Here is a 144179-nt window from a genome sequence, read left to right as displayed (position 1 = left end):
CATTTTTCCCATGTGATTCTGGCTTAACTGTTAATGAGATGTCTGCTATTAGGCTAATTGTGTTCTCTCTCTGTAAGTTATTTATCTTGTTCAGTTGCTTGTAAGGATTTTTTTCTTCATTTTAATATTTTTTAGTTTCACCATCACAAATCTAGGTGTGGACTTTGTTATATTTACTTTGTTCAGGCTTTATTTTGTTTTTTGATCGGAGGGACTCATTTCTTTTTAGTATTGTAAAATCACCAATCATGTTTTTGAATATTGTCTCCACTTATTTTTTCATCCTTTCTTCTGATGATCTCATTGAATACTTACTAAGTTTTGTCGTCCTATCTTCCATGTGTCTTAATCTTTTTTTCTTCATATTTTCTACATCCTTTAAAAAAATCTGTACTGCATTTCGTGGTTATTATTTCAAAACTATTTTTCAGTTCACCAGTTGTCTCTTCAGCTGCTTTTAATCTGCTTGTTAACTAAGAAATTAAGTTTTAGTTATAGTAGCTATGTTTTTCATTTATAGAAGTTCTATTTGTGTTTTTTCTCAAGTTGTCTCTTCTTTTTAATAATTCCTGGTCCATTCATTATGGTTATATTACTTATTTTAGGGGGTCGGGGGTAAAGTAGGAATTGGTAAAGGGCCATGAAAATTGATTATATTGTATAATGTCAAATATACTAATTATCCTGATTGGAACACCACATATGCACATAGGTATTGATATTCAATGATGCCTCTCACATATATGTACAATCAAATATGTTCTAATAAAAAATACATGAATGAATTAATAAATAAAATAGGGAAGTACTAGGAAAAAATAAATTATAAGTAGCATATGTATGACCAATAAATGCGTGATATATGGGAACAGCATGCTAAATGCTGTGTTTTCTGCTAAATAAGCATGTGTTTCATGCTAAATGCAGTGTTTTCTACTAAAATAAGCAGTTGTATTTTTTAAAAAAATTATACCTATTTTATGGCAATTTTCAGATCCTATGAAATATAGCTTCCTTATACATGATTGTTCCTCCTGTGACTTGCTATATTTGATTATGAGATCATCTTCAGCAGGAATTGTTTGTTCTCTGGACTCTAGTATACCTGGAGTTGTCTATGTGTTCCTTCAGAATAGATTTTCATCACAAGTTTCAGAGGATGCAGTTTAGTGGGCCTACCAGTTACTAATTTATTTAAAGTTATTGTTTACTTCACCTGTAACTTCTTGCAGTTCTCTTGTCACTCTACATTTTATTCTAAGTTATTTTTCCTCCCTAGACTACTCCCAGTTCTGTAATTTGTTGTGGGTAGAGAAATCAGCCTGTGAGACCAAGCCTGTGAGAAGTGTATTTAAAATACAATTGCTTTTTGAAAATGCTTTGACCAAATAGGAGACATTCTTTATCTATTTATAGGCTGATGTGTTCCAAAGAGTTGATGTTACTTAAAATCTGAATTTTAGTTCATTGAAATGTTAATGATTTTAAAGTCATAAAATTTTTATGTTATAAAAGACCAGAGATATGATGTGATTATATAGTCTTCCTTTATCTTTCGGGTGTGAAAACTTAGACCCAACATGATTGGTTTTAAGTCACAGTGAGTCATAGCAGCTATATATCCAAAAGCTGCAGTTCAAGTTATCACTGGTTTCAGTCATTACTTATTGACAGTCTTGCAATGACCCACAAGCATGCTTAACCTCTCCCTGACTCACTTATCCTTGTGGATAATTTCTGCTAGTTCATAAAATAATTATAAAATGTCACCTGTAAATATTTCCCCAAAATTTTAAAATAAGAATTAGCTTTTCTTTATTTTGGTTCAATCAAGAGTGTGCAGGAAGTAAAAATCCATATCATTACTATTTACTTCCGCATTATCAGTCTAAGGTTCAGGTCATTCTATGTGTTGGGGCTCTAATAATCACATAATCACCCAACATAATAATCATGGAGTTACTAGTCTGAACAATTTTGGAGATATTTTTCATTTTCAAAATAAAATAATGTAATTTGAAAGCTTCCTTTCTCTTCTAATCTGTCAAACTTCTACCCTTCTTCTATTACTAAATAAAAATGTTACTTATTCTGTGGTGTCTTCTCTCCAACCCCCCAAGGCAGAGTCAACACAACATTCCTTTCATCATGTAATAAAATTAATGATGCTGTATTATACCTAGCAAAATGGTTAGAATGACTGAAGACATCCCAAAATGCTTATTAAATAACTAAGTGGATGATTAATGAGGAATATAAGATAAAAGATCCAGAACAATTTTATTTGTGTAAGAGTATTGGGAAAATTTTATTACCATATTATCTTCTGTTTGCTACAAAATAAAAAAAGGAAAAACAGAGCAAAGATGCTGAATTGTTAGCTTTAATTTAAACCATAATTGTAAATCCATTGTCAAAAACTAAAGCAAAAATTATAAAGATAATGACAGTATTAATGCCTAAATACAGAAAATAGGTGCATATGGGAGAGATAGGGCAAGATGACTGACTAGAGGTGCCTGGGGCACATCCCTCTCACAGAAAAAGAACAGAACTATAATAGACAGCTAAATATAATAGATGGGAGGGTTTCTGGGAGAGCATAGGAGTGTTGCAGGAGACTGGTGAGATCCCTATGGAGCACGAAAGCCAGCATAGAGAGGAGAGAGAGGTACATGGCCTCATCTGCCAAGTATCCACCACTAGGATTGGCACAGGAGGGGCTTCCTTTTGTGGGGAAAAGGTAGGACACCCATCCTTACCACTGAGGCCTATAGCTCCTATGGCAGGAGGATTCTATAGCCCTTGCAAGCCTGGAGCCGAGTGTGGGGAGGTGCATAGAATACATGCAGTGCATTGCTCCAGAACAGGAGCACAGACAGTGCACTGCCCACTCCCCCTTCCCATGATACAAGCTGATGCAGTACTGTGCCATCTTGAAATCAGAGCCACAGCAGGAGCACACCCTGACCTGAGGCCAGTAGCCACTGCACTCCCTCATGGGAGAGGCTACAACATCCTGGTCCCAGCAGCTTGATGCCTGGACCCAGGACGACCGTGCCCCAGTCCTGCATATCTGGAAAGCCATCCCAGGCCTGCTGAACGATGTATACCTACGTCCTTGGCCAGAGATAAGATAGGCAGACACCACTCTCCCCTTACCATGGGGCTTAGTTCTGTGCACTCAATCTCTCAACCCAGAAAAGTAGCTCCTGGGTCCCTACCCTTAGAAACATACCCCTAGGCCAGCGGAAGTAAAGCATGTCCACATCCTCCTGGGGAAGGGCCAGAGGGTTTTGCCCTCAATAGTTCCACCTAGCAGCCTCACCCACCACCCGAGAAGTAGCTGGCCAGGCCCCTTCTATGCAAGCCCACTTCCTGACCTCACCAACCACCCAAAAAGCAGCTGGCCAGATCTTCTCTCTGCAGGTCACCTAGTGGCCTTGCTCACCATCCAAGAAGCAGCACAGCAGCCCTGCCCTTGGTAGATCTGCTTCTGAACTGTTGAGGGAAGCATGGCCTTTCATCTGGCCTCAGTAGACTTTCACCTAGCTAGCTGAACCAAAGCATGCCCATGCCCCCCACTCAGAGAAAAAGCCAAGCTGTCATGCCTCTGGTGGACCCACCCCTGAGTCTTTGATCCATAGAGTGCACATGCATGTGAGTGAGAAACAGTCTGGCTAATGTGCCCCTGGCAGGCCAACCCTCAGTCAGAGAATTAGCATGATGACCCTGTTGCTGGCAAATCAGTCCTGGAATCCCTGACATGCCACACACCCACATGTCTATCCTGAAAAGTAAGTCCAGCAACCCTATTCTCAGTGAGGCACTTTCTGAGATGACTGACCCACAGTAAGCACATGCACACACCAAGCCTGAGAACCAACACAGTGAGCCTACCCCTGGCAAAGCTGTGCCACCCCTGCCAACCCCCCCAGCATAGGCCACTGAGGCACACACAGACATAGCAAAAGTGGATCACAGCTGAAGAAACTACACAGAATCTACACTACTCGTTCAGAACAAAGTCATTGTATTTTACTCAATCATCACCCAAGGACATATTTGCAGGAGAAAGTCCTACCCAATGCAAGGCATGCAACAAAATTCAGAGGTGACTGTTCAACCAGATGCACAGATATCAATTCAGGGAAACAAGAAACATGAAAAAGCAAGGAAACATGACACCACTGAAAAAACATAATAATGCTACAGCAACTGATCCCAAAGGATTGGAAATTGCCAACTTATCAGAAAAAGAATTCAAACTAATAATCTTAAACTCACTGAGATACAGGAGAATACAGACAAAAAATTCTATGAAATCAGAACAATTTATGATCTGATTGAGAAATTTAACAAAGAGGTAGATATAATAAAAAATCAAATGGAAATCTTGGAATTGAAGAATTTATTGAATGAAATAAAAAATATGTCTGGGAGTCTCAAAATGTATCAGATGATGTAGAATAAAGAATTTCTGATTTAAAGAAAGCTCTTTTGAAATAACACAGGAAGACAGAAAAAAGAAGGAAGAAAAATTTGAAAAAAATGAACAAAGCCTATGAGATTTGTAGATACTGTTAAGCAAACAAATGTTTGAATTATGGGCATTCTGGAAGGAGAAGAAAACTAAAAAATGTATTGGAAACATATTTAAAATAACAGCTAAAAACTTTCCTAGTCTTGGGAAAGATATGAGCATCCAAATCCAGAAAGGTAAAAAGTCCTCAAATAGTTTCAACTGAAAAATGTCCTTTCCAAGACACATTCTAGTCAAACTGTCAAAAGTTACAGACAAAGAATTCTTAAAACAGCAACAGAAGAGCAGCAAGTCACTTATAAGGGAATCCCCACTAGACTAACAGTAAACTTCTCAGCAGAAACCCTATAGGCCAGGAGAGAATGAGATGATACATCCAAAGTACTAAAGGAAAAAAACAGCCAGCCAAGAATATTGTACCCAGCAAAGCTATCTGTCAGAAATGAAAGAGAAATAAAGTCTTTCTCAGACAAGCAAAAATGAAGGGAATTCATCACCACTAAAATACAAGGGATCATTAGAGACTACTATGAACAACTATATACCAATAAATTTGAAGACCTAGATAAAATAGATAAATTCCTGGAAACAAAAAGAAATAGGAAACCTGATAGGCCAGTAACAAGTACATAGGTTCATTTCTGTTGCTTATAACAAAATACCTGGAACTGGGTAATGTATAAGAAAATGAAATTTATTGCTTACAGTTTCAGAGACTGGGAAGTCCAAAGTCCAGGGAACACTTATGGTGAGGGCCTTCTTTGGTGGTGGTTTTACAGCAATGTGGGGGTCTCACATGGTAGAAAATGGCAGAGCAGAGAGAGAAAAACTGTCACATACTCTTCTTTTAAAGCCCTCAGATCCATGCTCCTGATGACCATTATTAATCCATTCATTAAGAATGGTTCTACAATCTAATCACCTCTTTAAGGCCCTACCTTTCAATCATCTCAATAGAATTTCCCACTCTCTCAACATTGTCACAGTGGGAGCCAAGTTTGCAATATCTGGAACCTTGGGGGACACAACTTAAGCTTCCATGAGTTTGGAGTGGGGAAGGCATTCAATCCACAGCAACAAGTAACAAGGTTAAATCAGTAATAAATGTCTCCCCCAAAATAAAAGCCTAGGACCAATTGCTTTACTGCTGAATTCTGCCAAACATTTGAAGAATTAATACTAATACTTCTTAAAGTATTTCAAAAAATTGAAGTGGGCAAAATTCTTCCAAACTCATACTAGGAGGCCAGCATTACCCTGATAGCCAAACAAGGCAAGGACACAACAAAAACTGAATTTTTTTTCATTTAAAAATATATCTTTGATGAACACAGATGTGAAATTCCTCAATAAAATACTAGCAAACTGAGTCCAACAGCACATCAGAAAGATTATACACCATGAGCAAGTGGAATTTATCTCAGGGATGCATGGATAGCTCAACATATGCAAATCAATTAACGTAATATATCACATCAACGGAATGAAAGAAAAAAACCATATGATCATCTTGATAGACGCAGAAAAAGCATTTGATGAAATCCAACTTCCGTTCATGATAAAAACTCTCAACAAATTAGGTATGGAAGGAAATTATCTTAATCAGTAAAGGTTACATATGACAACCCATGGCTAAAATTATACTGAATGGAGAAAAGCCAAAAGCTTTTCCCCTGAGGTCTGGAACAAGACAATGATGCCCACTCGCACAATTTTTATTCAACATAGTACTGGAAGTTCTAGCCAAAGTAATTAGGCAAGAAATAAGGGAATCCAAGTTGGAAAGGAAGAAGTCAAATTATCCCTGTTTGCAGATGACATGATTTTTTATAGAGAGAAACCTAAAGTCTCTAGCAAAAAACTAGGCCTAATAAACAAATTCAGTAAAGTTACAGGATACAAAATCAACAGGTAAAAATCAGTAGCACTTCTATACACCAACAGTGAACCTGCAGAAAAAGAAATCAAGAATTCTTTCTCATTTATAACAGCAACAAAAAAATGTAAAATACCTAGGAATAAATTAAACCAAAGAGGTGAAATATCTTTACGAGGAAAACTATAAAGCACTCATGAAAGAAATTAAAGAAGATGCAAAAAAATGGAAGGACATTTAATGTTCAAGGATGGAAGAATCAACATCGTTAAGACTGCTATAGCACTCAAAATGATTTACTTATTCATTGCAATCCCCATCAAACTACCAATGACATACTTCACAGAAGCAGAAAAAACAATTCAAAAATTTGTATGGAGCAAGAGACCCCAAATAGCCAAAGCAATCCTGAGCAAAAATAGTAAAGTGAGGCATTACACTGTCTAACTTCAAAATACAGTACAAAACTATAATAATCAAAACAGCATAGTACTGGCAAACAACAGATACAGAGACCAATGGAACAGAATGGAGAATCTAGAAATAAATCCACATACCGATTGCCAACTGATTTTCAACAAAGGAGCTAAGAACATACATTGGGGAAAGGACAGTCTCTTCAATAAATGGTGCTGGGAAAATTCAAAATCCATATGCAGAGGAATGACACTAGACCTATATCTCTCACCATATACTGAAATCAGCTCAAAATGGATTGAAGACTTAGATATAAGACCTGAAACTATAAAACTTCTAGAAGAAAACACAGGGGAAACACTTTAGGACATAGAACTGGGCAAAGACTTTGTGAATAAGACTTCTAAAGCACAGGCAACAACACAAACGAATGGGATTATACCAAACTAAAAAGATTTGGCACAGTGAAGAGAGTGAAGAGACAACCTATAGAATGGGAGAAAATACTTGCAAACTATGCATCTGGCAAAGGATTAATGTCCAGAATGTACGAAGAACTCAAAAAACTCAGTATTGACAAAACAATCTGGTTTTAATAAAAGGGCAAATGAGCTGAATAGATATTTCTCAAAAGAAGACATACAAATATCCAACAGGAATACAAAAACATGCTCAGCATCACTAATCATCCGAGAAATGCAAATCAAAACCACAATGAGATACTACCTCACCCCAGTTAGAATGGCTATTATCAAAAAGACAGAAAATAACAAATGCTGGCAAGGATGTGGAGAAAGGGGAACTCATACATTGTTGGTGGGAATGTAAATTTGTGGAAAAAGCCATTGTGGAAAAAGTATGAAGGTTTCTCAAAGAACTATAGATAGAACTGTAAGATTCAGCCATCATATACCAATATAGTATTGGGTATATATCCAAAGGAATGGAAATCAACAAGTTGAAGGGATACCTGCACTCCCATATTTATTGTAGCTCTATTCACAATAGCCAAGATTTGGACCCAGCCTAAATGTCCATCAATGGATGATTGGATAAAGAAAATGTGGTGAATATACACAATGGAATACTACTCAACTGTTAAAAAAGAATAAAAGTCAGCCATTTGCAGCAACATGGATGAGCTTGGAGAAAATTATGTTAAGTGGAATAATTTTTTTAAGTGAAAGAAATACCACATGTTCTTACTCACATGTGGAAGCTAAAAGAGTGGATCTCAAAAATAGAGAGTAGAATAGGGGCTACTAGAGACTAGTAAGTGGAGTATAGTGGAGAGGAGGGGGAGAAGGTTGTCAGTGGATAAAAACTGTAGAGAGAGAAGAAGAATACAATCCAGTGTTGTATAGCAATATAGGGAGACTACAGTCAACAACAAATTACAGTATAACTTCAAGTAGCTAGTTGAGAAGATGTAGTAGTTGCACAGAATTATGAATGTAATCCACACAATTGTATGTTTAAAAATGCTTAAAATGGGGCCAACCCCTTGGCTCACTCGGGAGAGTGCGGCGCTGGGAGTGCAGTGGCGCTCCTGCCGCGGGTTTGGATCCTATATAGGGATGGCCGGTGTGCTCACTGGCTGAGTGCAGTGCAGATGACACCAAGCCAAGGGTTGTTGTCCCCTTACCGGTCACAAAAAAAGCAAAAAAAAAAAAAAAAAAACTTAAAATGGCAATGCTTGTGTTATATATGTTTTACTACAATACATAAAGTATGGAAAATAGGTGCATATGCATAAAGCTTGGCATTTGCAGATTGGCAGATAAAACACATTAGTGTTTAAAAAGTTAAATAAAAAATGCAATCTAAAACTAGGTTAGGGATATGATAAAGCATGTAGAAAATAAATTACTGTTAGTTCATGTTTATATTGACCTTGTGTTATTTATACTCTGAGCTTTAATCATCACAGAGGGAAAGATTATCTGTTCTACAAGCTGTGATTCTACTCTATGAACTAGTATCCATTTCTATCTATTTTATTTGGTGCTATAATACAGTTCACATTTTCCACATCACTATTAAAAATGGACTTAATTTTATATTTTTGGATCTTTACATATTTTTTATTTAAATAATGCTCTACATTTTCTTTCTGTGAATACTTGCTAAGATAGTATTCTAGCAAGTTCCCCAACTGGTTCAATTACTACAAACATTATATTGCTGAGATTCTAAAAATAAAACTTGGAAAGTCCAAGTGGAAAATACTTTAAAAGTTAAAAAGACTTGGATTCTTGCCCCAGATCAGAAACCAACTTCAATGCTAGACAAATTACTTAATGTCCTACCTGTAAAATAGGAATAATTGTTTTCCACACATAAATTTTGTGAAAATAACAGGAAACTCAACAAATGAAAGTATTTTACAAATAAAAATATTTGTACTGAGCTAGAAGCAGGAAGCACAAATTGAAAGAACATGAGAATAGGTTGAGCATAAATGATAGGTTAATGGGTCCTAAAGGCTAATGAAAGGTATAATAAAGAATTTTAGTAGAACTAAACATATAATAACAGCTTAAAAAATCACTTTGAAGGGAGTTAGGAGTAAAAGTGATACTGTAGATGTAGAAAAAGTAAGCAGATAATGGAATAAATGTAAAACCTTTCCTAGACAGCAGCAGAAAAGGACAAAGGTAAAACTGTGGATGGACTGAGAGATAGGTACAGAGGACACAGAAGTGAAAGCCAACATTTCAATCTGTGAATGTTTGAAGGAGAGTTAAGCAAATGCAATAGAGAAAACAATGAGAAATATAATAGAGGGTGACTCTAACTGAAGAGAAATGTGTATGAAAATTAAACTACTTTGCCATATTAATGACAAAATTAGCATAAGGAGTCAGAGCAAAATGTTAAACTACTGCATTAAAAACAAATCCTATAGGCTTGCATTTGGATAGAAAAAGTAAAGTGCTATATGCTAGACTTATCTAAGTGCCTTGCAAACTTATAGTTTTTCTTTAAAACATCTCTATGGTATAAGTACTGTTATTTCTCCCAGTTTACAGATGAGAAGAGTAAGGCTTAGAGAGAATAAGATCAAAAGTTTCATGGTATTTAAGTGAGAGAAGCAGAACTTGAACCAAATCCTTGGTATTGGGTCTTAGTCATTATTCTATACAGATTCTTGGTGAAGTTAAAAATGAGTTCAGAAAAATCCTCAACAAAATACTAGCAAACATGATTCAGCAGCATATAGAAAGGCATATATACCATGGCCAGGCGGGTTTAATCCCAGGAATGCAAGGATGGTGCAACATGTGAACATCAGTCAGTGTAATACACCATATTCATAAAATAAAGGGGCAAAACCTACATGATCGTCTCAACAAATGCAGAAAAAGCATTTGAAAAAATTTAGCACTTTTTTATGATAACAAAAACACAAACAAGTAAACAAACAAAACTTAACATACTAGGAATAGAAGGAATATTCTACTATCTAATAAAGGGCATCTACAAAAAGTCCCACAGTTAACATCATACTTAATGGTAAAAGACTGAAAACTTTCCCCCTTAAATCATGATCACTCACCACTTCTATTCAACATTGTGGAGGTTCTAGGTAAGAAAGTAGTGGCAAGAAAAAGAAATAAAAGGTATCCAGTTTTAAAGGAAGAAGTAAAATTGTAAAGGAAGAACTAAAATTGTTTCTATTTCCAGATGACATCATTTTACATGTAGAAAACCATAAAAAATTCACGAAAAACTATTAGGGCTAATAAATGAGGTTAGAATTGTAGGATTCAAGATTAATATACAAATTGTAGGATGCCAGATTAATGTACAAAATCTCTAATAATTCAGTACCATAGCCATGAACAATCCACAAATAAAATTAAGAAAACAAGACCATTTACAATAGCATCAAAAAACTAAGATTCAAAGGAATAAATCAAGACATGAATACTGAGAAGCTCAAAACAGTGTTGAAAAACATTAAATAAGACCTAAATAAATGGAAACACATCTTGTATTCATGGATTGGGAGACTTAGTTTTGTTAAGATGGCAATATCCTTCAAGTTGATCTACAAATTCAACACAGTCCTTATTAACATTCCAATCTTTTTTTAAATTAACATTTCAAGCTTTATTAACATTTCAGCCTCTGTTTGTTGTTTTTACAGAAATGGACAAACTGACTCTAAAATTCATATGGAATTGTAAATGTCCCTATATAGTCAAAACAATCTTGAAAGTGAAGAACAAAGTTGGAGGACTCACATTTACTGATTTCAAAATCTATTACAAAATAATATTAAGACAGTGTGGTACTGTCATTAACTATAGACATATAGTTTGATATAATAGAATTGAGAATACAGAAATAAATCCTTATGTATATGGTCAAGTGATCGTCAACAAGGGTGCCAAGACCATTCAATGAAGAAAGAATAGTCTTTTCAAAAATTATGCTGTGACAACTAGATTTTCACATGCTAAAGAATGAATATGGATGACTACCTTACACTATATATGAGTATAAAAATTAACTGAGATTGGATCAATGACCTAAACATAAGAGCTTAAACTAACATTCTTTGAAGAAAACAGGAGTATGCCTTCTTGACCTTGAATTAGGCAACAGTTTATTAGATATTAAAAGCACAATCAAAGAAAAAATATCAATTGGACTTTATAAATATTAAAACCTTTTCACATCAAAGGATACTACCAAGAAAGTGAAAAGACAATCTGCAGAATGGGAGGCAATAGTTGCAGATCATATAGCTAGTAAGTGTCTAGTTTACAAAATACATTAACAATTGTTGTGATAATAACAAAAAGATAATCCAGTTAAACATTGGGTAATGGTTTTGAATAGACATTTCTCCAAGGAAGATGCAGAGATGGGCAAGTAGTACTTGACAAGATGCTCAATTTCATTTGGGGAATGCAAATCAAAACCACAGAGTGATACCGCTTCATTCCCATTAGTATAGCCATAGTAATAATAAAGAAAGAAACCACAGAAATTAACAAGTGCTGGCGAGGATGTGGAGCTATTGGAATCCTCATACATGCTGGTGGTAATGTAAAATGGTGCAGCTACTTTGGCAAACAGTTTGGAAGTTCCTTCATTTAAACATGGAATTATATGACCCAGCAATTCCACCTTGGTGTATATGCAAGAGAATTGAAAGCATATGTTTATACCAAAACTTGTATAAAAATGTTCATAAGTAACATTACTTATAATGGCTAAAAAGTGGAAACAACACAAATGCCTATGAACTGATGAATGGATAAACCAAATGTGATATCGTTACACAATGGAATATTATTCAGCCATAAAAAGAAATGAAGTACTGATACATGCTACAACATGGATGAACATTGAAAATATTATGCTTAGTGAAGTGTAAAAGTAACTTACAGCTTTGCAGACCCATTCTTGCCAACTGGGGGTGATAAAAATTAAGAGGTCAGTGGCATAATCATGGTATGAACACACAGTGGCACACTAGAGCCAGTTAAAACAGTGTAATATTACAAAAAAAAAAATGTAAAAATTTATTCTTAAAGGTAGATGTAAAACATCAAAAATAATATTGTAATGAAAATTGGAACCTAAAATCTGAGATAAATTTTAACATTTTTTCAAATAGTTGTACTCAAATAGATTTTTTTCACTTGTCATTCCAACCATTAGGTAGGTTAAAATGTTTAGAAAAATATTAAGGATAATCACTAGCTAATTTGAAAATATTTAAAAAAAACTTTCAAAAGAAAAGTCAGCCAAAAATGCAGACAAATATTGCTCGTGTGTAAAGTAACATAGCAAATAAATAAGAAAGAAGCATGAAAACAAATAGAACAAGAAGACAAAAGTAAGACCAATTATAATATTTATAATAAACATTAATGGCTTGACACAAAGACTCAAATGGAATCAGGCAAATGAAGAGAAAACAAAAAAGAAATCAGGGCTTGAAACATTAAATCAGATAAAGGCCAGAAGAATTAGGTGGAATAAGAGAACCCCTTTATAATGCTAAAGTGAACAATTCACAATGATGATAAAAGTAACAGTCTTTACAGGCTAAATAATATATCATCACAATATACAAAGTAAAACTATTAAAATACAGGGAAGAAATTATGGAAACATATTAGTTGGGGATTTTAACTCCCTTTCTCAATCTATGAGGTCAATAAGCATATAGGGGATCGGGGGAATATAAGGGATAATATGCTTTATAATATAATTGATAAGGTTACTTTAATAGATACACATGGAACTTTATAGCTAACAAAAGTAAATGTACCTCTTTCTGTGCAAGTGGAGCGTTCATAAAAATTGGTAATTTAATAAATCCCCCAAAGAATAATCATTTTATTGTAATAGTGTTAAGATAAAAATTAATAATGAAGATTTAACTACATTAAAACCACAACTTGATCATTTAAAAATTAGCTTTAATTCTCTTAGTTACATATTAAGTCAAAAAAGAAAAAAATGAGAATTTATATGTCAATGCTGATATCAAACCCAAATTTTAGAAGAAAATAAATTGCTTTTACTAGCTTCATTGTAAAACTATTTAAAATAATTGAAGTAAATCAATTTGAAATCATATAAAGATATGGAAATAAAGAGAATAGCAGGAATTAAAAATATAATAATACTGAATTAACAAATCTGTGGTTACTAGAGGTGGGGGGAGGGACGGGGGTTGGAAGGAGGTTGGGTAGGGGACATAAAGAATAATTACAATTTGTAATAATGAATATGCTAATAATATTGATTTGGTAATCACATGTTGTACAAAGGTAATGGTAGTCAATGCTGTACCACAAAAATATATATAATCAATTAGGCTTCAATGAAAAAAATTACTGAATTACAAAAAAGAAAAAGAGTTCAAATGATAAAAATACTCCAAGAGGTATTTTCTTAAAATATCGAATTCATAGACAAGCCTCTAGTAAGAGTAACAGGAAAAGGAGAAAACACAAATCTATGGTGTTAGTATATATAGAATAATAGCATTATTACTAGCAGTAACATGAACAGCTTCACCCACTTGTTGAGCACTAATTAGAGTAATAAATAGTAGCATCCACTTCATAAAACAGTGTGAAGATTTTATGTGATAAATATGTGACATGCTTATAGCCATATGTAGCACATAGTAAGCACTGAATAAAAACAAGTTCTGATCTACAGGTAGAGAGTGTATCATTTAGAACTATGTTTGGTGCAAATAACCCACACCTACTAGAGTGGTTTAAATAAGCAAGAATTCTATTTTCCTCCTGTAACAAGAGCTCCAGAAGTACACAATCTAGGGCTGGAATGGCAGCTCAGCACTACCATTCAGCACCAAGACTTCCTGTTTTCCTATCTTTCCTCTGTGGCTATTAGCCTTATGACCACAAGATTGCTGGCACCCCTCCAGGCATTGCATCTGCATTCCAGGCAGGAGGAAGGGAGAAGTTTAAAAGCTTTATCTTCTTGAAGTCATACCTTTTGATTTGATAAGAGAGCTCTTCCTACTGGCTTTTCACTGACCAGAAATGTGTTGCAGGACTAATCCTGGGAGATTAAGTATGTTTAGTTGAGCACAATGCTATGCCTAACAAAATGTTAGTAAAGGAGAAAAAACAATGCATAGGTAACCAGCAGTGTCTCTCATAGAGAGGTATAAAAAGTTTTAATGTGTGCTAATAAATTAAAATATATTAATAAATGGGATGATTGTTAAGGACATACGATGATACTTCAAAAAGTTCATGGAAAGATTTACATTATCTTTCAATTCTATTTTTCCATGATCTTTTTGACGTACCGTCAAGAGTGTGTTTCTTCAAAAAGCTCATGGAAAACAGGTATTATAAAAAAACTATGCATGGATTGCAGGAGTTTTTTGGACCAAAATAAACTCCTGTTAACTTGTCATAACCTGTCTGAACGGAATCTAATCTGACGTACTAAGAAGGATATGACATCGATTTGAAAAGAGTCCCTATCAGAGCAACATAAATTCTGCTAAAATTGAAGAAAGAATAAGCATCAAATTTATGATGAAGCTTGGGTGGAGGAATGGTGAAATCACTGATGCTTTATAAAAAGTTTATGAGGATAATGCCCCAAAGAATTCAATTGTTTACATATTGATAACTTGCTTTAAGAAGAGACAAGATGATGTTAAAAATGAAGCCCACAGCTGCTCACCATCCACATCAATTGTAACAGGAAATGAAACATGGCTTTACCAGTACAGTTCTGAAGCCAAAACACCATCAAAGCAATGGCTACCAAGAGGTGGAAGTGGTGTAGTCAAAGCAGTAGTGTGCTGGTCAAGAGCAAAGGTCACAGCAATGGCTTTTGGGGGGTGCTCAAGGCATTTTGCTTGTTGACTTTCTGGAGTCTGGAAGAATGATAACATGTGCTTATTATGAGAGTGGAGAAAGTTAGCCAAAGCTTTAGCAGGAAATGACTGGGAAAGCTTCATCAGAGAGACCTTCTCCACCACGACAATGCTCCTGCTCATTCCTCTCATCAAACAAGAGTGATTTTGTGAGTTTCAATGGGAAGTCATTAGGCATCCACCTTACGGTCCTGATTGGGATCCTTCTGCCTTCTTTTTGTCTCCTAATCTTAAAAATCTTTAAAGGACCCATTTTTCTTCAGTTAATAATGTAAAAAGGACTGCACCGACATGATCAAATTCCCAGGACACTCAGTTCTTTAAGGATGGACTAAATGGCTGTTATTATTGCTCGCAGAAGTGTCTTGAACTTTATGAAGGTTATGTTGATAAATAAAGCTTTTTAAAAAATCTTTTAATTTTATTTTCCCACAGGCCTTATGCAATGCCTTCACTCACGTGCGCCTGTGTGTGTGTAATTCTTGATTTAAAAAAAGACAAAATTTTTGAATGATTAATACAATTTTAAGATTTTTTTTAACTTTAAAGAATTACATTAAAAAGGGCACCAAGTCAAAGTAATTGTACAGACAACTTGTTTTTTAATTCTTTGAGCACATATTTACATTATTTTTAAAAAGTTTCCATAGGATACAAAAAGATAGGACACATCTCTATTTGTATTTCAAAGATGGCAAACAAGCCCTTGCTACCTGACAAAAATTGATCAGAGAAAAAAAAATAGGCCAAACATTTGTTCATAGAGAGAAAAATGCTGAATAAATAAAAGTAAATACAATTCAGTACTAAAATCAACAATAAGAAGCTGTGACTAAGGGTTTATTCCTGGAATTTAGGGTTGGTTAAATAATTGGAAATTTGTTTATATAACTCATCCCATCAACAGATAAAGTGTGAAAACAAAATTTTTTACACACAAAAAATCCTAGTGACTCCTAAAGATTCTTCCTTAATATTATAAAGTATGTCCAAAAGCAAAAATAATCATCATTGTATCAGTGGCATTTCTATTAAAGTCAGGAACAAGGCAATGATGCCCACTATCACCAATAATCATTTTTTCTTTTTCTTTTGCAATGCATTATACTAAATTTATTATTTTATCATTTTTTTATTGAAAGATAGTTGATTGTACATATCTATGGGGTACAGAGTATCAACACTTGTGTGCAATATGTAGTGCTGAAATCAGGATAATTAGTACATTCAACATTATACAATGTAATCGTCTTTTGTGGACCTTCACCAATTTCTCCCTTACTCCCTTTCCCCTCCTCCTTTTCCACCTCTGGTAACCTCTGTTCTGGTCTCTCATTTTGAGAGTTCAACATATTATTGTGATTGTTGTATCTTTCACTATTTATTTATTTATTTATTTATTTATTTATTTAGCTCTCACTTATGAGTGAGAACATGGGTTATTTCTCTTTCTGTGCCTGGCTTATTTCACTTAACATAGTTTTCTCTAAGTTCTTCTATGTTGCTGCAAATGGCAGTATTTCATTCTTTTTTTATGGCACCGTAGTATTCCATTGTGTAAATATACCACATTTTCCTTCTCCAGTCATCTGACAATGGACGTTTAGGTTGGTTCCAACTCTTGACTATTGTAAATAGAGCTGCAATAAACATAGAGTGCAGGTATGCTTTCGAGATGATGATTTCCATTGCTTTGGGTATATATCCAGCAGTGGAATTGCTGGATTGTATGGCAGTTCTATCTGTAGTTCTTTGAGGAACCTCCATAGTGTTTTCCATAATGGCTGCACCAATTTACAGTGCCACCAACAGTGTAGGTGGGTTCCCTTTTCTCCGAATCCTTGCCAGCATTTGTTATTCTCTGTCTTTTGGATAATGGCCGGTTTAACTGGGGTGAGATGATATCTCAATGTGGTTTAGATTTGCATTTCCCTGATGCTGAGTGATGCTGAACATTTTTTCCATGTGTTTGTTGGCCATTCGTATGTCTTCCTTTGAGAAATGCTTATTCAGCTCCTTTGTCCATTTTTTAATTGGGTTATTTGCTTTTTTACTGTTGAGTTGTTTGAGTTCCTTTTATATTCTTGATATTAATTCTTTGTTGGATGCATAGTTTGCAAATATTTTCTCCCACTCTGTAGGTTGTTTTTTCACTCTGTTAATTGTTTCTTTTGCTGTGCAGAAGCTTTTTAGTTTCATAATCCCATTTGTTATTTTTCCATTTGTTGCCTGTGCTTTGGGGTTATATTCATAAAGGCTTTGCCCATTACTACTTCCTGAAGTGTTTCCCATATGTTTTCTTCTAGGAATTTTATAGGTTCAGGTCTTATATTTACGTCTTTAATCCATTTTGAGTTGATTTTGGTATATGGTGAGAGGTATAGGTCCAGTTTAATTCTACATATGGATGTCCGGTTTTCCCAGCACCATTTATTGAAGAGGCAGTCTTTTCCCTGATGTATGTTTTTGGATCTTTTGTTGAAGATCAGTAATTGTGTGGGTTGGTTTCTGGGTTCTCTGTTCTGTTCCAGTGGTCCAAGTTTCTTTTTTTAATTAGCATATTCATTACTACACATGATACTTGTTCTTTAAGCCCCTTATCCAATCTCTGTCCTCCCCTCTCCCCCTCCCTCCTGTAATAACCATAGATTTGTTCTCTCCATCTGATAGATTATTTGTTCCTCTGTTGATTTGTTGCCTAGATGATCTGTCCAATACTGAGACAGGTATGATCAAACCCTGCCCTATTATCATAAAGCAGATGCTTCTTCTATTACTCTGGAGTGTGCTTTGTGGAGAGAGAGGACCTCTTATATTTTTCTTTTTTCTTTTTGGTCTCTGCTGGTGCCTCTCCTTGTGTCAATATAGTTGAGAGTCTGGCATGCCATCTTCATGGTGCTGTGACTGCTGCTAAGGAGACTAGCTGCTTTTGTAGCAGCCATTTCAATTGCAGTGGCTATGGTGGACTACCCACATGGAAATGGTGTTTTTGGCATGCTCTTTACCTAGTTGTGTCTGGGTTCAGCTTTTCCTGGCTCCATGCCTCAGAGCCCTGGCTGGGCCTCAGGGCAGTGGAGGCAGGTTGCCTACTTGCAGCTGGGTTTGGCTTTTCCTGGCTCCAAGCCTCAGGACCCTGGCTGGGCCCTGGGTTCGTGATGGCAGCTTGCTTAGTACCGAGTTTCTCTTTTTATGCCATTACCAAGCTATTTTGGTTACTATAGCGTTGTAGTGTAATTTGAAGTCAGGTAGTCTTATGCCTCCAGCTTTATTTTATTTTTTATTTTTTGCTCAGGTTTGCTTTGTCTATTCAGGGTCTTTTGTTGTTCTGAATGAATTTTAGGATTGTTTTTTCCATTTATTTGAGAAATGTCACTGGTATTTTGATGGAGATTGGATTCGATCTGTAGATCACTTTGGGTAGTATGGACATTTTCACAATGTTAATGCTTCCAGTCCAAGAGCATGGAATGTCTTTCCATCTTTTTGTGTCCTTTTTAACTTCTTTCAAAAGTGATTTGTAGTTCTTGTTGTAAATATCTTTCACCTCCTTGGTTAGATTGATTCCTAGGTATTTTATATTTCTGGTGACTATTGTAGCTTTCATGATTTATTTTACTGCTAGTTCTTGCTAGAGTATTAAAACATTATGACTTTTGCATGTTGATTTTTTATACTGAAACTTTACTGAAATCATTTATCAACTGCAAGAGGTTTATTTTTTTGGAAAATCTTTAGACCTTTTTATATATAGGATATATAGGATCCCCAGGAATATACATCGGGAATCATGTCATCTGCAAACAGGGAAAATCTGACTTCATCTTTTCCAATCTGGATGCCCTTTATTTCTTTCTCTTGCCTGATTGCTCTGGCTGATACTTCCAATACTATGTTAAATAGGAGTGGTAAGAGAGGATATCCTTGCCTTGTTCCCATTTTTAAGGGAAAAGCTAAAAGCTTTTTATCATTCAGAACGATATTGGTGGTGGGTTTGTCATATATGGCTTTTATTGTATTGAGATACTTTCCTTCTATACCTAATTTGCTGAGAGTCTTTATCATGAAGGATGTTGAATTTTGTCAAATGCTTTTCCTGTGTCTATTGAGATACTCATTTGGTTTCTGTCCTTGATTTTGTTGGTGTGGTATATCACATTTATTGACTTGCACATGTTGAACCATCCTTCCATCCCTGGAATGAATCCTGCTTGATTGTGGTGTATAATTTTTTTGATGTGTTGCTGTATTCTATTTGCTAATATTTTACTGAAGATTTTTGCATCTATGTTCATCAAAGATATTGGCCTATAGTTTTCTTTTTTGTTGTTGTTGTGTCTTTGTCTGGTTTTGGTATCAGGGTGATACTGGCATCATAGTATGAGTTTGCGAGAATGGCTTCTGTTTCAATTTTTTTGGAATAATTTGAAGAAAATTGGTATAAATTCCTCTTTAAATATTTGGTAGAATTCACCAGTAAAGCCATCAAGTCTTGGGCTTTTCTTTGTTGGGAGACTGCATATTACTGCTTCAATATCATTTCTTGTTATTGGTCTGTTCAAGTTTTCTACTTTTTCTTGGTTCAGTCTTGGTAGTTCCTATGTGTCCAGAAATTTATCCATTTAACCAACAGGTTTTCAAATTTGTTAATGTATATTTGTTTATAATAGTCTCTAATGATTCCTTGTATATCTGTGGTATTGGTTGTAATGTCTCCTTTTTCAATTCTAATTTTTTTCATTTGGGTCTTCTCTCCTCTTTTTTGAGTTAGCCTAGCTAATGGTTTTTCTATTTTGTTTATCTTCTCGAAAATCCAACTTTTTGTTTCATTTATCTTTTGTATTGCTTTTTAGGTTTCTATTTCATTCAGTTCTGCTCTGGTCTTCATTATTTCTTTCCATCCACTAATTTTGGGATTGGGTTATTCTTATTTTTCTAGTTCTTTGAGGTGTGGTGTTAGGTTGTTTATTTGAAATCTTTCTATTCTTTTGATGTAAGTGTTTATGCCAGTAAACTTCCCTCTTAGTACTTTTGCTGCATTCCACAGGTTTTGGTATATGTCTCTTCATAGATGCTGTGGTTCCAGGCCTACACTCCAAACCAACTTGGGGTGGGTAGATTACTGGAGAAAGGCATTGGTGTCTAAGAAAAGTAAAAATATGAAGCAGGGTAGGCTAATCCCAGTACCAATTTTCTAAAGGCAGTTGTCCCACCAGCCATCTAGGACAGAGTCCATTAAAGCCTCAATTGTACTTTCAAGGGTACCCTAGCCTGGGTGACCAGGTTTGAAAGAGTTTAAAATCCCGGGATGCTCTTTCTCCATCTGTTGGAAACAGAAGAATTCCCTGGGGAATAGGAGACCAAGTTTCTCTGGGAGGAGATGAAAAAAAGGAAATGTAGACATCCTGGATTGAAAAACCTATACCCTTTAAATTAGGGTATGGAATTAGTGTTATTTTTGCTGAGTTAACAGAGAGCTTCAAAAAAGAGGTAAAATCACTTCTGAGAACTGGTCTTCTTGATTGCAGCAAAAGTTTCTCTTTCTCTTTGAAAATTCTGATGAAATATTTTTATCATAGACTAAATTTTTATATTTTAGTGACCAGAACTCAACCCTCCCTTTTTAATGACTATAGCTATTTTAAGGTGTTCAAACAAGTTTTTTAAAAGGCATTTTGATCAGAGAAATATTGGCATATGACATCCTCTGAATTGAGACTCAGGAAATGTTGTGGCTTAAACCTGTCTGTGAGAAGGTTTTATAATAACTGTGTAAACTGGAAATACTACAACTTTTTTGGTCTTCTTCCAGGAAGCACTGTGTCCCCTTATGAATGCAGTAAAAGAGAAGAAATGAGACACGGCAAATGCTATGTTGTCTAGAGACTTTTTCTCTTTATGTATGTTACCATTTAGACCACCAATGACAGGTTCTTCACTATACTTTTAAAAACAAGTTGCCTAAAGTTGAAATTTAATAAAACTGATACACAGAAAAGGGGGACAGGAAAGTGCACACAACCTTAAGTGCGCAAACATCTGAATCATGGGTGTTCCAGGAGGGGAGGAAAAGAAAGAGCACTGAGTATATATTCAACAAAAAACAGCAGAAAACATCTGAGTTATAGGAAGAGACATGGACCTTCAGATTCAAGAGGCTCAAAGATCCCTAAACATATTCAATCCAAAAAAGTCCTCTCAAAGACACATTATAGGGAAACTGGCAAAACTCGAAGACAAAGAGAATCCTAAAAATACCAAGAGAAAAGTCTCGAGTCTCCTATAAGGGAGTCCCCATCAGACTAAGAGCAGACCAATTGTACTTGGCAGGTATCTGCAGCACATTTCATGCAACAACACAGAATATACATTCTGCTCATGTGCTTTGGAATATGGCAGTGATTGGCCCCAGGCTTCCATATACAGTTGTGCTATCTATGCACTGCACAACCCTGGAAGTATCATTCACTTCCAGTCACTACTTATTTATACAGTGGTGATGATGATTCTTTTTAATGATGATTTCTTTTAATAGCATTTAGTGCAATTAAGAAACAGAAAGTTTGCTTTTTTCTTAATTGCACAAAATCCCCTTTTGATCTAGCAGCAGCTTATTTTGGCACTAATTGTCTCGAAGTCTTCAGAGAAACTAAGCTCAATATTATTAGGAGTGTTTTAAATAAATTTATAAAGTATGTGGACTTGTATATATTTGATTCCTTATTATTATTTCCTTAAATACCAGTGCAAATCTATTTTGTTGATTTTTAATTATTCATTACTCATTTTGACTGAGAGTTTTTAAATTTAATTTTTAAAAAGTAAATATGATAGAGGTATTCAAATTTTAGTTTTTCTTCACATTCAGATATTCTCAAATCAGTAAGTTTAGTTCCTTTAGTTACTTTATGTTTCTCATCAATATTTCAATGCAAATGTATCCACAAATTTTAATTTTAGTAGAATTTGTTATTTTATACTTCATTCCTTTCAATGAAATATACAGTGATATTTGTCTATTACATACACATATTTATAATTACATAAATTAGGCAAAGAACTTTTTGTGAAAGTCTTTTTGTAAAGGTGTATTGTCTGTTTAAATTTTCTGTAATATAATTTTTTGGTTTTTTGAGGGGTCCAAAATGGAAGGACCTGTAGATAGGTTTAAAGTATTTAAATTATCCCAATTAAGGAAAATATTTTTGAGGCTGTGAATCCAATGATTTAATCTTGTCATTGCCTTTTATAACACTTGCAAGACTTAGCAAGATCATGAAGTGAAATTGCATTTCAGTCTGGAAACTGGTAGAAATATCTGGAGTTTATCTTTGTAATTTCTCATTCTTTCCTGTAAGAACCGCCAATGCTCATTCCACTATCTGTGAATAATCTTAGTGGACAATCAAAATATATTATCCCTCAGTGATCTGAGAGCAATGAAACCCACCATTTTCTATTCTGAAGACTGTTTGGCAAACACAGATTTAAATCACTTATACACTACAAAAATTCTTACCAATGGAAAGCTCAGTGAACTCTCCTGCAAATAATTCCTAAATAGTTTAACTAATGCTTTCTGAATTATATTGCATTTTATCTTGGTGTAGAAAGTATAGTAAATTTTCATTGTTTAAAACCTGATTTTAGAGCTGACCATGAGGACAATCCTGTTCAGAGTAGATGGTAACAATCAAAGTTCCCTCCACGTTTGACCAGAAGAGGGAAGCAGTGGACTGTATCTGAGGCATTTGTGCACGGATTCCAGCAAATGTTTGTACTTCAAATTAATTACCACTCAAGAATGTAATAGTTAAAATAATGCATGGCTCTCAAATGGAACTTTGTAAAATCACAAAAGATGGTCATGTATTTTCTTTTCATTCATTTACTCCTTGAAATTACTTAGTTTCTCTGTGTTTGTGAGATTTAATGAATGCTTGCTAACCTATGGTCAATCTCTACTTTAAGTCAGAGCTTTACCAGTGGATTTGAAGATCAATAACAAAATAACCGGAAGACTCACCTTATTGTTTAGGCTGTAAACTTTTGCCTCAGATATGAAAAATTTACTGTTTTACACAGCTAAATGAGAGTTCATGGCAACATGAGATGATATATTTTTACCTCAAATATTGCTTACATTAATATTAGACTCTTGTCTTTGTCTTTTTAAAATTAGGATGTTATCACTCCCTTAAATGTCTCTTTTATTGTCCTCTTCTTGCCCTATCTCTGGTATACTTGGTAATACTTAAGTTCCATCTAGAATGTTTTCCTGAATTAGTTTGTTTTCCAAAGGCCATATGAAGTTGAACATTGAGGAAAATTTTTCTGAATAATTCAATAAAAAAACAAAAACAAATCAAGCACCTATTACTGAGTAAACATAGAACTGTAATAAGTATTTCTTGTGATAATTGCACACTTTTTCTTTTTATTTTGAGTTGATACTACCTGTATTTATATAGCTAAACACTTTAACTATGATAACTGAATGGTAGGAATCCTATCCACTTGCCTCCATGATACATTATGTTCATCTAGGCCTCATAGAATCGGGATTACCGTATGATCCATTGTGAATTTGTTGCTCACTGTTCAGTTACAGACCTAGTTTTAGTCGGGTGATGCAGGAATTCATTTTTGTCACTAGGTTTTTTACTCGTAGGTACATTTAATTTTTTTATTTTTTCTTCATTTAGCATTGATTAAATCTCAAATTAGGAATACTTTTATAAAGATCCTAAAAGAAAAACATATACCCAGAGAAGGTTTGAAATATCATTAGCTCAAAATATATATTCTATTTAAGTGAATAAACAATTTGTGGCAGGTTAAAGATGGCCCCATGTTCTTTGAGATTCCTCCCAGGAAGAGATGGTATTTTGTGTTCTCTCCCCTTAAATCTAGGTAGGTTCTATGACTACTTTGATCCGTAGATGTAGTAAAAGTGAAGCTGTGTTGGTTTTCTAATCAAGGCTTTTGGATACTGGAAGATTTTGTTTCCTTGGAAACCCAAGCTGCACTGTGGAGAGACCCAAGTGAAAAGGAACTGAGGGTCCTGGCTGAACGTCTAGGGGACAGCCGACACCAGTTTTCCAGCCATGTGTGTGAGTCACTTTGGGACTATTTTCTCCAGCCCCAGTCCAGCTGCTTTTATCACATGTAGCAAAGATAAGTTGTCCTTGTTGAGCCCTGCTCAAATGGCTGATTTGTGAGCAAAATAAATGATTGTTTTTGCTTTAAGCCAAAAAGCTTTGGGATGATTTGATATACAGCAATACATAACTGAACATTATTCTTCAACACAAACACAATCTTCTTTCAAAGAAGTTGGCTTATAAAAAATGATATAAAGCTGACAGTTTAGTCTTCAAACACCTCTCATACAGTCAGAAGGAAAATGAAGCAATATAGGCTTGTAATCAGCATTAGGGAAAATAGAAAACTACTGATAAGTTTTAAGTCTTATATTCTGCAACACCACTTCAGGATTAGAGTGTTAATTGCTTCATTGCTGCTGAACACTGTTAGTAAATTTAGAATTTGTGCAACATACCAAGCATATAATTGTGTCATGACACCATTTGTGTACTAGAACAGCAACATTTATGTGGACAATAGACTTGGAATGGATTTTAGAAACACTAATTAACAAAAATAGTTCTTATTGTATAATGATGTTCCATGTTTGTTCTAAACAACTTTAATTAGCATAGTACAACTAAAGTAAAGGGCACTGAAAGTTAAATAATACTCATCATTTTCTTCTGTGTAGTAAAAGAGCCTGTAGACCAAAACTAGAAAACATAGAGAGATCTTTTTGATTCTTTTAGAAGGCAGATTCTTATTTTCAAAACTGAATTGTTTTTATAAAACAACTCATTTTAGGGAACAAAATAATACATGGTTCTAATTAGAGCAGTATTTTTAAAACTTTAGTAAGCATCAGAATCATCTCGAGGGCTTGTTAAAACACAGATTGTCGAGACCCAATCCCAGAGTTTCTGATTCATTAGATGTGGGGTAGGCCCCAAGAATTTACACTTCTAACAGTTTCCCAGGCAGTGTTGATGTTGGTCTGGAGAACACACATCAAGAACCACTGGATTAAAGAAAATAATGTATAGCAAATGCTGAGCACAGTACCAGTTATCTAGACATTAAAGGTCAGTTATTATTACCTAAGGTACCAAATTTACAACTATTAATAAACAGTTCAACAGTAAACACTTATTGAATGCCTATTAGGAGTAGGCACTATGCTAAGTTTGAAAAGCTTATGCACTGGTTGGAGAGAAATATGGAGTATTATGGGGACAAAAAGGAGGAAAATAGTCTACCCTTGGGGTTTATGGAGACCTTCTTGGAGGAGATGACTCCTGAAGTAAGTTTTGATATGAGCAGGGGTTAGGTAGGTCAATGGAAGCTGGAGGATTCTTATAGACATAGGAAATAAAACCAGGAAAATGAAAGAAGGTTGAAACAGTAGTTTATATTACAAAAGTGAATGTTTGGGCATAGAAAGGTAGGCAATGATGTAGTTTTGTTTTGTTTGTGTTTTTGTTTTTGAGAAAGTAAAATTGAGGATAGAAAGGAAGGAAATAATGTAGTTTTGTTTTTAAGAAAGATTTGTATGTTACCCAGTATATGGAAGTAGCCTTTTTTTTTTTTTTTTTTTTTTTTTTGGTTTTTAAAAAGGGGCTTGGTTTGCATTTTACTGGAATATTTCAGTATTTTCCCATAATTGATTAGTAAAAAACAGAAGTGAGGAGAAAAGCCAGCAAAAATACCTGTTTGAGTGATTTTAAATAATCAGTCGGTACTCATAATGAATCTGAACTATGCTCTGTATATTGCTATATCTGTACCTTTTCCAAATTTTATGTTAATTTGTTTTTTTAAGAGTCCTTGTACCTCAATTAATGTTAAATGAAATATGTAGGCTGAAACAGAAATGGCACTTTAAAATAAAATTTCAGTATAAAGAAATGTCAAATCATATTAATCAATGTATGTTAAATATTAATCAATTTTTGTCTAATTCTAAACTACTTCATGGGCAACAGAGGGACAGCACATCACAAAGTTACCACTCCCCAAAATGTAATGCTCATTTCAGAAAAACAATGTCTTAGTCCCTCTGTGATAGAAAACAATTGTGGATAGATTAACAGGAACCAAAAACAAAAGCACAGCTACTATGTAAACAAAGAATATGAAAATGCTTGAAACAAACAAAAAAATGAGCACCTGGAGTTAACATTTGTCGCTTTTCTGTGTATCAAGATGACATATTAGAAAATAAAATAAACATGATTTTCATAAATATATGTGAAACAAATATCTTGAATAATAAAAGCATCTCAATTTTGAAGTAAGCAATTTTTTAGGTAAATTCAGAAAGCTAGAAAATGGTTTAGAAATGATAAAATAGATCTGTATTTCAAGCAATATAAAAACATTTCACAGGAAGAAAACTGAACAGAAAAGGAGCTCAATGGGATGAAAGAAAGTCTATTGCTTTCAAAGCTCAACAAGTTGGAATCATCAAGAAGCACACAATGTTGGGAGTGTTAAAATGACTTCAGTTGGAGCTGTTTAATTCTTTTACTAAAAGTAGCCAAACATGGGCACAATAACAACATCTTATATAACCTTTTTGGTTCAAGGAATATTCACACATTCCTCAGTTCCTTTTTGTGGTGGAATACGCTTAACCCTTTGCATTATAATTGCGCTGTTTGACTTGTAACAGGCACAGCAGTAACACTCCAGAATCATGACAACCATTTTTTAAAAAAAACAATTAATTTAATTAGAGCACCAAGAACAAAGAAATCCTGGAAAAGGAGAGCAGAAACATTTCACTGTAACATCTTTCACAAATTTAGACTCTAATCTAGTGCTTAAATAATGCTTGTGTCAAAGTAGTGAACTGACTTTCTGCAACGGGCGTCTTTGAACTGGTTTTTACTTGTGGAGCTGTTTTGTGTACTAGGGTATCCACTTGTCAAGATGCCACATTGAAGCCCAAATGAGTAGCTGGGAAGCTCGTTCTACTTGCCCTCAGGACAGCTAGGCTTTACATTTTTGATGACAGTGGAATGCAGCCGTTTATGTCAGCAGTGTGTGTGTGTGTGAGTGAGTGTGTGCTGTCTAAAGCTTCTGTTTGAGGTTTGCCTTACTTAATTACAAAGTTAGCATGAAGCAGGGAAATACCCTTTGCGATCACCCTTCACTTTCCGTTTTAAGGTCATGCAACCTGCAAAAATCTGCTTTTCTCTTCGTTTTAGTTCTAGAAATGGTTTATATAAAAACTAAAAACTATGAAAACAGAAATTTAAAATAAAGTACACTAAGGTTCTTTGCTTACTTTAAAAATAGAAACACTGTATTTCTTATTTTCTATTGCATTTTAGAACTTAGGAAAGCAGAAGAAATCCTGAAGGTCTTTTGTGATTGTGCTACTAAACAGCTACAGATCTTGAGGAACTGACTCTGTGTCCTGTAATTTCACTCAAAATTCCAGTGACAAAAGCTTTACTTCCACAGAAAGACAGTGTCAATATTAAGCTTGAAGTATTTCTTATTTTTGAAATTATTATAATCAGAAATTCAACTGATATTATTGAATAAGGCAATAATTTCTTAAGTGATTGTATTAAGTAACATACTTTATACTGCTCAACTAGTTAAAGAAAATACTGTTATCACAAACCTTGGGTATACATAACTCAAGTGTTTTGTTTCTCAGAATACAACTGTAATATAGAGAAAACACAATAATTATGTAATTGTGAAAAGAGCGGCCTAACCCTGCCATTAATTGTTTGATTTTGGTGAAGTTTCTGCATTTATTTATAGTAAGGGAATTGAACTAGGTCTTTAAAATTTAATTAAAAAAAATTTTATGTTTAAAAAAGTAAAAAGATCCATAGAAATAAAAACAAATACGAAAGTTCAGAAAATTTTATTTCCTTCCTTCCTTCCATCCTTCCTTGCTTCCTTCATTCTTTTTCTGAGTTGTTTAGCTCATAAATCCTACCTTTAATAAAAGTGAATAAATTATATTAACCCAGAGCATGAGAAGATTATTATAGAAGCTTAAAAGGGGAGATGGAGAATGGTAAAGTCACAATTCAAGGAAGTGATAAATGTCTGGCTTTAGGAAATAACATTTCTGGTAAAGGTACTTATTACATCACCAACAAGACTAAGATAGGGAGCTGTGAGCTGAAGGATGCAAACAGAGAGTGTCAGAGAGGCCTTGGAGAGAAGTACAAGTCAATGGAATTAGCTGAGCAATGGAGATTGGAGATCAGGTTTATATATTTAGAAACCAATCTCACCAGGTAGACCTCCCAGAAGATGATTACATTTCTACTCATGCAGTGGGATTTGTGGGGGTAAAATCAACAGACCCCTGGTCATATAGAAACAAGTAAGCAGACGGGAAAGGCAATGAAATATGGTAAAGAATTCACAGAACCTGTTGGTGACTCTTATGAGCTATTTGACTCAAGGAAAAAAATCCTCTTGATTTTCAGTTTCCTCATGCATAACATGGAGTTTATACCAATTCTCACATAGTGGTGATGTGAGATGAAATGAAACAAAACTTTTAAAGCACTTGAAGTAGTGCCTGAAAATAATGGGTGCTCTTGCTTCAGTTTTTACTTTTTTCCCTTTTATAGTTTTCATGTTTCTTGCTCCTGATTTTTTCCCACTCTCTCACCGTAGAAAAAACAAGTTTCCAAGTAAAGGACCCTTATATCCAAATAGTTTGTCAGGTTACTCCTAAAGGTCATAGGTCTTCAGGTACGTGGTTCTTCCTGAGAAGCCTTCAGAACACTGTTTCTAATAACCTGGAACCATGAGCTGCTCTGCAGGGTGCTGCTGTGCGTTTTAGAGATTCTCTCCTCAACCAGTTGCTTTTAACATTCTGGGGCTCTAAAGTACTTCCTAGAATTAGAACTTCTGTAGAAATATCTATTGACAATGACAGAGCTCACCATATTTTTCAAAGAGTAGCTTTACCAAGAAGAAACTGTTTGGCCATATCTAGAAGTACAGCAGCAAATGTGGATATGATATTTTGCTGCCTATACTGCAGAGCCAGGACAGTAGGAGTGGCTGAGGGCCTCAGACAAACCTGCTGACATCCACAGCCAGCCCAGTGATGACCATTGAACTGCTGCTGAAAGTGCCCTGGGCTCCTGAGCCATGGCAGTGGGGGACCCAGAGCTTCAGCCACACCCCTCCCAATGTTTGCATCCAGCCCAGCAACAACTGCTTCCTGGAATGAATGGGGTGCCACGAGCCTTGACCATGCTCCCCCTCCTTTTTCTTCCTCTCACCTTGTTTCCTTCCCCGTTTCCTTCTCCCCAAACCCTCAAACTGCTCTGCAGCAATATTTTAGAATGTAAAAAAAAATAATATTAATAAGTAAACTAAAAAAACAAGATTTAGCTGAGGACTTGTAACACTGTTAAGAATATAGCCTGGATATTTTTCTGTGAGTATTCCCAACATTTTTATCACAAGATTTAGTTATAAGCTAACATAGATAATATTTTTCTTATTTTGCAAGCAATCTAAGTTGACTGTAGAAAATTGGTTCTTGTGTTTTTGCCTGTTCCTCACTAATTTTACTGCAATGTTAATGGGCACAAAACAGCTAGATAGGAAAAGTAAGTTTCATTGGTGTACAGTTGAGCTAGGAATCTATAATAACCAGTAACTTACAGCATATTATCAAATGGCTAGAAGAGAAGAGATGAAATGTCTTCATCATAAAGAAATGATTGTTTTGTAGTGATGAATATGCTAATTACATATTGTATATACATCGTATACATTGTACTGAAATGTAACTCTGTCTCCCACAAATATTAATAATCAATGCATTTCAGTAAAAAAAATTCATATTCTAAATTTGAAGTATAGAAGATGGTCAAGTTTCAAAACTCATTATTTGGCTTCATATAGTTATCAAAATATATTTTTTCCTCTAACATAGGAATAGCAAAATTTACATAATGTATAATAATGATATCTTTTCTTACATCTGCCTTTTTTGGTTTAAAAATTTTACAAAATAAAATTATAAAAGACCACTTTAACAACTTGAATTTTTTACAACAAATACAATGTTTTTTTCTCTGCAAATTGACATGAAAATTTCTTTTTCTTGATCAAAGACTCTTGCCCAATCACTCAGTGAAGGAGGGAGTATTAATTCATTTATACGAATTTCTGTTAGGATGGCTCTGATTAGAAGGGGCTTGTCTCTTAAAATGATACATAATTTCACCAAATAAAGCACTGCTATTTAGCATATTAATATAATCTTTGATACTTAAGAGAACTCAGCCTTGCCTTACAATTTTCAAGACAAAACATTTAGTTTTCGTTATTTTTAAGATTGACCAGTAAATTACATTCTCTTAATGTAAGGTGTTTAAAAATTTTTTTTCTAACTTATGAATATCTTTAATTTTTAATTTAGTTTGAAAATATTGTATATGTTGTACACATGAAAAAATAGTGATAGGTATTTCTGAACTTTATAGGAAATGCTTATTGCCTTATAAAAAAATCTCATATAGTTTCGCAATATATTATTACTATCATCATTTTTATAGTAATTATTACAACTTATCTAATTGAATTTTATGTTTATCTATCTTAGAAAAATATAGAAATAGACAATACGGATAATATACTGTTAAATCTTTTTCAGGTTCATAATAGTTTAAAGCTTTTATTTTATTATATGAGGATTTCATAAAATTAGTTTTAATTAATGACATCATTAGCTAGAATCTTCTCTGAATTATTAAGCCTTTAAATTACTTAAATTATGATAAAATTAAATATAAGGCTTTAGATCTAACTATCTTAGGATTCATCTTCTACCAAAAATTCTCCTTCCCTGTTACTACCATAATTATACCTCAGTTGTCTCAATTTATTTTATCACATTTTTCTAACAGATTAATACTTATCAACTAGTGATCACCTGAGTTAAGTTTTGTGACCATGGCAGGTTTCCAAACAATGAGCCTGAATTGCTGAGATAATTTAAGGGTTTGACCAAAGTTACAGACAAGTTGCTTGCAAAATAAAGCAATGGGCAAAGAGCCTTGTGCTGATGGATTTTATAGGAAGAGCAGCAACCACTGTGCTAATAAAATAGCAAATGTTTTGACCTATAGGAAAAAAAAGACATCATCACCATCACCAACAACACCCATTACCACCCAACAACTCTACACTAATTGCCACTTAAAAACTCAAACAGTAAATTCTTCATATTGAATGACATCTTGAGGAGTTCCCCTCCCCTTACTTCCCACCCCACCATCTAGCAAGCCGCAAAGGTATTTCAGGACTGATAATTAGTATTCTTTGCTGTTGGCATCTTGCTGGCATTTTTTTTTCCCCATAAAGAGACTTTCTTCCCAAATACTTTCAGTTTCTTAATCGGCTGTTAGCTGTCAGTAGCCCAGCTGTTTCTCCTCTTCCTCTGAGTTAAGGATTACTCTCTAAGTCAAAAATAAAGAATTCTTAATCACAAAGGACTTGGCATATTTTAGAATGTAACAAGACAGCATCATAATTAATTTTTAAGAGATAGAACAAATATTCTGACAGATCAGTTTGAATAAATGAAAGTTTTTAAGATAGTAAAATTGATTTTGAAAGTACTAAATAATAATTCTGTGTATTTTTCATTTGCTGTAACTATCTGCCAAAATTTGATAAGGTGAACTTTGCCTCAATGAAGTTGGTGGCTAGAGTGTAAGCAAGAAGTCTACTGTTACAGATAATGGGAATTTTAATTGGGATGGAGAATAGATGCCTAGTGTTGAGAATAGACTTTCCCTCCATGTGTAGCATTCTAAAGAAATAACACTGAATTCTTAAGACATTATTGCCATTACCATTTTCAAGGGAGAAAGGATGAGAAAACCCAGGGAAACAAATGCTAAAACATCAGTTCTCTATAGCTGATGAAATCCAACCAAGTTCTGAATCAAGTACAATGCAAAATAGTAAGTCACTCTTTGAAACACAGAGATTTTAGGTCACAGCAAGAAGTAATAGATAAATCTATAAAACACGAACCAAGAAAAATAAATAGCATGGATGTATTCATAAACTATCCTTAATAATTTGCATTAATTGCTTGCTATTGAACTTTTTTTCTGATGCCTTGTAAGAGTCTTCAGTTTTAGAGATAAAAATTTCTAGTATATACTGAATGCTTTTTTTTACCTGATGCACTTTAAATGAGTATATATGAGTACATTATTTCATTTAACTTTCATATATTCTTTTCAGAAATGGGAAAATAAAGCATGGAGAGATTAAATAAGAATTAGCAAGTGGCAGAGATTAAATTCAAACCCAACCTGTTCACTTTTTACATCAGAGAAATTTTAAAATAAGATATTTACTTCCAGCCAAGATGGAGTAACAAAGACAATATTTACACGCCACCTAAAACTTTTCACACTTTCTCCCCCAAAATAATCTGAAAAATTTCCAGATATAATGAAAGCCATAAACCCAGAGATCAAAGATGAATAAACATTAAGCACAAGAAATGTAGATAACTGACCCAAGTCAAATTGCTTAAAACCAGTGATAAAAGAAAATATTAAAAGTAGAGAAACAAAGAAAGGTAACATATGTGTAAAGAAAAAATGATAAGATTGATAGCATACTTCTTATCAGAAGCAATGCAAGTCAGAAGATAGTGGAGCAAGATATTTAAACTACTGAAACAAAAGAAAGAAATAGTTATTTTAGAGTTCTCTATCCAGTGAAAATATTTTTTCAAAAAAAATTGAAAATTTTTTTTCAGACACGAAAAAGGCAAAATCACTTACATCCACTAGATTCACACTATAAAAAATGTTAAAGAAAGTCCTCTGGGAGAAGAAAAATGATACTAGATAAAAACGTGGATTCACATAAAGGAATGAAGAACACTAGAAATAGTGAATATGTGGTTAAATGTTAAACTTATTTTTCTTCATTTTATTAATGTTTGACTGTTTAAAGCAAACATAATAATATATTATGGAGCTTGTAATGTGTAGAAGTAAAATATTTGATAACAGCAGCACAAAGGCTAGGAGGCAAAAATATAAGCAAACTGTTGTAAGATTCTTACATTGTACCTGAAATGTTATATTACTTGAAAGTACAGTAGGCTGTAATAAGTTAAAGATGTATACTATAAACCCTAAAGTCACCACTAAGAAATCCAAACAAAGGTTTTTAGTTAATAAGCTAACAAACGGGATATCATGAAATCATTAAAAAAAAAATAATCCAGAAAAAGGTAGAGAAAAGAGAGCAAAAAACAGATGAACCAGGTAGGACACAAATAGCAAGATGATAAATTTAAACTCAAGAATATAAATTATCACAATAAATGTAAATGGTCTAAATACCACATTAAAAGGTGAGATTGGCAATTTGGATTAAAAAAAGCAAGACTCAACTACATATTGTCTACAAGAAATCCACTTTAAATATATAAAAAAATTAAAATAAAAGCATAGAAGAAGGTGTATCATACTAGCGCTATCAGAAGAAATCTGGAATAGCTATCTTGATCTCGGTCAAAGTAGACTTCTGAAGGTATAACGACCCAAAACATTTATGCACCAAATAACAGAGGTTAATAACAGAGAGAAAAACATTTCAAAATAAATAAAGAAAAAGCTGATGGAATTTCAAGAAGAAATTGAAAAATCCACAATTAGCGTTAGAGATTTCTATACTCCTTAATATCTGTAGGACAAGTAGATAGAAAATAAACAGGATATGGAATATTTGAACAACACTATCAACCAACATGATCTTACTGACATTTACAGAACCCTACACCCAAGAAGCAGAATACATATTCTTTAAACATATACACAGTATGTTTATACAAACAGACCATATTTTGGACCATAAAACAAGTTTCATAAAATTCAAAACTCAGATAAAAAAATTCAAAATTAACAATGTATATTTTTAAAAAATATTATTAAATTGGAAATCAATAACCAAAAAAAATTTTAGAAAATTCTCAAATGTTTGGATACTAAATAATACAATTCTTCCTGTCTACGGGTCATAGAAGGAATCAAAAGTGAAATTAGGATGAAAATGAAAACACAACCTATCAAAATTTGTGGCATTTAGCTAAAGTGGCGATTAGAGAAAAATTAAGAGCCATAAATGCCTAAATTAGAAAAGAAGAAAGGTCTAGATCATTTACCTCTGATTCTGTCTTAAGAGGCTAGAAAAAGTACAAACTACACGAGAGTAAACAGAAGAAATAAATTTTTTAATAAAGAGAAAATCAATGAGACCAAAAGCTAGTTCTTTGAGTATATTAGTAAAGTTGATAAGCCTCTAGCCTGACATCAGAACAAAAAGACATAACGCAAGTTGTCAATATTGGGAGTTATACAGCTAACATAGACACAGATGCTATCTGTGTCTTGAAATGGTAATAAAGGATCTCAAAAGGATAATAAAGATCATAAAAAGATAATAAAGGAATATTATGAACAACTTTATGCCAATACATTTGACAGTTTATATGAAATGGGCACATTTCTCGAAAGACATAAACTAAAAATTTCACTCTATGAGAAATAGATAACCAGAATAGGCATATGTATTAGGGAAATTTAATCTGTAGTTTAAAACCTTCCCACAAAGAAAGCACCGGGCAGAGGTGACTTTACTAAGGAATTTTATAACTTTTTAAGGAAGAAGTAATACTAAGTCTATACAAACACTTGCATAAAATTGAGTAAGATAGAACACTTACCAACTTATTCTATGAGAATGGCATTGCTTGGATACCAAAACCAGAAAAAATTATTACAAGAGAAAAGATTACAGACCAATAACCATCATGAAGAGTGATACAAAAATAATTAACAAACATTTTCAAGTAGAACTCATTAACATATTTAAAAAGGATAATAATTTTCTGACAAATGATTGTGGACAACTGGACAGCCATATGCAAAAAAGAGGAAACTTGATACATTGCAACAGGTGAATGTTAGCTCAAAACAGACTCTAGATCTAAGTATAAAACCTAAAAATATGAAACAACTTAAAGTAAACATTGAAGAAACTCTTTGTGATCTTGGGTTAGACAATGATTACTTAAACACAACATCAAAAACATAATCCATAAAAGAAAAAAAAATGATATATTGGCTTTTATCAAAATAAATAAATTCATTTATTTGAAAGACACTGTTAAGAGAATGCAAAAACTAGCCATAGACTGGGAAAATATATTTGCAAATCACATAAGAGCCAAAGCTCTTATATTTACAATACTGTAAGAACTCTTAAAGTACAATGATAATAAAGCAAACTATTTGAAAAAGGGCAAAAGATTTGAATAGATAGTTCGCCAAAAAGATGTATGGATGGCAAATGAGCATATGAAAATATGCTAAACATCATTAATCATCAGGGAAATGTAAGTTAAAACTATGGTAAGACACAACTACACACCCACTGGAATGACTGTTATCAAAAAGTAGGGTTGGTGAGGATGTAGAGAAAGTTAAACTCTGTTATATTGCTGGTGGTGTTTAAAATAGGAAGGTTGTTTGGCAGTTTCTTAAAAATTTAAGCATTTACCTGCCATTGGTTCCAAACATTCTACCAAGAGAAATAAAGGTGTACATCCCCACAAGGACTTTTACATGAATGTTCTTAGCAACTTTATTTGTAATAGCTAAAAATTGGAAACAATCCCACTGTCCATCACCAGGTGAATGGATAAACAATCTGTGGTATATCCTTGTAATGCAATACTATTCAGCAATAAAAAGGAACTGTTGATTCATGCAACAACATGAATGATTATCAGAATTGTCATGCTGAGTGGAAGAATCTAGACAAATAGTACTGTAGAAAATTCAAACTAATCTAGTGATGGAAAGCAAACCAGTGGTTACCTCCAGACAGGGATCAGGGAGTGGGAGGTGCAGGTGCAGGTGGGAGGGATTAAAAAGTGGCATGAGAAACTTGAAGGTGATTGATATATGTGCATTGCCTTGATTGTGGTGATGGTTTCATGGGTACATACATGTATGAAAAGATATTACATTGCACATTTAATATGTGAAATTTATTATATGTTGATTATATTAAATAGAGCTACCAGTGAACATATAAGAAACAAGCATATGTTACTCTCATCTATTTGAAAATCTTAATTTATGACCTAACATCCATCTGACTTTAGTTCTATTGTGTCTTTAAATACAACGTCTTGAAACTTCATTAAAAACACTGGACAGAACAATGAAGCTAGCACAAATTCCCCAAATTGTCAGTTCAAGAATAAGTGTATACAAGAACATGTTCAGTTGTTTGGGCAGCTGCTCTTTTTAGTTTATTAAAGTATTAGTGCCCATCCTTGAGCATTACTATGCCTTAGATCATAATTATTATTTTTAGTAATTATCGAAGCTAAGATATCAATTAACACTTCAAGAGGGATCCTATTTTTTGCAATTATGGTTATTCACTCAAAATGGACATTATACAACTTTGAACCTTTACCATATAAAAATCTTTTTGAAGAATCTTTGCAGAGTCAGAATATTTTGTATTGTAATGGATTTTTTTTCTTTGTCAGATGGAAGGAATCTTGATACCTAGGATCATGGTAGTCCAATTTCTACCACTGACTCTGTATGACCTCTGCGAGACATACCAAACTGTGGAGCTCTTGCCTTCTTCCTGCACAAATAAGCCACGGTGTGTGGAAAAACTCTAGAATGGGATTTAGAAACATGTTCCTGGATCAAATGTGTCCATTCATGCAAAGGAATACAATGACAAAAGTAAAATATAGACAGATATTTTCTTCTATTATAACTGATCATTGATATTTATGTTCCTAAGGTTTCCTGAGATACAGAAAAATGTTAACAATTGCATTCCAATTGATTATTAAGTTCAAAATGTAGGCCTTTTCCTGATAACTGTCTACAAGTGACTATAATACCTGAGACAGAATTTGGACATCTTACCAGAGACCATGCTATTTGTAGGTCTTAACAGAAAGATCCTGCAATAAGTTGCACACAGGGTTTGGTAGCAACTGTCATGGGCAGGTGCAACAGAACTCGCAGTTGTCTTAGAGCAGTGCTTCTCAAACGTAAATGTGCATCTACATCACCCAGGAATCCTGTTAACATGCAGATTCAGGTTTGGTAGGGAGAGTCATGAGGTTCTGGGTTTCTATTAAACTTCTAGTTGATGCCATTGCTCCTGGTCAGTGAATCACATTTTGAGTAGCAAGGAGTCAGACTTTGTTGGACCCACTGCCAGGATGAGTGGACTTGTTCTGTCAGAAGAGCAGCTACAAAATTCATGGATCTGAAATTGTCTGTATTAATTAGGATTAGGATTGGCCACAAGTGCCTGTTAGTGGCTTAAAGAAGATAATTTCTTTCTTGAGGTGAACAGTCCAAGACTGGTGTGGTGACTCCAGTGTGTCAAAGACCCATGTTTCTTCTATCTTGTTGCTCAGCCATCCTCAGTCCATCATTTCAGAGTCCAAGATGGCTACATGAATGATAGCTATTTAGTTTTAATTGAGTCAGCAAGAAACAGACAGGTGCCAGAAAAGGCTATGCCTTATACTTTTAATGGTAATTCTTGGAAGCCACATACAAAACTTCTGTTTACATTTTATAGGCCAAGTGGTCTCATGGCCACATTTAGGTACAAAGGAGGCTGACAGCAATGTGTTCATCTAAAATGGGGGGTTTTGTTTTAATACAGGGGAGGCTGGACTTTGAGAGGCAACTAAAAGTCTCTGCTACAGTTATCTCTGTACTGATTTTGATTAAAGGGGCTGCAGTTCTCAATGCATTAATGCTCAGTCCAGCAATTAGCCGTGTAACTCAGGACTTACCCTATACAGGTCTTAGATTTTAGTTTTTACAATGAGATGCTTGGACCTGGTGGCTGAAATAGCAGGATGATTATACAGGGAAGAGTAGAATGGCGACCTGATACTTAAAACATACGTGAGGAAACATACCTGCCTCACCAGACAAGAACAGCGTCTACTATCACGTACACTTGGGCTTAGAGGTTACTCTTTTATGATATTTCCCTCTCTTCTATTCAGCTTGCTCTCACTGTGCAATATAGTTTAGTGGTGGAATTATTCCCCATTATTGCCCTATTTCTTTTTCCTCCTTAGGGATAACAGTTTCAAAATATTTAATCAGTAGCAGTGAAAGAATAACATCAACTAAAATTTGAGAAATGATGTTTTTTTCCACCAGAAATGAGTGCTGATGCTTACTTAAGTAGGGGCCCTGTTTCCAATTCTGACTTATGTTACTTAAAAAGGATGAAGGACATATGTGTACAGCTTTTGAGGAATATAAGAAAGTGTGTATATTTTCTGTCAGATAACACGATCTCTTCCAGGTAAGTGAAAGAATGAGGTTCATAAGCACTGAGGATCATATGTAGCTTTTGAAAATTAACAAAAGGGATTCATGAGAATATATATGTTGTGTGATTTAAAGAGTTATTTTAAAAGGAGAATAAATTATTGTCATGTGAAAATTTATTGTATGTTTTGCATTGAGTCATAGAACATTCCATAAGATTCATGGGGTCTGTGAAATCCTATATTCTAACTAGAAAGCACCCGTGACTAATCCTGTTTAAGCTACTGTCATTGGATGTGAATGGCTCTGATGGTTTATATATATAAGCAACCACGTGTAAGAAATGTGTCATAATCTACATGAAGTCATCTTCCAACCAATTTTTATCCTCTGTTATAAAGGAAATTGAACTCTAGGGATTTGTATATTTATTAAATTCAGTTTCTCTCTCTTGCTAAAAAATATAAATCTGTCCTTTTTGAATAATCTTTATGTATATAACTAGAAACCAAGGAAGCATATTTTTAGGACTTAGGCTTTTCTGGGTTTAATTTTTATTAAATAAGTTATTTTTGAATTATTATATCATTCAGGGTCCAGTCAGTAGACAGAATACATATAGTAATCTGAACAAGTAAAGTTTATCATGAATTAGTAAGTAGTAACAATGGATTAACTGCGAAGTGGTAAAGAGAACTCTTACAAATACAAGAACAGCAGGGAGAACAGTGGCTGATGGTAAGGCGGAGTACCCAAGGACGGAATCTGGAAGAGGCCCATCCCCAATGTTGAGATTCAGACCTGTTGGTGAGGGGTGGCTGCAGCTCAGTAGATGGAGAAGCTCCCTGAGCAGAGGAAGAGACACCTTTTCTCCTCCAGTTTTCCTCCATTGACCTCTACTGACAATGCTTAGAATTGCACCAGTAGACAAAGAAGAAATGTTTAGAGGGTCCAGCTTCATTATCACATGGCAGGGCAATGAAGGGTGGTGGATTTGGACTTGAAGAGCAATAAAGTGGCACAATCACTATTTTTTTTTAAGTTAAGTAACTGAATAGTAGAAGAACTATTAACATGGAAAAAATATGACATTTGTTGTGGCTCTAGTATAGAGTATAATCATAACCAGTGATGTTGGGGAAATTAATATTTGTCTAAATGAATTCATGAAAACATACTGTAATTTAGAGGTAAAAGTCTATGGGGTCAAATTAAAGCATTTTAATCAAATTGAAACATTTAATTTGAAAGATATGAGAGAGTACTTCATCCAGTTCCCTCATTCTAGAAATTAGGGGGAGATTGAAACCCAGAAGAATTCAATGACTTGTTCAAAGCTGAAAAATTATTTACTGAAAGAGATAACACATTTATTTAATGAATTTTTTTTTTTTATTGAAAGCTTACCAGGTGCCATGTGGTCCAAGGGATACAGCAGTGAACAAAATGGTGGTAGTTTCTGCACTCATAGAACTTACATTTTAGTAGAGGGAGTCAGACAATAAACAGAAAAACAAATGGATATATAATTGGGGCATTAGAAGTGCTATGACAAAAAATAAAGCAAGGTAAAAAGATAGAAAATAATGTTGGTAGGATAAGAAGGGGGAAGGTGTGCTATTTATATTGGTGCCATTTGAACAGTGACCTGAAAGGAATTATCCTAACTTTCAATCCAAAATATTCACATAGAGAACTTCTTTTTATGAAATTTAATGTTTTCTAATTATAATCATCTTTTGTATTCATAGTCATGTTTTTCTGAATGAGAATACATTTGTATCCCTCCAATAATCAAGGCTGAATAGTGCCACAGTTCCTTTTCTCTCACCTTATTTTTACAAAGGTAACTACAGTTATCTGTTTGCAAAGTTTTTCAGTTGATCACAGCTCAGGAAACAAGGCAAATGTTGCTTGCAGGAAACCCAGTTACAATGCACACAAGTCACACTCTGCCATTTCAAAACTTTGACTGACCACACATTTTGACAAGTTTCAACCGGTTACTAGACTTCTAGCTGTTCAAATATTATACATCTCCTAAGGGCAGTGTTGGAAATGCTGAAAATCATTCAACAGTTAGAGCTCCACATAAGATGATATTTCAGCACTGAGATATTTCTTAATTATGTGTTTCCACTGTATGTGTAAATAGGGAATACAAGTTGCTGAAATGCCTTTAACAATGGCTGTTGAAATTTTCTCTTTAGAAACTATATGCACAGAAAGGGAGTTGAACATTTGATGGTTAATATGTAATCATATTACTTCCTGACAAATATATCTGACTTGAAGGTCATATAATTGATATCACTGTCAAACTTTAAGAACTTTGTTTTAAATAGGCAACATAGCCATAGACATACAATGGAGTTTTGGAAGCTAGAAGAAAAAACTTTCCTGAGTGTTTTGAAAACGTCATCGAATTTTAGCTTGATTTCAACCTGACCTTTTGTAACACAACTTGAAAGATTAGGACTAATCTTTATTTCCTTATAGCTGGTTATTTATCCTGTTCTAGCTCTTTTGGTTTGTAACTCTGTTAGTCAATGAAAAATGAATTGCATTAAAGTCTTGATTTGACAAAAAATTTGTTCTTTCAAAGATTATATTAAAATTCTGCATTAGTTTAAAAAATTATTTTCTTTTAAAATAACTCATTTGTCATTAAAATCACTTTGCTGAATTGCTATCTAACAGCATATAAATAAATAGATCTGTTAAATTTAGTTGAAATTGCAATAAAAGTGGAAATATTCTAAATGTATTTATTACCTTGGCTATATATTTCAGACATTTTGTCATTAACACACTATGTGGTAGAACTCAAAGAAAATCACTACAAAACTCAAATTCAAAGCATTATATAATGGGAATAATAAATTTAATAATTCTAAAGTTTTTTTTTTAAATGTAAGCATAAAGTTGGATTAATGCAACCCAGTATTTATCTTTTAATGATCAAAAACACCAAAAACTCATATGGAAAAATATTTCTATTTCCTTCCCTACTTAAAAAAAAGTACATGCACAATGTAAGAAAAAGAGTAAAGAAACTACAAGAAAACTGCCAATTAAAATTCTTTTATATCTAATCTTAATAAGTTTTTAGTTAGTTTTCTAAGCAAGTCAAGTGATAATTAAATGTGCCTGGAGGCCTTCTGGAAACATCAAATTACTGTCTTCATGGAAAACTTTCTCCTCAGTTACATGATGAGAGACAACTATTGGGCCATGGATTTATGTTGGCCACATAAGGAAAAAAAAATATTATGTAAAGAGCAATGAATGAAAAAGGACAAAAGTTTTAAACAAGTTTCTTATCTCTTTTCAGTCCTCAGATACCTTATGTTGAATAGCCAGATCATTTTATTATTGCAAATGCCATGGTTGTAATCTTTTATTGCTTGCAGTAGAGGCCTACAGCATTAAGTTAGTATAAAATTACATATAGTTTAATATATCTGTACACCTTTAAACAAGCTTCTCTAGGCAAGAAGGTTATCCGTCTTATAAATCTATTATTCCATTGTACATCTTGATAGCCTAGCATTGCTCCTAGCCATGTTTAAGCATTAAATAGTGCATTATTATTTCACATAAATCAACCAGAGATGTGTGAATTCATAAATTTTGCATTTGCACAGACAGTATTTTAAACGTTTTACTGCTTCGTGGGAACTCAGAGAACCAGCCTGTACACAAATCAGGACCTGAGTAATTTCAATAAAATTTAATATCACAATTACATCTTCTCAAAGTCAGTGCATGCATATTTTAGAAGTATTTTAACTGAGTCCAAAAATAAAAGTAAAATGTGAAGAGTGGCTTTTTTGTTGTTTAGTCCGCTTTTGTTATGATAAGCTAATAAGCACTTTGGTTTTTTTATTCTTTATAGCAAAATGGTATAAGGAGAACAAGGCCGTATCCAAATTTGAGATGAAGGAAAAAGTATATCAGGATCACAAATCTTGGTAATTGTGATTTATTAAAAGTAATGCACATAGAAAGTGGTTCAGGATTGATAAGCTTAGGTTATAATAGCTTTATATAGTTGAACCTGAAATATGTCAATCAAAACGTCATAACTTCGACTCTAAATTACATGAGGGTAAGAATTAGAACCTTTCTAAGGATTTTTAGGTGATTCTCTTTGATTTGGAAGAGACCTATTTTTTTTTCTTGTTTCTAGGCATTTTGGGGAGGTGCTGATATTTACTGTCTCTTCAAAGTTTTGATTATTTTTCCCAGAATATGTTCCTTTTAAGATTTTTGCTTAGTATTAAATGTATGTAAAATTTGATGCACAGAACTGTTGTGTGTTTTGAGATTTCTGCTTTAGTATGTGTGTGTTGAAAATGATATTCCTGTTGAAATAATTTCTAGTGCGTATAATTAACTGCACAAATGCTATTCTAATTTGAAAATGGCATATTTGTCACCTAGAATCAGGTGATGTAGAAAGATGAATTGCTGTAAATATACAATTTTCTTCCAATCAGAGTCGAATTCTGGTCAGAAAGCTGAAAGAATATCAGAGAAAAGAAAAGAAACATTCTTGTGGATCTTTGGACTGTTCTCTACTGAGACTGTTTTTGCTGTTACAGTAGGTAATAGCTGGGGGAATAAGCGAAAGGGATAGGAAAAAATAATATCCTACTATGGACCTTTCCTTCTGTAGGGAGTGAAGTTTTTATGATGAGGACTTATTACGTTAGGAAACCAGTTTCTATTTTCCTTTATAAACTTTAAATATTATCTCTGCCATTCTGAATCCTACCTTTTTTTCCCCTTGATGGACTAAAAAGTTCAAACCTTAGGTTAACAGTACCAGAAGATCATTGCTTAGAGATTAATCTCTTTAGAACGATAAGCAAAAGACCTAGTGAGTCTTGAGAACCCTACAGCTACTGAGAGTAATGACAAGCATTACCATACCCAGGCTGGCTTTGGAATGTTAAAGAAAGCAGATCTAGTTACCATCCATAAAAAACTAATGGAAGCTTCTCTCTTATTCTGATGAATGTTGACAATGGAGGAGCTTAAATAAAAAATTACTTCCCTTATTATGATGTTTGACTATTTAGCATTCATTGGTTTGGGGTCCATTTAGTTTTTGATGGTGTTGCTACTCCCACTTCCCTTTTGTATATGTGTGAAAGTTTCATCTTATTGTCTGGGCTTTGACTATCAAGGATATAAGGGGGAAAAAAAGATTCATTATAGAAATTACATTTTCTGAGCTAAGCCGGAAGGCAGTGTCTTTATTTTAGCTCTTGTATAAGCAGGACTTAGTGTTACATATGTATTTTATGTGTATATAATGTTTACTTAGGAATATATATATTTATACCACACAAGTGGCCCATACTACCATTACATAAATCCCTCTATTTTTCAAAGACTATATGAAAGCAATTGATGGCTAAGGAAGGAGTGTGTATAAACAAACATGTTTAAAAATTCTGTGTTTCAGCATCATTTAAGTAAATATACGTGTCTTTTTCCATAACACTATACTGATTAGAGAGGAAATTAGAAGAAAGAGATGGACCAAAATGGATTTTTTTGTTTACTATACTCATGGATTCAATTTCTGTTGGATAAACCGCAATTGTTTTTTAATAAACTTCAGCACATCACAGAGAGCACCGTCTTTGTATTTTATTGTTCTATCTTCTGTTTACATGTTTATTAATTGACCTCAAATAAAATGTTCAGGCTTAAGGAGAAACCTAGATGGTAGGCCAAAAATAAACCAAACATTGGTTGGTCTTAATTTTTGTATGTATTGCCTCGATCTCTTCTGCTAGATATGTTCATTAAAGATGTGTCGTAAGCTGCTGCAATGAAAAGCGTTGTGTCTTCGACACCATTCATCACCTCAAATGAGCTATGTATTTACACACCTTCAATTTTTATTAGAATATATGCAATTAGGTAATAGTAATGTGATACTGCTTTTTATTAAAAAAATACCATATTTAATAAATAAAACTGACCACAATAGGAAGATATGCAATATAATTTTCTGTTTTCTTTTTGTGATAAGTTGTCACTGAGTTGTTACTATCTACTAAGAGGCAATAAAGTGTAGTTGACACAAAATTTAGTGTCATAATCCTGTGGTTGGAGGACTAACTCTACCACTTAACTATCCATCAAACTTTCATGCCACCTTTCATATCACAGGATGGCTGTCAAGTACGTATCCTGCCAGAGCACATGTCTCAGTGTTACCCCACCCCTTGCATATAAGTACAACCACAGGACATGTATGTGAGCAGAAGTGATGGAAACCAGTTAAGAAGCAAGTGTGTCTACCCCCATTTCCCCCACCTTCACCTGGAGGCAGAGGATTCTAAGGCCTTAGAGGTGGGCAGAACTGCAAGACAGAAGAAGTCATGAATAGCTGTGTTGAAAAGGGTCATTAACTACAAACAATTGCAAGTTCTGAAATCTTAGCATTTGTTACAGAGGCTCACATTACTGTGCAAACTAAAACACACTATGTAAAATCTTGCGAAATTCACTTAATTTGTGGGCAACTTGTTTTTCCCATCTCTTGAATGAAGTAAGAATCTGCAATATGAATAGATGTGGCATGAGGAGACCTACTTCACAGTTTCTGGGAGTATCAAATAAGGTAGCATATGACAAAGTGTTTCATAGTGCTAAACAGAAAAAAAATTGGGCATAATTTTTTGTAGTCTTTCACTTGCCTTGATAGGGACAAATGTCTTACACTTATGAATTGGTATGGAAGTGAATTATCTCTATATTCTGTGACATTGTAAGAAATTACTTATAGCTCTTCTTTGCTCAAAGCTAAATTCCCCAGTATAAAAGAAATATCATTAATACCATACTTTGAATTCCCCTCTTCTAAGCTATTCATCGCAGCACCTTACTGTCCTGTGAGGAGTAGTTACTGTGTACTGTGGCTTTTTCCGTTTCACTGCTTTTTATGGGCAACTATTTTCTGTCAGACATTGTACTATGTTACATCATTTTGTCATCATGACAGCAGCAAGAGGTAAGTGCATTCTTGCCTTTTTACACACAGAGTTAAGGATCCAAGATTAAGTGAATTGCCCAGAGTCACATAGCTAGGAAATAGTACAATTGGGATCCAAACCTGGTTCATTTTGACTCCAATGACATGGATCATAACCACTGTATTCTCAGCTACTAAGTAATTAATGTAGTTTGTTCCCTTGAATCCAAAGAAATAGAGCCATCCAACACCCTATCTTAGCCCAGGTTCTTCAGAAAACAGTCTGAGGCAAGGATTATACTGCTGGCACCTGATTTGAAGTGGCAAACCCAGGGCAAAGAGATGAGGGTGAGAATAAGAGATGGGGAGAAACAAGAAGCAAAGAGCGGTGTGAAGCAGTGTGACAGGTTTGTGGGTTTGTCACTACACTGGCTCTTGCTTCAGAGTGAGCGACAAACAGACTTTGTAGGTGGCTTGGCAGATGTGTCTAGCTAGCACAAGAGTTATCTCCAGACAGGTTGCAAGAAGAATCCATATGACTGAGTAGTTGTGGGAAGAATGAGATGGAATGAAGATGTCTGCATGTTTCCTTCCACCTTCTTTCTTATTGTCCAAAGTTCTTCACACAGGGAGGAATTAACTTCTTTGTCCTTCTGGATTCCATCATCTGGCCCATTGGGTGGTCACTCGGGATGCCAGATCTCACGTCCCGTGTGTGGTGTGGTGTTTTGCGCAAGTCTGGAAATGACTTGTAGGCATGTCTATACAGTGAGAGAGCTAATGGGTAGGGCTCAGCACAACTAGAGCTGACACCTGGAAGGCCCAGGCATAATTTAAATTGCAGGGTCTGAATGGAGGAAGTTGCTAAGGTTCTGGAAAGTGGGCATCGTGGAGGGACTATAAGGAAACATCTAAGATAGGTGTCTGATACAGAACCTTTAAATGATTCATTCAGCTAATATTTACTGAATGCCAGTGGTATGCTACACACTGTTCTAGGTGTCAGAGAAACAGCAATGAAAGAAAAAAAAGTTTCAAAATCTTGGCTTTTATGAAGCATGCATTCTAGTAGGGGAGAAAGAAAACAAGTAAGATATGTAAGTGCAATACGTGGTATGTTGAAGGAAGAACAAGCTGGACATGTGGATATGAAGTGTTGGGAAGCAGGAGTAGTCAGGAAAATTCCTATTGAGAAGATGACTTTTGAGTAAAGGCCTAACGGGATTGAGGAGCAACCACGACACCATGTGAACATGCGCAAGTGAAAAGGCTCTGATTTGTGAGTGTGTGGGCACATCCACGCAATAGCAAGGGGGTGAGTGGGGCTGGAAAGGAGTGAATGACATTGAGAATAATATAAACTGAAGTTTGTATCAAGTTGGCTCATGTAGGGAATTGTAAGGACTTCATCTTTTTCACGAGGTCAGCATTTTAACCTGACTGACTCCTTTATTCATCACAACACGTTGAAAGATAGGCAGCGTTATTCCCATTTTATGGGTGAGCAGATTGAGCCTCATGTGGGTCAAGTGAATTGTCAAAGGTCATAGTTAGTAAAAGGTCACATAGGGATACCTAGAAACTTCATTAATAGGAATAAACACACCCGATCAAAGGAAATCCACTCAGTTCCAATTATCAAACCATCTAAATATTGTCAAGCACTAAGAACAATAAGAAATAGCTTCCATGAAAAGCTGTTCTTATTTATTCTTTACAACAATGCTCTGAGGTAGGTACTATTATTATTTTCATTTTACAGGTGAGAAAATGGAGATATTTTACTAACTTACCCAAAGTGACACAACTGGAAAGTTGTGTCAGAAACTGAACACATGCAATTCTATTTTTGGAAACTGTACTATTAATTGGGATGACACGTTGCCTTTATAAATACCTTAGCTGTTGTTATTAGGTGTCATATTTTCTTCCTCAGAGAGGCCTTCCTATTCTTTCTTCCTCTTCAGTTTTCTTTTTTTTAAAAATTATTTTATTTTTTTTTTGGATTTTATTTTATTTTATTTTTTATTTTTTTATTTTTTTTAAATTTTATTTTGTCGATATACATTGTGGCTGATTATTGCTCCCCATCACCAAAACCTCCCTCCCTTCTCCCTCCACCCCTCCCCCCCAACAATGTCCTTTCTGTTTGCTTGTCGTATCAACTTCAAGTAATTGTGGTTGTTATATCTTCTTCCCCCCCACCCCCCCGGTATTGTGTGTGTGTGTGTGTGTGTGTGTGTGTGTGTGTGTGTGTGTGTGTGTGTGTGAATTTATATATTAATTTTTAGCTCCCACCAATAAGTGAGAACATGTGGTATTTCTCTTTCTGTGCCTGACTTGTTTCACTTAATATAATTCTCTCAAGGTCCATCCATGTTGTTGCAAATGGCAGTATTTCATTCGTTTTTATAGCTGAGTAGTATTCCATTGTGTAGATGTACCACATTTTCCGTATCCACTCATCTGATGATGGGCATTTGGGCTGGTTCCAACTCTTGGCTATTGTAAAGAGTGCTGCGATAAACATTGGGAAACAGGTTATACCTTCGACTTGATGATTTCCATTCCTCTGGGTATATTCCCAACAGTGGGATAGCTGGGTCGTATGGTAGATCTATCTGCAATTGTTTGAGGAACCTCCATACCATTTTCCATAGAGGCTGCACCATTTTGCAGTCCCACCAACAATGTATGAGAGTTCCTTTTTCTCCGCAGCCTCGCCAGCATTTATCGTTCATAGTCTTTTGGATTTTAGCCATCCTAACTGGGGTTAGATGGTATCTCAATGTGGTTTTGATTTGCATTTCCCGGATGCTGAGTGATGTTGAGCATTTTTTCATATGTCTGTTGGCCATTTGTATATCTTCCTTAGAGAAATGCCTACTTAGCTCTTTTGCCCATTTTTTAATTGGGTTGCTTGTTTTCTTCTTGTAAAGTTGTTTGAGTTCCTTATATATTCTGGATATTAATCCTTTGTCAGATATATATTTTGCAAATATTTTCTCCCACTCTGTTGGTTGTCTTTTAACTCTTTTAATTGTTTCTTTTGCTGTGCAGAAGCTTTTTAGTTTGATATAATCCCATTTGTTTATTTTTCCTTTGGTTGCCCGTGCTTTTGGGGTCGTATTCATGAAGTCTGTGCCCAGTCCTATTTCCTGAAGTGTTTCTCCTATGTTTTCTTTAAGAAGTTTTATTGTCTCAGGGTGTATATTTAAATCCTTAATCCATTTTGAGTTGATTTTAGTATACGGTGAGAGGTATGGATCTAGTTTCATTCTCCTGCATATGGATATCCAGTTATCCCAGCACCATTTGCGGAAGAGGCAGTCCCTTCCCCAGTGAATAGGCTTGGTGCCTTTGTCAAAGATCAGATGGCAGTAAGTGTGTGGGTTGATTTCTGGATTCTCTATTCTATTCCATTGGTCAGTGTGTCTGTTTTTATGCCAGTACCATACTGTTTTGGTTATTATAGCTTTGTAGTATAGCTTAAAGTCAGGTAGTGTTATGCCTCCAGCTTTATTTTTTTTGCTGAGCATTGCTTTGGCTATGCGTGGTCTTTTATTGTTCCATATAAATGTCTGAATAGTTTTTTCCATTTCTGAGAAAAATGTCTTTGGAATTTTGATGGGGATTGCATTGAATTTGTATATCACTTTGGGTAGTATGGACATTTTCACTATGTTGATTCTTCCAATCCAAGAGCATGGGATATCTTTCCATCTTCTTGTATCCTCTCTAATTTCTCTCAGCAGTGGTTTGTAGTTCTCATTATAGAGATTTTTCACCTCCTTGGTTAACTCAATTCCTAAGTATTTTATTTTTTTGGTGGCTATTGTGAATGGGCAGGCTTTCTTGATTTCTCTTTCTGCATGTTCACTATTGGAGAAAAGAAATGCTACTGATTTTTGTGTGTTGATTTTGTATCCTGCTACTGTGCTGAAGTCATTTATCAATTCCAACAGTTTTTTTGTAGAGGTTTTAGGCTGTTCGATATATAGGATCATGTCATCTGCAAACAGGGACAGTTTGACTTCATCTTTTCCAATCTGGATGCCCTTTATTTCCTTCTCTTCTCTGATTGCTCTGGCTAGTACTTCCAACACTATGTTGAATAGGAGTGGTGAGAGTGGGCATCCTTGTCTAGTTCCTGTTCTTAAAGGAAAAGCTTTCAGCTTTTCCCGATTCAGGATGATATTGGCTGTGGGTTTGGCATATATGGCTTTAATTATGTTGAGATACTTTCCCTCTATACCTAACTTATAGAGGGTCTTTGTCATGAATGAGTGCTGAACTTTATCAAATGCTTTTTCAGCATCTATAGAGATGATCATATGGTCCTTGTGTTTGAGTTTATTAATATGGTGTATCACATTTATTGATTTGCATATGTTGAAGCAACCTTGCATCCCTGGGATGAATCCCACTTGATCGTGATGAATAATTTTACGTATGTGTTGCTGTATTCTGTTTGCTAGTATTTTAGTGAGGATTTTTGCATCTATATTCATCAAGGATATTGGCCTGTAGTTTTCTTTTTTGGTTATATCTTTACCTGGTTTTGGTATCAGGATGATGTTTGCTTCATAGAATGAGTTTGGGAGATTTGCGTCTGTTTCAATCTTTTGGAATAGTTTGTAAAGAATCGGTGTCAATTCCTCTTTGAATGTTTGGTAAAATTCTGCTGTGAATCCATCTGGTCCTGGGCTTTTCTTTGTTGGGAGCCTTCTGATAACAGCTTCAATCTCCTTTATTGTTATTGGTCTGTTCAAATTTTCTACGTCTTCATGGTTCAGTTTTGGGAGCTTGTGTGTGTCCAGAAATTTATCCATTTCCTCCAGATTTTCAAATTTGTTGGTGTATAGTTGTTTATAGTAGTCTCGAATGATTCCTTGTATTTCAGATGAATCAGTTGTAATATCGCCTTTTTCATTTCTAATTTTTGTTATTTGAGTCTTCTCTCTTCTTTTTTTTGTTAGCCATGCTAATGGTTTGTCAATTTTATTTATCTTTTCAAAAAACCAACTTTTTGATTCGTTGATCTTTTGAATTGTTTTTTGGTTTTCAATTTCATTCAGTTCTGCTCTGATCTTAATGATTTCTTTCTGTCTGCTAACTTTAGGTTTGGATTGTTCTTGTTTCTCTAGTTCTTTAAGGTGAAGTGTTAGGTTGTTCACTTGCCATCTTTCTATTCTTCTGAAGTGTGCGTTTAATGCAATAAATTTTCCCCTCAATACTGCTTTTGCAGTATCCCACAGGTTTTGGTATGATGTATCATTGTTTTCATTAGTTTCAAGAAATTTTTTGATTTCCTGCTTGATTTCTTCTTGGACCCATATGTCATTAAGTAGAATGCTGTTTAATTTCCATGTTTGTATAGTTTCCAGAGTTTCATTTGTTATTAATTTCTAATTTTAATCCATTGTGGTCTGAGAAGATACATGGGACAATTCCAATTTTTTTGAATTTATTGAGACTTGATTTGTGACCTAATATGTGATCTATCCTGGAGAATGATCCATGTGCTGATGAGAAGAATGAATATTCTGAGGTTGTTGGGTGGAATGTTCTGTAGATATCTGCCAATTCCAATTGGTCTAGAGTCTTGTTGAGATCTTGTGTTTCTCTACTGATTCTTTGCCTAGATGATCTGTCTAATATTGACAGTGGGGTGTTCAGGTCCCCTGCTATTATGGTATTAGTGTCTATTTCCTTCTTTAGGTCTAATAGAGTTTGTTTTATAAATCTGGCTGCTCCAACATTGGGTGCGTACATATTTATGATTGTTATGTCTTCTTGATGGATCAGTCCTTTTATCATTAAGTAGTGTCCCTCATTGTCTCTTTTTATGGTTTTTAGTTTAAAGTCTATTTTATCAGATATAAGAATAGCTACTCCAGCTCGTTTTTCTTTTCTGTTTGCATGGTAAATCTTTTTCCATCCTTTAACTCTTAGTCTGTGTGAATCTTTATGGGTGAGGTGGGTCTTTCGTAGGCAGCATATAGTTGGGTCCTGCTTTTTGATCCAGTCAGCCAGTCTGTGTCTTTTAATTGGGGAATTTAAGCCTTTTACATTAAGAGTTGTTATTGAAAGATGTTGATTTATTCCTAGCATTTTATTGGTTGTTTGGTTGTCTTAGGTGTCCTTTGTTCCTTGCTTTCTGATTTACTGTTTGTTTTCTGTGTTTGTTAGTTCCTTAGGTTGTAGATAGTGTTTTTGTTAGCTTGTTTTCTCTTCATGAATGCCATTTTTATTATACTAGCGGGTTTAGATTTTTCTTGGGTTTTTATGGCAGTGGTAGTTATTTTTCAGGAACCAAACCCAGTATTCCCTTGAGGATTTCTTGTAAGGGTGGTCGTGTGGTAGTGAACTCCCGCAGTTTTTGTTTGTCTGAGAAATATACTATTTGCCCCTCATTTCGGAAGGATAGCCTTGCAGGGTAGAGTATTCTTGGCTGGCAATCTTTGTCTTTTAGTATTTTGAAAATATCATCCCATTCCTTTCTAGCTTTTAGGGTTTGTGATGAAAAGTCTGATGTTAACCTGATTGGGGCTCCCTTATAGGTGATTTGACGCTTCTCTCTTGCAGCTTTTAAAATTCTCTCTTTGTCTCTGAGTTTTGCCAATTTGACTATGACATGTCTTGGAGAAGGTCTTTTTGGGTTGAATACATTTGGAGATCGTTGAGCTTCCTGGATCTGAAGATCTGTGATTTTTCCTATACCTGGGAAGTTTTCTGCCACTATTTTGTTGAATATGTTTTCAATGGAATCTCCATTTTCCTCCCCTTCTGGAATACCCATGACTCGGATATTTGATCGCTTAAGGTTGTCTGATCTCTCTCTCAGATTTTCTTCAATGTCCTTGATTCTTTTTTCTTTCTTTTTGTCTGCTTGTGTTATTTCAAACAGCCCATCTTCAAGTTCAGAGGTTCTCTCTTCAACTTCGACAAGCCTGCTGGTTAAACTCTCCGTTGTGTTTTTTATTTCTCTGAATAACTTCTTCAGTTCAGCAAGTTCTGCTACATTTTTTTTCAGAACATTGATTTCCTTGTACATTTCCTCTTTCAGATCCTGTATACTTTTCCTCATTTCATCATGATGTCTAGCTGAGTTTTCTTGTATCTCATTCAGTTTCCTTAGAATTATCACTCGAAATTCTTTATCAGTTATTTCAAGGGCTTCTTGTTCTATCGGATCTAGAGTTTGAGATTTATTAACTTTTGGTGGTGTACTTTCTTGATTTTTTGTATTTCTGGTATCTTTTTTTTGGTGTTTATTCATTGTGGCAGGGGGTTTCACAGTCCACCGGTTTGAGACTAATGACTAACTAGGATGTTGCTGTGGTTGCCAATTTTGTATGGCTCCCTCCGTGACTGCTCTGTTGGCCTCTAGTGCCTTGTGTGTGTGGTTGCCTCGGGTCTTGGGCTTCTCCGGGGAGCCACCTTTCTGGTCAGCTTGGACTCTGCTGGGCTGGTGGATCATGTACCCCAGGGTGTGTGAACTCTGTTGAGCTTTCACTTCCTGTGCAGGACTTCTCCCTGTTCCGTGTGCTCTGGCCCAGGCTGTTAGATCGTGTAGTGGCGACCCCACCGGGTGTGTGGTTTCTGTCGAGTCTCCGCCTCCCTGGCCGCACGTCTCCCCACTCTGTGCGCACTGTGCTGGGCTGGGGCGTGTCTTCTGCACCCCTCGTCTATCAGCTGGGCCTTCAAGACCCTGCTTGGCACTGCCTCGCCCAGGAAGTCTACCAGGTTTCTGCTAGGCACAGACGACCCGTCTCTCTGGGTGCCTTTGTAGCACTATGCAGATCTTTCTCGGGTCTTGTTCACCTTTGTATCCCCCCAGTATAAACCGAGTCTAGCGCCCTCCTGCAGCCTGCTCTCCGGCAGGTTCAAGCGGGCCTGGGAACTCTCCTACCACACTATTCCCAACCAGAAATTCGTTAGGCTTTTTTCCAAACTGGTGGCCACAGAGATGGTATCTGCCTCCCAGTAACAGGGAGTTTACCTGGGGCCGGAGTCCAGGGTGTGGTGGAGTGACAGTCAGCCCCCCCCATACTTCCTTGCCCTCCCGACACTGGCCGGGGATGCCCCCCGCCACCAGCCCCACCAGAGAACCGCGGAGGGAGTGGGAGCGGAGGCCAGTCCGCAGGCTCCGGAAAGCCCCGCGCCAGGCCAAGCAAGTGGGAGGGCTCAGTGATGGCCAAGCTGGGCGGGGCTGCCCACACCTGGGAAAATGGAGGCAGCACCGGGGCGGTGAGTGGCCTGGTGGTGCAGGCGGGAGCCTGGTGGGCATCTACCCCCCGAACAGAGCTGTGCCAGGGATCACTCACAGTGCTGTGCCAGGTCGGGTGCTCGCTCTCTGTCTCTGGTTTGCCGCTTTCCCTGTTTTCGGCCGCTGCCGCCTCGGGCTGTTCAGTCGTGGCACGGCTCAGGCGCTCCCAGGGCTTCTTTAATGCCGGCCTGAAACCTCGAATCCTGAACAGGGCAGCTGGCCGCCTTCAGCGCGGCCCCGGCCTCCGGGATCCTGGCTGCATCCACAGCAGCCCTGGCGCCGTGTTCCCTGTTTCGAGACTCGCTTTTGCAGCTAAGAAACAGTTCTTTTCCTGCTCCACACTTCAAAGCTGTTGCCTGTAAATGAGGCAGCCTTTCCTGCCGGGGGCACAGTGGTGGTCACCCCCCACGACTGGCCAGCAGCAGCGGTCCTCCCTTAAGAGATGGCAAGAGGAAGGTCCACAAATTTCCTGGCTGCCTGAGGCCCAGTGGCCACCTTTTCCACCTCAGCTACTCCGCGCCAGCCGCCGCAGCAGCCGCCATCTTGAAAAACCCCCCTCTTCAGTTTTCAAATATACCGATGTAATTCCTTGTCCCTTTCAGATAACTCTTTTTATGACCTATAAATTTTATTTTACTTTGAAGTACATGAAATAATGAATAATTTACAACTTCTCATCCTTCCTTAACTGTTTTTTTTAGCATCTCTAAGTTTGTCCCAAAATATCTTAATTTCAATAGTTTCTTTTAACTTTTTCAACATTGTTGCTTATTTTTCTTCTTATTGCATTACATCTTTATCAGGGGATAGAAAACTCCCTCAGTTTGTCTTCATGTGAATTTGTCTTTCTCTTGTCTTTGTTTTTGAGTGATAATTTGGCTAGGTAAAAAGTTTTATGTTAACAGCTCTTCAGTTGTTTTCTGGCATCTATTTTTACTGTTGAGAATATTACTCATCATTCAACTTTCTCTTCTAGACGTTCTGTTTTTCTGCCTACCTTTTAGATTTTCTCTTTTATGCTGAAATTCTAGTTTTACTGCAATATGTTTTGAAGAAGCAAAATTAAACTGCTCAGATTTCTGTTTATTTTTTCCATATAAAAGTTTATTTCTTCCTTTGGTTCCAAAATTCACAGTCATTTTTTTTTGACTGTTGCCTCTTCTGTTCTCTATTCTTGCCCTCTGGAATTCTTACTAGCTATATATTGAATATTATTTTTCTATTTTCTATGTCTCTTAACTTTTAAGGATATTGTCCATATTTTATCTTTCTAATCTTCCAGCTCACTAATTCTCTCTTCATCTCTATCTAATTTGCTATTTAACCCATATATTGACTTTTATAACAAATAAAATTAATTGAGGTAAAACTTACATACAAAAAATACATATAATTTGATAAGTTTTGGGAATTATGTATAGCTATGTAACAGTCACCCCAGTAGAGATAGAGTATTTGCTTTGTCATAATAAGTTCTCCATGCCTCTGTGCAGTGAATGGCTTCTACTGCCTATCCCAAGCAACAACTTATCTTATTTATATCACAATAAGTTGGCTTTGCCTCTTGTAGAAATTTATACAAATAAAAACATGTAGTGCATATATTCTTTTTTATTTATCTACTTTCAACTCAGCATGTTTTTGAGGTTTACCAGGAATTTATTCTGTTACAATGCTGTATAACATTTCATTTTATGAATATACTGAAGTTTGAATGGTGGATGCCTGATTTTTCTCTTCATACATTTTTCCCTATTACCATATAACAAACGAGAGTAGAAACTAAGCTACACATGACTCACACTTTTGGTGTTACAGGATACAAAAACACCAAAACTTTCGAATTACTTGTAAGTAGAATAATAAACCAAATTCCAGAGTGCTTCTGCTGCCTAACACTGAGAGTATGAATGTAGAGTAAGGTAAGGCTTAAAGGATTTCATAAGAATCACTTCCATGAGAAAAAGTCCAAGAATAAGTGCCAAAAATCTGAACACAGAGCTGGGACTTGCTAGTTTATTGCTCTGTCTATATGGAAGGGCATTGAAAGGGAATGGGAACAGAAGTGGCATCCTTGGAGAAGCATTGTTCTTAGGGGAAATCAGATATATAGAGAAAGGTGATGTCCCTTTGAGATGTGACAATGAAGGCAAAGAAGGAAATAATAGGAAAAAATTAAGAATTCTGCAGAAAAGAAAGTGAAAAATATGGCAATATCTTCTCCCTATCATTATTCGTTAAAGTATTTGTATTTTTTTAAACTAACAGAAGAGGGCACTCTTGAACTAGTAACCCCATCCATGAATTGCATGAAATAGAAAAAAGCAGATCACAGTCATACAAAACTGCTGTAAGGAAAAAAACCAGAAATTCTAAATTAAATAAATTCAGTTGTTGAATATTCTCTCTCAAAAGTCAACCACGACACCTCAAACTAAAATACATATTCTTTAAAAAGTATTCAGAAATATTTAAAAAATACACCTTGAATCGGAAGTTCAAAAACTAAGAAAATAAATATATCAAAAAAGAGGATGTGATTAAATGAGTTGATTGATTTCAGGAATTAGAAGAAAAAAAGAAAGAAAGAAAGAAAAACCCCTACCAGAAATAAAGACTACATTACAAAGGAGAATAGATTTTAAATAAATATTTATAATTAAAAGTATTGCTTCCATCCTAATAATGAGAGAAAACCAGATAATCTACAAAACTTTGTCCAGGGCTAGAGACTATTCTGTCAAGGCAGCTAGGACTGGAAATGGTGACAGGGAAGAGACCAAATACACACAGCAGCTGACCTGGCTGAAGGGTAGGAATAAAATACACTCTACTGCACAGTTGGGGTGAGTGGGAGATAGAACACTCTTCTTTGCTCACCTATATCAATGCCTATACCAATACCATTAGAGGCCTGCTACTTCTGAAGGAGGCGAAGTTCTTGCCTAAGACTAACCACAGACACAAATCAGAATTTTGCTGTCATGGAGAGCAAAAGGAAGCCACATTTCTGAGACCCCTGCACCCCAGATATCCCTTCACTTCCCAACAAGAGGCCGGAGTAACAAGCAGCAGCAGTCCACCACTGGGGGAAGTAAAGGACAGAGAAAAAAACCACCATATGACACATGAGTGGAGGGATGACAGAAATACTAAGAAAACCTCTCTCATCTCAACACCTATCCTAAACTCAAGGCAATAGCAGTCCACTACTCTAAGAATTTGAAGCTAATGGTGCAAAAAAGATAACCATAGCAGCATTGAAACTCAAATACAGCTCAACTCTTGTATAGTGTGACTCAAATCCCTACACTAATTACCTGATAGTCACACAGAATGTCTGTACTACATCCGATGCTGAATAAAAAGTTATAAGATATGCAGAAAGCAATAAAAAACTATCAATTGTTAACAGACAAAGCATTCAACAGAATCAGACTTGAAGAAGATGAAGATGTTGACGCTGTCAGAGGTTTTAAGATAAAATCTAGTGATCTATGGTTAATATGTCAAAGGATTTAATGAAAAAGGAGGACAACATGAAATTTCAGCAGAGTTAAGAAGTTGTAATAAAGAGAAATGCTAGAATGCTAGAATTACATACACACACACACAAACACACACTACCACCTATGAAGTGTGCCTTTGAACAGCTCAACAAGTAACTTGATACAACTGAGGAAAATATCAGTGAGGAAAATATCAGGAAAGCATTGTTTCTTAAAATAATCTAAACTGATACACACAGAGAAAGAGATTGGGAAAATCCAAGAATTGTGAAACAACATTAACTGATCTAACATTTTTAATTGGATCCTAGAAAGAAAAGAGTGAGAGAAAAGTAGAAAATGGACAGAAAAAATATTTGAAAATATAGTATTTGAAAAAATAAGATAATATTCCCCTTATCCATGGGGGATACACTCTAAAACCCCCAGTGGGTGTCTGAAACCTCAGATAATACAGACATCTATGTCTATTATGTTTTTTGCTATACATATGTACCTATGATAAAGTTTAATTCATATATTAGGCACAGTAAGAGATTAACAACAATAACTAATAATAAAATAGAATAATTTTAACAATATACTGTAATAAAAGTTATGTTAATGTGGTCTTCTTCTCTCTCTTTCAGAATATCTTATTGTACCGTACACACCTACGTTCAGGCCACAGTTGAATGTGAGTAACTGAAACTGCAGATAAGGTGTGGGCTGCTGTAGATAAGAACAGAAATCCTCCATCTATACTTCTCACCATATACAAAAACGAACTTGAAATGGAGAATAGGCCTACATGTAAAACCCAGAATTGTAAAACTACACAAAACACTAAACTAGAACATATAAGAGAAGTCTTTGTGAGCTTGTGCTAGGGAAAGATTTCACAGGCATAACACAAAAAGCCCAAACCATAAAAGGAAAAAATAATAAATAGTACTTCATGAAAATTAAAAACTTCCTTTATTTGAAAGACAGTGTTAAGAAAAATTTTAAAAGTGTCATAGATTGGGAGAAAATATTTACAGAACGCGTACAAATTCTCCAGAGGGCACAAGCTGGTTGTCCTATAGTTCAATTCAATTCTGACACTATCTACTTGGAGATAGCATGAGATCCCACAAGTTGAGGGCTCATCCCCACAAGACTTCCCAATTGCAAATCTCAGGTTGTGGCCTGTGCTTGTAATGTACTGGCTACAATCAGGATTCCCACGACCCCTCCTCTGTTCAATGAATTTGCTAGAATGGCTCATAGAACTCAGGGAAACACTTTGCTTATGTTCATCAGTTTGTTGTAGAGTATTAAGAAGGGCGCACAGGAACAGCCAGATGGAGGAATGCATAGGACAAGGTGTATGGAGAAAGGCTTGGAGATTCCATGCCCTCTCTAGGCATGCCACCCTCCAGGAACTCCCAGGTGTGTTCTGCTAAGTAGTACTCCGAACTCAATCCCTTTGGGTTTTTATGGAGGCTTCATTAAGTGGCATTCTTGATTAAATCATCGGTTATCAACTCAACCTTCAGTCCCTCTCCCTCTCCCTTGAGGTTGGGGGATGGGGCTGCAAGTCTCAACTTCTGATCATGCCCTAGTCTTTCTGGTGACTGGCACCCACCCTGAAGCTATTTAGCGCCTCATCCACCAGTCACCTAATTAGCCCACAAAAGATACTCATCACTTCTGAAATTCTGAGGGATTTAAGAGTTGTGCGCCAGGATATTGGGTGAAGACCAAATACGGAAATCTTGCTTTAAATCACAATATCACACTTACATTGACCCAAACCTGTTGGGGATAATAAAGCAGGTTTAAAGTGGAGACAGCAGGGTGGGTTGGTTACTCAGTTGGTTAGAGTGCGGTGCCGATACCACCAAGGTCTAGGCCAAAAAAAAAAAAGATAAATGTGGAGACAGCAAAAGGGTTTTGGAAATCTTGCTTAGCCCAGGGAAACTGACATTCCAGGTAAATTTCTTGACAAGATCTTTATGGAAGAATCTCGGTGTCAAATATCTTTCCCTTATACCCCCGTGCTCCTTAAAAAATTTCTTTAAAATTTGTATGATTTAGAAATTTCAATAAATTAGAAAAACAATTACTATCAAGCAATCTGAAAGAAAGTGAGCTGAAACTCTGGGTACCAATCAAGCTTTATTAAAGGAAAAGAATCTGCCGGGCTGCACTCAAAATGGAGAGCAGCAGCCGTAGTCAGGGTGGGAGAGCTTATACAGGCTGTAAGGAAGGCTGACGTACTCGGGGATGGGTTTGGTGCTGATGTGGAAGATAAGGCTGGCTGCTGCAATCAGGTGGAAGGCTGCACCCATGCGGAAGTAGAGGAGTTTCTGTTTCTCAGAAACCATGAGGTTTCTGGGAAGGGAAAGGCTGGTGGCCCTTTTGTGCTCAGTGTGTGTAAAATGGAGCCAGTCACATCCAAGATGGCGCCAGTCATGTCCAAGATCCATCACCATCTTTCTTAAAAAGTTTGAGTACTGTTTGGTGTTTTAAACTTCCTTAAAGCTACATTCATATATTAGCGTGATTTCATTTCAGATACCTAGCAGAGATCAACCATGCTGTGTTGACTAAGGTGAGAGGTTGGTAAAAATTGGAGATCAGAGCAGGCCTGGATAGACTGTTATCCTGCAATGATTTGGCCAGCAGGAATAAGAGTACTAAATGTCTATGTAGGGAACATTGGGATATTGAGGAGGTCTCAATTTCCCCTCCTTTTTTCTTTATTAACTTTCCCCACTTCCTACATATTCTTCCAGAACACTGAATTCAAATCAAGCTATTAATTAGCAAAAAATAGGGAAGTGAAACAAACCTAGATTGAACTCCTAGATTCCATAGATAGGAATGGCAGACTATGTACTGAAAACTGTACTAAGTGCTTTCTGTTATCTTATGTAACACTCACAAAAATTAATACATGAGAAATATGGGTACTGGTATTGTGAGGCAAATAAACTTGGCACAGGAGCCTAACAAATACTCTATTGTTTCTCATCTGGAAATGTGCTTTTTGGATTTCAAATAATCTACAAACAACTTTGACATAGGAACTATTTAAGATGGTGTAGTTGCATTTTACCAGTTAGTTGAAAAATTTAAATGAGCATGTTTTGTGATAATTTCCTTATGGGAACTTCCATATTTCAGGGAGCAATAATGAATATTGCTTTTGGAGCCACACTCCCAACACTTGCTTTTCCATAGTTTCTTTACCCTTTAAAACTCCTGAAGTTAAAACAGGCAAATAAACAAATATGTCTTCTCCTCTTCACAATCTCAAAATATCATTTATAGATCGTTTATAACTTTGTGAAATGCTAATCAACAACTAAACCTATGCACAGCCTCTGCTCAGAATTCATGCCTATTTAGTTCATCAAGTGGGTAATAAAATATTCTGGGTGCGGTTTTCCCTAGAACTGTGATATATAGAACCAAATTGAAACAGGCTTATAAAAGAGTATGCTGCTTGTTTTCTTGACAGACTTTTCAAGGAAGCTCAGAAATTTGAAACCAAAAGCTTTTATGAGAATAGCTTTTGTTTCAAAATAAGTTTCTTTTATTGGGATCTATGTTTAATTATGATCTTCCTATAATTGCAGAAATTCTTGTTAAACCTCTGAGAGGTAAACTAATTTTCTAACATCCTTTCAAAGAAAAAAATTAAAACCATATTCTAGATTAGAAACTAGGATATAATTTCTTAGGCCTTTGTATTGAAAAGTGTTCTAGAGTTTGCCTAAATCTTGAAGATGTAAGTGTTTGAAAGCTGTATCTCTATCCATCAGAAGAGAGGGGGGAAAAGGGTATTTAGTGCTTTGGAAGGGAGTGAGATCCTATCATTTTGTTGATCAGAACAGCTTTCTCTTAATGACAACCAGGAAGTTGAGGGTATTTCCATAAGGAGTTTTGAAATGGAGATAATTTGGTGTTTAGTTAATTGAATATCTTGAAGTAGTAGAGTGCAAACATTAGTAGTGTGGGTGGACTGGAAGTAGAGAATGATTTAACAATTATTAGCAAAGTGAGGATTTAAGTGTTGTACATTTTCTAATCTCTCAAATGTATTTACATGGACAGAACTACATGGTGTTGTAGGGAAGTATAAACTTTCCTTCTGAAGGTTTGATTAATTGAGTCTGTTGAAATGAACAATAGACAGATCAACAGGAAAAACAGCATATAAATTTATTAATGTGCACATGTGCATGGGAACCATGCAAAATATGAGACTCAAACAAGAGTCAGATGACAAGATTTTATACTGTAGAGAAAGGGATAGGGGCCTGGGGGCTTCAGGGGGAAGTGGTGACAGGTTATGGGAGGGTGAGAGGAGGAAATGCATGGTGAGCAAAGCCTGTCTTGTTGTGCAAATGAAGTCTCAGATAACAGCCCTCAGAAATAATCTATGGTAGCCTGGGGTAAAAGTTTCTCTGTAAGACCCTTAAGAGTGTCAGACCTCTAGTATTCTTAGGGTTGTTCTCTCCTTCTGAAAGTTCAGTGTACTGTTGTGGTCTTTACTTTCTTTCTTTCCTTCATTCCTTAGATTGCGGGGAGGGTGGAATTGGGGAAGTGATGCATCAGGCAAAGGTCATAAATATCACAATTTGTAAAAGTGAACATGCTAATAATAAATAAAAATTTAAAATGAAAACAAACCAAAACAAAAGACACAAACCTTTATCTTCTTTTCCTGAGAGTTATTCTTTCCCAGATCTGGATAGGCAGATAAAGAAGTCTCAGAGAAAGCCTATTTGCATCGGCTATGCCTTCAGTGAGTTGGGTTTCTTCTACAGATGCAAATCTCTCACAAAAGAACAGTTTTACACAACTATTCCTGTGTCTGCAGCCCCTCTGAATAGCCGTCTCAAAATATGCCAAGGAAGTATGTCATGGGTGACATATTTCGGTTTCCCACAGTGCATAGTCCTCTGATATTAACTGGTTAACCTCCAGGAGCCAACAGGAAGCACAAACAGAATGATGAGAGGTGAGAAGATCGCAGTTGAGGCGGCTGAGACAGAGAAGTCACACAACCGCTAGAGAGGCCAGAACTTGGGAAGTTCACAGAAAACACGATTTTTCTGAAGTGCTTTTGGCCCCACCACCCTCACCCCTGTGCCTCCCAATCTCAGTTGTGTCTGTCTAACTACAAGCACATTTTACTGACGTTTTGTACAGGTGTAAAAGCCTTTCAGAGCTGTGATCTTTGAATCTGTCTTTTAAAATGGCCTTCGTGATCAGGCCATTGCCTACTCTACCCACCTTTTTGGAGCAAAACTTCCTAGCTCTGCACTCTCCAGCCAGCCTTTCTGTAAAGAACCCCACAGTTCTGCATTGACTGCTCCTCCCCTTCCTTTTGTGCTTGATTCCTATCAGCTGCAAAACCCATCTCAAATGTAACCTCTCCCAGGAGACTTCCTGATCTCCTTGACTAGGTCTGATCTCACAGTTAGGCCTGTTCTGACCCCTCTGTGCCCCCAACCTACCCAACACCACCTTGTAGCACATCTCACAATTGCAATGGATAATTAGCTGTGTAAGTATTTACTGTCTGTCTCCCTTATTAGAACTTAAGCTCCCATTGAGCAGGGGCTGTGTCTCTATCCTAATTTATATTGCTCCTGCCTGCCACTGTGACTTGCCGTTATAGATGCTCGTTAAATGTTTGTTGAGTGAATGAATAATAGAATACCTCTCCTTGGAAATGATCATCCTCATTTATATCAGATGGTAGAGCTATTTTAAAATATTTCTAAATGGGTAATTTTTCTTGGGTTCTGTGCTGTGTATACTCATTTTTTCTTCTTAGAACTCTAATCTCTGAGTTTTCTTTTAATTCTTGAAATGCAAACCTGAACAAAGATGAAGGACCGAGCATGTACTTACAGTCCTGTTTCTGTAACTTGTAATTTGCATTTACTACAGCACTCTGAGGTCATTCTGAGTCAAGTAGGGTTATTCAAGCTACTTTTGTTATGATGTAAGTCACATATACTAAATTAGATAACGACTAGGCATTTAAAAATATTTTAAAACAATTCTACAGTCTTTAATAAGACATACTATTTCTCAATAAATAATTCCATTCATAAATTCAAATTTGCATATGTAATATTGTATTTATAATTATGATATCCATTATTGTAATTTTTTAATATAAAATACTTTTTAAAAGCCTTTTTAAAAGGCATTTGCTGCCCAATGCAGTGGTTCAAAGGTGTCTACAATCCTTATTTTTCAATTGTTATTGGTTATTTATGTTTTGGTATTAAATAATTTTCAGATATGTTTGACACTTTCTATCTCATAAGGTTAGAAGAAGAAACTGCAAATATCTTCATTTAAAATGTGCATGTTTTCCAGTGAGGAAAAAGCCCACTTGACTGGAGTTCTGGAGAGCTGGATTTTTGGCGTGAGCGTTGTTAATGAATGGCTGTGTTGCTGTGGACGGGGCCATTAAAATCTCTTGTCCCTCAGTTTCCTCCTCTATCAAATGAAGATTTTGATAGTGATTCCTAAACTGCATTGTCTTGAATGCTAGCTCTGCTATGTTAGTATTCCATGATCTAAATGATTTTGTCATAAAATAAGTTTGGAAAAAAATGAAATAAAAATAGTAGGTTTTTACTTTTTCCCCTGTGAGATTTCTCAGTCTCTCTTGCAAAAATGTGCTCTGAATCTCCAGGATTGGGTGGTTTATGTATTATCTTGAGAGTGATATGACCATGGAACTCTTTTTGAAGAGCTATCTATCGACATAGTTATTGCTAAACAATATGCTATCTAAAATCTTTTAAAGTTTTGGTATAAAGTTTTTGTAGCTATAGAAGTCTTTGTACAGTGAAAACAAAGACAAAGATGAACAATAAATGTTCAAAGAGGAAAAACTTAGATACAGCTATCAAGGGAAATTTTATTGAGTATTATTGTTTATTTTTTCTCTTTAGGTTATGGGAGGTGTTTATATTTCTCATAGATTGAATTCATAAATACAGTATTTTCTAAAACTTTTTTTCTTTATAAATTTAAGAAGTACAGGACATTATAAATAAAATATGAGAAGGGCAGAGAATTATAAAGAAAATGGAACCCACATAGTAGGAAAGGGAAAGTTCTTGAGGATGGGAATTTCTTGTCCCTCTTGACCCTTATTGATGTGTCAGGGTGGAGCTGTGCTGGCAAACACTGGTGAATGTATCTTCTCTAGATGTGCAGAAATGTCTTTTTATCAGCCTACATACCCCTAGTCTGAACCCAACCTCTTTCATCTCGAGATTCCCAATGCTTAGTGTGAACGGATGAAAGATAGTCCAACATTAAGTATATGGCAATGACAACCACAAACCCCATGTACCAGCGCATAACATGAAATGATGGTATAGCAATGGAATTTGGAGACATCCTGGTACTTTAGGATAAACAGAGACAAAGAATTTAGATCCTTGCTGTGGGAGAGCATTTCATGACTGCTGATTCCACCACTCCATCCGCTGGCATCAGTGTTGTCAGCTACAAGGATCCCACTACATGCTTGGGTGTCCTCAGTTTTGACCACTGATTGTCAAAGTGATGCATATAAGGGCTACACTGCATGTTTAGGGCAGAGACAGACCTGACTGGGACACTAGGCCCGTCTAATGAGGAAGGTGAAAGGTGGGGATTAAATAAACACACACACTGCAACTGTGTTTTGTTTGAAAATGTTTGTCTAGACTTTTCTTTCGTTTGCCTTGAGGTATAACTTGGCGTACCCTTGTACTCCTAAATTAGGTAATTAATCTGCATGAACTTATGTCCAAATGAAGCTTCGAGATGCTCTCCAACTTGGCTCTTAAGGTTTATGATCTGTGACTGGTTAAATTTGGTGCTCATATCCTATGAAAATATTGTAATGCTTTTTTGGAAATTATGTATTTCATTTTGGGGATATAGAAGGTGTAAAGTAAGTCCAGAGGGCATATATAGCTATCATTAAAGTTGACACTATTTTTTTTTTCATGTAAGAGATGAATAATTTTGGTGTATCTCATTATGCATCATTTAATTTCTAGGTGATTCCAATATAATAAAGGGTTTAGTTCTAGACAATTATTCAATTGTTTTTGCTAAATGTGAATGTTTCTCTAATCTATACTAACAGAAGTCATTTGCTCCAATGGGTTGTTTATTAAAATATGGTGAGTGACTTTGCTACAAAAATGAAAGTCATCTTTAGCTATTTCCTAATAATAAAGAGGAAGAAAAAATAAAAGAAAAAATATGAAGGCCAAAGTACTCAAAATTCCCTTTACCTGAAATATGTGAGGAACAATATTATATTTTGAGTATTTCCATTTAGGAGCAATTATACTTGAAATCTGACTAATGGTTATTTAAGCTTCATTTAATAAATTGCATATCACATATCAAAATCAGCCCGTATATCACAGTAATCCTCCCATACAATGACAGGCAATGTAACATATTCCTTTGAGTCTTTTCACCTTATTTTTCTGGGATAAGACAAATGAAAAATCAATGACATTGCCTTTGTGAAGATACTGCTTCATGTGTGTACTGTGCTCCAAACACATTTAACTTCCTTTTCCTTTAATTATGGAAACATTTCTTATTCAGCTCATTTAATCTGCAGTTCAAATCTATAATCTTAAATATTTTTAAGATTTTAAATATTTAAAATTATTATGAGATTTTGAATCATCATCATCATCATCATCATCTTCATAATTTTAAACAATATATCTTGTGGGGGAAACTTTCGAAAAGAACTCACCATGCCAGTTTAACTTGCTTTTGTTAGCACTTGGCTAGGCAATTAGTAAACTTTTCATTCCACTATTTATAACCACTTTATTAAGTTACTAACCAGATTATCATTTAGTAGAATGAGAATGTAGACTCTGCATATTTTAGGTTGTATTATCTTTGGAATAAATTACTCAGATGATTACTCTGATTCTTTAATTAGGTAGGCTTGGCAAAAATGTTATCCCCTTAAATAAAAATACATCCAACACAGGAAATCAAGTTAATTGTGCATAGAAGTTTCCTTTATGTTTATTTCTGCTGAAAAATAACTTTGGTAGTTTCTGTTACTTGAGATTCAGTTTAACTTTCAAATAAAACTTAGTTTTGTATCAGCAAAACATCTCTCTATAGGCTAATTGTATATATTGTAAGGGAACTTGATCTTTTCTCATTCTTTAAATTGCAACTCATTTATTTAAAGGAATACTTGTCAAAAGAAAGCTTAAAGTAGTGAGTTAAAAAAGCAGTATTAAATAATTGAATTGACTGTGATAAAATTGCCTTAGTTTAAATAGACCAGTCTGTTTAATGAATTGTGCTTTTATAGGGTGAGATAAATCTATGTGAACTCAAGTGGTTCCACCAGAAACACTGGATTTGGATAGATGAGGAAAAAGTCTAGAGGAAGCACTTATAATAATGCAGTTTTATTTTATTTTATTAAAATTACTCCCAGTTATAAAGCAGTGTTTTCTGCCAGGTTAATAATAATGAACTTAAAATATTATCGAGAACCTTACACACATATTGAACAATTCAGATCACTTGAGGAGGAAGTACTATATTTGTCCTTTTTTCTCAAGTAGACATCATAATTTGGGGCTTAATTAGGAACACAATATTTAATTTCCAATTTTTAGGAAAAGATTCAATTCACAGACCTTCAATATTGGATGAAATTATTTTGGCAATGAGACTGGGGCAGGAAATTAATTTCATATTTAGGTAAATTTGGCAGGTTTACTTTCCTGTTCAGTGTTGAAAGGGATTTTATAACATACCATTAAGCTACCATGCAGGCAGACTGTGTAGCAATGCTTGGTTATCACTTCAAAAGCAGAAGTTAGCTGGAGCATTTTGTAGCCTTTCATTACACTTCTCATGTTGTTAAGTGTTGAAATACATTTTATATGCTTAAAAACAGAGAAGCAACTGAAGAAAAGAATAACTAAACTAAGACAAGTACAAACATAAGGAGAATTTGTTCTCATTAAAAAATCACTAGGTTGGCAATCATTTTCATATTGGCTAAATGGTAGAAACCAAATTCTTTGTTACATATGTCAAGGCTGAAAGAAAGGAATAGGGAAAGATATTATCAGTTCACACATACCATTGAACTAGTACACAGTTTAAGAGTTAGCTCTTCTTTTTATCTGACCCATGAAATTCCTATTTTAGTACTTAGTATCTGAGAGTAGCCTTTTAACCTAAGGCAAAATTCTTTTCACCTTTCACACACAGACTTCCTACGTGGTATTTATATTCTTACTTTGAGGAGCTTGTAATAATTGCAGTGAAAAATAAGAAATCAAATTCAAGTTCAAAATATGTAACAGAGAGATTAAAACCTGATTTTAAAGTCATTATCTAGTTTATACTAACCGCAAAATGCAGTGTTGATATAACCTGAATAATTAAAGTACATTCCTAAACTTGATTTTTTTTTTAGTTTTAGAATATGTCAATTATTTATCTTTTTAAGGAGAAATAGTGTGTTTCCTGGACAAACAAAACTATGAGAGTTCACCACCACACAACTAGCCTTACAAGAAATCCTTAAGGGACTCTTGCATCTGGAATCCAAAAAATGATAATCACTTCCATGAATACACAAGAAAGAACAAACCCACTGGTAGAACAAAAATGCAAATGAGAAAGAGAAAGAAACTGTAACTTACCACCTCCCCAAACCAACAAACACTGAAGACAAACAATAAAAGAGAAAGAAAGAAAGAAAAGACATTTGAAATATCCACATGAAAATTGATAAAATGCCAGAAGTAAGAAAATACCTTTCAATAACAACCCTAAATGTGAATGGATTAAATTCCCAACTCAAAAGACACACACAGACTGACTGATTGGATTAAAAAGCTAGACCCAACTATATGCCGACTACAAGAGATTCACCTCACTTGTAAAGACAAACACAGACTAATAGTGAAGGGATGGAAAATGTTATAACACAGAAATGGAAACCAAAAATAAGCAGAAGTAACTATTCTTATGTTGTATAAAATAGACTATAAACCAAAAACTATAAAAAGAAACAAAGAAGGCCACTATACACTGATAAAGGGATCTATCCAGCAAGAAGAGATATCATAAATATATATGCACCCAACATCAGAGCACCCCAAAATATGTAGCAAACATTATTAGATCTAAAAAAAGAGATAGACCCCAGCACAATAATATTTGGGTACCTGAACACCCCTCTCTCAACACTGGGCAGATCATCTAGGCAACAAATCAACAGAGAAACAGGATTTAAACCACATTGACCAAGTGGACTTGGCAGATATCTACAGAACATTTCATGCAACAACCACAGAATATGCATTCTTCTCATCAACATATGGAACATTCTCCAGGATAGACCACATATTAGGTCACAAATCAAGTTTCAACAATTTAAAAAAAAAATTGAAATCATTTCAAGTATCTTCTCAGACTACAGTGGATTATAACTAGAAATCAATAACAAGTGAAACTCTGGAAACTATACAAACACATGGAAATTAAATAACATGCTCTTGAGTGACATATGGGCCCCAGAAGAAATTAAACTGGAAATAAAAAATTTCTTGAAACTAATGAAAATAAAGACACATCATACCAAAACCTGTGGGATGCTGCAAAAGTAGTAATAAAAGGGAATTTAATTTCAATAAACACTGACATCAAAAGAATAGAAATATTTCAAATAAACAACCTAACACTACACCTCAAAAAACTAGAAAAAACAAAGACAATCCAATCCCAAAATTATTAGACAGAAAGAAATAATTAAGATCATGGCAGAACTAAATGAAATAGAAACACAAAAAATGATGCAAAAGAAGATAAACAAAATTATCTTTTTTCAAGAAAGTACACAAAATAGACAAATTATTAGCTAGGCTAACTAAAAAAAAGAAGCAAGAACACCCAAATAAAAATGAAAAAGGAGACATTACAACTGATACCACAGAAATTCAAAGAATCATTAGAGACTATTATAAACCACTATACATCAACAAATTTGAAAACATGGAGGAAATGGATAAATTTCTAGACACATACAAACTAGCAATACTTAACCAAGAAAAAACAGAAAACCTGAACAGACCAGACTGAAGCAGTAAGCAGCTGTCTCCCAAAAAAGAACAGCCTAGGACGAGTTGGCTTTACTGCTGAATTCTACCAAACCTTAAAAAAGGAATTAATATCAGTTCTCTTCAAACTATTCCAAAATATTGAATCAGAGGCCATTCTTCCCAACTCATGCTATGAGGGCAGTATCACCATGATACCAAAATCAGACAAAGATAGAACAAGAAAAGAAAACTATGTGCCAATACATCTGATGAACATAGTTGCAAAAATCTTCAATAAAATATTAGCAAATAGAATACAGCAACAACACATAAAAAATTATACATCACAGTTAAGTGTGATTCATCCCAGACATGTAAGGATGGTTCAACATGTGCAAGTCAATAAATGTGATACAGCACATCAACATAATCAAGGACAAAAAACATATGATTATCTCAATAAATTCAGAAAAAGCATTTGACAAAATTCATGATTAAAAACTCTCAGCAAATTAGGTACAGAAGGAAAGTACCTCAACACAATAAAAGCCATATGTGACAAACCACCACCAATATCATCCTGAAAAAATGGGAACAAGATAAGGATGCCCACACTCACCACTCCTATTTAACATAGTATTGGAAGTACTAGCCAGAGCAATCAAGTAAGAGAAAGAAATAGAGGGCATCCAGATTGGAAAAGATGAAGTCAAATTGTCCCTGTTTACAGTTGGCATGATCCTATATATAAAAGAGCCTAAAGACACTATAAAAAACTCTTAGAGTTGATAAAAAATTTCAGTAAAGTTGCAAGATACAAAACACTCAAAAATCAGTAGCATTTTTATACTCCAACAATGAACTAGCAGAGAAAGAAATCAGGAAAGCTAGCCCATTTACAATAATCACACACACACACAAATGAATCAGTTTAGCTTAGGAGGTGAAAGATATGTACAACAAGAACTACAAATCACTGTTAAAAGAAATTAAAGAGGACACAAAAAGATGGAAAGACATTCCATGCTCTTGGATTAGAATTATCATTGTAAAAATGTCCATACTACCCAAAGCAATCTACAGATTCAATTCAATCCCCATCAAAATACCAATGACATTCTTCACAGAAGTAGAAAAACAATCCTAACATTTATATGGAACAACAAAAGATCCTAAATAGCCAAGGAAATCCCAAGCAGAAAAAATAAAGCCAGAGGCATAACACTACCTGACTTCAAATTATACTACAAAGCTATAGTAACCAAAACAACATGGTACTGGCACAAAAAGAGACACGTGGACCAAAAGCACAGAATAGGGAGCCCAGAAATCAACCCACAGATTTATAGGTAACTGATCTTTGAGAAAGGCTCCAACAACATACATTGGGGAAAAGACTGCCTTTTCAATAAATGGTGCTGGGAAAACTGGACATCTATATGTAGAAGGATGAAATTACACCCATACATCTCACCATATACCAAAATCAACTCAAAATGGATTATAGACTTAAGTATAAGACCTGAAACTATAAAACTCCTGAGAGAAAACACAGGGAAAGCACTTCAGGAAGTAGAATTGTGCAAAGACTTTATGAAAATGACCCTCAAAGCACAGGCAACTAAAGGAAAAATAAACAAATGGGATTATATGAAACTAAAAAGCTTCTGCACAGCAAAAGAAACAACTAACAGAGTGAAAAGACAGCCTACAGAGTAGAAAAAAATATATACAAACTATGAATTTGACAAAGGATTAATATCCAGAATATACAAGGAACTCAAACAGCTTAACAATGAAAAAGCAAATAACTCAATTGAAAAATGGGCAAAGGAACTGAATAGGGATTTCTCAAAGAAAGATATACAAATGGCCATGATGAAAACATTCTCAACATCACTCAGCATAAGGGAAATGCAAATCCAAACCACAATGAGATATCATCTCACCCCAGTTTGACTGGCCTTTATCAAGAAAGGGAAACCCTCCTACACTGTTGGTGGGACTGTGAACTGGTGTAGTCATTATGGAGAATGGTATGGAGGTTCTTCAAACAACTGCAGATAGAAATCGCCATGATCCAGCAATTCCACTGCTGGGTATATACCCAAAGGAATGGAAATTATCATTAGATGGGATACCTGCACTCCCATGTTTATTGCAGCTCTATTTACAATAGCCAAGAGTTGGAACCAGCCTAAATGTCCATTGTTGGATGACTGGATAAGGAAAATGTGGTATATTTACATAATGGAATGCTACTCTGCTATAGAAAAGAATGAAATATTGCCATTTTCAGCAACATAGTTGAATTTAGAGAAAAATCATGTTAAGTGAATTAAGCTGGCATAGAAAGAGAAATACCGCATGTCCTCCCTCATAAGTGGGAGCTAACAAATAAACTAATAAATTTTTTTTAAAAAGGAAGAAGGCTACAACAATCACAGTAATACTTTGAACTTTCAAAAGAGAAAAACAGAACTGAGTTTACCAGAGGTGGGAAAGGGAGAGATGGAGAAGGGGTAAGGGAAGAATTGGTAGAAGGCCACAAGAAATGATTACATTGTATACTGTTGAATATACTAATTATTCTGATTTGAGCATCACGTGTAGCACACAGGTATGGATATTCAACACTGTACCCCACAGATATGTACAATCATCTGTGTTACAATAATGTATATATTTTTTTTAATTTAAAAAAAATATTCATTTTTTTGTAACTACATATTTTGTATATTACAGAAGTTACTTGCTGGCTGTACAAATTTGAAAGAAAAGAGGGCAGAACAGTAAATAATGCCGGTTAAGTCCATCCATTTATCATCCGTTTGGCAACAATTTATTGAGTGTTTAATAGGTGCAATACATATTTTGTACCTGTATTGAGTTTGTGGTCTATTATAGATAACAGATATTTATAAAAATAATTATATGATTAAAATAGACTTAAATTCTATGAAAAGGGTCTAAGTTTCTCTGAGGACGTGGAATGGAGGAATCTATTCTAAACCGGGGAGTGGGGTGGGGTGCTGAGAGGTTGTGTTTTAATCTAGGTCTGAAAGAGAGTCAGGGGAAGGTGGTAGGGATAGTGAATAGGGAAAGTTTCTGGATGGAGGGAACTGCAAGTGGCCAGGCCCCAAGACTGGAACACAGGTGCAGGTGGCTGAACTGCAAGAAGGAAGGTGGCAAAGAGGAAGTTGAAATGATAGGTAAGCTCTAGATCACATGGGGCCTTTTATATCATATTAAGGAGCTCCAGCTATATTCTAAGAACAACCAGAGATGAAGAATGTTAATGTTTTGTATCAACTAGGTCTCTCTTGATTTTTCTTTTTCAATATTTTAAGAGGACCAGACAGTATGTAGTGTTTGTAACATGCTTTTCTCACTTACTTAGTAATTTATCATTCTTTATTTGTTAAGTGCTGTTCCACAATATAATTTTTTGTGGTTAATTAGTTTCATTATATTAATTTTCCATAGTTTACTTAACCTCAATCTTATTTTGTACCTTTGGATTTTTTTAAAAACTGTCATTAATAATGATGTGATGACATCCTTGTGGACAAATTTTTCACACATCTATGACTTTCTATAGGAAAAATTCACAAAGCACAAACAGGATCATTCTGTCAAAAGATAAGGGCATTTGCAAGCTTTTAATATAAATCACCAAATGCACTCCCAGAAAGGATGAAACAATTATTTCCATGGTAGTAAATACACTTTTTGAGTCTAATTATAGAGATGATTTGGGGGTAATTTCAGGTTCTAAAGAATAGCATTGAACAGTTATTGGCAAAACTGGAATCTACTTAAGATTTGTATTTTGTAATTGAATTTCAGCCACATGACTGGAAATCTATAAAATTCCAGTCTTCCTATCTGGTTCTTAGTTAAGAATGACATTTCCCTGTGATATCACTGTGCGTGATCACTAAAATGTATCGTCAGCATCAAGGTTTGTTGGTGGTGTGTAGTTTTTTACATTTGTACAAGTAATGAAGAAAATGAAAACTACACGCTAAAGAGACATATATAGAAACTCCAAAATTTTAAATATGAATTTGGGGCAAATTATTTTAAAGATTTTTTTTGGGTCGGGGGCGCCTGGCTGATATAAGGGTTGAACCCCGGACCTTGGTGTTATCAGCACCACACTCTAACCAACTGAGCTAACTGGCCAGCACACCAGGCAAATTATTAAAATTAACAATTAACCATCTTCGAGGCTGTGTCTAAAAATACAAAGGATAATAGAAATAAATGCAAAAACAAACAAAAAGTGTCAAGATAAATGAGAAAAATGTCTTTAACTCAGTACGATTAAGTCTATCATCATATTCTCCAAATGTATGTATAAACAATTGCTTGAAATTTTCAACACTAGAACTGATATGCTATCACTGGCTGTCTCACTAATCCCAGCTCCGACTCTTGGCAATATACCCCAGCTCTGATCTGCCTCTGGCTCTTTGGCTTCCACCTCCCAATCTGGTTCTGTCTAGCTTTTACTCATTGCTCTCTTTAATGGATTTTGGCTTTTCCTGACATTCTGGGTTTTCTTACTCTGTACAATTTCTGATGGGCAGACCCTCCTCATCCAAGTGCTCCATCCCACCCCACTATGTCTGCTTGGAAGGCATGTCCCCAGAGGTCATTGCTGGGACAGCCTTGGCTATACCATCCCTGAGTTGGAGCAGACATTTGGACAAATAATGTGTATATCTTCTTAAATTGTTCAAAAAATTCTTTAAATGTCCAAATAAATTACCAGAAATTTATGTTAATTTCCTTTTGTGCAAATTGGGCAAAATAAATGAATGAATGAATAAATAAATAAATACATACATAACAAAAGACGCCTTTTCCCTTCTTCAAAACACTGAAATCTATGGTAATAGTGAAATATAACTGAATGAACGAGAATAGGCATGCACATTGCAATGATGAAGACATTTTTCTAAATGTGTTAAGAATTCCTCTTGTTGGAGAAATGGGGTAGGCATGATACATTTTGTGAAATGTGAGTGGTGTGCTGCTGACATACATAATTAAGAGCTAAATTAAGTGGCTAATTCAGCAAGGGCCCTAAGAGTTCAAGGAAGGATGGGAGCTCTATGTGTGTTTAAGCAGTTAGGGAAAGGTTTTCGGAGAGATGCTCCTTGAAGAATAAATATTATTTAGGTAAGTGGAAAGGAGAAGACAGGGTTCAGATAAAAGGAACATTTTGACAAAATGAAGGAAACATGGAGTATGGTATGGTGCTGAGAAAACATTTAAATGAGTGTTTCAAAGATTTGCCATACTTTGTGCTATGACGATTGACAAAGTGTGTTTTTCTTCACTCATAAATTAGAACACCTAGTTGACCCACTTTTGTTGGGATACTTTTTAACTGTATTTGTTAATAATGACAATGGCTGTATACTGCCTCAACCTTTAATTCTTACTCAGGAGTACACAAGGCTCATCAAGTTAGATTTTGGAAAATTATTCACTCTATACTAAGCAAACTAAATGGATCAAATAGTTATCCAATCCTTCCATTTCTTCATCTCCCTCCCCCCCTTTCCTCTCCCTTGCATACTACCGTCAAATATCTATCAACTTTTGTTGAATTTTCCTCTCCTCTTTGTGTTTCTCTTATTCAAATTTCTATGGCTTCAAACATGGAATATGATAATCCATTCTCACCTGGCCTCTCTGATACCACCTCTCTCCACTCCAGTTTGTACTAGAATTAACATATTTTAAAAATACTTTTATCTCATGTCATTTCCATGAACAAAATCCCTGTACTGACTTTCTATCCTCTGAAAGGTGGAGTTCTCTACAGTCCAACCCAAATGCATCTCCAGCTAGTGCCCCCCAAGCTTCCTCTGATCCAAACATTGTTCATGAAAACGTCACTTGGTATCATTCCCACTTTTCTTTGTTCCATTCCCAATATGGATTGCTTCTACATCTTCCTTCTGAATCCACCACGGCCAGTTCAAAATTTATCCCTTTCTTTAATAAATAAACTGCGCTGTACAGATCCTGCAGCCTGGTTGACTCCTTTCTGATTAATTTTGTTCACAGGGCTTTGTTCCATTATGTTTAAAGTTGAATTTAAAAAACTCATGCGACACAATCTGTTTTGTATTGTTATTTACACTTTTTCATGTATTTTGTTGTTCCAACTAAAAGATATGCTCTGAAGACAGAGGCTGTATTGCTATTTCCCCACCTCCACCAAGTCAAGAATGTTATTTTCCCACATTGTAGGATTTATTTATAACATTTATGACAGAGATGATGATAAACATCTCCAAAGGCCTACATTCTTTAGAAAAATTAAACTCTACACGTAAAGAAATTAGAAAGTCCTGGTCTATACTCTGTTTCTTATGCACTCTTTAAACATTTTGTGCCTCAAAAGTAATAGGAAAAAAAAAAAAAAAAAAAAAGGAGGAGGAAGAGAAGGGATATCTGCTTTCCATACTGTAGATGCCCCATTTCTCTGCATTCCTTGGGGAAGGAAGGCTGTGCTATTCAATTGTCACCATCCATCTTAGTTTCTTCAGTAGCAGTTCAGAAGTTAATAACAAAAACTACCATTTATCCAATGGCCCCTATGTGCCAGGCACTAGACCAGGTGTTTTACATGCATGATCTCATCTAGTGTTTATGCTGTGCCTATAAGATAGACATTATCATCTCCATTTAACTGAGAAGGAACTGGAAGCTTTTAGACCAATATCATAGGAACTAGTTTGTGATGATACCAAGATTTTAATTCAGTTTGGTGCTGGATTAAACACTTTTCTCTACTTTCCCCAATTTTTTGTTATCAAGAAGATTCCTTAATGGCCCAAAGTAGAATTCGAAAACTTCTGAAAAGCTGAGAGGGAAGTATAAGGAGGATGATTGGGAGAAACATTTTCCTTTTTGTGGGGAGCATAATTCCTTGATTACACAAGATGACAGGAGGTGATAAAAGAAGTTGTCCTTAAAAGGTAAGCATTTCTTCTGATCAGGTGGAATTTTGAAAGATGATAGGGGTTTTATACATACGTAGACATGACATTTGCTAGCACTTGATCTACTTTCAAAAAGAAACAATTCTTATTTTCCTGCTCCTAGAGACAAGATTATTGATTTCTATGGAAGAAGTGGGAAGACCCTAGAAGTAGAATGCAGAAGATTAGAAATAGAATCATCCAAAAGGATGAACCATTTTAGAAAATTGACGAAATAAAAAAAAAATTTAGTATCTTGCTTCTTTTTATTCTGTCACCATGAACTCCCCCCACCCCCCAGAAAGGAATCTATGTTTCCAAGTAGGAAAAAATGATTTTTAAAAAGATAAGCCTGGAAAAATTAATTTAAACTTAGCCATATTAGGGTAGCATTAAGGCACTCCCGGGTACATTTTATTGGTCCATTAATATAGGCCTCGAGTGGTTGAATACACCTAAGGCATGCACTGTATTAATGAACCAATAAAACATGCCCTGGAGCATCTTAATGATATATTACAACCATTTCTATTACATACATAAATGCACTACTTGCTGGCTGTCTTGCATAGCTTTAAAGAAAATCTTCAATTAGCCAAAAATATTGCATCAAAAATTCATACCCACAATAAAAAAGAGCAACAAAGAATCCTGTAATTAACTTAGAGCTAGTTACTCATGGGGTGATTCTGGATTGATTTAATCTTTGTTGCTTTTTCACTGTTAATACTTTGGAAGAACTGGTTCTTTGGATTTAAAATTACATACTTTCAGGAAAGGCAACAAATGAAGGCTGACAATTCATACTGATCTCCTTCTTTACTTAAAATATCCAACCCTGGATGATGATTATGAAATTGAATAGGTGTTAATGACTGGATCCAAATATTAGCTCTCTGTGCCTCCATCAAAAGGATGTCTTTCAGGCATCTGGGGAAAATTCCTGCAGAGTGATAAGCAATGCTGCATACTCACATAGGCAAACATGACAGGGTTGAGACCAACATGTGGGATCTTCTAAAAATGTCTTCTTCTCATCGACATTGTGTTCCATTCTCATTTAACTCAGTGTTAACCCTACTGTCTTTCCACTGGAGTCATAAAAATTGATGCATTGCCGTGAATGGGGGAAGCTGAGGAGAGAAAGCAGAAGAGAAGGAGATATAATAGTGATGATTATAATGGATATCATTCATTGAATGGTTATTATACACCAGGCAACGTTCAAATTATTTTTACATTTATTGTCTCCCTTAATGTTTGCAAAAACACTATGAGACACATATTATTATACTTGTTTGGTAGATGAAGTATCCAAAGTAAAAGTAGAAGCTTTTTCAAGTGATAGAACTTGGAATTAAACCCAGACAATCTGAATCCAAAGTTTGTACTCAAGTGGATAAATCTTGGTATGGCCACTATGAGAGAAACATTAGGTTTATGCTGTTTTCTGGGTAGAGGTTCTTTCTAAATTTTATATATACCAACACATTGTATTCTATGTTCTGTTCTTCCTCTCCCTTCTCTCTTTTTTTTTTTGTCTTTTTCGTGACGGGCACTCAGCCAGTGAGTGCACTGGCCATTCCTATATAGGATCCGAACCCGCGGCGGGAGCGTCGCCGCACTCCCAGCGCCACACTCTCCCGAGTGCGCCACGGGCTCGGCCCCCCCTTCTCTCTTTAGAGGGGCACATAAGTAGAGGAGAGAGAAGAGGGGGACCTGAAGTGGCCTCATAGCAGAGGCTTAGAGGATGCCAAGTGGCTTGCATGGAGCAATGATCTAAGGCCCAGTGGGCATGAGGATAGAGCAACATAGTTAGATACCAATGGCCAGACACAGGTAAAATGTGATGTCTCATTATCCGACCCAGGGGAGAGTGGATGACAGCCTCCCATCCTCACTGATGTTGTGGCACTAAGTAGACCCCTTGAAACTAAGATGCCACCCTGTGGTAATGAGTGAGTAGAGAAAACCTTCAGGCTAGTCACAGGCTGAGAAAACACCCCACTGACTGATTAATCCTAAATTTGACCACTGGATAGAATAGGGGTTCAACACAGAAATTATTCATCAAAGAAAAGATAAAGTACACACACATTTGAGGCCTGACATTTCTATACTGGGTTGTTTTATTCATAGACATTTTAATTGCTACAGATTTGCATCCTGAGAGAACTTGATCCTGAAATGTCTAGAAAGGCTATGGAAATGAAGTTATTGTTTGTTTTAGGGTCACAAGTTAGGTGTCAAATCATCATAAAACTGGCTTTTTTGAGGAACTGCATTTTAATTTAATTTCTTCTTTTAAAAAACCTATAAAGTGCTAGGAACTTTGTTATTTACAGGTCTGGACAATAGTTGCTGAGAGGTCTTCACTGCCTGCATTTGATTTTAACTCATGGTTTGTATCTGCCTTGCACATTTCATAGTTGAATGATAGAATTCCTATCAGCTTCATTTTCTGAAGGCCTTGGTCCTGATGCTGAAAGTCATAATGCGGTGTTGTTTATTCAACCACTGAAAGACAAGAAAAGTTGGTAAACATAAGTTCTAGTGGGCTAAAAAAATTCTGGAAAAAACACAATTATACCACAATATCTTTAAAAGTCCCAAATATACTATTTATAAGTAACTGACCCCTCTTCATTTATGTAGGTAATGAAGGTTATTTTTTAAAACCATTAAGTTGTTGTCATTTATGATGAAGTAGTGGTTTAATACCAGGCAGTAAATCTATCATGCAATTTTAGTAGGTAAATAAGTGGGTCATGAAGTTCACTGTACCCATTAAATGACTCATCTGTTGACGTGTTCAGTGCAGGAACCAGGTCATCAGTTCTTCTGCACAGTTTACCAGACAAATCATCCCAAAGTGGCCAGTGTCATATAATAAAGCAACACCCGCATGTGGGAGGTAAAAGTGATGGCTGGACATTTTCAGTGAGTCATTTAGTGAGCATGGGATCTCACTGTCCATACTTTTAACAAACTTAACACTGGTTTTGCTGATGCAGGCATCTTAGCAACTCTAGTAACAACAATGTAGAAGTGTATGGTGCTTGAAACATTTCTGAAGCACTTTCACTGGTGATATTATCTTGTTGGATGCTGTCTCATAACCCTATGACATAGATGTGGATTGTATTTTTTGTCCTCATTTCCAGACAAGGAAATTGTTACTCAGAGAGTTTAAGTGATTCACTTGAAGTAATTCACCTGCTAGGAGGCAAAATGGATGAGAACCAGGCCCTCTTATGAGTGTTCTTACTCTTTTCACCACAACACGACTTGGACATCAATAGGCCAAGGCACTAAAGCTAAAGAAGATTAAGTGATACTAAACAGACAGTATTCCACTGTTTCTAGCCTTTTAGAACTATGGCTATTTCATATGGCTCAACCTAATAGTAAAATATAGGCTTTGGATATCCTTGGTCAGAAAATCTGAATCGAGTTGAAGTAAATGAAGGGGGATCATGGAGCGGTGGGTTGTGCATGGATGCCGAGAGGGAAGCGGAGAAAAGCAAAGCTGTGTGAATAATGAGCCACATCTATGTTTTGGACATACATGTTTTATTTTCATTTTTTCTAACGTCATGGGACAAACTCAAAATGCTTCTGAGTAAATGCATTTTATAGATCAGAGATTCAACTGACTATAAAAATGAAATGAATCTGTAATTTGAAGATCAAGATTTTTAGCCTCCAATTTATTCAAAGAATTTTGGATATCTTGGGACTCTTGTTCGATAAATTTTGACTCTACCTTAATTACATACATTACTTCAGAGCAGATTATAGTTGATGATCCACATGAACAAAAGTAGGAGGCCATCATGGGACAGAGAGAAAAGCATTGACACATGTGTCAAAGGCCTGAGTTTAACACCAAATTCTGCTTTGGGACTTGGACAAGTCATGGAATGCCTGTGCAGCTTAATTTTCTTAATTGAGAGGTGAAGATAACAATACCTACCTCACAGAGGATTAACCTATAGATGACAGGAGTTTTTAACCCTTGGATGGATTTTAGAATATCAATGAACCTTCCAAAATCAAATGCAGCAGGTTATGTATAGGCCCAGGAACATCACTCTGGGGAGAGTGTTTATTATTGTCATCAGATCCTTAAAGTTCTCCATAAATTAACTACCAAGTTTATGAAAAGGATTTTAAATTGTGAAACACTGCATAAATATAAGGATTCAAGGATAAAGAAGGAATACTAGGAAGGAAAAACAAAACAGTACAGTAATTTTCAGTGGGAGAATATGTTTATCTGTCTTGAACAAACTTGGATTGGGATTCTATAGAATGATTTGGTAAGTCAATTTTACGTAAAACATAAATTACCTCTAATGGCAAAATCACTTTCATTTATAGTAATTTTAAATATAGGCTTGTTAAACGGCGCTTTTGAACATATTCCACTGATGATAATCTGTAATTTACTAGTTCTCTCCCTTTTTGAAATTTTAATGTATGTATTTGAGATCCTTTAATGATTTTGCTTAGGTGATGTCATTGAACACTTAAGTATAATATGAAACAAGTTTTCCCTAGTTGCAAGTAGGTAAATAATCTGTTCACCTCTTACCTTGACTAAATGAATTGCTTTATTAACATACTAGAAGCACATCAGTCCTACCAAGATCCAGTATTTGGAATCCCTAATCAATTATCTATGAACATTACTCTTATGGAGATTTTCCTTTCAAAGCATGAAACAAGAATAAACTCAACTTGGGAGAGGGTGGAGTTCTCGATAATGTGAGAAAGTTGAAATAATATCAAAGATCTGGCTTTTGAAAAGTTCCCTAAAGTACTAAAGAATCCAGCAGTGCATTTTTCATATAGGCTTGTGTTGGGCAGTGGAGCAACAGGTTTGTAATTTAGATGTGCTATCACTTTCTCAGACATAAAGGCATTACTGCCTGTGGAAAGAGTTCTATTGTGTAAGTAATGTTGAGAGTACAGTGGAATTTACATTTTCCATCCTCCTCCTTGATTTGGCAAGGTTGAATGTAGAGGGAACCACTGTAGTTCAGGGAGATGACTAGGTGAACAATGCAACACTTTATTGATAGAATGACTAAACTGGACAGTATAGGCTAGAATAATGTTATTGTCAGTGTTACAGCAGGAAACAGATGCCTTATTGCCATAGAGTAATTCAAGGAGTATCTAATAAAGGGAGTACTTACAAAGATGTAAGTGAAAGGGGAACCATGAGCTAGAGTGTACCCCAAGGCTGGTAACACAGGGTCTATTTCCACCCCTAGGAATGAAGGGGGGAGTTACCTGGAAAAAGCAAGTCCTATGGAGTGACCACCTTGAGAAGAGCTGTGGTTTTCATGGAGGGAATCAATAGTTCAAGGTAACCCCTCCCACCCCTGGGAGGGAGTTAAGGGAGCATAAAAACTCTCTTCACATTCTCCTCCCTCCCTCTAATCTCCTGCCAGATCTCTCTAACCAGAAGCGAGAGTGCAGGAGATCTGACGGATACAGGCTGGCATCCTGCAGCAGGGTTGGGTGGGGAATGAATCTGGAGGAACAAACAACTCCCCAAATTTGGAGGCTTACAATCCTAAAGGTTTCCTTCTCACTCATGCCTGATGTCTGCCATGGATCAGCAGGGGGTGTCTCTGCACCGTGTGTCTTTACTTCGAAACTTGCTTACTAGATGAGACAGACGTCGCTTTGGAATATAAGCAGTTACACTCACGGAGGGAAAGAGAATTTTTGATGGTTTCAAACCAGAAATTAAATACTTCACTCTTAAATAAGTCATGTCATTTACACTCACCCAGAACTGGTTCAGGGCCATACCCAAGCTCAAGGGAGCCAGGAACTTTAATTCTACCAGGTGCCTGAACGGAGTAGAGAATGAGATAAAGCTAAGCAGCATGAATAACTACCACAGATAACTTTTCTTTTAAAAGCTTCCTGGCCCCTAAATTGAATTAAGCTGGGATATGGATTTGTAGAATAATTTAGGCAGAATTTAGTTTGCAAATAACTTCTGAACTTCTTGCATAATGTTTATCAGAGCCTAGGTATAGACCATACCAGAACTTTAAAAAACTAAATCCATACTGTTACTGTAATGAGACCCTAGAAGAATTATTAGGATCAAACCATGAATACTAAAATTTTAAAAAAGCTTTTGTTAAGTGCATATATGGTACTAAGCCTTTAGTCAAGGAAATTTGACTTAATAATATTTGACTAAATAATTTTGCAAAATTATCCCTACCCTCTGGCCGTTTAAACAATCTAAAACAGACCATACTGATCTGAAGAAATGCAATTAATTCTCAATTATTCACGTGAACATTATCCACTCTTAACACTGATCTACAGCAATCTTTAGAAAGCCTGAATTATGTCACTCACCATGTATCTTAACTTTGTTCCTTTACCTTTTGGTAATATTACTATTTGTTAATGGACTGTAAGCAAATGTTACGAAATATCTAGCATTTTCAGAAGAGAATATATGTTATGCACAAGTGTGATAAAAATCACATAGTATAAATACAAATTTAAAATTGGTTTGACCAGAGGAAGATGGCCATCTCATCTCTACTTAGAAAAAAGTCATTTTGTTATGAGTTCTTTTGGAAGCTGGATATTGCAGTCTATTCCGGATATAAAGCATGACATTAGTTTGCAAATGTGTTGGTAGAAACTACTCTTCCTTTCTTCTGAATCCTGAAAGGCAAAGACTTCTGGGAATAAATACTAAATGTTAATCAATAATGTTTCCTGAATACCCTAAGGAATGATGGTGGGAAAGTGGTTTCAGGTATTTTAAGCTTAGCTGCTTCTAACTATGCACGCTTCCCCTGACAGACTGCATAGTGGATAGAGCAAATGATGCCCCTATTTCCTTAGTCCTTGTGATTTCCACACAACCTGGTTTGACTCCCAACTGCCAGCAACTGTCTCCTGTCTCTTGAGAGCTTTCCCTGGCTAGTGGAGCCTGCTCTACCTGAATATGCAACAGTATGGGAGTGCTGGGAAAAAACACATCCAGGAGCAGTCCTGGGTCTGTGGTTCCAGTGGATGGCACCACACCGAGGGGCATGTTTGAGAATGTTCAAGAGCACCTCTTACACTTTCCTAGGGGACTAAAGCTGTAGTCACCTGAGTGGAACTTGCTTGATAAAGCAGTTTTTATTGCCTTTCTTCCTTTCTTTATCTCACTCCCTTATTTTCTTACCAGTGTTTTTTGGAATCACCTTCCAAATAAACTATGTGAATGCAAATCTATGTCTTAGGGTCTGCTGCTGGGGGAAGCTAAGCTAAGACAGTTGGTTATTTCCCTAGCTACAGGCCTCCTTTTCCTTGTACCATATAGTGGGGCCTGAAGAAAAGATAATTCAGAGGCAGGGGCAGTATGAAGTCTTTTGGTAAGTATTGCTGGTAGGTAAGGCAGAAATAGGCGTAGATAAGCAAGGTAGCATAGAATAGTTGAATCATTAAATGAAGACTTTGGTTATAAAGTCACACACTAGAGATGAAAAGAAAGTACTGTAGAATCTTAAGACTTAGAAGTTCCTGACATTAGACATTATTTAGACACAGCATTAAAAAGTAAAGTTGTTCAATGTCTGTTGGAAAGTAAGCTAAATATAAAATACGTTTTAGAGTAATCCATAATACTTGTTTATATATATATATATATATATATATATATATATATACACACACACACACTTATAAATACATATGTTTGTGAGAGATTTCAGACTTTTGCAATGCAAAGATTACTAATTATTTATTAGATTACTAAATTAATTGCAAATTTTCTGCCTCTTCCACTCCAGCCAACATACATGGCAGCACAAGGACAGGATAACTATAATAAATATCTCATTCAGAAAACAGAAAATTGCAATCTACACAGTAATCACTGGTCCGTGGTGATGATGAAATTCTGTGGACAGCCATTATGAAGTCATGCCAGTTCCATGATTAGAATTTGATTCTATTCTTGGGGAGGAATTTTCTTGTCCATTGTTCTCCATGGCCTCTGGTTTTGCCACCCGGGAGATTCTTGCTTTTTGCTTGTCTATTATGTATCATGGCCACAGTGGGAGTTGAGGACTCTGGAGTTTTTGCTGTATGCTTCTTGCCTGTAAGAGTTTGGTGGCCTAAGAGTTGCTTTAATGCTCAGCCAAAGGCTTTTAAATCCTAGCTAATGATTGTTTTCGCCATATAATTTTCTCTAAAATTAATAAGACTTTCATCTCTTTGCTTACAGACAGTTCAATATGCCAGTAACCACACCCACAATTCTTTCTTAGACATTACTCTTAAAGTTGTTTTATTTCTTTTCCTTCTCATCACTATCCATTTCTTTCTCAACTCAATGGCATCTACCTCAAAGCCATGAGGCTTGGGTAGAAAGCCTGGCTCAATCTGAATTTTGTCACATAGCTATATCTTAAGACCATTCATTATTCAGTTAAAAAATTATTTCCTAATGTTTAAGATACCCAACTTTTCGAGGCATAAAATTTCTGGCTACTTCCTTACTTCCTTTCATTTTCTTTTGTACATTGGACAATTCTTTCCTATGGTTGTTTCTTCTAATAGCTTGCCAAATAAAGCTAGTAACATCTCATGCATGCTCATGTAATTCTATTTTCCAATCTCTTTTACTAGAGACACAGGCTAGGGAGGTCAGAGGTCTGCATCCCCAGATATCCTGGGCATCATCATTACTCAACATTTAGCCTCTGCTTAACTTGGGTCTTCATATTTCCTGCCTCTGCTGTTAGTTTCCTAGTTATCTTCTGCCAATGCCACAGATTTTATATTATTTTTTCTTACTATCCAATCTCAGTACCAATTTCTATCTTAGTAAAGATAACACTAATCAAAGAATCAGATAAACCTTGAAATCTAAGTGATATAACATAACAAGATGTTTGTTTCTTGCTCATGTAAAATCCAATCACCAGAGGGTTCTTTTCTGTGCATTCATAGGGCAAACCAAAGTAGCAAAACTCTATTGTTTTCAATATACAATTCTCAAGGCATTGACTTCCAGCCAGCAGATAGAACCCGCATCCCCTTCTGGCTCTTCTCTCTACCTACGCTGACTTCTTAGGTATCCTATGGCTGTCAATATCATCTATTTGATGAGGACTCCCAAAACTTTTTATTTTATTTTATTTTTACCAGACTCTACCTAGCCCCTGGATTTGCATAAGTAATTGCTTACACAGTAGTTCCACTTGGATGTCAGGTAGGCATCACAAACTTAATATGTCCAAAACCAAATATAATTTTCTACCCCAAAATTGCCACCCCCTAGCATGATCAATCTTAATATTTGGCACTGTGATTCCCCAGTTATTTAAACTACCAACCTTGGAGTAATCTTTCAGTCTGTTCTTAGTATCATATACTACATAGACTCAACAAACAAATCCTATCAGTTCTACCTTCAAAATACATCTAGAATCCAACCATTTCTCATAGCTCCACAGCCATCAGTTTTCACTTGCTCTAGTGTAGTGATGATCTTATGGGTTTTTTGTTTTCACTCTTGTTCTCTGAGTGCATTTATCATGCAACAGCCTTAGTAATATTTTTTTAAAAATTGGATTATACTACTCCTCTGTATAAAACTTAGCAATGGTTTTTCATCACTATTAGAATGAAGACCAAAGGAATTCTCTGATCACTAATTTAAAGTATTCATAGTGCTTACCATTGTCTGACATTTTAGTCATTATATTATAATTGTTTTTTGTTTAATTGTCTGTCTTCCCAACTAGGAATAAATATCTATGTTAGAGACTCTCTTTTATTCACTGCTGTATCCATATGTGGAATAATGCTTAGCACATGTTCAATAAATACTTTTGAATGAATGAATGAATAAATACTTATCTTTTATATCCATTTTTTTGGTGTTGTAGTCTTTTTGTATGTATTTGTGTAACATTTCTTATTAATGATATATAATCATTATCTAGTTTGTTGTAAATGGACTTCCAAATTCATTTAAATATCTATCTACATACCTATCTAGTAATATAGTAGTAAGTATTGAGTTTCTTCCTGACAATATTTTCCATCATACTTTACCTTGAAAATTTCTCTATCATGTACTTGGATATATTCACATATATTTACCTAATGTCTTTAAATTTTTAGTCTGTTTTTAGGTAATTGGGGTGTCTAGTCTTCATCTGGATCTATTCTAGGATTCACAGTAAATTCCCCAGACCAGATCTTAGAACCTACATACAGAAATTACACTTCCCTGAAGGTTCCTAAAAAGACTTGGACTATGAATACTTTTTCACTGGAAGTGGGAAGACTAGGTTTCCTTTCTTCCAGGGATCTTACCAGGGATGCTGCCTATTGACCTAATTCCTTTCTCCTTTGCTTACTTCCTAACTGAAGGGAAGGAGACACTTCCCAGAACTGACAGTATATTTTTCTTTCATTCAACAGCTGCCAGACATAGTAAGAAACATGCAATATCTAATTCATGTTCCTGGATGTTATGAAGTAAGTTGAATGTTATAATTTTAAGGGAAGGCTAGACCAAATTTTCCTTCTTGAAATTCCACCAGAGGTTTATTGATATTTGAAAGCCAGTGATCCTGGTAGCTCTCTCTGTGTGTGTATGTGTGTGTGTGTGTGGCATTACTTACAGTTGTGCAAATTGAACAGCTTTGGAAGAGCCATTTATCTCATAGTCATCACATATTTGTATAGTTATTGCAAAAATTTCCCAGCATGTGACAGTAAAATGTCTTGCCCTTTGCCTTTTGCTTGGCTTATACAAAGTCAACATATGGACTAGCTGTAGGGTGCTGTTGGGTTGGTGTGGGGAAGAAGGGGGGAAACAAAGGGGGAGTGATAAGGTGGTGGAGGTTGGGGAGGGTAGTAGCAATATGCATTTTGAGGTTATTCTGGAAATGCAAGAGGATGGAGAAGTTCCCGATAGACTTAAGGCATCTTGTGGAACTGTGGAGAACAAAGAGGATGTCAAACCTTCATTAAGGCAAAACAGCAGAAACTAAAGCTTTTTGTAATATTTTATTCTAAACTTTCACAGTATTTTAAGTTATTTTCTAAAATGTGACAAAGAGTAAAGAACTTCTTTCATGCTCTAGAATATTGTGAAAACTACACTTTTTAAATTTTCACTTTTAGAGAAATATTGTAAACCTCTTGCATCATAATATTGAGAATCTAAGGGGCTTATCAGTCTGAAGATGGCACAGGTTGCCTCAGGACAGGTGATATCGTGGAGGAGTGTATAAATCAGCCACAGAGCCTTGATTTAGAGGCTAACTCTAGGGGAAAATAGAAGGTGGACAGGCACAAATATACTCAACGTTACTTTTGTAAGAAATTGCTTTCTTTTGGAAAAAAAAAGAAGGCATGATAAATATCCATTTCCAGGAATGTATCCAGTAATAGGAAAAACAAATTCCTGTACGACTTGATCATAGTTGGCTCTTAAACTTTGTGGGCTAAAGGAAGTCCCATTCTTTTCATTGTTTATGAATTGCTATCATAATTTCTTTCTTACTTTTTGAGTATTTTGATTCCAAAATGTTCTTATGATTCTGGAAGTCCAAGCTGCTTTTGCTGAAATGTCTTTTTCCTTCTTTAATAAGAAAACAATCCTAGGAATTTGGCAAGAATTTAGGATGTGATATTTTCTCTTTGTCTATACCTTACAAGGTTCAAATAAATTCTACTTCCTTTTGTCCTTTATTTTATATTTAAATATTTTAGCAATATTAATTTTAAAATGTCCAAAGCCTTCTCGTATTTATTTACTTCCATTTTAGTTATTGATCGGTAATACAGCAAAAATTTATTTGCGCATTTACTCTACTATGCTGTTCATTGATTATTCAGACAGTTTCTGAGCTAATGAGCTATGCCAATCATTGGCTTAGTGCTGCGTCTGTAAAGATGTTAACATAAGTTTGTCCTTCAGGACCTTACAGTCTCATTGGAGAAACAGATATTACACATAAAACTTTCAATGGAACCAGCTTTAAGGAAGTTTCAAAGAAAATGGGATTGAAGCACAAAGGATAGAATAATTATAAGAGTTCATGAAAACTTCTTAGAAGAGATGACACTGGAAATGAATCTAAAGAGATGAGCAGGTGGTTTCAGTTGGTGAAGGTAAGAAAGAACATTCCAGGAGAGAAAGCATGCTTATTATTGTGGCAGGTCTTGATGTGCTTAAAAATTGGTGAGAACTTTGGTATAAGTGAAATAAATTTAGAGGAATATTGGTGGCTTGAAGGAAGAGGACAGAAGTTCACATAGAGTTGGCAAAGGGATACGAGGTCACAAATAAATTGCAAGGGCCTTTGGAACTAAAATAAGAAATTTGGGTCTAATTCTGTCAACAGTAGGAGCCAAGAGAAATTTTAAAGCAAATAAATATTTAGGAAAATAGCAAGTGTCAGTCAATACAAGGGGACTTCTTCAAAAATTTTGTGGAAAATGGAATTAAAAGATAAAAATTAAAAATATAAACGTTATTTCTCAACATAACCTCCATCAAGTTCAAGATACTTTTGTAAATGATGGTACCAGCCATTTAGTGCATCCCTAAAGAACTGAGGGTCCTAAGAACTTAATCATGTCAATGTCAACGCAGTCTTCTTTACATTATTAACTGAAGAAAAATGGGTGCCCTTTAAAGATCTTTTTAAGATTAGGAAACAAAAAGGAGTCAGAAGGAGCCAAATCAGGATTGTAAGGTGGATGCCTAATGATTTGCCATCAAAACTCTTGCAAAATTGCTCTTCTTTGATGAGAGGAATGAGCAGGAGCATTGTTGTGCTGGAGACGGACTCTTTGGTGAGGCTTTCCCAGGCATTTTTCTGCTAAAGCTTTGGGTAACTTTCTCCAAACACTTTCATAATAAGCAGATGTTATTGTTCTTTGGTCCTCCAGAAAGTCAACAAGCAAAATGCCTTCATCATCCCAAAAAACTGTTGCCATGACCTTTGCTCTTGACTAGTCCCCTTTTGCTTTGACTGGACCACTGCCACCTCTTGCTAGCCATGGCTTTGGTTGTGATTTGTCTTCAGGATCGTACTGGTAAAGCCATGTTTTATCTCCTGTTACAATTTTTTGAAGAAATGCTTCAGGATCTTGATCCCATGTGTTTAAAGTGGATTTCCATGATCTGGGAGCAACAGGTTTGGCACAAATCAAGCAGAAAGTTTGCTCAACTTAAATTTTTTGGTCAGAATTGTGTGAACTGAACCAATGGAGATGTCTATGGTGTCGGCTATTAATTCTGCTGTTAATCGTTGGTCCTCTTCAATTAGGGCATGAACAAGATTAATTTTTCCTCACATATTGATGTAGATGGTCTGCTGCTGTGGCTTTATCATCAACATTGTCTCGTCGCTTCTTAAAACAAGTTATGTGTTTGTAAACTGCTGATTTCATTAGGGCATTATTCCCATAAACTTTTCTTAAGTCATCAATTGTTTCACTATTCTTCCACTCAAGCTTCGCCATAATTTTTATGTGTCTTCTAGATTCAATTCTAGTTGCTCTGATAGGGGCTCTTTTCAAACTGATGTCCTATCCTTCTTGGTGCCTAAAATTAGACCCTGTTCAGACATGTTACAACAAGTTAGTATGAGTTTATTTTGGTGCAAAATTTTTCTCAAATCAATGCATAGTTTTTTTATAATACGCATTTTCCATGAACTTTTTGAAGACCTTTCATGCCTCCTGGCTTGGTTAGGAAGTTATGAGATAGAAAGCTGTTCTAAAAACCCAGGCAAGATATCATAAAGTTCAGAATGAAGACACAAAAGTTGAGACAGAGGACTGGATTTAAGATATTTCTGCTACAGATCCCACAATGAATACAGGGTTTTTGTTGTTGTTGTTTTAGAATTTAAAACTTTTTAGGAGGGAACATAATGTAAAATAAGTTACTTATTTACATAAGTAAAATTATGATTTATCAATTTCATACCAAAATTAAAATTTTGCAGCTGAACTTTAGTTTTTACCAAGGAAGTTTATTTTGCAGTGTCAACTTTTGGTTTGCTAAGTTATTCTTAAACGTTAATAGTGCTCAAGCAAGACGAAATTTTTTTCCCAGAAAGAGTGCTGATGTCCTCTTTAACACCTCCCTAAATATCTCCAACATGAAATAGTCTATGTAGATGTATCTGGATCTCCTGGAGGCATCAGTGCCTTTGATGTGGTAAGACAAAAACAGCCAATAAAAAAGTGTCTATTCCCAATGTGCTCATCAAAGTCATTGCTCAGAAAGCACACAGTATAGTTATCTCTCTTCTGGGTTTAACATTTTCAAGAATGTAACAAAAAAGAAAAACAAGCTTTCTGGTAAACTGTATTTATAGCCTTATAGACTATAAAGTTTTCAAAGTTTATAGCAAGTGTCTTTCTCTTTCAAACTTAGCCTATTTCTGGAGCATCATAAGTGCACAAGGCACAAGACATGAAGTAGTCTAAGGTGGTGTTAGAGGAGTCCTGAGTCTGGGGCTCGTGGTTCTCTAAAGCACACGGATCTCCAAGCTGACGGGCAGGCAAGAGAAGGCCTTCCGCTCCTTGAGACTGTGCAAACCACTGTGGTAAATGCACGAATGGCCATTTTGTGGGTAAATATTTCATGGCTTTCATGAGATTCTACAACCTAAAGAGTTGACTAGACCCGTACAGCCAATGACTAGCAATATAGATTAGCATATGATACTAGCAAAAATAGCGATTTGGAGAAATTCTTACTACTTCAGAAGATATGGATATTAGAGTGATCTATTTAGTTACATATATTTATGAAGTTTGTTTAAATAGCTATACAACTTTGGGCATGTTTACCTCTCTGAGTTTGTTTGTTTGTTTGTTTGTTTTCCTTTACTACCTCCTAGGTTTGTTATGAGGTAATTTATGTAGAACAGTTTAGGCAATTCTTGGAAAATATTTTAATTATATATTTATGACAAATACAGACATGACATTTGTTATGCATCTGTATGCATGGCAGCTATAAATATAAAACTTAGGCTTACTGAATTGTTGAAGATTAGTCATATTTCATTTATGATCATCTCCTCCTGGAAGCAGAAGAAAGAAGACCAAGTAATAAGAATGTTTATATTCTGCAAGTACTGTTTTTAAGAAGGTAAACATTAGGTTCTAGTGTTAACCACATATTGCCATGTCATGGATGAAGAAGGATTTGAGTAAATGATAACCAGTCCCCGGGTACGGCAACCTGTAGAGTGAATGAGCCCAGGTGACATAATGGAGTAACTAACCTTTGGGAAGATGTATAGATAAGGATCAGTCCCCACTTCTGATGGCAAGAGTTAGAAGAACATTCTGTAAGAAGACTGAGCCCTGGTCAAAGGCCAGGGCTGCTGAGGTTCACATCCTGCTTGTTGGGTGATCCTGGGAGACCTGACTTGATTCTTTAACTTCCCCCAGCACACGTATTGGAAATGTGGGACAAGGTGAGGCCCAGTACTAGCAATCACAGTCTTAGAGATCTTGGTCACTCCCCCGGCCTCCCTCACCAGCACACAGCCTGCCCCAGGGTAAAGAATGAAAGAACACAGCAACTTCTATGTCCACTGACCTGCCATGATTAGGCCTCTGGCTCAAGAGCCTGAGTTTGGAGGACTTCATTCAATCGGGGAGACTGGGAAAATCCTCCTTCCCTTCCTCCAGCCCCCCTCATCCCTCCATTATTGCTCTGGCTAGCTTAGAGGTCATCTGAAACTTTTAATGGCCCTTTTAGGTTAAGCAGTGATGGAGAAGAGAAGCTGCTGCAGTCGGAAAAGTACAGGCTTTGCTGCCACACTGGGCTTCAGACCAGGCTACTGATTACTAGTGTTATAACAGTAGACAATTTATTTAACGTCTTGGAAATGTCCTCTTTTGTGAAATGGAGTGACAATGCCTCATCGGGTAATTGTGGGAATTAATGGTAAAATGTGTAAAGTGTCTGGTTACCAGTGAATGGAGTAAATTAAGCATATTTCATTGTTTTGATAATGTTCATTTTCTGCTTTTCCTTAAAGAAATTACATATCAAATGCCTTATTCTTATGCAGTCAGCATGTTTTTGTTCATCATCTGCTGTGTGCATAGTGTTAGGTGCTGGGAAGCAAAGAGCAAAGGAGCAGAGTGCCTGCATTTAAAGAGACAAGAGTCGAGCTGGGTTTGGGTGCTTGTGTACATGCCCAGAGTGTAGCATAATGGGTCCTTGTCTCGTTGAAAATTTTATCTAAGCAAAGTGAAGTCAACGAGTTGGCATGTACTCAGAAGTACGTAGATGGCTCTGGTTTAGGAATGGAGGGTGTGGGAATTCCAAGGGGCTGAGGCCTGAACTCTGACATACAGCACTAGGGACACAGAAGGTGATGGGCTTTGTGTGTGTGTGTGTGTGTGTGTGTGTGTGTGTGTGTGTGTGTGTGTGTGGTTCATTTCTTTTTGGTATGCTCCTCCACTTTTCCAATAATAGCTTAACATTTGTCACACTGGATTTTATCTGCAGTCAGTCTGGCTTGAATTTTACATCCAGGACCTTACTCTTCACTCATTTCTTTTCAAAACTCCTAAGGGCTGAACCAATCAAGCTACCAAAATAGACTTACCAGTTTTTAAAGAGATATAATCAGGTTTTGCTTTGCATCTCTGTTTTGTCTTTTTTCCACAATATCCAAGAAACTTTGTAACACCTACTTTACAAAGAAAGCAAGTAATCATCTATTTTTGAGATGGAAAATAGAGGAGGTGAGATATGAGATGACTGGCCTAAACTCATGTTATTTGGGCATGGAAATTTTTGGTTAAGTGGCTTTTGCCACAATCATAAAACAACTTTTGCATTGCCTTGGTTTTTCCATATGTTTTGAAGAGACAGGAAAGAGAATATCACACTTAAAATCGTGTTTTAATTTGAAGTAATTGTGTGTGAATTTGGGCTGAGTAGGGAAGAGGCATTGCTGAAATAAAAATATTTTTAATATAACTTAAAAGAGACAAATTAACACATTGAGAAAAAAATGACCAGTAATCTTATTTTAGAACTGAAAAGGATTTGAGAGATCATCTTATTCAACTGCCATTTTTTACCGATGCATGAACTGAGTGATATGTTTGGCTCATAGTAGTTCACGCAAACCAAGACGTCCTGACTTTTAGAACAGGGCTTTGCTCCTCTCTAACTTTTAATATGTAATTACATTGCAGAATGGCCTACTAGGGATTGGCATGTTGCTGTTACTGCTTGGGAGGACTGGGTGCATGTAAAAATAAAGTTTATATAATACCTGATATAGAAATCCTAGTGCCCTAAAGTAACTGTTTAATGATGATACCTTTGCTCTGTTCGGACCAGTGAAACGAACACACATTTCTGGCTCTGTTTAATAAATTGCCTCCTTGAGGGCACTAAGTCCTGCTCTTCTGGAAAAGCTCATTCACCTCACATGGGTAAACAATTTGCTTCTTCACGAATTCTGTTGTTTACTCACAATCCATAAACAGAATAAAGCCTGTTTTGTGTTATTACTGTTATCACAAATTTGGACAGAATTCACTGATGGATTGGAATGAGGTGGTGGAAGTTGTTGGTACAGTGGGTATTGGTTCAGCACAGATGAATATAAAGAAAGAAAAGCTTGACCAAGCATGTAGAATTACAGTTAAATAAATTTAATTGTGGTAACACTGAGTACTGGAAAGCTTTTCAAATCTAGTTAACTTATTCTACCTTGCAAAGTCACTGAGGATGTTTCAAAAATAAAATGGCTCATTTAATAGTTTATAAGTTAATATTTCTGAATTTTAATAAATTATATAGTGAATACAGGTATCACCTATGTTCACTATCACCTATATTAACTCTCTACCTTTTTATCTTTACCTTCTGTATTAATCAGTTTTCTGTTGCTCATAATAGAATACCTGAAACGAGGTAATTTATAAAGAAAAGAAATGTATTTCTCACATTTCGGAGGCTGGAAAGTCCATGGTCCAGGTGGCACATCTGCTGTGGGCCTTCTTGGTGGGGACTCTCTACAGAGTCCCGAGGTGGTGCAGGGGATCACATAGTGAGGGCTGAGCAAGAGTATTTCCACGTGCTTCTTCCTCTCCTTATAAAGCCCCTAGTCTACTCCCAGATAACCCATTAAGCCATTGATCCATTAGTCTATGAATGGATTAAACAATTCATGAGGGCTTGAGTCCTCACTACCCAATCATCTCCCAAAGGCCCCACCTTTCAAATACCACAGTCTGATTTCTCACTCTCTTAACACACTTACAATGGGGATCAAGCTTCATTGAGTTTTGGGGGAACCTCAAACCATAGCACCTTCCTCAAAGCATTGAGCTTTAATTCCTCCAGAGGCAGAATTTTGAGGTAAATTATACAAAAGTAAGTTTAAAAAGAAACCAGTCAAGACATAGATTTTGTTCACAAATTCTAATTGTTTAGGCAATTAGAATTCTGTTGGTGTTTTTCACTATCTCTTCCATATTTTTCAAACAAAAGTTTCTAAATATTATAGTTGAAGCTGGTTAGAATAATGATTCCACTTTTTAAATATATTTAAAACACAAATTGTTTGAATTTTTTTCTCTATTCTGGCTCCTTTCTTCTTCCCTCCTTCCCTCCTTCCTTCCCTCCCTTCCTTCTTTCCTTATCAATGAAAACTTTGATCAGACACTTCACAGCTGTTTGGATGCTTATTTATCTAAGACCCTCTAAAATCCATGAGGGCAGCATTTCTTTCTTTCATATTTCTTTCTTTGTAGTCTTCAGCCTAGCAAAGTGCCTAGCATGCAGCAGGAACTGAAATGTTTCCCTCAAAAAGCACAGTGTGCCCTGAATGCTGACTGCAAATCCTTCACTTTCAGAATTGTTGAAAAGTTAGTGTGTCAAGATTTGGTTCATAACATGTGCAGGAAGTGACCTTAGGAATTGTTCCATCCACTTCCATCAATTTGCAGATCAGGAAACTGAGACCTGAGAAGATGGAAATGACTTGTCTATTTTGTGTTTCTTGTTTCTATATTTTAAGATAGTATACATAATGATATTAACATATAACAAATTACATTCACAACAGAGCAAAGTGGTATAATTTCTTATATCACTGAGCACCAGTAGTATGGCTACTCATAAATCAGAAGATTATACCTTTTTAAATAGCTTTGTTGTGATATCTATTGGGTTCTCTCTGAGTGCACAGGGTCAGATTGGCTCACAGATGGGCATTACGATACCTCCACCAGGGAGCAAAGGTCTTTGCCTCCAGGATCCTCCAGAATGGATTGGGTCTAGGAAAGACCTAACATGGAGAAAGTAAAAAGGTGAGTTTTTGCAGGCTTGAGGCATGCATGAGAAAGGCTTCTCCTTTTCTCTTATAGAATAATATTTAAAAGTAAGAAGGAAAAGAGAGGATACCAGAGAATCCAAGAAACTCAGACAGAAACCAGCCAGGTAGGTTTTTTGTCCTCTCCATGGAGTTTTGGGGGGAGGTGTTGCCCTTTCAAAGTGCCACACTTGTGCTGGACACACCAGCCCATGAATCTAGACTGGGAAGTGATTACCAAATTTGACCAATTTGAGAGGTAGGAGTCCAGTGAGTCTTATTGAGAGAATGATGTGGGAGGCTATAGCTATCTGAGCATCCAGAAGGAGACCTAGGATCACACATACACTTATTTATACATATGCATTTATATACAGACATATGCAAATACACACACACATACGTTCTGATTTGTTAATATTCTTTCATTCTTACTGTTGGGATTGGAGATAGAAATATTAAAATGAAAGCAGACTGAATTAAAATTTCCAAATCTTCTGGAAAAAGTTCATTTGTAACGTAATGAAAAGAGATATTCAGATAAGATTCTAGAGATCTTCTCTAGAACTAAAAACAAAGCAAAGCAGAACCAAACGAAACCTTATTCTCAACAAACTTCTTTGAAGCAGGTGGTCTTGTCAAGTAGTAAATCTATAACCAAGTAATTCGATATATGATGATTCATAAAGTATACATATAAGAAAACATATGTGTGTATATTTTTAAATGTTTATTTATTTAGTTTTCTTTTAGATCAGTTGTTTGTTTGTGTGTGTATATGTGTTTGCTACCACTTTATTCAGTAAATATACCCCAGAGAAACATAAAATATGTCCATTTAGTTCTTGAGTTTCTTGAAACAGTTCTTGTCTAAATAACTTCATGTTTGGCAGAAATAACTTCCTGTTTTAAAAGAAAATAACTTAAAAGTTCTTATAAGGAAGGCTCATAAGTCTTCTTGGAAATCAAGCTGTTCTTACAAAACATTTTGATCTGTTTAGTACAGAGGAATTAGGAACATATGGGTTACATTTTCCTTAAAATGCACATGGTTTTTTAAAAATTAAGGGGTAGTGTTCTTGGCAAAATAGGTTTTGCCAAACCCAAACTGTTTAAAAAATTGTTCAAGATGTTCAGTAAGGCCAAAAGGCCCCAGGCTTCCACAGTTCTAATAATAGAATCAATCAGGAAAACCAGAATGAAGTCACTAAACTCATTTTAACAGTCTCTTGAAATAACCAACCAAAATAAATCTCGGTGTAGTAACAATCACAAGGAATTAGAATATAATAACTTTTATGCTCATACTGAATAAAACCCCAAGCTAGTAGTTAAAATCATTCTAGGAATTACGGAAAGTTGGCAGTTGTATTTTGTTTGACTGGAATAATTGATTACATCTATAAAAATGGTGAAGAGACTAGAAGGGATTGCACAGATAAAGTACTTACCAGAAATAATTTAAGAATTTAACAGTGGTTTCTTAAGGAATGGAGGGTGATGTGGTTGTTTAAAACCCATACATTCTTTAGTAAAAAGATGTATGAGGAGGCAATGACCACAAGAATTCCATTAACCTGTTATTGAGCATCACTGGTCTTTTCTAGAAAAGAATCTATTAAATCGCTTAGAGATGTTTCCAGGGATGATGAGATGGAACCGTGGGGGCTGCCAGACCGGAGGCTGTATGTGTGTATGGCAAGAATCAATTGGGTGTAATGTCAGCTTATCACAAAGCAAATCCAAAAGGAATCCAGTCTCTGTAACTCGATATTTGCTTCTCAAAACTACTTATTTTGAAAGGACATCATAGTCTCCCACATGGCAGGGATTTGGTAAAAATGTGTTGATTAGATTTAATTTCCTCTCATGAAAATATCTTCACAATCTTTCTCAAGATCTTCATTTTCTATTCGTGACTTCTTGCCTCTGGTCATTATGAATGAACCACTCGGGTTTCCTCTGCTGGTTGACTCCTTCGTGTTTTGAGAAAAATTATTGCAGGACATAAAATAATAAAAACAAGATTTTTTTTTTCCTGACTCAGACTTTATATAATCACCTCCAGCTAAAGATAGAAACATTATGTCTACCAGTTGAGCCAGTTGAGCCAACAGCAAAAGGGTTCTGGAATTCTTCCAGTTTCCTCCTCTCCCCTCAAAATTCATGGCATTGTCTCCTGCTGAGTAGAACACTAATTACTAGAAAACTTGGAAACAGGGCAGGTCCTATCAGCAGACTTTTGCATGCGCTGGTAGAGTTTATAGAAAGGCAAAGTGCTCATAGAAGTAGCATCAGTGTCGCCCCTTCCTGTCCCACCAACTCTCTAACAAACTATATGTATTACAAGTGGGTAATGTATTTTAAGTCCTGTCTGGTTTGTGCATTAGGAGTTGCAGTTGTGAGAATTATTGGAGGGTATGCAGGGTGGGGGGTGTTGTACTGACTTGCATCTAGATCTAGGTCCATAGGGAATTGGGTATGTGTGTGTGTGCGCACGCGTGCGTGTGTGAAGTTGGCTTTATTAGAATTACTGGATAGTGGTGTGGAAGAAAGATTATCTTAAAGGGCACTAAAAAGGATATCAATGCTATGAATTAATTATTAAAAGTGATTCAAGAGGAGTGATACAGTTCAGCTGACCAGAAAATTGTAATGGGCATTAGCCTCCAGGTATCAAAGAAAAAATATTTTAATTAGAATATGTTCAGAAGTCCCTCTCACAATCTTTCCACCCACGTTCTTACATAAACCTAGACTGGTTGGTCCTTTATTGTTTGTACATGCCTTGCTGATTTCCAGTTTGGGCCACTCAGTTCCCATCACTGGTCAGCTTGCCTCTCTGCTTACTGCAGTCCTACCTTTCTTTTAAGGAACTGTTGGATCTCCATTTCCTATAGGATAGTGGCTTTAAAACAGTTCGGTCATGACCTGCATTAAGAAATACATTTTCTATTAAGACCTAATGAATATAAAACACATGCACTCAGACATCGGAAACAAAAGCTTCATTAAATTATATGTGCATGCAATATATCTGATACTCCTCTCCTACCCTATCCTGTACATCCCAGTCATAGCTCCTGAAAGTGATTTCATGACCACCAGTGGGTCTTCATCCACAGTTTGAAAAACACCCCTTTGTGAAGGTTTCCTTGATGATTCCAGCACACTGATCCTTCACTTGTCTAAACTTATCAAACTTTTGTCATTACTACAACTCCTTTGGTACATACCAATGTACTACTATACTCTCTAGTCCCAATTAGATTATAAATCACTTGAGGGAGAAAAACTGTATGTTTTGTGCTTTGAATTTCTTACAGGGTCTAGTATAACACCTCAGTGAACATTTGTTGAATGAATTCATTAAGTTTGTGCATAAAAACATACACATATAACCCTAATGGAGAGGTACAAGAAAGAATGGAAGAATTTAAAAGTTACAAAAAGTCATTTTTGGTTGGCTTAAAAATATTTTATTGAAATTCTTCATATCGAGCACAGTCATATTGTCCCTTGACTTCCTGGGGAAGCTATGTTTTTCTATTGAGTATGAATCTCAATCAAGAACTCAAGTGTGTGAGATACATAATTTTCTTTATAATCTACAAATTAGTTTAATTTCGCTTTGAGTACCAATTTCAACCCTATAGCAGACACTTAACCTCAGTTAATTTGGGATTTCTGTACATTCGGTTTTCTCTGGAGTCGTGTCTGATTCTGGTGATGTTCAACAGTGCTGTGACTGACAGTGAGGGGAACTTGGCCCTGGATCATTAATACTGAGATAATCTTCTTTTTGTCCACAACATCTCAGTGGGTCTCTTGCTCTTTCTCCTAAGTCTATGCCATCTTTAGTGTCGGGGATTTATTCTGTTATTTCCCTCCATGTTGGGTCACGGAAATCTCTAGAAGGCAGATTAGAGTTGATCTCTCTCGATTTGTTAGGCTATTCCTTCTCTGGGGTTTTGCCACCTCTTTAGGATACTTTCAAGGGGAAAAGGTACTGGGATTCTCTCTGGGACCCACCAAAATACAGTCAGCTCTCCATATCTATGGCTCCTCTTCTGTGGATTCAACTAACTGCAAATTTCGGAAAAAAAAAATTGGCTGTATTCAATGTGCACAGAATTTTTTTTTCTTGTCATTATTCCCTAAAAAATACAGTACAGCAACTATTTACATAACATTTACATTGCTTTGGGTACTATGAGTAATCTAGAGACAATTTAAAGTTTACAGGAAGACATGTGTAGGTTCTATGCAAGTACTATGGCATCGTATATCAGGGACCAATCCCCCATGAATATTGAGGGTTTTCTGTATCAACCCTCACTACCCCCCTTTAACTCTGAAATATAATCCAAATTTATTCATAGTAAATTTGGGATCAAAGTGGAATCTCATTCTCCTCACATTCCCTGTTGTAATTAATAACACTTCTTCCTGGAGTACTTAGTATTGATTTTTTTAAAGTAGATTAGAGCCAGGAAGTAAGGTGAGGACATACATATAATGGCCTAAATTCTTAAGCAGGAATAGGGGTAAGTTTAGGTGAGGCTAGTAGACTATTATGGGGAAAAAAATTGATTATTATCTCCAAAACGTTTTTCCCTCATTACATTTAGGAAAGAAAAATAAAAGCTTTACTCAAGCTGTTTCTACCCAAGAAGACCGTGGAGCCAGCATACCCTGGATTGTTGCTTCAGTAGGAAATGGTCCTGATTGGGTGCTTTCTGGTGACCACTCATCCAAAGGTATGAACCAAGTCAAGATACCTGAGTCAACATTTACCAGCTGCCTGATTTGAGCCTTTTTTCCTCATTTAGTAGAGAACGGGTGATTCTTTTTGACCTATTTTGTAGGGTTGTTGGATTGAAATAATTTCTAGACTAGAAAAAACTACATAAATATAAGATATTGTTATATTTTAATATAGTTAATTAGCACCTCTTCATAAGCAATACTTGTTAGTTAAATTATTTAAAGCAAGATGAAAGTTCCTTGTTAAGATCATTTTTTCATTTTATGGGTTCTTATAGAATTAACCTTACTATGATATTAAGCTTGTGTTCTCAGAAACATTCAAAATATTAAAACATATGGCAGAATATATAGTGCTATGTGTGATATCTGTTAACTATATGATGCACCAATTTCTCTACTCGATCTTTGAAAAATAATAATATTAAATCACACAATGATATAGTACCTCACAACAGTGACTCTGCTAAATTTGCTTCTCCAAATGGTAATGAGGAGGGAGTAAGGAAAACAATGTTCTGAATGCTGAAAATTTCCAGTGTCCATGTATTTGAGAAGATGTCGAAGAAATTTAGGACAACGCATTATGAAAATTAAAATAATTGATTTTTTTACATCAGATATATTAAACTATCATTATTAAACCAACTTGTTCAAATCATGAACTTACATATACATGACTTCTGTCTTTTTCCAAACATAATTTTATAAAGAAACCTAAGATGTTATGGCCCAAATACTCATGTTTCCTGACTTCAGCATCCTAACAGAGCTCCCAGATCCTCCTAGCTGAGTAAAACATTTACCATCAACTCGACAAAATCCATTTGAACAGCTCTACTTTCTCATGCTTCTGTTTGGGTTAATAGGCAAGAAAAATCGGGAATATTGCTGAGTTTTTATTCTTTGTATATTTTTAAAAGATTTTCTGAGATTCTCAAGGATCAGAATGCTGCTCCAGAAAGTGGGCCCTTAGAAAAGGCTGTGAGAAAAGGTGGCATTTAGATTGAGAAAACTTTGACTTCAGAATTTGAAGTCCCACCTGCTTAAACCTTTAATGTTTGCTGCCTCTATTTAAATGGGTAAAATTAGCCCAAGGGACAAAGCTGAGAATTCCTGTCATTTTCTAATTTAAGCCTCTGCTGTTTAATATTAGTTAAAAATCTTTTAGCTACAAGGAAAGAAAACCCAGCTTATATTGGTTGAAGCAAAAACAGGGAAAAGCAGGGTGGATGGGCGATGGAGGGACTTGCTGAATTGCCAAGGATTATTCTGAATGCAGGCACAAATGGATCCAAACATGTGGGTATATTGAAAGCATCAATGGCTATCTCTCCATTTCATTTTAATCTGTGTGGTTTCATTTTTCAGGAAAGTTCTTCTTATAAATTGGCAAAATGTCTGCTCTCAACTCATGTGCTGTAAACTCAGTAATTCCTAGCAGGAAAAGAAACCATCTTTCATGATAGTTCCAGTGAGAGTTCTAGGATTCAGTCTTACTAGAATGACTTTATTCAGTGCCTGTCACCAAACTAACCACTTCTGGCAAGGCAATGGAATATATTGGTTTGGTCTGTTTCATAATTTCACATAGTTCATGGGAGACAAAAGTGAGTATGGTGGTAGTGGGCGGGAAGAGGGGGTTTAGATGCTCAAAACTACATGAATGGAGAAGAAAAATCAAGGGACTATTATCAGAAGGAAAGAATAGCTGGATAGCCAGAAACAGCAGATGCTCACTGTGTACGTTTGTAAATTACATTAGAAAACAATAGTTTCCCATAAATTGATCGTCTTCACACTTCTATTAATAAAATTACAAAAATAATATCACTAAGAGAGGAGAGGCCAGAAACCAAGTGCAAGTTCCATTACTTGGAATCTTAGGTTGCTAAGAAACTAAAAATGTTTTGAAAACCGTAAAGTGCTATACCATTAAAGTTATATATATATGAGTTTTTTAGTTTCTTCTCTGCTATTAATTATTATATGTCACTGTAATAAATTCAAGTAATCATAATAAGGAAATACTATTCTCATGATTTACCTGACACTTTACAGCAAACATATTCCCATATTTGAAATGGAGGAGTAGTTATTGTTGGTTACGATAGTGTTAAAACACGATTTTAAAGGAGAAAGAATTAAAGAATGAATTTCAGATCATGACATCTTGCAATATATTGCAAGGAAAAATCTTGCCTTTAAGGTACTCTCCTGCCTTATTCTAAGACTGAGATCTAAGAGTCACATGTATAAATATGCCATTTGCTGTTAAAAGCACATTAATATATAAAATGAATATACAGAACATATTATTAAATTTCAGCTGTTTAGAACATGTTATAGTTCCATTAAATTTGAAAATAGAATATAGAGATAGCCATGGAAACAAGTACATTTTGCTTGATTTTCCATTGCCAGTGTTTTATAAAGAGGAAATTGATTGTGGCCCAGTGCCCACTCTGCCACTAGTTAGCTGTTAGCTTGGATTAAGTCATTTAATCTCCTTGGGCCTAGTTTTCTCATCTGGAAATTGAAGAAATTTAATTAGTTGCTATGTAAGGCTGCCTCCAGTCCTAAAGTTCTACAATTTACGAAAGCTTTGAAAATGCCAAGTCATAAAATATCATGTATTTTGGAAGCGAACTAGTTAAACTGCAGTTTATTTTATAATAATAATATAATTTGCCAAGGGCACATTATTTTAAATGATTGCCTGCATCTAATATGGTTACTTGATTCTAACTAAACTGTTATGAAGAAACCCAGGTTTTGGTATGGATATTTCTGTGACCTACACAATGAAAGGTTTAAATTCTCAGATGTTCTAAGAGCACCCACATGATTATGGACAGGAAGTTTGATTCAACTTTTCCATCCAGTGGAAATGTAATTCAAGGGCAGGCTGGGGGATTACAACGGGTAATACATCTTGATCAATTCTAAATGTTTCAAAAGCACATGGCTTGTTATTTGGGATTAATTTATTGAATTGGCCAATCTGTGGTAAATGACTTCATGTTACCACGTATGCCAAATGCCCTGCCCCCTTTTCCTCTTGCCACTACCCCCCGCCCTGTCCTCTCTCCCCTACCTCTCCTATGCCATTTGCAGAAGAGGATTGCACATCTGCTTACTCCTTTGGAGTTATTTTCTTTTTTTCACCATCTAATTGACTCTACATGCTGCTATCCAGGCACAGCCCTTTGAGCACATTTCCCAACCGGAAAAAAACAATAATACGATGGTTACAAAATATTATTAATTTTTCTGACTATTAATGCAGGAGGGAAATGTCTAATGGGTTGCAGATTTCTTCCTATTTGAATAGCGTGACCGTGACCAATTAAAAAGGAACCCCTCAGTTGAAGCTGCATTTCTTTCCATCAGGGCCCGGGTGATGGTTGCCTGGTGTTCTTTCTATGTGTGGAGAGAGAAATGATGTGCAAGCGGGTAGAGGCTTCAGTGATGGAGAGGAGAGCAGAGTTCTTTCAACCATTATTAACAAAAAGGCAGCAGGATTCCACTTGTCCTGCTAACTGTTAAATATTTTTGGCTGTCTGCCAGCATGCTTCAATATTTCTTTGAAGCTTTCTGGTACTTTCTGTAGTAAAGTAATTAAAATGTACCTTTTCATCTTTACTTAGGTGCACACGTATGTGTGCATGCACACACACACATCACCCAGTCCCTTTTGCTCTGACATGGACTTTCTCGGGGAGTTGCACATTCTCTCTTAAGCCTCCTCCTGAGACCATGGACTACATTTAGGAAAGGTCTTAGGGTGGGGCAACAGCACTGATTCCTCTGAGCTTTGTGGTTTCTGCATCCCCGTCTTTAAAAGGTTTCTCTAATACATCTAAGGAAGTTTCACAGGTGATTGGCAGCTGATTATATTTTACAAAGAAGCTGTGTCCCTTGGGGGCGATTAAAAATGGAATAAAAAGTCACCTTAATTGGCCAGATAGGCAGTTGAAACTTTTGCTTCCCAATTTGGCATTTTAGCCTTTTACCTGGTCCTTGATCACAAGATATTTCTTTTGGAAAGACAAAAATTAAACATTTTTTAGAGTGAAGCATAAAGTAGTTAACTCCTCTGGACAAAAATATGTGTATGTATTTTATAAATTACTGAAAAACCTTCATCTCAAAATGTGGTCTTTAACATAATTACATTGATAATATTAACTTTAATTTTTTTTTTAAGCCAGCAGTGCCGTTTCTTTTATATCTCCTTTCTCTCCAGGCTACTAAAAATATTCAAACCATCCCACCTTTACCACCACAGTAACAATAAGAAAATACTGGAAAAACAAAACTGCTTTTCTCTTAGGATATTGCAGCTTCTGCATGAACATTCACTACAATGTTGTTTTCTAATGTTTGGATTTAATTCAACCAGTAGTCATTGTGAGGAAGGTGAAAAAAACAAAACAAAAAATAGAATGAAAGATATTAATGGTAAAAAAAAAAAAATGCACAGAGAAAACGATTTTTTTATATGGTGCTGAGTAAGCCCCACAACTTTCTACTTGACTTTCTACTTATGATCTGAAATAAAATTGTGTTGATCCCTAAACAATTTATGTGACAGTAGCAACAAATCTGAGTTTTGCCATTAGACAAAGACAGTCAGACCCACATTAATTACCACTCTTGTTCCAAGAAGAAACTTGAGTTCTACACATCTCGTGGCAAGAAAGGTTGCTACCTATTTTGCAGGAGAAATTCTTCATGTCCTCCTATCGCCTTGGGTGTTCAGGTGTCTGAGAAATATTCTGGTAGTCTAGCACACACGACAAAAAACAGGTCAAGTGCTGGGACATCTTTGGAGGATGGGAAATAGACCAAAGGAAAAGGTAAGGGATTGTAACTCTCAGATTCCTTAGAAAAATATTGCCAACTTTCTTCAGAGTCCCAAGGTGCTCTAAGGTGGCACCATTTTAACAGAATTAATTATACCTGTAAAAATTTACTTAGAAAGGCAAGCTACAACACATTTGTTTGGTAATTGTAAGTGTTGGATTTTCCATCAGCAGGTGGAGGGACACTGTTCTCAGGGGTTGGCTGCAGGCACAGTGCCAGCATAGCAACTTTTGGCAACGGGCTGGAAATCAAACTGTTTTCATCGACATGTTCATTAATACTATTTTTTTTCTGGCTCCTGACAAGCGACTACATTTGTGGCTTTCAATTTCCAGGAGGGCTGATTATGATCTCTAAGGTCTTTTCCAGTGTGATGGCATCGATTTTGATGAGGAGATGAGGGAGATGGCTTTATTTGGGGGGGGCTGTATTGGACCAGCATTATGGTGAAGAACTTAGGCCATGTAAGAGTGTACACTGTACGTCCCTGAATGATTTAACATTCGGGTTAAGGGGGTGCTTTGTGAGTCTGTACACTGTTCTTGGATCTGACCCCCACGGACACCAAGAAGACCATGAAAGGTCACAATTAGAAATGTCAAAATGAGCAGTATATTGTTCTCATGGTTAACTTATGCAACGAAAACCACCAAGGAAAAATTGTTTTTAGCTGTAAAACAAAACAAAACAAAACCAGTATTCAGTTGCCTAACTTGGCATGTGTTTATACTTTAAAAAGTATTTCAGTTAATATTTGATTTTTCACCAACAAAAATACTACAGCATTAACATTTATAGGGGCAAAGAACAGCTTGAAAGGTGAACTTTTCTCAACGAAAATAGTCCAATTAAAGATTGGATTTCCAGGGCCAACCCCGTGGCAGCACTCGGGAGAGTGCGGTGCTGGGAGCGCAGCCGCGCTCCCGCCGCAGGTTCGGATCCTATATAAGGATGGCTGGTGCGCTCACTGGCTGAGCACGGTGCGGCTGGTCACAAAAAAAGACAAAAAAAAAAAAAAAAGAAAAAAAAGATTGGATTTCCATAATTTTGAGAAAATTCAGAACCATCAGGGTTGTAGCTATGTCAAAGCTTTCTACTGAAATGGCATTAACAAAACAAATGCCATAAACACTAAGTACCAGGGAATTTTCCAAATAAACAGATAGTCCAGGACTCAGATTCAGCCCTCTGATTTCAAAACCAATTTTCTTACCATCAAACTATATGCACATGTGTGAACGTGTGCACTGTGTATTATATGTTGCTGAAGATGTGTGATTTTATTTTGAATTTTTGCATTTCTGTTTATGAATGAAATTGATCTATAACTTTCTTCTCTTGTGCTATCCTTGTCTGATTTGGTAGCAAGTTTGTATTAGGCACTAATGGTTTTCTGAACGATCTCTTGCTTATTAGTTTTCTTTGTATTTGTGTTGACTCTCCCACTGTATTTACTATTTTCTCCCTGTTACGTTTTTCAGTTTCACCCTGTTATTCTTTTTCTAGCTTTTAATTGAAAATTTTACTGCTCTTTTTCCTCAATTTTTCTTCTTCTTCATTTTTATTTTTGAAATGAATACATTTAAGACTATAAATTTACTACCAGGAATTACTTTTGCTGCATTCCACGTTTTAAAAATATAAATTACTTTTATCATTTTAATATATTACTTTCATTGATTCTATTTATTTGAAATTTATGATTTTCTTTTTAAGCTAATGAGTTATTTAAACATGCCTGTTTGAATTTTCAAATATATGGGAAACTTTGTTTTTTTATTGCTCAATTCTACTTTATTTTTCTTTTTCTACGAATATAAGCTTTGTGACATTGTTTTTTAAAAAAATTTATGTCTTAATTTATGACCTATTGTATGGGTCAAATGTTTCAAAAACGTTCCATTTTGGCTTGATAATAATGCATATTTTATGTTTTGTTCAGAATTTATTTAGATATAAGTTCTACATATACATTTTTATCACAGATAAATTATATATTATCAGGATAAGTAATTATGGTCTGCAAATTCTCTATATCTTTACTATATTTTTCTCTGCATCTGAGAGAAATGTATTAAATTTTCCACTATGATTTTGTTATTGTGATTCTTTCTCATAATTCTGTTAGTTTTTGTTCTGTATTTTTCAAAGTCATATTGTTAAATACATAAAGTATATAGTATTACTTGTTTTTACTATTAATATTTTCTTGACTTTAAATCATACTTCAATGATTTTATAATATACTTATGAAAGATATTATAATTAGTTAATAATTATAGTTAATTAGAATTATTTAGGATTTGCTTGGTAAATCTTTTTCTGTTTCTTTATTTTCAGTCTTTCTTTTTGATCTTGTTTTAAATTGAGTTTTGAATATTTAATCCAATCTAATAATCTGGTAATAGTTGAGTTTGCAGTGTTTACATTAATCCTGATATACTTGGATTTCTACCATTTTTTTCTTTGCTTCTTTTTTTCCTCCTTTTTCTGACTTGTGTTAGCATGATAAAGTTTTTTATATTCCCTTTTCCCCCATCCTGTAAGAGTTTAAAACTATTAATTGTATCTGTATTGTGTTTTACTTTTGTTTTTGTTTATTATATATGTTTATTGTTTTATCTATATATTTTTTAACACATATACTTAGTTATAAAATATTCTTTCAAATTCCAAAATTATTCAACAGCTCTAATTGCCCCTCAAATGCAACAAAGGACCTTAGCATTTTTTTGGCTATCCAATAAACAACTTCCCCCTATTTGATGCTGGTATTTTTTTTTTTTTTCTAAATTAAAAAGTATAAGCAAGTGTTATAATTACTTATTACATAATATCATTAATAAAACAGCATATTTTATTAGGATTTGTTCTTAAATCTCATTTTATTTCTCTGGATCAAACTTTTTTTTGCATTTTTATTTATTTTTTCTTCTTTTTTACCTCTTTTTTTGGCATAGTACATTTCTTTGGAGTATACTTCAATAGTGAAGATCTATGGGTGCTAGCTCTCTTTTTATATGTCTAAAATGACATTATTTGGGGCTCATTCTTGAATAATTTTGTTTAAAATTCTAGGCTGTCAATTATTTCCTATTACCATTTGAAGATTCTATTTCATTGTTTTCTGCCATCTGTTGTTACTGATAAGAAGCCAAATTATTTCTTTGTACTTTATCTTTTCTTTCATAGCATTTAAGATTTTTCTTTTTCTCTTATTTTCCATAGTTTAACTGCATATGATGTTTCTAAAAGTGCATTTTGTATTTATTAATTTTCTTGACAAGCTAAATGCACTTCTCATCTCCAGACTAATGTTTTTCTTGTATTCTGGAAAATTATTATTTAACATATCTTTAGAATTTTTCAAAATTTAATATTCTGTCTCTATACCATATTCTGGGCAAATCTTTTAGTACTATTATTCAACTCATATATTCTTTCTTCATCTGTATACAGTCTAGAATTTAGTCTGTGATGGAGTTTGGATGCATTGTCCTCCCAGAACTCATATGGAATTTTGATCCCCAGTGTGGCGGTCTGAGTCGTGGGGGTGGATCTCTCATAAATGGATTAATGCTCTCTCTGGGGGGAAAGGGGGTAGGGTCCTGACTGAGATCTCACTCTATTAGTTCCCCTGAGAGCTGGTTGTTTAAAAGACCCTGCATCTCCCCTCTCTCTCTCTCTTGCTTCCTCTGGCCATGTGATCTGCTTGTACCCACCGGCTGCCTGTCACCTTTCACCATGAGTGGAAGCAGCTTGAGAACCGCACCAGATGCAGCGGTCTCAGAATCGTAAACAGATAAACTTCTGTTTTTTATAAATTACCCAGTCTCAGGTATTTCTATTATAGTAACACAAAATGGACTAATATAGTCTGAAATTACCCAGTCTCAGGTATTTCTGTTATAGTAACACAAAATGGACTAATATAGTCTGAAATTTGAATTCTTTAATATTGAAATTTGACTGTCTAAAATGTCTTTATTTTTCATTTTGAAAACATCTATTTTCTTGTATTCACCTGTTTCTTCCCACAATTTTTATTTCATCATTTCTTTTTCTTTTAAGTTGATATTAATCCTTCATTCATCTCTTTAATTCTCCTAAATGCAGTCATGCATTGTTTACAACTGGAATACATTCTGAGAAATATGTCATTAGGCAGTTTTGTCATTGTGTGAACATCGCAGAGTGCACTTACACAAACCTGGATGGTACAGCCTGCTACATACCTAGGCTGTATGGCATAGACGTTATAATTATGGGACCACCACATGCGGTTTGTTGTTGAACAAAACATCCTTATGTGGCATGTGACTATATATGAAAGTCTTTGTTAGACTGCAAATATTAATTTTTTTCTGGGTGAATTTATGTTTTGATTATATTGATTAATTTGGTTGACTTTCTTAGCATTAGAATTTGTCATAATATGTTTTGATATTTTGGTTTGAATGAAAACTTATTTGTGTTTCTCTGTCTCTCTCTCCTCTTGTCCCCATCATTCTTCCCAAGTAGTGGGATGCTCTGACCAATGAGATGCTTCTTTCCAGCTTTCCAGGTCTCAAGTTCAGAATTTGGCCTTGTAATGTCTCTCTGGAGCTCCCCCAAGGTGGCATGTGGAGATAGTACAGATCCAGTCCCCAAAGCACAGGCAACCTAGTCAGCAGCTGGGCCTGAGGCAGAGGCTCTGTCCTTCACCCTCCCCAGACCCACGCCCATAGAAGACACTGTCCCCGCACTTCCCCATAGTCAGCAATTGTTGTTTTGCAGCTTCCTGTCATGGGTGGGGATGTTGCACTCTGTTCCTCAAACCCAGGTGTGGCCATTTTGTCCTCTGGTGCTCTGCAGGGTCCAAATCCTGGCTCCGTTGCCTTTCTGTGTACTGGGACAGAGCCAGCCTGGGCCTTCAGGCCTGTTCTCACTGGCCTTTTTTCTAGTTCTGGTCCACAGAGATGTTTTTCAGCTAATGTACGTATGTCTTTTTTTTTTTCTTTCTTTTTATGTTTTATCTACCATTGACATGTGCTTGGAGCAGAGGAGGTTTGTCAAAGTCTGTGAGAATGTCATTTCGATCAGGAGTCTATGATTTACTTGAATGTCTATTTAGTGACTCCATTTATTATTTTGTACATACTTTAGTTGTATATACTTTATATCAGATCCAATCATTTCTTTTAGGAACCTCCTCCTTTACCAACTCTACACCTGAGTGTCAGAAATCCTCAAAATTTGGAAAATACTGTTTCAAGCCAAGTTAGCATTATAGCCCACTTACCAAGGTATTAGTTTCTTTGAATCCAATGTTTAGAGATTAGCACAGGGTAACATAAACAAAATTTTAACCTGAAATCTTCCTTTGTTGATATATTTCCTGACCTTGTAGGCTGTACTTCATATATACAAATTATGATATTTGATAAACAATATTCAGAAGTTTCATTGCTGTGGTTTTTGTTGGGGGGAAGGCAGTCTTGCAGTTTCCCTGTGATTATATCACATTGTTAATCTTGATGACGAAGTGAATGTGTTTATTAAAATTGTGGGTGAAAAGTGACATAACTGAAAAAGAAGAGAGAACATACATTTTTATTAAGCAGTTAGGCATGGGGTGTAACTTATTCATGCAATTTGTTCAGTTTTAGAATACCTCGACTTAATAAGGTGAATAGAGGTAACCTGGGAATAGTGGTACCAGAATTATGATAGTCTTCATTTGAAAGGTAATATACAGTCTTAAAAATTAAAATGTTTAAAATTATTTATTTATCAGCATTTAGATTACTTATTTATTTCCATATAATGAAAAATGTAAAGGCTTTCCTTTGTTTATAAATAGACATAGGTTTCATGATATAGAAAAATGTTATGTGGGAGGTGTACATTTATATACCACATATGAATTGAAAGAATAAATTCTCAGGCATTGCCCAGATTCCTTAGATATGGCAATGGATAAGGAGGGTTCTGCTGCTAAGGAAAATATCATGCAGTTCATTGAGTACGAACATTTTAATTTTACTCTGATTGTTCTACTCTAACAATAGCCCCTCAAGAAAGCAACTACTGATGTTTTAAACCTAAATTCTAACTTTTTAGAATTTAACTTGCCCATTTTTAGTTGGGTTATTAGGTATTTTGCTATTGAGTTGTAGAAATTCTATATACATTTTAAATTTTAAATGGCTATCAGATATATGTTTGCAACTATTTTTCATTCTGTAGGTTGCCTTTTCACTGTTGATGGACTAAAGACCAAAAAAGACACTCCTCCAAAAAAGATATGCAAATGGCCAACAGGTATATGAAAATATCATATCCGTATCACTAATCATCAGGGAAATGCAAATCAAAACCACAGTGATGTCACCTCATACCCGTGAGGATAGCCATTATTGAAAAATAAATGACAAGTGTTGGTGAGGACGTGGAGAAATTGGAACACTTGCACCCTGTGTGGGAATGCAAAATGATGTAGCTGCCATGGAAAACAGTATGGAGGGTCATCAAATTAAAAAGAGGATTACCATATGATCTAGCAATCTCACTTTGGGTATTTATCCAGAGGAATTGAAATCAGGATCTCAAAGATTTGTTTCACTTTTTTTAAAAAACCAAACTTTATTTGTTAGATCTGTTTGAGGTTCACAGCAAAACTGAACAGGTACAGAGGTTCCCACATACCTCTTGCCCACACACATGCATAACCTTCACCATTATCAACATCTTGCACCAGAGTGGTATGTTTGTTACAAATGATGAACCTATATTGACATGTCATTATCACTCTGGGTCCATAGTTTACATTAGGGTTCACTCTTGGTATTATGCATTCTATAGATTTGGACAAACGGATAATGTCATGTGTCCAGCATTACAGTATCATACAGAATAGTTTCACTGCCCTAAAGATTCTCTGTGGTACATCTGTTCATCCCTCCTGCCCTCCCCAACACCAAGCAACCACTGATCTTTTTATTGCCTCCGTAGTTTTTCTTTTTCAGAATGTCATATAATTGGAATCCTACAGTGTGTAGCCTTTTCAGATTGGCTTCTTTCACTTAGTAATACATTCAAGTTTCCTCTATGTCTTTTCATGGCTTGATAGCCCATTTCTTTTCAGCACTGAATGACATTCCACTGTATGGATATACCATAGTTTATTTATCCATTCACCTTCTGAAGGACATCTTGGCTGCTTCCAAGTTTTGGCAATTATGAATAAATCTGGTATAAACATCTGTGTGCTGGTATTTGTGTGAACATAAGTCTTCAACTCATTTGAGTAAATATTAAAGAGTGATTGCCGGGTCATATGTGTTTCACTTTTCAGTTCTGTGTTGTACGTGTGTTTAAGAAAGATACCATAGGATATGATGCCCTGCACAGAATGGGTGGATAGAAACTGTGCAAACTAAATGGTTTTTGAGGCTCATTCATGCCAGTGTTTTCTCCTGCAATGCAGAGAACAGTCTTTAGGATATATAGTTTATAATAACTGAGAAGTCGGTTTCTAGGAATGAAACAGTATTGACCTGGAACTTTGACACGGCTATTCCTCCTGTAAGTTTCTAGCATAAAAGAGGAAAACTGTTTAGCCAGGCACTGGAATTGCTTTGACAACCTCTTAGTCTTTCTGAAGCTTAACAAATTATAAGTAAACTTTTGAATATTTGATATCCCAACTTTTGGAAATTTTATTTCTTCTATTAAAATATTAAATAAAATAAGATTTTATTTAATATACATCAAATATAGCAGAAGATTTTCATAAATATATGTAAGAAATAAAACTTTGAATGTTACAATTTAATTGTTCCACTGACTTAAAAAGCTCATTGAAGTAAATATTATTAAGAACCCTTTTCTGGAGAAATTTTATAAGTGCAAAAGCAATTATAATGATTAAAATTTCCTCTTGGATTCTGCTATTTCTACAGCTGTCTTGGATCCCAAGAACAACCATACCATTGAATCTAGTTACTAAAAAGTGTAAATGCATCAAACACCTGTCCAGAAGAAGAAACTCCTGAAATAATTCTTACACTTTTCATCTATTGCTACTCCTCTTTTCTTTTATCTTTCCTTCCTTTTAAGAAAAAAATAGTACTTTGAAACAAATTGATTTTGTTAGGTAGTGCATTGATCATACCCCTAGCCTGAGGTTAGCATAACTTCAAAAACAATAATAACTAAGACAATCATCTAATTTTACTGAAACAAAACTGAAAATGTACGCCTGACAAAATCATTCCCGAGACTACTTTAGGTGCGTTTGTGCTTGTACTTTATTCTCAATGACACAGTAATCTACTAAAGTTCCCCTCTCGATTTTTCTCTTTGCAATCTGGAAGAACAGATTCACCAGTGATTGTGCTCATTTATAAAAGCATCCAAAACAAAATTGAACCCCAAGGCTGATAAGCTATAAAGATGCTGATCAGATCTGAGCAGAATGGACCATGCTTTGGGGCTTGCTCAGCTAAAGATGGTTCTAGAAGACTGATGGCTTTATATACCCAATTACAAACTCCACAGCTCTGTCAGATGAAAGGAAACTCATGAAATATGAATCTGGCCCTTTATTAAGTAAAGAATGACATTTTGTAAAATACTTCCTAAGATTTAGTAATTTTCTGGAGGTGGCTAAATTCCCTCCATTCTTTGGCAGGAGACAGAATCAAACAGTCTTACAAGAGAGAACAATCCAATAGTGTGTGTGTGTGTGTGTGTGTGTGTGTGTGTATACACATATATGATAGTTCTACCAAACAAAGACTAATTGATTTTTTTAATGGCTCAAACTAAAAGGCATGAACCTTATCAAATTTATATGATTGTTATCCAGAATGAGTGGAAGTCATAATCAATAAGAAATTAGAAATATGTTTGTTCTTTCCAGAGTGATCTCCAAAAAGAGGCTAGATGTAAGAAAGTAACTTGGAATTATTTTCTTTGTTTTCAGTAACACAGATAGATAAAAATATATCGCACTGAGGCGATATATTAAGAATAACATTGACTCTTAATTGTAGATGATTGCACATTAATCAGGGTTGATGTTAGTCCACGAGACCAAGCTTGGATGGATTTGCTCTTGGTCACTAAATAAGACCATAGATGTGTATTTCTGGAAATACTTTTTCCCAAATTAAAATTTTGTTCATTTACTAAATGAATAAGTATGAAAGCCAATTCAAAATGTCCTGGATTCTCTAGATTTTGTTTCACAATTCAGGGAAACCATGATGAAAGTTGATCACTATTTCTTGGAGTGGCCCCATTTCTCTTTCCTGCTCTTAGCTCCTTAATGGTGAATCTTTATGCTTAGCTCATCCTAAGTCTCCAGAGTTCTCATGGTTTCTCCTGGATTCCCACCATAAATAAACTAGCCAGGATCCCTTATTTACCCAGATATATACGTGAACAATAACAGGTAATAAGACAATGAAGCTAAAATCATCCAGGTCTTCCAAATACTAAATTTAACACATTTTGGTAGTCTCAGAGAATAGTTTGTATTAAGGTGAAAGAAATTAGATACATTCTTGTATATGTCAAAAAACTGTTTTTTGAAAAATGTTAACTTGTTTTATGGATGTGCAAATTTAATTTGAGCTAAAATGTCAGAATGAGGATACCTAAGAGAGACTGGCCTCTAATATTTTCAAGGCCTCCAGGAAGGAATATACAAATGGACGTCCACATAGTCTGCGTGTAAATATTTAAAAGTCATAAATCAAACTAACAAACTCTCAAATAAATATGTCCTACTCTCCTACTTTGACAAATACAAACTATAACAACCTGGAAGGCCATGTTTGAATTTGAATTCTAGAACTCCTGGGAGCTCTGTGCCTTACCTTGATGCCCAGAGGGCTGGATGCTGTCCTCTGGCTGAGCCCCCATCTCCTCCTCTGTCCCCGTTGTGCTCTGCAAGAAGCCCTACAGGCTCATCTGTGGAGATGCCAGCCTGCATTTCTCTCCCCCACCCCCGGGTATATGTACATTTTCAAATACTTTTCAGTAATAAGGGAATTTATAATAAATCTGTAGTATAGGTTGGGGGGTGGGGGGTAGGGAGACTATTTCCCCCCACTCCCCCAAAATTCACATCCAAATCCCTGAAATCTGGGAATATGTTACATCTCATGGTAAAGAGGAATTAAGGTTCCATATGCTACTCAGCTGACCTTAAAATAAGGAAATTATCCTATATTATCCAGGTAGAACAGATGCAGTCACAGGGTTCTTATCAGTGGAAGAGGAAGGCAGAGCCAGGCAGGGTAAAGTGATCTGAAAAGGCCTCTCCCTGCCATTGATGGCTTTGAAGATGGACAAAGGTGGTCAGGATCCAAGGAATGTGGCAGCCTTTAAAACCATGGAAAAGGAAAAGAAACAGAGTCTTCCCTAAAGCCTCCAGAAAGAAATGCCAGCCCTACCAACAACTTGATTTTTTTTTTTTTAAGCACCTTGAGTTTTTAGCTCAGTGAAACCCATGTTAGACTTCTGACTTCTGGAACTCTAAGATTTTAAGACACCAAGTTTATGGTAATTTGTTACATTACCAATAGAAAACTAATACAGAGGATAAGTATATGTGATGCTTTGAAAAGCTTAGAATGTTACCTAAAGCTCTGTATTGTGTAGAACATTCTATGCCCTTGACTAACATTTATTAAAATATAGATAAATTCACAATTGGGGTCAAAAAATGTTGTCAGCTGCTAGATAGAAAATTATGTCATGATGTACTTATAGTATGTACATATATATGCAAATTAGCCTTGTGTAGATGACATCTCTATAGTTGATGAACATATTAGTTGTGTTTTTTTTGCTAGTTATTCCTTACTTAATTTTAAGTTAAATTTGGACCCCTCATTAAGGTTTTTGAAATGTTTTGAAAAAGATTACTCTGTGATGCTGCAGATGCATTAAATTAAAAATATTATATGCAGAAACTTATGAAAGCAATAGAATTGCCAAATCCTTTAGAATAGCTTGTAGAACTTTCTAGAAGTTGTTGTGATATGGTCAAATTAGTACTATTTTTCAGCTGCTTAACATTATCTGTTCAAAGCAACTAGTTTACTTTCAAGAGAAGCTTCTCTAAATGCTACTAATAGGTCATTCAAGAAAGAAATGATGAGTTTAACCAAATGGCAAATGCAGGAGAAATATCAGTGGTCTCCCAAAAGGCCTCAAATATACACTGTCAGTCGTAAAGGTAAAATGGTGGTCAGAGTTTTGAGCATGGGCAATGAAAAATCACTTGTCTCTGAGATGCTCTGTGTAAGGGCAAGAATACATTCTGAACTCAGAATTCTTTTTCTTTTTTTTAAATAAGAAAAATAATTTGTTTCAAACTTGAATCATGATTGAAGAAGACAGTTGTAGGAAATTTGTGATAAATATATTTCATAGTTTATTCATTAAAATTATGTATATTTAAAATGTTGTTCATTTTCTTTGAAAAGCTATTATTAAATCATACATATGTATGGGTGTGTGTATATATATATATATTCAATTATATTGAGAATTATGGTGTTCAGTTAGGGAAATAAGCAAAATATCCCTACAACTTTCAATTTCTGCTTGACGTGGTATGTACTGAAGTTCTAACAATAGCACAATATGCAGTAAACTAAATAGTAATATAAAATGTAGATAAAAATGTAAAGCAGTGGAATCAAATAGCTCTTAAAATCTAACTCCCTTTAAGACTTTACGCTTAAAATCAAGAATTACAGAAATCAGGGAATGCATATTATAATGAACAGACTTAGTTCACTATCAAAGGAATTTCTTTAATTTTTTTTCACATCAGGTGGTTTTTCCTCCCCCTCCTCTCTCTTTTTTTTTTTTTCTTTTTTCTTTCAAAATTCATTCTAAGGAAACCTATAGTGGAGTTATCTAATAGCAAAGTATAATAGGGCCTCCTACACCACTGTATGGAGAGGCTGTCTAGTCTATTTTTAAAAGTCTCCAGGGAAGAAGCTTCTACAACTTCCTTGTGAATCTCTGACTTCCTACCTGGCAATCTTCCCCTCCCAGGGTCCCCAGGCTGGTCTCCCTCCCTTGCTTAAGAATTTATTATAGATCAAATTATTTTAGGGTTCTGAGTATATTGTTATATTTAAACGATACTTTCCCCCAAAGGGGCTCAATTAGAAGAGTGCATGATGTCTTTGAGGCGGAGTGCTATCCTCAAAGAAAGGTGTTCAGTTAATACAAATGGGTGAGATTCTGGCAATAAACAGAAATCAAAATCTTTTCTGGTCAATTCTCTCAAATGTTTTAGAAAAAACTGAAAGCTTAAGTATGTCTTACCTGGCCTAAGTCCTCTGGCTAAACTCTTGACCACAGTGTCCATTTCTTCATCAGAGAGTGATGATGGTGCTTACCTACCTCAGTTTTTCATGCGGATAAATAAAAAAACGATGCCACAATATAACTAGAAAAATTTTTAATATTTACATTGCTGTTTAATACTCCCCACAAACTTCTAATTAAAATGTCAATGTGGTTATCTAATTTAAACGGTTAAGATATTAACTTACGTACTTACGTTAACTATTGTACTGTTTACTTTGTCTTTTGAAAAAGTGATATACCCCTTTGTGTTTTATGATCACTTATAATTGAGTTATAAAAGTTATGTCTAAGAAAAATTTAGATTCTAAGTTTTTGTGTTATAACTGCTTTGTTAGAAGAAGGGTTTAAGTTGATTACGTGTTTCAAAGTTTCTCTTGTTTCCTGTTAAGGATAACAGGAAAATTATCTTTATTATGAGCAAATTGTATTTGCTGATATAGTGATAAAAAAATAACAGGTTACTTTTAATATTCGAGGTCAACTTGTTTTCATGTTTGGCATTCACTCAGGGAAGGGATTTAGAGGCCTGTTCATTTACACTAAATTGTGGACGTATTACTGGAGCTCCATGGAGGATAGGGAGGGGACTTTTTGCTGCGGTGTGGTTTGTCTTTCATCTTCTGACACTCTGTTCCCGCTGTTCCACTCTAGGAACGGAGTAAGTGTACTGTAGCATGCAGCTTTCAAAGGTGTCGAATAGAAAGTATAACACAGATCACTTTATCTATTCTCCTTTTTCAATCCAGCTCTACTATTAGGATTATTTTAAAATAATGATTTTCATTTCAAAAAATATATACCATCCAGATAATTGTTTCTACTCTCCCTTTCATTTGCATGTGCTGGTTAGAGCTACAGGAACAGTTGCAGTGTCTGCGTGCTGTCTGCTTTTCTTCCTTATTCTCATCTGACCCAGAAAGATGGGAGCTGGAGGATAGAGTTAGTGTGTTTGTCCTTCCTTTTGTTCTCTAGGCACATCTTACAGAAAGGGAGGAAGAGTGTTTGCATTAGTAGAAAGAAAAAAGTAGCATGGAAATATGGCTCATTATACCAAGAAACATAATTTAGCTGAAATTTCATATCATAGCAAATAATTGACACAAAGTTTCTCATCTTTTTTTTTTTTTTCTGTAATACTTAACTGTTATTCATTTTAACAAATCTGTAGATCTTGGGTCTAATATATAGTTTCTATGTCCCATTAACTTCATTTTTAAGAAAGGATAATAACACTTAATGTCAGAAAATATTTTTAAAATGCTTTTATCTCAATGAAATGTGTCACATTAATGCAAAAGCTTCTCTTAGTCACTATTCATATCGTTAAATCATAGTTTATTTATTTATTTATTTTTTTCACTAATAATCCACCCAGCTTTTTAACAGATTGTAATGGAGGAGCAGTGACAGAGGAGGTAGATGGGTAATACATTTTGTGCTTTACTCTGTTCGATGGAATTTGCTTAGGTGGGGTGTGTGTGTGTGTGCGTGTGTGCGTGTGTGCTTGCATGCGCGCACACACGCACACACGTGCGTGTAACAGAGAGAGAGAGAGAGAGTGTTTATGTTAGTTAAAGTAAATTGCTTCAAACTAAAGTCACAATTCTCAGTGGATTATTAATTGAACCATAGAAAAAAAGAGATTATCTTTTTTTTTCCTGTCCATTAGAATGCAATTAAAATGCATTCTTAATTTCATGATTTTAACATAGGAAAATTATTTTATTTTTAATGCCTCATTTTGTTAATCTGATATTGTGACTACATTAAAAAATATATTCTCTGTTGTAGTAGTGTCACATCCCAAAAAGAATAATACATGTAGGCAGAAAACTCGTCATCTGCATTATTAACCAAAATAATTATTTTAAACCTTGTTTAAATAGTATTATCTATTTTTTTAGTCCTAAAATAATTATTAAAGTAGGGTTTTGTTTGTTTGGAATATGGGCTCAGTACAAGATATTCAAACCTGCTTTAGGAAAAAAAAATCATTAAAAAATTTATGTGAAGGATCTATTGCACATTTCTTTTTGAGGTGAACAAAAGCAAGTCTGCTATTGCTGATACCACTTGAAAGCTTATTGAGGGAAATGGTGTGAACACGTTATTTCTTAACAGAAGACTGATTCTAAATATTGGGGTTAGAAAACCTCCTCAACATTTTTTTAACTGCTCTAGCTTTAATTCATAATTACAAGCTTATTCCAATCTCTGCATAATAAAGCCACATTTTAGACCAACAGCTGTTATCTGCTTTTGCTGGTAGCCTTGGGGTATGAATATTTTAATATTAATTTTCTGTGTGCAGATAAACTAAATACTTCCTACTGGAAGTCTATCAAATTAATCGCAAAAATCTTAGTTGCTGTTCTTTCTTCCATGTAACTCATTTTTAACAAACTACTCACTTTATGTTCCATTTTCCAAAAACCTAAAAGTGATTTTTATAAAACTTACCAAAAAGAATATGGAGAAATCCATGAGTGTAAAGGATTATGGAAAAGATTAGAGCCATAGTGTTTTAGTGACCTGCCCTTCCATCCTTTACCATTTTGTGCAGTCAGTGTAAGACTCAGTAGTTTGCTTATGGCAATATTTTAATAGCTGGTTTTATGTTGGAAGGCTGTGGTTTTCACTTATTTAAATGGTATTATGTCCTCATATGCAAATGATATGACCTAAAGGTAGATTTCCCCCCCAATCTTCCAGGCGTAAACTTGCAAACACCATTGTGATGTACCATGAAACACGCTGGCAAATTTGTTTTTGGATGGCAGTGAAGGAATAGAAAATAAAAGCTCAGTAAAATCTAGAAGTGTTTACTGTGAAGTAGTAGACAAAAGGGTGGTGGAAGATCTCTCCAGTGAATAGAAATAGGTGAATTTGTAGCTAAGGGTGGTGGAATCCACAGTCCTTCCACATGGATTCTTCATATTTTTAAGAATTCTCTAGGAAGAAATTTTCCCCTGTTCTCCTTTTCAACAGATTAATACTACTTACATAATACCATCATCAGTATTTTGAGGTGGAAAATAATCTGTACTTTTAGCAGGTCAAGGTCAAATATCTTATTAATGTTAAACCATGACTATTAAAACATGTTTGAGAGGTCTGAGCATAGTGAGCATAGTGGTGGAAAAATGAGAGAGAGAGAGAGAGAGAGAGAGAGAGAGCACAACACATAAAATGACCTATGTAGTATCTTTCTAGTTTCAAGGACCAGATGTCTTCAGTGAAAGGTTGTTTGGCTTTGTGAGCAAGTGTGTGATGGTGTCTTACATGATTTTTCTTTTTGACTTTATGTTCTTGGCTCTTGGGATAACAGAACACAAATACTCAGGCCCTGGATTTTCAAGAATCAGATGCTTATTTTTTCTTTTGTTAAATGGAGACATTTCACGGGTCTTAATGGTGAGAGGAGATAGAAACTTCTAATCCTTTCCAGTGCCCATGACAGCTAAAATTTCCATTCCCATCCCTTCTTCGTGCATTTCTCTATCCCCTTTTCATTGTGACTTATGATGTCCCTGATTGACTCTGAAGACATTCTGTTTATCTTAAACCCATTTCTCATTTTCATTTTTCCTTTGCCCTCATGTCTTAACAGACACTTGCTTTCCCTGTCCATTTTCAGTGGAGTCACAGACTTTGCAAAGATCTTTCTACAACACTGCCAACTTTTCCACATTTCTTATCTTTTAAAGTCCCCAAGTGCCTCTTTATGCCCCCTTTTCAAATCATTGCAGCTGCTCTGTAGGGCTCCCCACATTGGAATTTTATGCTCCTGAGGATATTTTGTAGCATTTGCTGAGGAATTACTCTGCACTGGTGCTATGCTGAACACTTTGCCTGCCTTACTTCATTTATTTATCACAGTACTTTAAAAGGTGTCTACTTATTGTTTCTATGCTATAGTGGAGGAGAATGAAGCTCACGGGGTTGAACAACTTGTCCAAAGACAAACAGCTGTTAAGTGGTATGGCTAGAGTCAAACTTGGGTCTGTTTGACCCAGCATGTTTGGTTCATATTCTTCTTCCTTTCTCACCATCATTCTCTGTGGCATTGACTTTCCTACTGAAACCCAGAGTTTCAGCCTTTTCAACATCTCATTCCACTATACAGCTGCCACCCTCTAGAATTGCACGTCCTGTGCCACCTTCCACTTCTGAAATCTTGGAGTTGGTAGGCTCCTTACAAGCCCTACTGCTTTGTCTGTCATTTCTCCCTCTTCTTCACCTCCACTGAACATACTTCTCAGTGTCTCTCACCTCCTGACCCACATCCCCTTCCATTTTACCCAATCTTTTCACTCCCTTTGACTATATCATCTTTCCCCACCTAAACAATGCGGCTATCTCTAGTTTTAGTGGCTCATACACATCAATCTAGACTCCTAAAGTCTCTTGATTGTAAACAAGGCTTTAATATCAAACCCAATCTAAAACAATTCCTAAATCTCCTGTATCCACACTTCTCTTCAGATCACAGATTACCACCAGGAAAAAGAGAAAAGATTCCTAGGATATCTTCTTGCTTTAAATTCTGTTTCTAACACTGCATGTTGGTGCATGTTGGTGCATGGCCTATAATTGCAGCATGATGTATGGAAAACTGGACTGGACTAAGACAGTGATGTTTTTAGTGCCAGCTCTGCATCTGGTGAATTATGTGACTTGGAGTGATTATCTTTTTTTATTATTAGACTTAAAAAACATTAATCAAGCATTAACTATGTGTAAGGTAATGGGTAAGACAAGGTGGAGAGAAATGAGCAAGAATGAGCATAACATTTCTTAAAAAGGCAGATAGTAAAAGTGTTATGCAGGCAATAATCATCCTAAGACTGAAAGACAAAAGTTAGTATCTGATTAAAACGGACACAAGTCGCTGATTTAAATATTTGCTAATTTGGCTAACCATAAACAGATCTCATGTTGAAAGTGATACAACTCTCTTCAATGCTGGAAGCTTTATTGTGACATGTCTAGTTCTTACCCATTTTTATCATCATGGTTCCCATTTTCTTCTCCATTCACCAAAAAGTGCTTATTCAACTCATGTCTTCATTTAGGAATTTTTGTTAAGGCCTTCTAATCTTCAAGTACAGAGATAACCATCTTTGTTTTCTTTTTCTGTTTGTTGTGCATGCTAATTAAACTCATTAACCCTTTCTTTGGAATCTGAATGTTTCATGAAACCCTTAAAATTGTATGGGCAATTCCCAAAACTATGTATATATACATTCTCCTGGAAAGAGTATCCAGTATTTTTCATCCCTCTCTCCAAAGTGTTAGTTTTTCTACACACATTTCAAGCATTACTACTTCTAGAGGACATTTTCCATGTTTCTCCAGCAGCAGCTAAGATACTTTTTAGTTTTACTGGATTTTAGCCATTACTTCAGCATTGATATTATCCCGGTGTCATTCATAGGCATACTTACAGGAATTCATTGCACAATGTTTATTGTGACTATGCTATTTCATATCGTATCACTTGAATTGTTCCTGCCCATGGTAGATATGATCAACACACCTGCCATCTTAGTCACTTATAAAGGATATAAGGGAGTGTCTCCTCTATTACCCAATCCTGAGCAGTCTGGGGTTCTGTCATTCATGCACAGCTGGAGTCTGAGGGTGTGGAGGCAATCACAGTGATTCTATTGTGAACAGTTTGTCTGGAAGCAAATCTGTAAGCACAGTTTCTAAACACTGGGTTGGAAGTAAGAAGCATAGTGATCTTCTCACAATGGGACTTTATCTTTTGGAGCTCTGACCTCAGGAGAAGGAGTCACTGCAGCATTTCTTCTTGCAATGCTGATTTCAAGAGGTCTATTAAGTATGCAGTGGAGCTTTTGATGAGACAGCTGAATATGTGAGATTGTGAGATTAGAACATTGGAATAGGTCTGGATTAGTGATCTAAAATTGAGAGTCTTTACCTTATAAAGCCATTGGAGTGAGATCAACTAGGTACTAAGCATTACTAAATAAGAGAAGTGTGAAGGCCTCATCTGAAGAACCCTGGAACCTTTGGAAACACCTTATCTGAAAGACTCTGAGACATTCACTGTTCAGAGCTAAGGCAATGATGATGGTGCAGCCAAAGAGCCCCAGACAGCTTGCTTTATTCTCTCTCTGTCTCTCCTGCATTTAACTTCAGTAACAGAATGCAGCCCTGACCCTAGTTTGTGATGGCATCTAAAATGTTTGATATGGTTGCATGGTTCCCTGATCCTCTTTGCTGACCTCTCCTTCTATGGGATAGCCAGTGACAGAATTATCTCCTTGACCTACACATCCTGGGGATTCTCCACCCTGTCATGTGTTTCATCTAGGAGAATGGGGCTAATCTTGCCATAGAATGGAGACCGTGGGGCTTTGAGTCACTGAATAATTCCTACTGTTGGCATTTGCCCACCTCCAAGGCTCTCCACCCTTATGATACTTCTGTGGCATGCTTTAACTCAAAGATCAATGTGTTTTTCATTCATTCTTGGAATAACCTTCTAGACTTCTAGTTTTGAAACCATGATGGCAGTCAAATCTCCTGGACATCATGTTTGCTGCTGAAACAGTACAGAGACCTTCAAGTAACCCTAGGTCATCTGCTACCAAGTTTCTCTTCCCATGAAGAAAGAACTCTCATTTCTCAAGATACTAGATTACTGGGAAGTGTTGGTTACAAGTGATTTATATTTTACAATGTTTTTAGGGAGTTTGTTAGACTTTCTCAATTTAGTAAATTCGTACTGTGCTGTAGATGAGTGGTTCTCATCTGGCTCATCCAGTCCTGCAGGGCAGTTTCCCCAATGCTCTCTACTTTTCCAAAAATTATTATGGCCCTTGATGGGTTGATTCACTTTCTTGTGTACTACAAACCTAACAGACAGGTGACCATAGAATCTCAGATGCTACTGAGAACTTTTTTTTTATTCCAAAGTCTTAGCCTATAGCCTCAAAATACAACCACGCAAAGCTGAGTTGCATCTCTAGTCACCTGCACATCATCATGGTCAATGGAAACACCAGGCTAGCATCCAAAAAGGAATGGAAAAAGTATTTTAAATTACAGAACATATATTAAATGGGGTTGATATTCCATAATGCAAGGTAAATTGGCTTAAAAATCCTGCATCTACTCTTTCAAAGTTTGCAAGTATTTTCTTGGTATTGTGCAACAAGAATAACTACCCACCCCCCCACCAGAAGAAACAAAGTGCAACAAAAAAGAAGTAAAAACAAACATAAACATCAATAAAATATCATAGGTAAGGTTGATGTGGCTAATCCATAACTTTCAATTACAAATTTTATTTCCAAAGTGCACTCATTATTCTACTGATTAGTGGTATTGTAAGCAAACGTTATACATTTCCAATTAAGAAATACATATTAATTATGTTAAACAATTTTTATCACTTTCTATTTGGGTTCTGTAGAAATTTCCATTTGAGAATGTTTAAAAATTACATCTTCAGACCTTTTGTTGCTATTTCTATATGATTGTCATAAAAGTTTTACTTGTTTTTACTGCATGAAAATTGGCCATGACAATTTATTTGGACCAGTTAGCACTTAAGCTTATAATAAATTAACATTAAAAATGAACTGGATTTGCCTTGGTTTCCTTTCAGAAATCGGTGGTGTGATTTATCTTGTTGGATCTTGGTGACTATGGAGAGCTTTTCTATCCAATCTCTTAGCTGCTACCCTTTCAGGTCCCCCTTAAGTGTGGCTCATTTTCCTTTTTCTTCTCATTCAGCAAGCACCACAGCCTCACTGATTAATGACTGGCACCCATTAGGTGAGGGCAGAAGATCTGAGGATCTGGTATCAGGTTGTGAACTGGGTAGATAATAAGGAAACAGAACAGTGCTGAGGGCAGGAGGCAAGAGCTTTATAGAAAGCTGTGAGCAATGAACTTAAATAGAAATTAGAGAGACAAAATACATTGAAATGTGCAGAAGAAGTCTGAAGTAAATGCCAACAGTCATGTCTTTGATGAGAGCATGAGTGTGCTGTTGTGGTTCACAAATTGTTAACACACCCTAATTGAGAGATGTGGTTCCATCACCTTGAATCTGGACTCTGTGCCTGCTTGATCAATAAGAGAAGTGATGCCATGCCAGTTACTGGGACCAGGTCTTAAGAAACTGGCACCTTCCATCTTCTATGTTAGATCTTGACTTAAAATCCAGCCACCATGTTGGGAGAAAGCTCAAAGAAGTCCGTGGAGGGGCCGCATGCACATGTTCTGGTCCACAGTCTCAGTGGAGGTTCCAGCTGACAGCTGGCATCAACCACCAGATATGTGTGCAAATGAGCCTCCACACAACTCTAGGCTCCATCTAGTCAGTGGCCTGTAGACTTGAGTCTCCTCAGCTACGTGCCCAAATATCATGGAGCAGTGGCAAACCATTCCTGCTGTATCCTTTCCGAATTTGTCACATAGCACGTGTGACTATAATAAAATGACGGTTGTTTTATTCTGCTAAGTATGGAGTGGTTTTCTTATACAGGTATAGTAACCAGAAAACCATTATCAGGCACAAGGATACCACTATTGAACAAGATCTATCTTCTTTTGATTGATATAAATCATATGAGAATACTATGAATATACAGCTGTACATCTAAAGCGAGTGATTTGAGACCCTAAATGTAGTAACTTGTAAATGTTTGACACTGAACAGATGAAATTCCCTTTGAATAAAAACTTTCCTAAAAAATTTGAAGATTTTTTTTCTTCCTTGCAGAAAAAGCAAACTGATTTGTGAATATATTTTCAAGCGTGAGTGCATTTCTTTGATAGTACCTTGTCACTTTCCTTATTTGTACTGTGTACTTTGCTCTTCTAAACATTTTTGATGAGGGGAATTTTAAAAATCAGTAGATTGCAGCTTGTGGCTGAGGGATCTGGATAGTTTAGGTGGCCAGCTTTGAGCTCCTTTAGCACTGTAAAGTCGAAAGAAACTGCTTTACTTCTACTGGTAGGGTCTCCTGCCAAATTTAACTTGTACATTTCTAAATCACATATTTTAAAGGATTAAAATTAAAAATGAGATTAAAAAGTTTCCTCTTGGCTTCAAAGGGAGAACCAAAATCTCCACAGAGCCTAACTGACAACTTCCTTGCTGCTTGGAAAGGGGAAAGAAAAGAGAAAATTGCTTGAAGAATTTCTTTAGTTCTTAACCTCTTGTTTTCCAGCCAGTGTTGTACTGGAGTAAACATTGGAACGTTGAGATAAATCGTGATGTTTACCTTGGCTTTACTTGAACGTAGAGTGACATTTAAGAAATTGGTACTGAATATTTTTCCATTTCTGAACTTGGCTCTGACTCCAGTCCTTAGGAAGATGGTTAATTTGACATGTTGTGGCAGAATTAATTTTGTTGCCATAACAGTAACTTTCCCCTAATAAATTTTTCTCTCTGGAGATTTCAACACTTCAAAAGACGATACAGCATACCTTTTGCAAACCAGAGGATGATAAGGTTTCATGCAGGCAGTGGAGCCAGTGATTACTTCTGTAACCCAACATGTAATTATGGAGGCAGGACAAGGGAACTTTCAACATGCTTGCTGGTGGCAGAACTGAACGTGGGGAGAAATGTCAAGCTGGGGTTGAGGTTCAAAGTTAGGAGCTGGTTTCCAGCTCTGCAGCTGCTGTAATTACACAATTCTGTACATTGGAACCATTTATCTTCTGCCAACTGTGGTAATTAATTTTGTTTTCAGACAGTGGAGGGGGATTGATCTTCTCTTTATGAAAAAGTTTCTCACGCAAGTGTTTTCCAGTGTTGAAATGTTGAATAGCTTTTCTCTTGTTTTACAGGTATTTACTGGAATCTGAGCTACATTTCTCTGAATCCATAACTAATGCAAGTTAGAACTATGTTTATTGATGACTTTCATTTTCCTCCTTAACAATCAAAGTTTTTCAAAGTATATGCTGATTAGAGCTCTTAAATTATCTCTAAGCCTATTTGCATATAAGTATAGCTACCTGTACAGGTAAGGACATGTGAGTTGCACAAACATGAAATGCAGTCTTGTGAGGCTTTTTTAAAAAAAAAAAATCATATAAACTTAGAGTCCATCTGTCTAACAGAGTTTTTTAACCCAAATATATCCTAATGGTCTTGCAGTGTTAAGTTAGAATTTACAAGAAGGCTTGTCACTGGACAGTTCTATGTCAATTTCCAGAAAAATTGGGTCATACCTTCAAGTATTCTGTTTCCCAAAGTTATTTACTTTCATTTAATATAAAAGCCTTAGATGTAATTTCCCTCCAAAGTTGGAGACATTAAATATATATATTTTAAAAAAGAAGACTGTTTCAAAGGACATGAGAAAATGTCAATGATCTGAATTATAATCTGTATTTTGTTTTTTACAGAAAATCACTGTGACTTAAAGACAGCATATAATTGTCATTTGATGTATTTATTGAGTCTTCAAAGCTTTTCAACTACACCTATCTCTTAGTCTGTTTAGGCTGCTATGACATAATAGCATAGACTGAGTAGTTTATCAAAAATGAAAATTTATTTCTCACAGTTGTGGAGTCTGGAAAGTCCAAGGTCAAGGTGCCAGCAGAGCTGGTGTTTTGTGAAAGCTTGCTTTCTGGTTCATGAATGGCACCTGTTTTCTGTGTCCTGTGGAAGGGACAAATGAGCTCCCTTGGGCCTCTCTTATAAGGGCACTAATCCAAAGGACCTCACCTCCTAATACCATTACCTTGGAAGTTAGGATTTCAGCATATGAATTTTGAGGGGACACAAATATTCAGACCACAGCAACTCATAAAAAAATCACAGTGGTTAAACAGAGGTAAAATGCACCAGTGAATTTATTCTAAGAAATTAGATAGACCAAACGATATGTGTGATAGTCAATATGTGATTGGCCAAGAGGATGAGAGGAAAATTTGGGAGTGGCTGGGGATGAGGGGATAGTGAGGAGAAGGTAAAATTGAGCTAAAGTTTAATTTTACATTTTTTTCCTAAAGATTTCAGTTAATTTCCATGCGTCCTTCTACCCACTTCAACACTGGGATTTTAGATCTGGAAGGGGCTTTAGAAGAGACCACTTCTGTGCTTGAACTTCTCAGACTTCAAGCTGAATGTGTATCTCCTAGGGATCTTGTTAAAATGAAAATTCTGGCTAAGGCGGTCCAAGGTGTGATTTGAGGTTCTGCCTTTCTAAAGCTCTTCCTTGGTCTACATTTTGCATACTGATGATCTGGTCTTCTCTCCACTCTTCTCTCTTTTCACAGATTAGCCAAGCGAGGGTGGAGAGATTGGCTTTCCCAAGGCCACAGGGCTCCTTAGTGATGCAGAGGTGAGGAGAACCAGGTCCTCTGATGCCCAGCTCAATACTTTCTATGTGGAACTGGAGTTTTCAAGTCTTGTTCTGCCAGCAGAAAGTCCATTTAAAGTGATCAATATAAATTAATACAAAAGTCAATTTTTATGTAGAATGAGAGAAGAAATGCCAGTATGCAACTGGACATGGGAGATCTTATAAAGTATAACGAGTATTGGAGTACTGATAAAGGATGCTCTCTCACTGCAGCCTGACTTCCCCTCCCCACCTAGCACTCTCTCCCAGAGCCTAAGCCAGTGAAGGCTCCTGAGGCATAAGCTTTACTACAAAGCTGCCTCTGGTTTGAGACAAAGTTTGAGAAGCAATGTTGTCTCCGTGTAGTGTGCTTTCCTGATGCTATAGGTGTCCTAGGTACAATGCTAAATGTCCCTAGGACCCCTTCTATACCCATTTCACAGCGTGGATAATCAATTTACTTCTCCCCCACAAGATTAGACCTCTTGAGATTCTTATCTAGATATGCTTTGCTGCTAGTATAATAACTCAGCTTCATTGCTTACCTGGAAGAAGGAAAGAGAAGCCAATAGAAAAACTATGAAAGCAAAACACAGTGACCAACTCAGAGCCAAAGCGCCAGCTTTAGAACTTCCTCTCATTAGAGCTCTGCCATTTCCACTGTATTCTTTCACCATCACCTGGATCATCCAGATATGACCCCGCTTTTGGTCCTTTGCTAAATGTTCAGTACCTTAGTCAGCAGGAGATTGATAAAAGTAACCACAATTGTTGAGTTGAGCATATAACCATAATAACATATAACCAGAATGTATCTAAAAACAATATGCGTGTGTTCCAATGTTTCTCAATGTTCTTAGAAATTGCTACTCTGAATTTAAAACTTTTAAGTTTACTTTTAAAAAATACACAAAAGACATTTGTTTCAGAGAACATTTGCTCTTTTATTTTGATATGTTAGTTAATCCCCATTGTATTGCAGTTTAGCATAGTTTTCAACACCACAGATATGACTAAACTAAAATTAGCAGGTAGCCTATGGACATTAAAAACCTTCTGAGAGACAAAGTTAAGAACAGTACAGATTTCTTTGGTACCGACTTTATATGATGAATCGTAATAACACATCTCAAGTCATTAATCTTGTCTATTTGTATTTATTTAACTGGGATATGTAGTTTTGTATGTTCAGTGTTTATGCCAGTTATGGTGGATGCTATTTCAAGTATATCTAAAATTGGTTTACGAATCAGAATGATTTATTTAAACTAGACCAACACACACACTGATTTATGCTATGGAAGTCAGCTTTGATTTTCTTTGTAGCTAACTTGGAAAAAAATCTGGTGAGATCATTTAGTCTCTGAGTTTGCTTTATGCGTGATTTTCCCTGGGAAAAGAAGGGGGGACCTTCTGCTAAATTGGGGATCTCTGTAACCAAGCATCTCTGGGAGGAACAAAGGAAAAGAACAGAGGGGCTAATTGTTTAATTAGTAAATGTCTGCTTGGTTAATGACATATTAATGAGTTTTTAAGACCGTCATATCATTTACCATAAAAGACCCATGTGCCTATCCCTGGATGTACTGTATAATTAAGTAATGTGGCCCAGAGGAGTTAATCATTTAAAACCCTGTCATCTTTCTCAAGTTTGCAGATAGAAGAGCCAACACAGAAGGCACCTGCCAGGTAGAGTCAGGGTGGCACATAATTCTGAACTAAATTGTCTCTCTGCAACGGTTGCACAGTCAGGTGTCTGCCCAGAAGGAGAAATTTTTTTTCCTTTGAAAACTGAAAGAGCTGCTAAGATACTGCCATTTGCTCCTTGGCATGCAGTTATTGGCAATGAGAGTATGCATTTGCAGAATGGGGGCCTTGTGAGCTGCTTTCCAGTACTTAAAAGAGTGTGGAGTTTCAGAGGACTCTGTAAACTCTAGAATTCTGCTATTCATGTGGCAGCCACTTGCCACATATGGCTATTTAAATTTAAGTTAATAAAAATTAAATATAATTAAATATTCATTTTTTTCAGTCTCATTAACCACATGTCACACACTCAATGGCCACATATTGTTAGTGGCCACTCTGGCAGCACAGATACAGAATGTTTCCATTATCACAGAGATCTCTTCAACTATGTTATTGAATGCAAAAGGTGGAAGCGACCAGGACACCAGCAAACAGTATTCACCCTAACTGACTTTCACCTCCACGTCTGAAAAGCTGAAGACAAAATGTGATCTTCAAACCCTGGAAGGTCAGCCCAGTCCCACAGGAATAGTTAGTATCCTTTTTTCAGGGGGAATGATCCACACAAGAACATTTGCAGCCATTTGTTTAGACAAATAAAAATTTGTTTAGAAAGTAAAAATTTACCTTACCACAGAGTATACAAGTTGGGGGATGCCAATTATGATCCTGTGATAAATAACAGAGCTTAGTATCACAATTAGCACTATGGAGTTTCCAGGCCCAGCTCCTGTTCTGACAAGCTTCCTGCAGGCCTTCTGGATCTGCTTGTTTCAGACCCACAGAATGGATTTAAAGTTAGAAACTGCCATTCCATTACTCCTGAATATGTCAGTGTAATTTTTCCTTGAGAAATTCTCCATCCAGAAACTTTTGAATTCCTTAATTTTCTTGGCTTTTCTATAAAAATAGGAGTTCTCTGTATGGGTTATTTTAAACAATTTACTTATCATTCCCTTTTCCTGAGCTCTGCCCTACGCAGTCTGATTTGCATTAATATTTCCTTGTATCTGCCCTCTTTCCTCTCTCCTTGGCCTCTATTATTCTAAATATATTGGTCATCTTTATGTCATTATAGATTTAATATCTAGCAAATTTTTGATTATATATGGGCACTTCAATAAGTTCATGAAAAGATTTGTATTATCTTTTAATTTCATTTTTCATTAAATTTTTGAATTAATCTCTCATATGTAAGCAGGAGCTTCCCTTTACAGCTGGGGAGCTACTCCAGTGTATCTTCAGAGTGGAAATGGTTGAGACCTTTTCCCTGATCCGCTGGTACTAGCAAAAGGTCTCGAAGTCTAGTCTGATCCCCTCCAATATTCCGGTTACAGCCTGTGTGCCTGCATTAAGAGTGTTTGGCTGGAGCTGTGTAACAATTGTGCTGCTGCCAACAACTTGGTACAGCCGTGTGACACCTGACACATATGCTTCAAATAATTTAGACTTGGAGTCCCACACAGCCCCCCAAGTTCTAGCACATCACAGAAGCCTTCTAATTTCTAGTGGTCCAGTACTTTCTCTGTGTCATGTGCAGTGGGAGAAGACCAGGTAATTTGCTTTCAAAAGCATAGTTTGGGAAGTCAGTTTGAGTACACGGCTTGAACATAGCACATCCTTCTGATGGATGTGCACTTAGTCAGAAAGTAATGCTTGAGCATCAAAATTCAGAAAGTAATGCTTGAGCATCAAAAATATTATCATAAAAACATTCTTTATTTCTTCCATTTTTACATCAGGTGGGGTAGATTAGATCATTGTTCATGAATGTTCACTGTCTCACTACTGCATCCACCGGAGGAGTATGCTTCCTCTCCCCTTGGCCCTGCGACTCGCTTAGTCTCATGGTGGATAGAGTGTTATTTCCCACCTCTTTATCTAGGGCTTGGGTCTATGCTGTACTTTGGTTAAATGGATGTTATCAGATGTAATTCAAGCAGAGGCATAAACTGTGCTTGCCCAGTTGGGCTTGCACTCTGTGCCCCTTCCTTTCATCGTGAGAAGACCTTGCTTGAGAAGCTATTCCAAGAAGATGAGAGACACATGGAACAACCTCGACCCAACCCAAAGCTTGGACCCCAACCCAATGGAGGCCAACCTAGATGAACTAAACCCCAGCCAGCCTGCAGAGCTGTGATGGAGAAAGACGTGCTAATTTTTTGTATGCCCCTGAGATTTTGGATCTGTCAACAGCTGAGACATCAGCCAATTCACCCTGGTAGCTATCAGCAGGACAATGTTGGCTGTGTGTGAAACAGAGTCATATGGCCACTGGAGTTGTGCTGGCATGATTGTCTCATCTTTTTGGCTTTGTACTTTCATGGTTATGAGACATGTGAAGCCAGAGCAGGGGGAGTGTTTGCCCACCCAGTCCTATCTTTATACACTGGCTATGGTAGAGAAGCACAAGAAGATGGTCTTGGAGAGACATGTCTGAAATGCAGAGGTAGGTGAAAGACTTAGTTCTTGTAGTGCCTGAACGTACTAAGATGGCTGTGGTAGTCATTAGGGAACTTTATAAATATCCTGTTTCTCCTCTTTCCAGGGCCATGGTGGCTTGAATGTCCCCACTCTTCTTGAAGTTATCCTTGACCAATTACTTGGTTTGGACAATAAGGTAGAGATAGGTGTGACATGTTATATGCCACTTCTGTGTAGAAGCCCTAAGTACTAGTGCTCAATTTACCTTCTCCTTCCCCTTTCTATTTTAAGTAGCCACTTTTCACATGGTGGAGAATGATGCTATGTAAACCAAGTTCAGGGATGATGGACATGTAGCATTAAGTAGAAATATACATTTTCTATTGCAACCCACTGAGATTTTTGTTGTTGTTACTGCACCATAACCTAACCTATTCTGACTCTTACAATTCTGTATATTCCAGTTGATTGGAATCTAGTAAAGGAGATTAGACAGATTACTATTCAAGGCAATATGAGAATAATTCCATGTATATATAGTTCAAAATAAATTTTACCTGAATGCCAAAAAAGAAAGAAATTACTTCTGACCAAGGTGATCAGGAAAGACATGATCAAAGATGAATAACTTGAGCAGTCATTTGAATGTGATAGGATCTGGACAGACAAATAATGATGGGAGGTATTACAGAGAGGTGAAATGGGGTTAGAGTTTGAGAGCCCTAGGGATGTTTCAGAAATGCACAGCAGGCAGATGGGCTGGCCTTTGGGCCTTTTAAAAGCAGGGTCACTGCATATAGCTGAGCAGGCTTTAGATACAGAACCTTTTGCTGTGGCCTTGAGTATAAGGACCAACAGATAGGAAAGACCAAGTAGCGCAAGGCAGAGGGTGAAGAGCCTCGAATGACAGACAAAGAAATGTGATGTATGTTCTGTGGGCAATGGGAGTCATCAGCATTACTTGTGTAGGACAAGTGTCAGATCATAGCAATGTTTTAAGAAGATTTCTCTAGTGTGGACTATGTGATGATCAAGGGAAGCAAAGAAAGGAATTTCTAGAACTTTCTCTTCCTCTTGCTTTGGGTAGAAGGTCCATTGCAACAATTGAAGAGTGAGATGGTGAGGGCCTGAAATAATATTCCGGAGATGGGAATATAAAAATGAACAGGCACTTCTAGAGGGAAAAGTATACCATATGGTCATTAGCCTATAGGTTCTGCCACTTTCAGGGCTATATAACCCTATGCAAATTACTACTACACCATTCTTAGCCTCACATTCTTTATGTGAAAAATGGTAATGGTACTAGTACACACTTCACACACATCTTGAAGGGAATAAATGAGAAAATTCACTCATCCCAGTACCAGTAAATAGAGGCTATTATTTAAACTAATGGTCATTTTGGTTTCTTCCAAGGAGTATTATGGCCTTTTTTTTCAATCAGTTTTCTGTTTCTATGCAACACTTCTTTGGAGAGGAAGACAAACTTCCTCAAATTGTTAAGCTATCAAAATTAAAATGAAAAAAAAAAAAAAGCCCATTTCTGTTATTTCAACATCACTCTTCCGTTAGACCAGAAACACCAAATAAGCATGACCATCAAGGCAGTTCTTTGTGCAGTTTGGTAATCCCTTTCAAAGCCCGGAGGGAGATTGGGAGAGAAGAATACCAAATAGGAAAGCAAACAAGATTAGGTTAGCACCCAACCTCCCTTTGGGGGATTCACAGACCAGTTTTTGTTTGAATAAGCAAAGCCTTTGCAAAAGTTTGGTTTGTTTCTCACTGAATCCAAAGTCTTTTCCCTATCTTTCAGCTAATATTTTTAAAAGGAAAGAAAATATTCAAAATGGAAAAGTGGCACTTTAAATGGAAAGTGGAAAAATTTGTTTTCAAAAGGTGGGGGAAGGCTGCAAAAATAGTAAAGCCTTCTTTAGTTGTGTAAACTGAAAATTGGTGAGTTATAGCAATGTCTATGTGCTTTTTCTCTGCCCAGATCTATCTTGGACACTTAAATATTCAGACCATCAAAATTAGTAAGGAAGTCATTACCCAATTTTACAAACGAGGAAAGAGCAATTAAGTAAATTAAAAAGCCTGAACTAAAAATGCAATCTTATTCATTCATTAAACACAGATTTATGAGTGCTTATTTTATGGCAGACACTGTTCAAAACACACGGATATATAATCTTGACCGAGACACAGAACCTAATTTTAAGCAACCACAAGTGTAATGGGGGGATGTGGGGGAGGGGGAGCACAGGGAGAGAGGAAACAAATTAATATGGAGATAGTGTGATGAGGGTTTTGAGAACCATACTCGCAGTGGAAGTCTTCTTGGAGGAGCGAATGCAAGCTTGACTCTTACTGGATGACTAAGGATTAGCATCTGCTAGGGCGAGAGGGCAAGGTGCCAGGGGAAAGGTTGGGAGGTCAGGGCAGCCGGAGCACAGCACAAGAGGCAAGGAGTGACCAGGGCTTGGGTCATGAAGTTCCTTGCACATTGTGGTATCTGGACTTTGTTCTCTTGGCTTTATCAGAGTCTGGCAAATCCTTAACCCTTTTATCAACACCACCTTGATCCAAGCCGTTACTATTCTTTTCTGGTACTATTGTCACAGTCTCTTGCTTGGTCTCCCTCTTTCTGCCCTTGACCTTAAGTCTATGCTAACACTGCCAGAGTAACTCTGTTAAAATGTAAGTCAGATTATGTCACTCTGCTTAAAACTTCCAATATTTTTCACTCATTCAGAAAAAAAAACGAAAAGTGCCCTGGTCCGTATGTCCCATGTGGCATTACGGGATCTGCTTCCCTCTTCCACCACTTACTTCCAGCACCATTAACACCTGATCTTACCTTTTACTATTCCTCCCCTCCTCACTAGGGTCCTGTGCAGGCTTAATGCTGTTCCTATAGCACACACATGATCCTACAACATACTCTCACCTCAGTACCTTTGCAATTGCTAGTCTCTCTGCTTACAAGGCTCTTCTCTCTGACCTTCTTAAGGTGTTTACTTAAATGTCACCTTCTTGGGGTGGCATCCCCAGTGCCCCTTGTGTGAAGTTGTAACCCGTCCTCCTACTCACCTCAGTAATCCCTAGATCCCTTTCATCTAATTCACCATCTAACACACTTAGACTTTATGTATCCGTCTTTTTTACTGTCCATCTCCCTCCCCTAGCACGTAAATTCCATGAGGGGAGGCATGTTCACCTGTCTGTTCACCTGTGTCTCCAGTACCAACAACAGTGTCTGGTGTAGAGTGGCCACCCACTAAATATTTCTTAACTGTATGAGTGAGCACATCTGGATGCAACTGGAGCAGTTGCTGTGCCTTCTGAGCTGAGCTTTCATTTATGAGAATAAGACAAATAGAAAGCACTGGGCTCTGAGTTGTTACTATGTGTGACAGGGTTAGCCTAAAAGGTAAACGCACATACAAAGTAATAATAAATGTTATAATCTAGGGAGCATATAGGCAAAATCAAGGCAGTTCAGATCTATAATTGTTACTTTGAAGGTCAGAAATAGGACTAAAATACTAGTATCATAATGCAGTTGGTTAGAGGTTTTAATAAATATAAAATGCCTAGCTCTTGCTAGGTTTTTTACTCGTGGTAGTTTCTTTGCTTCCTTCTCCTAATAGAACGCAAAAGATTCATTCAAGCTATTCTTTCAGCCTTATCAGTAAAACACCACTGATCCTCTCTACAAGTGTCTGATATTAATTTTTTTGTTACTCTAACAGCTAGAACTCCTCTTTGTGATTTGCCAAAAGTGGCTTAAAAGAAACGGCAATTGATTGGCTCATATTACTCAAAAGTTTATGATAGGGCTAGATTTAACCATAATCTGGTGTGGTACCTCAAATTATGTCATCAGAACTCAATGTCTCTCCACCTTGCAGCCTTATCTTCCTCCGGGAGTGCCTTCAGTCTCAAATAATCTTTCTCCTCGTGGTGGCAAGATGGCTGCAACAGCACAAGCCTTATCTACATTTAATTCCACAGCAAAGAAGTTTCCCTGTAGTGTCTCCTGAGAGCTACTCCAATTTGACCGGCTTGAGTTACTTGCCACCTTGATCTGTGGCTAAGGATAAAGTATCAAAGTGATAGGTTCATCCATAGGTCACACTCAGATTCTGTGAACTGATAGTGGGAAAGATGCCAAACAAAAAGCAGTGTCTGTGCCAGAAAAAGGTCACTGGGCAATCTGCATCTGTCTACCTCCTGTTTTCTTTTAGAATTTTCTGAAAATCATTTTTCCTTAGGTATTTTAGCAACCAATCCTTGGGTTGTATTTGAAAACAAATAAAAGGATAGCATCTATGATGGCACATTTTATACTGTTTTGCCATTTTTTAAAAAAAATAGTCAAAATATATAAACATTAGAAATTACCAAACAGATCACTTAAGGTTATTACTGCACGCTAATTTAAATTAAGGTTTTTCTTAATGGAAATTTTGCTAATGATGATAATGACGACGACGATGATGGTGATTATAACACTTAGACAATTGGGCAAAAAGTAGGTCTGTATATCATTTAATCTACCATTCACAAAAAGATGGAGGTTGATGCTTTGCAGGCCCGATCATTTTTCTTTGGGATACAACAAAGTATCTTTGGGATACTTTGGCAAAAGTATGCAGCAAAATAATGAAAAGAACCAAACATTCTGACATTCCATTCGACAAACTGGTAACACTTCTCTTTCTGTTTTGGAAATATTTTTTGTTATCCTATTCCCTGATTTGCTAGCACTTCTCTCCATGATATAAAATTAAGAAAAGAAGTTAAAGTTTTAGGAATATTCCCAAACTATAGAAACTGGTGAGTGAGAGAATTCTGTTATTCTGGATGGTTGTCCTTACTAGGAGCCAATTCAGGAACTTGAGGTATTCACACAAAGGGAATGTACTTTGCATAACTTGTATACCAAGCAGTGATTATCCCTTGCAGGCTGTATGCTTTTCCAAGTGGTCTTGCTGATTAGAGGCTCTGAGTGAAATCTGTGCTGGTTGATAACCTGGCTACCCTGGCTTTCTGCTATACTAAACCCCTTTGGTCTGCTTTAAATGGGCAGCACTAATGCCAATAGACTTTCCCTGCCTTCAGAAGCTGTATTTCCTTGCCAAGAATTTGCTTCTTGCAGGTCAAGGAGTATATGATATATGTTAGCAATGTTAATATCAGAATGAGAGTTTTGAGATTATGAATTCTCAGTAGAATATCATGTACTGCGTGCTTTTGTGGCTGAATTTTCCAGTAATTCAGGGAATACTGAATGTAATTCATCATCACTATTTTTACACAATTGATGTTGCATTCCCCAAATTCTATTTCAAGGCATATTAGTTCCATTTGGTGCCCCATGTTGGAGAGTAAGGTGGAGTAGAAAAAAATACCAAGGAAGAATATTTTTAAGAAATGTTTGTAGGTTTATAATTTATATTATCATATTGAAGACTTGAAATGTCATTCACTATCTCTCCAAGTTATCATTTATCCACAGAACCTTTTTTTCCATATGACAGCTTTTAATAATTCTTAAACTTAATTTCCATACAGTACACATTATAAAATGCTAATTTATGAATGCTTATATATGAGCCATGTGCTGGTCCTGTTTGCAGGATGTTTATTTCTGTATCATTGTAATGCACAGGGGATTCGGTGTTCATAAAAAGACAATAAAAATCTAGGTCTTTTGTTTTTTTGTTTTTGTTTTTGTTTTTCCCTTGCTTTAAGCCAGGGGCAAGAAAACTTTTTCTGTAAAAGCCAGAAAGTAAATATTTTTGGTTTTGTGCACCATATAGTCTCTGTCACAATTACTCGATTCTGCCCTTGTAGCATGAAAGATGCTGCAAACAATATGGAAAGATACTTGAGTAGAACTGTGTTCCAATAAAACTTTATTTATGGATAATGAAAATTAGATTTCATATAATTTTCACATATCAAGAAATATTCTTTCTCTGTTGATATTTTCTAATCTTTGAAAAATAGAAAAATCATTCTTAACTTTTGGGCTATACCAAAACAGGCAGTGGGTTGGATTTGGCCCACGGACCACATTTTGCCAACCCCTGCTCCCAACTAATATTGAAAAACTAGATGATGCCTATGCTTCTTTCCACACTTGCCAGATCGGTCTTCTATACTAATGTTTCCTTACTTTTCTTTTGTGACTTTTTGAACATTTTGGAGAAGACAAACCTTCTAAATCTACCCCAACCCTCAATGCTCAGTTAGGTCCTACTGGCTCGATTAAACTTTTCCTTTATTGTTTATTTCATATTGAAGTCTTTCCACCTTGACCCCTTTAGAATAATGTATGTCTGGGTGGCACCAGTGGCCCTTCCCCGCTGATACTTTGCAATACTTTTTATTTTGCTATGTACATTTAAAGAATAAATGTTTTGCAGTTCCTAGATTTTTAAAGAGCCCTTTCCATACCGCAAGCTTGGTTTCCTTTGTGTGGGAGGCCTTTTTCCTATTCTAGACCCATTTTTGCCTAATGAACACGATGATATTTCAAAACATAATTTAGACATAACCTTTATTTTTTGTCTTTCCTGACTTTTTGGTGTCTGTGAAAATGTTTATTTTCTAGCATCTGTGAGAGGTGTTGCACTAATGTGTGTGCATCTATCCCCTGAACCTAAACTGTAAACCAGAGTCCATGTTTCATTGCCCCTTAATGAAGGTTCATTAAACAAATGACTTACAGAGTCTTTGCTGACCCTCTCTAGTTTTAACTGGTTGAATAAATTGTTAGATAATAAGGCAACAGAAATGCTGCAGTCCCTGAGTTACAGAAGCAATTTTGTGAAGATGCCTATACTTAGCAGGATAAACCTAAGAAATATAATATGCGGCCAATGATACTGTCAAAGGTAACATGATAGGTCCTGCATAAAAGCGAACATAAATTGGTATTATTCTCTTAGATTTATTTACAAGAAAAGGATTTAATTAAAAATTTTGCTTTTAGAACTCACTTTAAATTTTTTCTGAAGTCTCCTTTTCTTTCTTTATTCCTCACAGACAGAAAAAGCTAGCTTCTTCCTAAAGAAGTTTTATCCTGATAATTTGCTATGTGAGATATTAGACAATTAGTCTTATTTTATATTAGATTTTTCTTGGTTCCTCAAGACTTATAATAGAGCTTACTTTGGGGAAAATGTTTTCAACATAAAACTTGTAAGAGAAAGCTGTACCTGTTTTCTAGAGAAATACATAGCAACTGCTTCTAGAGGTTCACAGACAAATAGGAGTTGACAGAATTCTTATAAAATTCTCATATATTTAGAAATATTAGAAAAATATTTAAGATACTACTGACTTTTCTTTCATAGATGTTACAAATGAAAGACAGATCTATATCTATGCTGACAATAGTTTCTTAGATATTCCACTCCACTAGTTGTTCTGTGGTTTTCCTCTCTATATTTTGAAATGTAAATAAAAGCCATTTTGTATAAACCATAAATTATAGTTCATTGTAAACTATAGCTTATAGCAAACTCTAAACAAGGATGAAAAACTAATGCAATTCAAAAGAGAAAAATCCCCTGCCTGTTGGTAGGACTACATCAGGGTAGATAGTTATCTGTTTCTTTGGAAGATTCTCAAATCGTGTTATTAAAAAAGGCAGCATTATACATATGCCTGATGGTTTTGTCTCTTGGTTAGGTTTTTCATTAATTAGTAAATTCATTAATTTATTCCTTCAGTCATTCAACCCATGTTTTCCTGTGAGCTTGCTGTGTGCTGGGTACTTTGTGACATTAACCATGCAGTGCCTTATTGGATGTAGTTATTTGTCCTGTTTATTTTCATGATTAGGTTTCAAAAGAAAACTTTTAACACATCTGGCTAGGGCTTTCCATTTGAAAAAAATGCCAAACATTTAACCTGACTGCAAATGTATCACCAAAGTGCTTGGCTTCTGTCATAAAGCAGGGACTATGTATAAACACATCATAAAAATAGATAAAACCCGAGCAAAGAGCACAGAAGGGTAAAGTTGTCTTTTAGATACAGTCATGGTGACGAACCAAACAGTGCCAGAGGATAAAGCAAAGGGAACCAGACTTCAAGTCAACAGACATTTATTGAACTCCCTTTCTGCATCAGATGCTGTGATGCTTGCTTCTGGGGATACAAAGATGAGTGAGACATCATTTCTGCCCTCAAGGAATTTATAAGGGGAGATAGAGATATACAAAAGTGCCACACAGGCAGGATGCATTAAGTGCTCAAAGAGAGATACAACCAAAGCGCTTAGGGAGGCTACAGGAGAAAGGGGTTCATTTTTACCATAAATATCATGGAAGGCTTCATGCAAAGGATGGGACTTTAACTGTTCCTATAAGTTTAGATAAGATTTTGAGAGATGGATATAGAGGAAAGAGCAAAACAAACAGCACATAAGAAAAGTCATGAAGGAGACAATTTCAGTGTGTAGCATTCAGGGTTTGGTTAGAAAAGCAGATCCACCAGTAGTGGGAGCTGGTTCCTATGGACGTTTTCATCCCACAAAATTCTTATGTTAAAGCCCTAATCCGCAATGTGATGTGTATTTGGAGGTGGAGCCTTTGGGAGGTAATTGGGTTTGGGTAAGTTTGTGGGGGTAGAGTCCTCGTGGTAGAATTGGTACCCTTATCAGGGGATGAATAAACTGGAGCTCTATCTTTCTGCTGTGGAGAATACAGCAAGAAGGTGGCCGTCTACACGCCAGGGAGAGATCCCTCACCAGAACCTGACCATGCTGGCATCCTCATCTTAGACTTCCAGCCTCCAGAGAAAATAAACTGTGAGAGATAAATGATGTTCAAACCACCACGTCAATGGTATTTGTTATAGCAGCCTGAGTTGACTGAGACACATTAAGCAGTCATTGTGAAGTTGCTCCAGTGTCTGGTGCTGGAGCCTGAAGTTCACAGGGCAAACAGTCGGGAATAAAAGAGGGTATGAAGCTGAGAAGAGTGAACAAACTCCTCAGGCTGAGCTAGTTCCCACAGGACCAACTGGAGCCCACTTGCCTCTCTCACCACCTGTCAGCCTCCATCTTTTATGAAGGGAGTGACTGGCAGAGAAGCTGGGGCCCTTCCTCATGGAGCTAAGTATGCTACTGCCCAATGGGATGGGTGGGAAAAACTGAAAGAAGAAGGCAGGAAGGAGTTTAGCAGATGCCCAAGGCTGCTAACCCTCCCACCCAGCTGACCTGGCACTGCAGCCACAAGGTGTGTGATCTGAAACAATGCCTGGTGCCCCTGTGGACTTTCATAGCATGCAGAGAATATGGCTGCTGCTTTCATTTCTGTCTTCCAGATCTTGTACCAATTGTCCCTATGCTCTGCCCCCAGCCCAGAACTCCACAGGTAAGAGAATTCTGGGCAACATAGTTCCAGTTTGCCTAACTTGTTACATTGCAAACCAATGACAGTGCCAAAATATTACCCAGGATTATATCCTACCTGTTCATATGTTACCAAATATTTTATCTTCTCAGAAACCATATAGTCTCCTTAGAACATCACAGTGAGTGGAACACCCACCAGAGCCAACCTGCATAGTCTAAACTATTTAGGCAACAATTTATTTATTTGCTAAAAATCAATTAACTTGTTCCTTTTTCAACTGTTTAGGCCCTTGCTGGAAATTAACACAAGGCAGAGAATAGAATTGAGAATTTTCTCAAAAGAGAAAGTTGTATCAAGTTGATTCTTTTCTCTCATAATGAGGGGCTTGTTTTCACCATTAAAAAATGAATGGAGAGATTGTTCTTAATTTTTTTCTTGGAAAAGTTCAAATTTTAGACACACGGTACCTCTTCCTACATACAGAAGTAGAACAATCTGGTCTTGGGCCACTGAAAATACTCTGTTGAAACAAGCAAAACAGGTGGTGAGTCAAACATTAATTTTTTATGGTGACAGATCTCTTAAAACTCTGTGCTTCTTCTTTTTTAGAAATGCGTGTTCATCTGGGCAGTGTCATGCTTTGGAAGAAACCCTGAAGTAAAGGTGAGAAGATTCTTTGTTTAAAACATTAGAAACAAAACAAACAAAAAAGCCAAGCAAGAAGTTTTGTGGTGACAAACTAAGCCCAGAGTTATTTTTTAGGGAACCAGTTAAGTGTTCAACTGGCAAGTTTGTACTTTCTCCTTGAATTATGTTGCTGTCAAAGAAAATGGTTGAAAAGGACTGACAAAACACCATCAAAAGTAAAACTAGAATTAAACCAAATTAAATTAAAATAAAATAGATGGTATCTGCTCTGAATTCATCCTCACAATGGGGTCACCAGTTTTATGTATCTAAGCAGCCAGCATTCTGTCTCCAGGGCATAAACTATGTTCAGGGTAGCTCTGAAACTCAGAGAGAAAGAGATAAAAAAGGTAATTTGGAAGGTGATACAAATGGGACCATTCAAAAGAAAGGATTGACTCTGTACTTCAGGGTCAAAATTTGAAAGGAATTGACAATATGTAGAAAAAAGTGCCGAATTCAAAATTTGTTTTATTACTGTTGCTATTTGAAGCAAGAATTAAATTCAGTAAGTCTACAGCAGTAAGCATAATTCTGAGCTATTGTTTTTCTATTTTAGAATTCA

This window comes from Cynocephalus volans, chromosome 5 (genome assembly GCF_027409185.1).
Source record: "Cynocephalus volans isolate mCynVol1 chromosome 5, mCynVol1.pri, whole genome shotgun sequence".
In the NCBI taxonomy this organism is placed as follows: Eukaryota; Metazoa; Chordata; class Mammalia; order Dermoptera; family Cynocephalidae; genus Cynocephalus; species Cynocephalus volans.
Note: the sequence above shows the minus strand (reverse complement) of the source record.